A 144179-nucleotide genomic window follows, 5' to 3' on the forward strand; every position below is an offset into this window, starting at 1 on the left:
CAACTCTCAGTAACCCAATGGACTGCAGCCTACCAGGGGAGGATAGTCAATATGATTAGGCCAACTATGTTTGCTAATTAGAACTTTTAGAAGTTAGACCACTACCTTCCCACAGTCACTGGGAGATTTGGACACCATCTTTCCTGATGATTGTGTTTTAGTAGGATGGCTGCTAGGTCACTGACAAAGATGTTTCTGGGTTGTAAAACTGAGGAGAGGCTGTGAGAAGATTTACATCTCAAAGGAGGAGAGAATTTATAGCTTTAAAGTTTTGAAAGTAAATGCTCTAAGAAAAGGGAGATTACTGTCCAAGGACTTCCCTGGTGGCTCAGAGGGTAAAGCATCTGCCTACAATGTGGGAAGCCTGGGTTCAATCCCTGGGTCAGGAAGATCCCCTGGAAAAGGAAATGGCAACCCACTCCAGTACTCTTGTCTGGAAAATCCCATGGACAGAGGAGCCTGGTAGGCTACAGTCCATGGGGTCACAAAGAGTCAGACACAACTGAGCGACTTCACTTTCATTTCAGTCAGGAAGAACTCTACCTAAAATTAATAAAGCAGAGGCCAGCTATTGAAGTCAGGGAGGAACTTGCTAGGAGGCTCAGTGGTAAAGAATCCTCCTGTGATGCAGGAGATGTCGATTCGAACCAGGGTCAGCAAGATCCCCTGGAGGAGGGCATGGCATTCCAATATTCTTCTCTGGAGAATACCAAGGACAGAGTAGTCTGGTGGGCTAGAGTCCATGGGGGTCCCAAAGTGTCAGACACTACTGAAGAGACTGAGCATGCATGCACACATCACAGTCAGAGTATATAAGTGTGGGAGGGGATACTATATTTTGTAAATTTATTATTTTCTAAAATTAAACAGAGTTCCAAAGAATAGCACTGAGAGATAAGAAAGCCTTCCTCAGTGATCAATCCAAATAAATATCAGAAAACAAGAGAATGGGAAAGACTAGAGATCTCTTCAAGAAAGTTAGAGATACCAAGTGAATATTTCATGCTAAGATGGGCACAATAAAGGACAGAAATGGTATGGACCTAACAGAAGCAGAAGATATTAAGAAGAGATGGCAAGAATACCCAGGAGAACTGTACAAAAATGATCTTCATGACCCAGATAATCAAGATGGTGTGATCAGTCACCAAGAGCCAGACATCCTGGAATGTGAGATCAAGTGGGCCTTAGGAAGCATGAATATAAACAAAGCTAATGTAAGTGATGGAAATCCAATTGAGCTATTGCAAATCCTAAAAGATGATGCTGTGAAAGTGCCGAACCCATGCCAGCAAATTTGGAGAACTCAGCAATAGCCACAGGATTGGAAAAGGTCAGTTTTCATTCCAATTTCTAAGAAAGGCAATGCCAAAGAATGCTCAAACTACTGCACAATTGCATTCATCTCACACGCTAGTAAAGTAATGCTCAAAATTCTCCAAGCCAAGCTTCAGCAATACGTGAACTGTGAACTTCCAGATGTTCAAGCTGGCTTTAGGAAAGGTAGAGGAACCAGAGATCAAATTGCCAACATCTGCTGGATCATGAAAAAATCAAGAGAGATCCAGAAAAACATCGATTTCTGTTTTATCGACTATGCCAAAGCCTTTGACTATGTGGATCACAACAAACTGTGGAAAATTCTGCAAGAGATGCGAATACCAGACCATCTGACCTGACCTGCCTCTTGAGAACCCTGCAAGCAAGTCAGGAGGCAACAGTTAGAACCGGACATGGAACAACAGACTGGTTCCAAATAGGAAAAGAAGTACGTCAAGGCTGTATATTTTCACCATGCTTATTTAACTTTTATGCAGAGTACATCATGAGAAATGCTGGGCTGTATGAAGCACAAGCTGGATTCAAGATTGCCAGGAGAAATATCAATAACCTCAGGTATGCAAATGACACCACCCTTATGGCAGAAAGTGAAGAAGAGCTGAAGATCCGCTTAATGAAAGTGAAAGAGGAGAGTGCAAAAGTTGGCTTAATGCTCAACATTCAGAAAACTAAGATCCTGGCATCCAGTCCAATCACTTCATGGCAAATAGATGAAGAAAAGTGGAAACAGTGGCAGACTTTATTTTGGGGGGGAGGGGGCTCCAAAATCACTGCAGATGGTGACTGTAGTCATCAAATTAAAAGACACTTACTCCTTGGGAGAAAATTTATGACCAACCTAGATAGCATATTAAAAAGCTGAGGCATTACTTTGTCAAGAAAGGTCCATCTAGTCAAGGCCATGTTTTTTCCAGTAGTCATGTATGCATGTGAGAGTTGGAGTATAAAGAAAGCTGAGCACTGAAGAATTGATGCTTTTGATCCTTGGTATTGGAGAAAACTCTTGAGTGTCCCTTGCTCTGCAAGCAGATCCAACCAGTCTATCCTAAAGGAAATCAGTCCTGAATACTCATTGGAAGAACTGATGTTGAAGCTAAACCTACAATACTTTGGCCACCTGATGTGAAGAGCTGACTCATTTTAAAAGACTCGGATGGTGGGAAAGATTGAGAGCAGGAGAAGGCGGCGACAGAGGATGAGGTGCTTGGATGGCATTACCGACTCAATGGACATGGGTTTGGGTGGATCTGGCAGTTGGCGATGGACGGAGAAGCCTGGCATGCTGCCGTCCATGGGGTCGCAAAGTGTTGAACACAACTGGGTGACTGAACTGAACTGAAAATTAAACTAAGTGTAAATTCATTTGTGGCATTTCCAAAATATAGACCAGAATAACAGTCAAACAGAAACTGAAATAAGGTTAGATATCTCTCTGAATTAGGTTATATATGTATTCAGAGCAGCCTGTAGTTCAGTTTGGTCCCAAATACCACCTTAGAAGCTACAAAAATTTCAGAGAAGTGAAGGAGAAAATGACCTGATTTTACATATAAAATACCTTGTATTAGGATAATGTCATTACCAAAGAAGTCAATATCCTTGAAATAGTTTTACTATTGTCATTCAGAATAAGACTCTAGGGAATTTAGAAGGAAAAGATTCTAATTTGATCCTAATTATCTCTGCTTTAATTAGAGCTTTCAATGTTCACTTAGTGAAATTTACTGAGGTGTCACAAGAGAAGCACTGGATCCGTCAGTTTTATAACTGGGAAAGATCTTAGTACCATGTCCAACCAGTTCATTTTGAAGAAGTAACAAAGACAAGGCAACTTGCCCATTGGGCATATCTCTTACACCTCCTACATACACACACACACACACACACACACACACACACACAATAGTACTCAAAGTGACAGATTATTTTTCTTTCTAAACTCCTGTGTTCCTAAATTTCATTGCAATGCTATATTCCATCAAGTTGGCTTTACATAATGTTATAATTATTATGATTTATGATTACACACTACTAAAAATTAACATATTGTATTTTTCATGATACATAAATTGGGATCAATATTTGATAAAAATGGTCTCTAAGTTCTTTTCATTAAAGGATAATTAAATGTTTTAAATTATTTCTCAATTACTACAACTGACTTTATATGTGAACAATGAAATCCCTAGTTGATTTTGTTAGGCAGTTAGAATAGGAAAGAGGAGTCCAAAATGGCAGTGGCTAAAAGACAAAGAAGAGGGAAGCCCATAAAAATAGAACAAAGGAAGGTCTTAGGACCAGAGTGAGGACCCCAGGTAAAACAAAAAGCCCTCCTGGCTAGCCCAATTTACATAGGTCTGGCCCAGGAGGAGGAGAAAAAAACATACAAAAGAGAAGCCAAAATTGAGCTGAGGCCTTCTCTTACCGTCTTTTGGGTCAGTCCACCCTCACGCCTTGAGAACTATTTTCCTTTGCTTGCCAATAAAACTGAGCTCTAACACTGGTCCATCTGTTGCTTCAAATGTTTGCTGCGGTGAGACAGAACTGAGGAAATTACACACTCCCCCAACAATTTCATTCAGGTAAAATGAGCTTTGTGACTTGGCCAATGAGAAACAGAACTCTCAAACTGCTCATTATCAAACAGTCTTACAATGAATACATCTATTTCAGTACTGTTGCTGCTGCTGCTGCTGCTAAGTCGCTTCAGTCGTGTCTGACTCTGTGTGACCCCATAGACGGCAGCCCACCAGGCTGTCCCATCCCTGGGATTCTCCAGGCAAGAACACTGGAGTGGGTTGTCATTTCCTTCTCCAATGCATGAAAGTGAAAAGTGAAAGTGAAGTCGCTCAGTCGTGTCCGACTCTTCGCGACCCCATGGACTGCAGCCCACCAGGCTCCTCCTACCATGGGATTTTCCAGGCAAGAGTACAGGAGTAGGGTGCCATTGCCTTCTCTGATTTCAGTACTAGTGCTTTCTAAAATTTCCCAGACTTAAAATGTTAGTAAACAAATCTTTAAAAGCACCTACAAGAAAGAATATATTTTTTAAAGGACCATTAGACATTTAATAATTTTTTTTGGATTTTGCATATTCAATTGAGCCATATTTTCAAGACTAGAACAGTGTTATGCTTAAATGTTTGTGTACTTCAAAATCTGAATGTTGAAATCTTACCCATCCCCCATATGATGATATTAGAAGGTAAGGTCTTTGGGAGGTAATTCAGTCATGAGGATGCAGTCTTCATGAAAGCAATTATTGCTCTTATAAGGAAAGACAGATTGTTGGCTAGATGTTCTACCCATTATCAAAAACAGTGTATTGGATTCTCCTACTCTGTATAGTTGTTGATTTCTCTCTTCAGATCTGTCAATATTTGCTTTATATATTGAGAACAAAGGGACCTAACAGATATACATATACATACACACACACACACACACACACACACACAAACACACACACACACACACATATATATATATGACTTTCTACCCAAAAGCAGAAATGCATTCTTCTCAAGTACAAATGTGTCATAAGCATTCATATAAATATTTTTATGCAAACCTGTTTCCTGTTCACTTTACTAAGTATATAAGAGTAAAATTGCTATGATATATAATAAGCATATATTTAAATATATAAGAAATTACCACACTCTTTTTCAAATTGACTATCATTTGCCATTCCCACTGAGATTTTTTCTGTTGCTCATTTTGCCAAAATTTGGTATTTTCCATCTTTTAAAAATTTAGAACATTTTAGTGGTTGTACAATGATTAATTTTTGTTTAATGACTAATGATATTTAACATCTAATATATGCCATCCACCTGTCTACTTTGGTATAGTGTCTGTACAGGTACTTTGTCTATTTTTTATTGAATTATTTGTTTTCTTATAGTTGAATTTTGTTTGCAAATATTTTCTCTCATTGTTGTGGCCTACAGTGTCATTGAACAGTATCTTTTGCAGACAAAACATGGTTAATTTTGATGAAGTCTAATTTATCATTTCTTTCTTTATACTTCGGCTTTTGACATTTTCTCTAAAAAAAACCTTTGTCTAAGTCAGTATCACAGTCAGATCTCCCAATATGTATCCCCAAAGACATTTGATAATTTTATATTATTTAGGCCTGTGATTCATTTTATGCTAAAATTTATGTATGTGAAGTATGTGTCAAAGTTCTCATTCTGCAAAGGGTCATTCAATTGTTTCTGTACTACTTGTTGAAAAAACTATCCTTTTTCTAATCAGTTAAAAAGAAAATGGCCCCTATGTATCTTCATCATGAATTAGTTTGCATATTTTTGTGAATCTATTTCTTGGATGGTTATGCTTTCCATTGATATATGTAGGTTGCTCTTCCCTTTTACTTAGTGTGGTTCTTGGGTATGTGAAAGGTTTTCCTCTGTGTTTCTACTCTACTCTTAGGAATCTCTGGAATCTTGTGCTAATCACAGAAGGGTTTTTCCTCACACTCTTGGCACCTCTCAGAGCTGTAGGCTACTGCTTGGTATTTGATTCTACTACTTGGTACTTGATCAGGTGGGCTCTCAGTTTTCCTAGCAGAGCCTCAGTCTTACAGAGACTTTGTGAGCCTAGACCTTGGATTTAAGACAGTCTCTGAATTCCTGCTGTTCTTGTTCTTTATCAACCTAACACTATGATGGGTTTTGAGTTGGGAAGAGTTTCTTGTAATAATAATAATAACAGACCTCTAGTCTTTTTTGAAACAAATCCTGACTCCAAGAAGGAGTTGTTTCCTGTTTTTTTTTTTTTTTTTTTTTTGGGGGGGGTGGGGGTGGGGCAGGGTATGGTGGGAGACATAGAGCTTTAACTTATCCTCCTATCAAATCATTGGGGGATGGGATAGGAGGGGAAAAATCCTGTGGGCTGAAAGCAGAGGAGATTCCCAGGCTTCCCCTGAGCCAGATGAATTCTGTCTACCCCCTTTCCTGAAGGAACGTCCTCACATTCTTACTTAGCAATAGTCACTGTGAGGTACTTAGCAATAATCACTGTGAATGTTGTTGAAATCTAGCATTCCAGTGTCTCCCATATCTTTCAGATATGAGTTTTATTTCCAAGAGGAGAGAATATTTACCTTTCCTACTACTACAAAGAACACTTCACCTTTTGGAAGAATTTAATGTGTGGTTAATTAATTAAGTAGAATTGAAGCATGTTAAACAGTATCTTACTTATATCACAGTTTTTTTCTTTGATATATTAGATAATCATTTAGTGATAGGTTAACTGATACTTTTATTTTTCCTGACATTTGGATACTTGGTAGAAATGATCAGTTAAAATTCTATCATACAGAATGGAAGACGAGCTGAAGAAGATTGATTTATTTTGCAGACTATAAACTTTGAAATACATAGCATAAGTAACTATTTTAATTTTATTTTACATTTTTCAGTTGATCCTAATTGCAATTGAGGTCAACAAATGAGTTTTCCTATAGACATGGTGAATTTTGTTTTTCAATAAATCTGTTTGAAATCTTCAGTAATTTAAAAAACTGTTTACAATTAAACATAAACAACAGTTTTAAAAACACATTTTTTACTCCCATTTAAAATGAATTTTTAAATGCTTTTCAACCAGCACTGACAGTTTTAGAGCACTTACTATTTCATTAGCAGAATTCTGACCACAGGGAAGAAGAAAATAAGTTAGACTGGAATATTAGCCTATGTGATTGTTATACAAACCCTGAAAATTATTCAAATGTAGGTTTTGTGATATAGAAATTGAGATCCCAGGGTAGAAGTTTGAAGATTCAGATCTCCAGAATATCATTATAATTTTTTCCACTCTTAAACTCCACTACACAGTGTTACTTATCTTCTCTCTCATTTAAAATGACACTAGTTCAATTTAATAATCTTACCCTAAAAGTGCACTCCATCATTCTTCAAAATTTTATTATTTTCTAATTCAAACACCTACACACACATTCATACAATTTCAATTTTTTATATACCAGTGGAAGATAGTAGCAGTAAATGTTAGATTGTCCTAATATACATTGTCCTCAACCAATTTCCAATAGACCAAACAGAGAAGAGGGGACCTGAGTAGAAATATATGAGAAAAACTCCTTTCCCAAAGTGGCATGGAAGATCAGGTACTGAAGTAGGCAGTATCATAGTAGGAAATGAGTCTATTGTATTATATAAAGTGCATGTTGTGAATTCTGCTTTCATTTAAGATGCAGAAATTCACAGGTGAAAAGTTCACTTTACCAGTAAAACTTGGATCTCTGCAGATGGTGACTGCAGTCATGAAATTAAAAGACACTTACTCCTTGGAAGAAGTTATGACCAACCTAAATAGCATATTCAAAAGTAGAGACATTACTTTGCGGACTAAGGTCCGTCTAGTCAAGGCTATGGTTTTTCCTGTGGTCACGTATGGATGTGAGAGTTGGACTGTGAAGAAGGCTGAGCACCGAAGACTCTTGAGAGTCCCTTGGACTGCAAGGAGATACAATCAGTCCATTCTGGATTTCTTGGAAGGAATGATGTGAAAGCTGAAACTCCAGTACTTTGGCCACCTCATGCGAAGAGTTGACTCATTGGAAAAGACTCTGATGCTGGGAAGGATTGAGGGCAGGAGGAGAAGGGGACGACAGAGGATGAGATGGCTGGATGGTATCACTGACTCGATGGACGTGAGTCTGAGTGAACTCCAGGAGTTGGTGATGGACAGGGAAGCCTGGCGTGCTGCGATTCATGGGGTCGCAAAGAGTCGGACACGACTGAGCGACTGAACTGAACTGAAAACTTGGAAAATATACAAAAATTGTAAGTTTTCTTGAGTCCACTACAGAGCCAAAGTTTCAAGTCAACCGGGTTAACTGACTTGGGAACAATGACAAGCTTTTCTAACAGGAGATGAGGACCAGAAATCTTTTTCACATCTGGCAGTATGCAAGACGTGGCTGTCACATAAGCAGGTAAGAGAGAATTCAGATATATCAGTAAACCATTAAAGGCTGAGATTGGACTAACTGGACAGTTTAGAAAAGAAACTGTGACCTTAGGACATAAGGGGAGTTCACAGTCACTCACTAACTCTGTTTTTACAGGCATTTTACTGGATGCACATGAAGAGATTGGTGGGGAAACCAAAGAATAGAGTCTCTTTGGTGGCAGGAGCATCTGGGAGCTTATTGATTGTTCCTAGAGACCAGAAAAAAATGCTACCCATATCCGGGGACTGTTCTTTTTATCAAAGAAAACTTTCAACTACTAGGGGAAGAGAGAAAACATTATGGTCCTCAGGGTTCCAAAAAGTGCTACAGCTTCTGGGGTGGGGGGTTGGGGGAGGCAGAAGTGAACTCATTGGCCTCTAGGCAATGATAAGCCTCTTAGACTTAGAAAGTCTGCTACCATTTGGGGAAAAGTGGGAAAGTTTCTCCCGCTCAAGACCACCACAAACACAATGTAGAGTTTAGTTTATAAAAATGTCAGAGAAGTGTGCAATTTCCTTGGTTCGGTTTTGCCACTGCAAAAATTTGAAGCGACAGATGGAGCTGTGTTATAGCTCAGTTTTATTAGGGAAAACAAAAGATAGTACAGTCTGGAGGAGTGAGAGTGGACCGACCCAAGAGACAAGAGAAGAGAGGCCTCAATCTTTCTAGGCCTCTTCCTTTTATACTTTTGTCTCTTCCCCCCAAGCCTGCCCTGTGTAAATTGGGCTAGCCAGAAGGGCTGTTTCTTTTACTTGAGGTCCTCACTCTGGTCCTAGGACCTTCCTTTGTTCTACTGTCGCAGGCTTTTCCCTTCTTTGTCTTTTAGCCACTGCCATTTTGACTCCTTTTTCCTATTCTAACTACCTAACATTCCCCCCTCAAGAGATGGGAGGACCAGTTCTTTGGGAATACAGCCATTGAGGTCTCTCTGGTGAACTGGGATGGCAAGGGGCATTGGGCCTCCCTCTCTTGTTAGTCTCAAGTCTCAGAGTCCTTATAGCAGTGTCCATCTAAGGGTGAATTATATTTTCCACTGTAAGCTATAGTTTTATATATCCTCGTTGAACTGGTATTGCATGTTGTAGCTTGTTGACGGGTGTATCGAGTGTCTTCTTCTGTTTCTTTCACGGCTTGACTCACGATTAGTGAATCCAGGAGTTGTCTCCTGGTACTTTGATGGCTATGAGGGTAGAGAGTATTACGAGGTAGGGGTCCTCCCATGTGGGCTGGAGTTGAGCCTTTGGGGACTCTTCTTTCCAGATTTTAATTAGGACTTGAGTCCCTGGAGCATATAGTGATGACTCTTTAGAATCTTTTGGGTCCTGGTTGACACCCCACAAGTGTATATCCTGTTGGAATTGCCCAATGACCATGGTATAAGACTCTGGATCTAGGAAGAGGACATTGACATAACAAAAGGTCTCCCATATAGCATCTCATAAGTACTAAGACTGACCTGTTCCTTAGGAGCAATGCAGATACAGAGGAGAGCTATTGGTAAAACCTCCTTCCATCCCAGGAAGGTCTCGTGGCTTATCTTTTTTTAGATGATTTTAAGAATTGTTTGGCTCTTTCTATTTTTCCTGAAAATTGAGGCCTCCATGAACAATAGGAATAATAAATAATGCCCAGTGCTTTAGAAACCCTTTGGGTGACCTTAGAAGTAAATGATGTCCCATTGTCACTTTGTAATGATGTGGGCAGACCAAATCTTGGAATGATTTCATGGAGCAGTTTTGTTTTTTTTAACCACCTCCTCAGCTTTCTCAGTGGTGGGAAAGCCTTTAATCAATCCTGCAAACATATCTATCATGACTAGTAGGTATTTATACCCTTGAGAAACTGGAATCTGGGTGAAGTCCATCTCCAAGTCCTCTCCTGGGTAGGTCCCATGTCACTGGATGGGCTGGGCCAGCTGGGGTCTTTGAGCTCCTTGTGGGTTGTTTAATTGGCAAATGGGACAAGAGACCACTTGTCTTATAGCTGTTTGGAGCCTGTTGCTCTGAAGGACCTTTCTAGTAATCTTTGGAGGGCCTTCTCCCCTAAATACTCATTTAGGTGACATGTAAGGAATTAACCAACTTCTATTGGAGGTTCCCAGGCAGAAAAAGGAGTCCCTGTTTGAACTACCCCATATAATCATCTTAAAAGCCTTCACTCTTAAGTTTAAGAGTCTCCCCTTCAGATATGAAGGAGTTTCTAGAAAATTAGTCTGTGGAACTAAGGTGGCAATCCCTTGTTTTTTCTGTTAGGTCAGTTTTCTGTAATGCTGCTCTCTTAGCTTCCTGATTGTCTACTTGGTTCCCTCGTGCCACTTCCATGCTCCCTTTTTGGTGTCCTTTACAATAGGAGACTAAAACCTCGGTGGGCAGATGGACTACCTCCAAGAGCCTAAGGATTTGATCACCATATTTGATTGTGGACCCTTGGGTGGTCAAGTGGCCTCTTTCTTTCCAAATAGCAACATGTGCATGTAACACCAGAAAGGCATACTTGGAATCAGTGTAAATGGCTATTATTTTTCCTTTTCCCAGCTCTAAAGTTCAAGTCAAGGCTATGAGCTCAGCTAATTGGGCTGAAGTACCTGGTGGCAATGGCAACCCACTCCAGTACTCTTGCCTGGAAAATCCCATGGACAGAGGAGCCTGGTAGGCTGAAGTCATGGGGTCGCTAAGAGTCGGGCACAACTGAGCAACTTCACTTTCACTTTTCACTTTCATACATTGGAGAAGGAAATGACAACCCACTCCAGTGTTCTTGCCTGGAGAATCCCAGGGACGGGTGAGCCTAGTGGGCTGCCGTCTATGGAGTCGCACAGAGTCAGACACAACTGGAGCCACTTAGCAGCAGCAACCTGGTGGCAAAGGTTTAGCCTCTATGGTCTCAAAATTGGAGACTACTGCATATCCAGCTCTTCTTTTTCCATCCAAGACAAAGCTGCTTCCATCAGTGTACCAGATTTCCTCAGGATCAGTCAGAGGATCTTATGACAATCTCTCAGGATTTTGTCCAGTGGTCCGAAATTTCTAGGTAAGAGTGAAAGGGGAGAGAGCCCTTGGAGGTAGGCAGGAGGGTAGCTGGGTTAAGAACCTCACAAGGGGATATACTCAGGCCTGCATTTTCCAACAGCACTACTTTATATGTGAGGATCCTTTGATCAGACATCCATAAATGGCCTCTCACATTCTGGAGTTGTATCACTTGGTGGCTGGTAAAAATAGTTAATTCACTCTGAAGAGAGTTTTCAAGCATCTTCTATCAGGGCTGCAGTAGCTGTAGGTTTTTGAAGGCAGGGAAAAATCTCTTCCCAATAAGGGAGTAGGACACTTAGGGACCACTGGAAACTATTGGGAAAATATTTGTCCACCCAAGCAACAATGAAGTATTCAGATGAATATTTTTGTAATTGTTTTTTCTCCAGCACCCAAAATAGTACAGGTTTGAGAGGAGAAGGCTCTGGAGTAGGAAATCAGGACAGAGTAGGTAGCCTGTATGTCAATCAAGAAATTCTCAGACCTACCTGCCACACCCAGTTGCACCCTTGGCTACAGTCCTGAGATGGTCACCTGTGACAGGTGGGCTGGCTGGAGCAGGACGCTTCAGTCCTATTGTCTTTGGCCCAATGTCCCACCTCTCTACAGATTAGGCATTTGCCTCATGCTTTGTCCTTAAGGACTCGGGGTTTGCCATAGGGCTTCCCTGGAGGGTGGCCAGCAGCTGGGCATGCCTTGTCTCTTTCCTTTTCTCCCTTTCCTAGGCCTAAGCCTCCTTCTCCTGTTCTCTCTTATAAAAGGTATTGGTGGCTGTCTGGACCATCTCATCAGGGGCCTGCTGCTGGAGCTCTTCTTACTTTATCCTGATGTTTGATGTACATTGGAACAGGAATTTGTCCTTTAAAATCACCTGTCTCTCATAAGAGTCTAAGTCCAGATTGGTCAACTTTTGGAGGGCCTCTTTTAGACTTTCCCGAAAGGCAATTGTGTTCTCATTGGACTCTTGAGTTATTGCTGAGATCAAGCACAGCACCATAGCTAATAGGCTTCCTTCTATTTCCACGGGTGGACTTCCTTAGGGGTGAGTCTTTCTGAAGCTTATCCTACCCAGTACTATTGCAACCTGAGAGCCAGGCGTCCCCAGGTCAGGTGCAGATCCCCAGGCTGGTTGAGGCATGACAGCCTCCTGGAGATCTAATCCCCAGGCAGGTCGAGGCATGTAGACCTCCTGGGACCCCTGGACTGGTGGATCCCTGAGCAGGTTGAGGCATGACAGCCTTTTGAGGACCAGATCCTTAAGCAGGTCGAGGCAGGTCGACCTCCTGGGACCCCTAGACTGGAGTTGGGCATCCACAAGGTCTCCAGGGTGTCCAGTGCTGGGTAGGATTAAGGGGTTGTAATCTTAACTCATTGCTGGTTTGTCCACTGTAGATGGGAATATTTACCATGATGTAAAGTAATCCCAATCTGTGCCCTGAGACTGGGAACCTGGTGAAATAGCCATAGAATTATCCCCTTATTGCTCTGAGGGAATGTAAGTCACTGATTTCCTCCACTAGTCCTCCATAAGAGCAGTTTACAGTTTTTCCAATGGTAAACATTTCATTGTCATAGATCCACTTTAGGTAATAACAGAAGTAATGACAAAGGAGTGGGTTATCTGGACATGTTAGAGGCATTAATAGTATTTTAATAACAGGCTGGGTGGATCATGTTGCCAAAAGAGGCAGGGTCCTGGTTGTAGGAGTTAGTAAGTGGCTTAAGAACAAATTGATAAGAGGCAATAGACCAGATGTTCCATTAAAGTGGAGTGGAGATTTGATCAAGGGGTATGCTTGTAAATTTAGGAGAAGGGTGGTAAAGGTTTGGGCCCAAACAGCCTGCAGGGCTAACTCTCAAAGTGGCAAACATTGTCCCCGGAAGGCCAATTGCCCTTGAAGGGATTCCACCAACAGATGGACTTCTAGCAGGCATTGTGTGCCTGACACCCACCCTAGTGGGTTCACTGAGAGATGAACATGTTGTTGCACATGTTGTAAGGAACAGGGAAGATGAAGGCCTGAATATCAGGGATTGGATATTATACAGTATTTCCCTCCCAAAGGCCAGCTATTTTCTGTTTGTCACTCAAGAAGATTGTAAAGGCAACATTGTGGCCACAGATAAGGCTTAGGAAAAGAGCATGAAACAGGAGGGAAGGGGCAGGGCACAACTTTTGAAAGAATGACATAGCCCAAGGGCATAACATAAACCAATTAGTATCAAGTGGGTCCAAGATGACAAGTCAAATTCAAATGAACCTTGATCTTCAATCTGCAAGCTAAATGACACAATCAGAGGTGACAGGCAGTTCCAAGACACTGTCAATTGTTGATTCCCCAATTATTGGAATGATCCTCCCTCTCATTAGCATATTAAATGACCCAGCTCGGAAAAAACCAACCACACCACATTCCATGGCCACAGCACTTGCCTTCTCCATGGCCCACACCCTGTGGAGTGTGCTTCTCTCTGCTGCTGCTGCTGCTGCTGCTGCTGCTGCTAAGTCGCTTCAGTTGTGTCTGACTCTGAGCGACCCCATAGATGGCAGCCCACCAGGCTACCCCGTCCCTGGGATTCTCCAGGCAAGAACACTGGAGTGGGTTGCCATTTCCTTCTCCAGTGCATCAAAGTGAAAAGTGAAAGTGAAGTCGCTCAGTCATGCCCGACTCTTAGTGACTTCATGGACTGCAGCCTACCAGGCTCCTCTGACCATGGGATTTTCCAGGCAAGAGTACTGGAGTGGGTTGCCATTGTCTTCTCCAGTGCTTCTTTCTAAGTCTGAACAAATCCACCTCTTACCTATAGCTGTGTCTCTCACTGAATTTTTTTGCAATGAGACATCAAGAGTTTGAGCTTCATTAGGTCCTAAAATCAGGCACCATGGGTTTTGGCTGGGCTTAAGTCCCAGGAGAGAGGGAGAGGGTAGCTGAAGGATGGGAGGAAAAAGCAATGGGAAAAACATGCCAAGGAATCCCCTTCATAACCTGCCAGAAAATCTGCTAAATACCTGACCTGTACTCACAGTTTTCATTGACCTGATCCTTGGTACAAATAAGATTAATAACAGAAGAACCCCCACCCACTTTGGAAACATCTACTGGGGCCCAGCAGATAGGGGAGCCTTTGGAACACACTGAGGAGTATCCCCTGCCAGAGTTCCTCAATTGCAACCACAGTTGTTTGCCTGTTCATGGGGGGTTTGAGGAAATAAGAAACAAGAGATTGTAAAGGAATTAAGATTTTGTTAGCCATATGTCCTTCCAGCCATAGGAGTGAGGACCTCCTACCTTAACAGGAGTTCTTTTGGAAACTGAGACTGAGCTGCGTGAGCTTTCTGCTGAGTTTGCTTTTGCTGTCCTGGTTTCCAGCATGTTGGGCTTCTTGTCATTTCCACTCTGTTGGGTTCTCTTTGTGTTCAGCTTCCACCATGGGAGCTTTCACTAAGTTGGGCTTCTGCTCTGCTTCGCTTCTGTCTTGCGGGGGCCAAGCCAAGGTTGTTTCAGCCAGGTTAAATCTGAATCACGGCACCATAGATGAGTAATTTCCTCGGTTCTGTGTCACTACAGCAAACACTTGAAGTAATGGACAGAGTGGTGTTATAGCTCAGTTTTATTAGGAAAAACAAAGGAGAGTACACCTTGAGGAGTGAAGACAGGATGACCCAAAAGACAAGAGAAGAGAGGCCTCGATCCTTCTAGGTTTCCTCCTTTTATACATTTGTTTCCTTCCCCCTGAGCCTGCCCTTTGTAAATTGGGCTAGCCAGGAGGGCTGTTTGTTTTACCTGAGGTCCTCACTCTGGTCCTTGGACCTTCCTTTGTTCTATTTTCATTAGCTTTCCCCTTCTTTAGCCACTGCCATTTTGGACTCTTTTTCCTATTCTAACTACCTAACAAAAAGATTGAGAAAAATCCCAGGAACTGAATGAACATCTCAACATCAAGGCTAAGTGCATAGAATTTGCCTTATTTTATTTTTTATTATTATCTTTCCTACAGTCTTTTCATCTTGTATCTGTATTGATTGATTGTCTTCCTATAGCTATACAAATGTTATACTAGTTAATTTCATTCCCAACTTTTTGATGACCTGTTCTGTTTTACTGTCTTTTCCTTTTTACTATTTTCTTCTCTTTTGTATCTCAATGTAGACATTTTCTACTTACCTGTCTGCAAGTTAACTTTTCCTTTTCTCTGCTAAGTGTGCTAACGATTTATCATTATTCATTTCTTTTTTTTTTTTCATTTTTTAATCTTTTTTGATTTAGCATTATTCATTTCTGAATGTGGTTTTTTTTCCTAGAATTTTTATGGGGCCTCCATTACTAATTTCCTAATTAACAACCTTCATTATTAATTTCTGTTCAAATACTTCATCTGTTCATGTACATTATCTGTTTTTATTTTTTCTTTTAATAAACCCTTAATATATTGGCAATAGTTATTCTACAGTTCCTATCTGATAGTTCTACTATTTCTGTTATCTCTGATTCTGATTCTGTTTTATTCGTATTATTTTTTGTTTTGGGTTTTTTTTTTTTCAGAATTTTTTATTACATGTCTATTATCATGTATAAAACAAGTAGAGAATAAAGTAGGTAAAGTTTATGGCTAGAAAAGGACATATATCTTCTGCCAGGCCATTCAAGTGGATGAGTTGATTTAGTCTAGTCAATTTAGGTTTTGTTGCTGCTAGAGTCACTTCTAATGTATGTATTGATTGATGTCACATGATACCACATGAGACACAATTTACTTAAAACTAGAGCCTGAGATAGAGATTCTTGAACAGATGATTTCTTGAGGAGTGCTGTCAGGAGAAGGGAGTGAGCAAAATAGGCTATTGGAAAAAAGGTAAATAATATACAGTTTAAGACAAATTTAGCTCAAGTATAATCTTATGGGGGAATCTGGAGTATGAGTTGCAAGACAAAGTTTGTCTTCCCTAGAGACAAGGCAACCAGGGTCAATGATTGGCATAAGATCACCCACTGGGGACAAGGTACAGCTTCTCAGGCATCTCTAATGGGGATAGTTTCCATTTGGTATGTTCAAGTCTCTAGGAAGATAGAGTTGCAACAGCTGGGGAATGGGCATACCAACCAAATAATGCGAATCTATACAGGTCACGTGGAGCATTTGATACACTCTGTAACCAAATTCTATATTCTGTCATATCAGTCAAATTGCAGATGCCAGTTCACAGCTAAGGCATTAATTTAAGTCAAGTAATCAGAAATAAATGGTTAAGAAAACATTTTCACTAAGTGGCAAACAGGAACATGCATTAAGCATGATCACTACAGTACTAAGTGGTAATTTTTCCCACACTAGCTTGAGAGCAGATGTTCAGATTTCAGTGGCTTTATTTTTGCCATAAATTCCATGTATATGCATGCTTATCGTGTGAATACAGCTGGCAAACTAAAATTAAGTAGGTACACTGGATAATCACAAGTGCATCAAGTAATGAGTCAAGATACCTGAGTCCTGGTCTAGAAATGATTACTAACACACTTTGTTTGTTAGTTTGAGGAAGTCAGTTCTGCTAATTGTGATTCATCTCTAGAGGGCAGATAGGGAAAACGACACATAATTTTAAGACTCAATTTGGCTCAAGGAAATTTTCTTCAGGTTCAAAAAGTATAGTGTGTACCTTTCCTTTATTGCTAACAGCAAAGCAATAATCTGAAATGCAGACTATTCCCCACACAAATCAACAATGATTTGAAATACTGTAATGAAGAATTTTAAAAAGTGCTTAAGTAGTGGATTAACTCACGTCTGCATTTTCTAAACTCTTACTGCAGGAGGGAAAAACAACAACAACTATATATATATACATATGTACATACACATACATAAAATCACCCTGAGAGAGAGGAAGAAAACAAGCTACAGTTGCAAGTCAGTGAGGGAAAGGAGTGATTAAAGAGATCAGGTGTGGTCATTTTTAAATGTGTTCAATTTTGTTGAGTATGGTGTTTGATTGTTTTGTTTTTAACTGACAAGAGAAGCACAAATTTAGAGATTAATAAAAATATATATATTTCAAAGGAAATTAGTCTTAGTTTCTCATTTAATCCTCTGATATTACAAAAGAGAACACTAAAGTGGAAAAATATAATATTAGAGATGAAATGGGTAGGAGCTTAGGAAAAAAACTTCAAAAATCAAGATCAGTTATCAAAGCTCAGGGGCTTTGATCAGAATTAGAAATGTTCTTCTGGATTGCTAAAGGTAAATGTGTCTAGTATCTGTTTTTCCATAAAATTTGGTATGATTTTATGGTTATCACCCTGGATTTCCTTAACACATATTCACTCAGGATAACCTGTACTACCATTTTGTTGAATTTAAATGTTTGCCTTTCTCCAAATCCATGAATAGTATCCATATATAGTCAGCCCTCAGAATCCACAGGTACCCCATTTTATGTTAAGGACTGGACCCATCCACAGATTAGGGTATCTGCAGGGTTTCCTGGTAGCAATATACCAAGGGATGATTCTAAATGCTCTTTCTGGTTATCTAAACCTTATGGGGTCAGAAGCAAATGTTACGGGTTTTAAAAAGTCACAAAATCCAAGAAGATATTACTAATCTATGAGACAAGGTTGGGGACAAAGTTCCTATGATATACTTTTTCCATCTTTTCTTAAAAAGGCCTTGCCATATGGTATAAGATGCAAACTCTCAAGGTTATGGGATGAAATAGACAATGAGGAAGATATAATGAAAAGCACAGTGGATGAATAGCTTCTGACCCATTCTTCCTTTTTCCTCTATCCCTGCTGAGATGATGTAAGACAGCAATAAAATAATCAAAGATAACTCAATTAAGACATGGATGTAATATGTTTTATGCTATTTCAGGACTCACAGTGTTAGAAGAGGGAGGTAGATATCAGGAAACAAGGAGATCACAGGTTTATTCAAGTACAGATCTAGTTAGAATAATATAATAACTGTACATTGTGATTTAAGGGCAAGCTCACTAGAGTTTAACCATAATCCATAATTATGGCCATATTATACTATGTCAATAATTCTTTAGGCAAAAAATATATTTTATGTTTATACTGTAATAATAACTTCATTTCTCTAAAATGAGTTTCAATATTCAAAAGAACAATGGAATTATTAATTATGTACAATACCAATATGGCAAATATATGACCAGAAAATAACATATTTCCTATCATCTTTCATTTAGTACTTATTTTTAGCTATGAGGTCTATCTTTTAAATTGTTTCACTAAAATTGTTCTATTCTTTGTTAACTTGTGCCTTAAATATTTTAAAATAATACACAACATGGAAAACTCATTACAAATTTGTGATTTAAATCAGAGTTAAAAAAAAAACACTATGTGTAAACCTCATAAAATCATACTTCTTAGTCTTAAAGACTATTGTAGATTATCTGGTTAAGCTTCTTATTTCACTGGGAAATCTTCAGACTTTCCAGGTTTAAGATTTTTGCCTAGGGATAAAGAATTTTTAAAGTAATAGATAAGGCATGTAATTGATGACTTGTACACTTAGTCCTATTAAAGTTGCTATTCAAAATGTAATCCGCAGACCACAAGATTTTGCATCAACTGGACATTGGACAAAGATGCAGAATCAGTCACTACTCGAGATTTATTGAAGAAGAATGTATAATTTAGTAAAATCCCTGATGATTAATTAAATTTAGTAAATCCTTGATGATTAAAGTGTAAAAAACACTTCTCATTAAGAAAAGTTTTGGGTAGAAGGGGATTTCTCACAATAACCTCAGCTCACTTCCATTTTCAACTTTGTTTTGTGAGTTCTAAAACAGTGTTCACCAAAGTAGGATGTTCAGAGTAAGAAGTCTTTCTTGGTATGGGAAGAAAATAGTGGAATTTGCATATATATATAATCTTGGATCCTATTTAGTTGAACATTTCTGGCTTTTTTCCCCAAAATTGATTCTCCACCCTTTTAGGTCCTGCTGTGCGCTACAGGTAGACTGTGCAAGAGGGCATAGTCATCTAGGTTAATTGTCTTTTGAATTCTAGTTGGGTTTAGAGAGAGATAAGAAGATGGGGGGTGAAATTAAGGTGTTTTTCTTCCTGCTTCTATTTGCTTTCTGTTTGGATGCCAGGATCATGGAAGTAGCTGCTTTTCTCTAAAGGTGCAGATGTTACTGGAGAGCTTGTTTTGTAAGGTTTCTGGTCTCTCCTTGGCTCTAGGAACCCTAGTTCATTCCCTCATCTCTTTAGAGAATGGTGTGCTACCATTTTCTGATGCTACTAGTCCCTGATTTCATCAAGAATCTTTACTGATTTCCTTAACCTTACTCTTAGCTTTGTAAATAATGTGTTCATTGTTTTCAGAGTTCCCAAATTGTCTCTTTTCTGTAAAGATTCTAATACATCCATCATGTCCTGTTTATTTGTTTCATAATTAACCAATCTCATATATATGTATCTCATATCATATGTATATGATAATACACAGGCAGTAATGGAGAAGGGAGCCTGGTCTAATATATTTGAAGATCATTGCTAACATCATCCAAATTATAGTATAATTTATTTATTTAAAACTCTGCCCTTATACAGAAGCTATTTGTTCTGTAAAGCTTATTGAGGTCACTGAGATCTATAAGTAGACAGATCAGTCTACTTATATTTTACCTACATAAATTCCATACCATTTCTCTTATCCTTGTGATTGTCAACCATTGATTTGTTGGTGCTTTTAACAAAATATAAGGTAGAGAGAAAAAACGTGCATAAAAACACAAATTATTTATTTTAATTAACTGGAAAAAATGCAGCCTCCTTTTACCATTTGTTGTTAGGAAAGTTGGCAGCAATACTTACCTGTTCCTCTTGCTGCCAGACAGGAGATTGCTGTATCTTCTCTAGAAAAACAGAGTCATCAAAAAGAAAAACCTATTAAAACTGACAAGAGAACTCTCTCCAGTAATTATGAAGGCAGTACAAAAAATGTAAAAAACACATTAGGAATAGAAGAAACTTTAAAAACCAAACTCAAGGTCATCAAAAAGCTTCAGTGAGATACTGCAACAATAAAACAAAAATATTATTCTGTCTCAGAGAATAGATTTATGTCTTTAAAATGAAAATACAATTTCAGGCCAATAAAATGTTTTAAAAAGGCATTTTTAGGAATAAAAACTTTAATAAAAAGTAGAAATGGGACTAAATCTATTAAGAAGAGAAGGTAAGGTCAAACAGAGTGGGACAGAACAGGGAAAAAAATAGAGTGCTATTTAGAAACTCAACAACAAAATAATAAAATTACCAAAAATAGAGAACAGAGGTTTAATTCAGTTCAGTCACTCAGTTGTGTCCCACTCTTTGTGAACCAATGGACTGAAACATGCCAGGCCTCCCTCTGCATCACCAACTCCCAGAGTTTACTAAAACTCATGTCCATTGAGTTGGCGATGCCATCCAATCATCTCATCTGTTGTCCCCTTCTCCACCCACCTTCAATCTTTTCGAGCATCAGGGTGTTTTCAAATGAGTCAGTTCTTCACATCAGGTGGCCAAAGTTTCAAGTTTCATCTTCAGCGTCAGTCCTTCCAATGAATATTCAGGACTGATTTCCTTTAGGATGGATTGGTTAGATCTCCTTGCTGTCCAAGGGATTCTCAAGAGTCTTCTCCAACATCACAGTTCAAAAGCATCAATTCTTCGGTGCTCAGTTTTCTTTATAGTCCAAGTCTCACATCCATACATGACTACTGGAGAAACCATAGCTTTGACTAGATTTTGACTAGAAACCATAGCTTTGACTTTACTTTTGTTGGCAAAGTAATGTCTCTGATTTCTAATATTCTGTCTAGGTTGGTCATAAGTTTTCTTCTAAGGAGCAAGTGTCTTTTAATTTCATGGCTGTAGTCACCACTGCAGTGACTTTGGAGCCCCCCAAAATAAAGTCTGTCACTGCTTCCACTGTTTCCCCATCTATTTGCCATGAAGTGATGGGACTGGATACCATGATCTTAGTTTTCTGAATGTAGAGTTTTAAGCCAACATTTTCACTTTCCTCTTTCACTTTCATCAAGAGGCTCTTCAGTTCCTCTTCATTTTCTCTCATAAGGGTGGTGTCATCTGCATAACTGAGGTTATTGATATTTCTCCTTGGAATCTTGATTCTATCTTGTGCTTCATCCAGTCCAGCACTTCTCATGATGTACTCTGAATGTAAGTTAAATAAGCAAGGTATCAAGCAGCCTTGACGAACAGAGGAAATGAAGATAAAGAAGTTTTTGATGAAACTATTTGGGCATACACTACACAATTGAAGCATGTGAGTTCTCCCATACTAAATGGGTCCATCAAGTAAAATGTACAAAAAATAGCTATATCAAAGCTCATCACCATGAAACTACAGAAAGTGAAAGTGAAAGAAAGTCAATCCTGTCCGACTCTTTGCAACTCGATGGGCTGTAGCCTACCAGGCTTCTCCGTCCATGAGATTTACCAGGCAAGAGTACAGGAGTGGGTTGCCATTTCCTTCTCCAGAGGATCTTCCCAACTCAGGGATTGAACCTGGGTCTCCCACATTGTGGGTAGGTGATTTACCCTCTGAGCCACCAGGGAAGTGTAAGCAGAGATCCTAAATTCTTCCAAGATGGGAGATAAAAATAACATTGTAAAAAGAAGGTCAGGCTTTATAATATCAGTTTTCTCAGACAAGACGGAAGCTTGAGACCATAATGCGATAACTGAAAATTTATTGAAAATGACTTCCAATTCAGAATTCTGTACATGGCCAATTAAAACTGAGGGTTGTCCAAGATATTCTCATACATGATGGGTTTCAAAAATGTTATCCTTCCTACACTAACTCCTTCAGTGCATTTCAGTTCACTTCAGTTCAGTCACTCAGTCGTGTCTGAATCTTTGCGAGCCCATAAATTGCAGCACGTCAGGCCTCCCTGTCCATCATCAACTCCTGGAGTTCACTCAGACTCACGTCCATTGAGTCAGTGATGCCATCCAGCCATCTCATCCTCTGTCGTCCCCTTCTCCTCCTGCCCTCAAACCCCCCCAGCATCAGAGTCTTTTCCAATGAGTCAACTCTTCACATGAGGTGGCCAAAGTACTGGAGTTTCAGCTTTAGCATCATTCCTTCCAAAGAAATCTCAGGGTTGATCTCCTTCAGAATGGACTGGTTGGATCTCCTTGCAGTCCAAGGGACTCTTGAGAGTCTTCGCCAACACCACAGATCAAAAGCATCAATTTTTTGGTGCTCAGCCTTCTTTACACGCCAACTCTCACATCCATACATGACCACTGGAAAAACCATAGCCTTGACTAGACTGACCTTTGTTGGCAAAGTAATGTCTCTGCTTTACAATATGCTATCTAGGTTGATCATAACTTTTCTTCCAAGGAGTAAGCGTCTTTTAATTTCATGGCTGCAGTCAGCATCTGCAGTGATTTTGGAGCCCCCCAAAAATAATGTCTGATGCTGTTACCACTGATTCCCCATCTATTTCCCATGAAGTGATGGGACCGGATGCCATGATCCTCATTTTCTGAATGTTGAACCTTACGCCAACTTTTTCACTCTCCACTTTCAGTTTCATCAAGAGGCTTTTTAGTTCCTCTTCACTTTCTGCCATAAGGGTGGTGTCATCTGCATATCTGAGGTTATTGATACTTCTCCCAGCAATCTTGATTCCAGCTTGTGTTTCTTCCAGTCCAGCGTTTCTCATGATGTACTCTGCATAGAAGTTAAATAAGCAGGGTGACAAAATACAGCCTTGATGTACTCCTTTTCCTATTTGAAACCAGTATGTTGTTCCATGTCAAGTACTAACTGTTTCTTCCTGACCTGCATATAGGTTTCTCAAGAGGTAGGTCAGGTGGCCTGGTATTCCCATCTCTTTCAGAATTTTCCACAGTTTATTGCGATCCACACAGTCAAAGGCTTTGGCATAGTCAATAAACCAGAAATAGGTGTTTTTCTAGAACTCTCTTGCTTTTTCCATGATCCAGCAGATGTTGGCAGTTTGATCTCTGGTTCCTCTGCCTTTTCTAAAACCAGCTTGAACATCTGGAAGTTCACGGTTCAAGTATTGCTGAAACCAAGCTTGGAGAATTTTGAGCATTACTTTACTAGCGGGTGAGATGAGTGCAATTGTGTGGTAGTTTGAGCATTCTTTGGCATTGCCTTTCTTAGAGATTGGAATGAAAACTGACCTTTCCAGTCCTGTGGCCACTGCTGAGTTTTCCAAATTTGCTGGCAAATTGAGTGCAGCACTTTCACAGCATCATCTTTCAGGATTTGAAATAGCTCAACTGGAATTCCATTACCTGCACTGGCTTTGTTCATAATGATGCTTTCTAAGGCCCACTTGACTTTACATTCCAGGATGTCTGGCTCTAGGTGAGTGATCACACCATCGTGATTATCTTGGTCTTGAAGATCTTTTCTGTACAGTTCTTCTGTGTATTCTTGCCACCTGTTCTTAATATCTTCTGCTTCTGTTAGGTCCATGTCATTTCTGTCCTTTATCGAGCCCATGTTTGCATGAAATGTTTCCTTGGTATCTCTAATTTTCTCGAGGAGATCTCTAGTCTTTCCCATTGTGTTGTTTTCCTCTATTTTTTGCATTGATCTCTGAGGAAGGCTTTCTTATCTGTTCTTGCTATTCTTTGGAACTCTGTATTCAGATGCTAATATCTTTCCTTTTCTCCTTTGCTTTTCGCTTCTCTTCTTTTCTCATTCCTTAAACACTACTAAAAGGATGTATTCTACCAAAACAAGAGAATAAATCAAGAAAGAGAAAGTCAAGGGGATCAAGGAACCGTCAATACAACATAGAAAAAGATTTAATGGATTTTACTTGATAATGGTGAAGACAGATTACAGAACAGGAACTATGTAGCAAGCCTAGGGAAAAGTAATTTAAGAAATAAGTTCTAGGAGAAATGCTGCCAACAGGGGGTGGGAACAAAGTAGTTTATAGATTATTTCATGCATTTGAATGTATTGGGATGAAATTTATGTTTTGAAAGAGAAAAAAAATCAAACCAAAAAATGAGCAATTAACCCCCAAAAGTAGTGTGTGTGTGTGTGTGTGTGTCTACCACTAAAGAATAAGTGTATAATGTTTTAGTAATTTATAATAATTGAAAATAGATATAAAACATTGTAATAAAAATAAAGGTTATGAAAGGGCACAATATGACCTTCATGGTGAAACTGTTATTACCTAATATTTGTTATTAATAGACAAGTGATTTAAATATAAGCAAGTTACTGAAAAATATATGGATAAGTACCATAATTTAAAACAATTAACAACATTGAAAATTGTTGCTTTGGGAGGCAGTGATGGTTAATATCTCACAAATATTTCTTTCAATACCACCCAGACACATTTAGTTTTCTGTGACTGATACTGACTATAAAATAAAATACATATAAATTCAACTTGTACAGTACCAGTTTTCAAGAGCCATACACAATTATTCAGAAACTATATAATATTGGGGATATTTATTCAAAATTATACGTTATTGCAACAACTTTTAAATTAATACCTGACAGTGGGAAGGCAATTTTTCCTCAAGGAAACTTGAATATAAACATAGGAACAAACTCTTTTTATCTTCTCTGGACCTCACATCAGTTTCTACTTTTGCCATGACTCCTTTGCAATTCAGGAATCTTTCCAGGAACACTTCAGTTCCCTTAGTAATTATACTGCATTTTAAGAATATGATTTTTAAAAAGAACTGATTATAATGCTTTATGAGACAGTGTCATAATAATGAAATATCTGTGTTGCATTTCAGATGTTCTATAAATTATATTCTGAAAGTCCACAGTGTGCTTCAGATATCTGAAATATTGCTATTATCTTTCCCCATGGTTAAAATTTCCCTATGTATCAGTTGGGAAAACAACTAGACCGTTCAGGTTTGACCTAATCAAATCCCTTATGATTATACACAGAAGAACTATACAAAAAGGATCTTCACAACCCAGATAATCACGATGGTGTGATCACTCATCTAGAGCCAGACATCCTTGAATGTGAAGTCCAGTGGGCCTTAGAAAGCATCACTATGAGCAAAGATAGTGGAGCTGATGGAATTCCAGTTGAGCTTTTTCAAATCCTGAAAGATGATACTATAAAAGTGCTGCACGCAATATGCCAGCAAATTTGGAAAACTCAGCAGTGGCCACAGGACTGGAAAGGTCAGTTTTCATTCCAATCTCAAAGAAAGGCAATGCCAAAGAACGCTCAAACTACCACACAACTGCTCTCATCTCACACGCTAGTAAAGTAATGCTCAAAATTCTCCAAGCCAGGCTTCAGCAATACATGAACCATGAACTTCCAGATGTTCAAGCTGGTTTTAGAAAAGGCAGAGGAACCAGAGATCAAATTGCCAACATCTGCTGGATCATGGAAAAAGCAAGAGAGTTCCAGAAAAACATCTATTTCTGCTTTATTGACTATGCCAAATGCTTTGACTGTGTGGATCACAATAAACTGAAAAATTCTGAGAGAGATGGGAATACCAGACCACATGACCTGCCTCTTGAGAAATCTGCATGGTCAGGAAGCAGGTCAGGAAGCAACAGTTAGAACTGGACATGGAACAACAGACTGGTTTCAAATAGGAAAAGGAGTATGTCAAGGATGTATATTGTCACCCTGCTTATTTAACTTCTATGCAGTGTACATCATGAGAAACGCTGGACTGGAAGAAACACAAGCTGGAATCAAGATTGCCAGGAGAAATATCAATAACCTCAGATATGCAGATGACACCACCCTTATGGCAGAAAGTGAAGAGGAACTAAAAAGCCTCTTGATGAAACTGAAAGTGGAGAGTGAAAAAGTTGGCATAAGGCTCAACATTCAGAAAATGAGGATCATGGCATCCGGTCCCATCACTTCGTGGGAAATAGATGGGGAAACAGTGGAAACAGTCTCAGATTTTATTTTGGGGGCTCCAAAATCACCACAGATGCTGACTGCAGCCATGAAATTAAAAGATGCTTATTCTTTGGAAGAAAAGTTATGACCAACCTAGATAGCATATTGTAAAACAGAGACATTACTTTGCCAACAAAAGTCCATCTAGTCAAGGCTATGGTTTTTCCAGTGGTCATGTATGCTTGTGAGAGTTGGCCTGTGAAGAAGGCTGAGCGCCGAAGAATTGATGATTTTGAACTGTGGTGTTGGAGAAGACTCTTGAGAGTCCCTTGGACTGCAAGGAGATCCAACCAGTCCATTCTGAAGGAGATCAGCCCTGGGATTTCTTTGGAAGCAATGATGCTAAAGCTGAAACTCCAGTACTTTGGCCACCTCATGCAAAGAGTTTACTCATTGGAAAAGACTTTGATGCTGGGAGGGCTTGGCATAGGAGGAGAAGGGGATGACAGAGGGTGAGATGGCTGGATGGCATCACTGACTCGATGGACGTGAGTCTGAGTGAACTCTGGGAGTTGATGATGGACAGGAAGGCTTGGTGTGCTGCTATTCATGGGGTCTCAAAGAGTTGGACATGACTGAGCGACTGAACTGAACTGAACTGAACTGAACTATGATTATACAGTGGAACTGACAAATAGATCGAAAGGATTAGATCTGATAGACAGAGTACCTGAAGAACTACGGACAGAGGTTCATGACAGGAGATGTAATCAAGACCATCCCCACAAAAAAAGAAATGCAAAAAGGCAAAATGTTTGTCTGAGGAGGCCTTAAAAATTTCTGAGAAAAGAAGAAAAATGAAAGGAAGAGGAGTAAAGGAAATACAAGAGCTCCTTTCAAAAGCCTGTCTTTCTGGAAGCAGTGGATATGTCAGCCTAAACACTAATGCTGGCTCCTCCTTGCCCCTCCCCGTGAGGCTCAGAAGAGTCAGGGTTTTAACCACAGTTGGCTCAGTGGAGCGTGCAGGCCCTGCAGAAGGGACTGACTGCAGGACTAGGCTGTGTCCCGAGCCTTGCAGACCCCAGCCCACACACCAGGCCTCAGCGGTTCTGGGAGAAGGAACTTCTCGAGCCATTTTCTCTGCTTGGGCAGAGAGTCTGGGTAGGAGTCTGCTCTCTCGGGTGAGGAGCTGGGGGAATCTGGGGTGTGCCAGGCTGGGTCTACAAGCAGTGGGCTAGGATCCTCCCCAGCAGAGGGGGATACAGGGCTGGCGTGAGACATCCCTGCAGGGACAGGGTTTCATTGGGAGATGCTGGCCCCCACTCTCCAAAACTAATACTTGCTATTAATATATATATATGGAATATTGCTCTTTACAGGATCGGATCTTGCTTCTATCACCAGTCACATCCACAGCTGGGTATTGTTTTTGCTTTGGCTCCATCCCTTCATTCTTTCTGGAGTTATTTCTCCGCTGATCTCCAGTAGCATATTGGGCACCTGATGAGCTGGGGAGTTCCTCTTTTGGTATCCTATCATTTTGCCTTTTCATACTGTTCATGGGGTTCTCAAGGCAAGAATACTGAAGTGGCTTGCCATTCCCTTCTCCAGTGGACCACATTCTGTCAGATCTCTCCACCATGACCTGCCCGTCTTGGGTTGCCCCACAGGCATGGCTTGGTTTCATTGAGTTAGACAAGGCTGTGGTCCTAGTGTGACTAGTTTGACTAGTTTTCTGTGAGTATGGTTTCAGTGTGTCTGCCCTCTGATGCCCTCTTGCAACACCTACCATCTTACTCGGGTTTCTCATACCTTGGGGGTGGGGTATCTCTTCACGGCTGCTCCAGCAAAGCACAGCCGCTGCTCCTTACCTTGGACGAGGGGTATCTCCTTACTGCCGCCGTTCCTGACCTTCAATGTGGGATAGCTCCTCTAGGCCCTCCTGTGCCTTCTCAGCCACTGCTCCTCGGGTTGCTCCTCCAGGCCTCCGGCCCTGGCCTCGGGCATGAGTGGCTCCTCCCAGCTGCCGCCCCTGGCCTCAGGCTCAGGGTGGCTCCTCAGGGTCACAGCCCCGGCCTTGGGCGCGAGATGGCTTCTCCCAGCCGCCCCTGACCTCAGACGTGGGGTGTCTCCTCCCGGCCGCCACTGGCCTCGGACACTGGGTAGCTCCTCCTGGCCGCCACCCTGACCTCGGACACAGGGTGTCTCCTGCCGGCCGTCACTGACCTCGGACGGGGGTAGCTCCTCTCAGCCGCTGCCCCGACCTCGGATGCGGGGTGGCTCCTCCCAGCCGTTCCTGCGTCATCTCAGCCTGGCACTCTGGGCCGCTGTCCCTGATTTCGGACATGGGGTAGCTCTCGGCCGCACTTAGTGCGCCAGCCCGCTGCTGCCTGCACTTAGTGCACCGGCCCGCCGCCGCCGCCTGCCCTTACTGGAATGCAAAAGTAGGAAGTCAAGAAACACCTGGAGTAACAGGCAAATTTGGCCTTGGAATGTGGAATGAAGCAGGGCAACGAATGATAGAGTTTTGCCAAGAAAATGCACTGGTCATAGCAAACACCCTCTTCCAACAACACAAGAGAAGACTCTACACATGGACATCACCAGATGGTCAACACCAAAATCAGATTATTATATTCTTTGCAGCCAAAGATGGAGAAGCTCCATGCAGTCAACAAAAACAAGACCAGGAGCTGACTGTGGCTCAGATCATGAACTCCTTGTTACCAAATTCAGACTCGAATTGAAGAAAATAGGGAAAACTGCTAGACCATTCAGGTATGACGTAAATCAAATCTCTTATGATTATACAGCGCTGAAGAATTGATGCTTTTGAACTGTGGTGTTGGAGAAGACTCTTGAGAGTCCCTTGGACTGCAAGGAGATCCAACCAGTCCATTCTGAAGGAGATCAGCCTTGGGATTTCTTTGGAAGGAATGATGCTAAAGCTGAAACTCCAGTACTTTGGCCACCTCATGCAAAGAGTCGACTCATTGGAAAATACTCTGATGCTGGGAGGGATTGGGAACAGGAGGAGAAGAGGACGACAGAAGGTGAGATGGCTGGATGGCATCATGGACTCGATGGACATGAGTCTGAGTGAACTCCAGGAGGTGGTGATGGACAGGGAGGCCTGGCGTGCTGCGATTCATGGGATCTCAAAGAGTTGGACATGACTGAGCGACTGAACTGAACTGAACTGATTATATATATATATATATATATATACACACACATATATATACATATACACATATATATATGGCAAGGCTTCCCATGTGGTGCTAGTGCTACGGAACCCACCTGCCAATGCATGAGATGTAAGAGACATGAGTTCCATCCCCGGCTGGGGAAGATTCTCTGGAGGAGGGCATGGCAACCCACTCCAGTATTCTTGCCCAGAGAATCCCATGGACAGAGGAGCCTAGAGGGCTATAGTCCATAGGGTCACAAAGAGGCGGACACAATTGAAGGGATGGAGAAGGCAATGGCCCCCTACTCCAGTACTCTTGCCTGGAAAATCCCATGGATTGAGGAGCCTGGAAGGCTGCAGTCCATGCTTAAGGTCGGACACGACTGAGCGACTTCCCTTTCACTTTTCACTTTCATGCATTGGAGAAGGAAATGGCAACCCACTCCAGTGTTTTTGCCTGGAGAATCCCAGGGATGGGGGAGCCTGGTGGGCTGCCGTCTATATGGTCGCACAGAGTTGGACACGACTTAAGTGACTTAGCAGTATACCTATCTGAATGCAGCATTCCAAAGAATAGCAAGGAGAGATAAGAAACCCTTCCTCAGTGATCAATGCAGAGAAATAGAGGAAAACAATAGTGGAGAGACTAAAGATCTCTTCAAGAAAATTAGAGATACTAAGGGAACATTTCTGCATAGATGGTGACAATAAAAGGCAAAAATGATATGGACCTAACAGAAGCAGAAGATTTTAAGAAGAGGAGCAAAAATACACAGAAGAACTGTACAAAAAAGATCTTCATGTCCCAGATAACCATGTTGGTGTGATCACTCACCTAGAGCCAGACATCCTGGAGTCTGAACTCAGGTGGGCCTTAGGAAGCATCACAATGAACAAAGCTAGCAGAGTAGACGGAATTCCAACTAAGCTACTTCAAGTCTTAAAAGATGATGCTGTGAAAGTGTTGCACTCAATATGCCAGCAAATATGGAAAGCTCAGCAATGGCCACAGGACTAGAAAAGGTCAGTTTTCATTCCAATCCAAAGAAAGGTAATGCTAAGAAATGTTCAAACTACCACCCAATTGTACTCATCTCAACACACTAGCAATGTAATACTCAGAATTGTCCAAGTGAGGCTCCAACAGTACATGAACTTAGAGCTTCCAGATATTCAAGCTGAATTTAGAAAAGACAGAGGAACGAGAGATTAAATTGCCAACATCCACTAGATCATCATAAAAACAAGAGAGTTCCAGAAAAACATCTCCCTCTGCTTATTGACTACGCTATAGCCTTTGACTGTGTGGATCACAACAAACTGGAAAATTCTTAAAGAGATGGGAATACCAGATGACCTTACCTGCCTTCTGAGAAATTTGTATGCAGGTCAAGAAGCAAGAGTTAGAACCAGACGTGGAATAAAGCACTGGTTTCAAATTGAGAAAAGAGTACATCAAGGCTGTATATTAACACCTTGCTTATTTAACTTATATGCAGAGTACAACATGTGAAATGTTGGGCTGGATGAAGCACAACCTGGAATCAAGATTGCCAGGAGAAATATCAATAACCTCAGTTATGCAGATGACATCACCCTTATGGCAGAAAATGAAGAGGAACTAAAAAGCTTCTTGATGAAAGTGAAAGAGGAGCATGAAAAACGTGATTTAAAACTCAAAATTCAAAAAACTAAGATTATGGCATTTTATCCAATCACTTCATGCAAATAGATGTGGAAACAATGGAAACTGTGAGAGACTTTATTTTCTTGGGTTCTAAAATCACTTCAGATAGTAAGAGCAGTCATGAAATTAAAAGACACTTGCTCTTTGGAAGAAAAGCTATAACCAACCTAGACAGCATATTAAAAAACAGAGACATTACTTTGCTGACAAAGTTCCATCTAGTCAAAACTATGGTTTTTCCAGTAGTCATGTATGGATATGAGAGTTGGACCATAAAGAAAGCTGAGCACTGAAGAATTGATGCTTTTGAACTGTGCTGTTGGAGAGACTCTTGAGAGTCTCTTGGACTGCAAAGAGATCCAATCAGTCCATCCTAAAGGAAATCAGTCCTGAATATTCATTGGAAGGACTGATGCTGAAGCTGAAACTCCAATACTTTGGCCATCTGATGCAAAGAACTAACTTATTGGAAAAGACCCTGATTCTGGGAATGATTGAAGGCAGGAAGAGAAGGGGACACCAGAAGATGAGATGTTTGGATGGCATCACCAACTTGATGAACATGAGTTTGAGCAAGCTCTGGGAGTTAGTGATGGAGAGGGATGCCTGGCGTGCTGCAGACCAGGGAGTTGCAAAGAGTTGGACACGACTGAGTGACTGAATTCATGTATCATTTCTACCATGACTGCCTCCTAAAGTTGTATGGAAAGACTTGATATGTTATACTTATTGGATATCAGGATATCATTGTTATTTTCCTTTTACTCACCTCACTGACACAGCTCTCCTCATTCTTTAAAGACGTAGCATAGTTATTATATTTGATATTGATACAAGTCAGAATATATTTATTTTCTTTTCCTACTTGTCTAATGACTGTCATCTTGGACCATAACTTTGAACTTTGTGAATAGTGACCATATCTGTATTCAAAGCCTGATCTAGATGACCTACAAACGAATCCTTAAATCTGTTATTGACAGTTAAACCTCTCTCTCATTTATTCTTCTGCAAATTATATTTCTGTATCAGTGCTAACATATATTGTTTTCTATTTTTATTTGAGATAAATATGTACCTTGATTATTCCTTAAAGCAGGCAAACTAACAATGTTGGGTAACCAAGGGAAAAGCCAGGTAAAATACTATTATGTCTGTTAGATCTATTTTTATGTATTTTAGGCATAACTATTTAATAGATTTTATCAAGTATTAAAGGTTTTTTAAAATACTTTGTTTTTCTAAATAATTTCAACTGAGTGTGTGTATATGTCAGATGCTTCCCTGATGGCTCCGCAGGTAAGGAGTCTGCATGCAATACAGGAGATGCACGAGATGTGGTGTCTATCCATGGATCAGGAAGGTCTACTGGAGGAGGAAATGGCAACCCACTCCAGTATTCTAGATTGGAATATCCCATTGACAGAGGAGTCTGGCAGGCTACAGTCTATAGCGTCACAAAGTCAGATATCACTGAGCATGGCATGGCATGTGTATGACAATACTTATTGCAGTGATTACTAAAAAAATATTGTAACAGAAATATGAGTGACAAAATAACTATAATTTAAATCCAATACACTCTTTATATTTCTTTTGTTATTCTGTCATCTTCTCTATTCTATCATTAGATTCATGATTCACTTTTGTTGAAATGTGAGGGACACACAAAATGTAAAAAAGCAATCAAATGGAATCTAGATAATAAATAGAATGTGAGTCTTTATCAGACTAACTTGGTTGCATTATAAAACTTGGCAGATAGACAGTGGCATGACTTATGAAAAAAGATGATATCAGCTAGAAAAAAATATTAAAGATAATTCTGAATATTTTGACCTTTGCACAGCCATATAAAATAGAGGCAATCCTGAACATTTTCTTTGTTCTAAAATGGAATATATGTCATCCAAGGAGTCTGTCATCTCATGCCTTTATATTTCTATAAAAAACCTTCTGGATAGGATTAGATATAAAACCAAAGAAAGGTTATCTTTTTTCATTAAAAAAATCTACAATTCTCATGGAATGAAAAATATTATTGCAAAATATGGAAATTGAGAATATATTTTAAGCTTCATTTAATGATTTAAATGAACATTTTGGTTAAAAATGACAATTATCCACAGAAATACTCTCATTTTAAATGAAAAAAAAAAGAAATAATTTTTATTGCATTTAATATGTATCCATTATTTTTCAGAGGAGGGAACTAAGGTGAGAAATGATAAGTGATTTTTCTAAAAGTCACACAGTAAATTAATAGTACAGATACAACTAATCCAAATCCCTTGTTTCTCAACTCAATTTCTATTATGTTGTGCTTGAGTTTCAAACATTTAGAGCATTTAAGTGGATTCATTTTTAGAACTAAAATGTATAATGATCACTTTTTATAATAGTTGTGCTTTTAGTATTTGTTGGTTAAAACTGTCACAGTATCCAATACGGTTTATGGAATTAGTTTATTCTTATGGATTAAAAAAGATAAGATGTAGACTTAAATAATATATTTTATGAGATAAAAAGATGAACATAAAATATGTTATAATATTGTAATCTTATAACATCACAAAGTAAGGAGTTATAGAAGAAAGGATGGTTCAGAAACTTCAGGGACAGCTTCATCTAAGAGAATGGAGAGCATTTCAGCAAAAGCATGGAAGCACAAGAGAGCAAAGTGGAACTAGGAACTACATAGTGAAGAACAGGGGTCCCCAAACCCAGGACGGGACTGGTACCAGTCCATGGCCCATTAGGAGCTGGCCACACAGCAAGAGATATTTACAGCCACTCCCTACTGCTTGCATTACCACCAGAGCTCCTCCTTCCGTCCGCTGCATAATAAATGTAATTCACTTGAATCATCTGGAAACCAGCCCCACCCCCCGGTCCATGGAAAAATTGTCTTCCATGAAATTGGTTCCTGGTGCCAAAAAAGGTGGGGGACCGCTGATATAGAATGTGAAGTCAAAGGATATTGAGGTGGTAAGACAGCAGATCAGATTTTCAAGGACTTTCAAAGCCATACCTAATAATTTAGATTTCTACTGAAGCCAAAAGGAAGCAACTGAAGAACTGAGGAGAGAGCAAGATCATAGTTGGATTTAAGAAGCACTATATTCACAGCAGAGTAAGACTAGATTGAAGGAAATGAGACTAGAGAAATAAAAAGTATGATGAAATGACTGTTGAAAATTTCATTCAAGATATAGTGAATGTCTAGACTGCTGGGGTAGATGTTAGATAATTAGGACTTAATAGATTAAACAGATGTTTAAAGTTTTGCTCATGTATTGATTTTAAGGTAAATGAAATAAAGAAAAGATATCAATCAATTAGTGTTTGCAAGTGAGAGGAAATTAATCAGTTATCATGAAAATAGATTGCAGTTACTCCCTAGATATAGATCAATTCCCAGGAAGAATAAGGTATGATACAAAAAATTTAAAATATTGACTCCTTCACAATGTTTAACTCTTATGAGATACATAGCAAAATAATAATTCACAAATCAGATTGAGAGTAGGCGGTCAAAGGCATATAAATGTACATGGAAAGGGAAAATTATCTCAGAAACTAAGGGTGAAAAAATGTTTGAAAAAGCAGAAAATGATCATCAGTGACAAAAGCCCAGGAAATCAAGAAAACTGGAGTCTGAAGAAGGTTCACTGGATTTCCATACTAGAAATTTAGGAAAACTGTGTTGATGAGGTAAAAATCCAGATCAAAATTGGAGGTGCTAGTTTGGGGACTAATTGCAGCATGGCTTTTCATTCTCAAAAGTTTGGTGGAAATATGCAATAGAATATAGAAGAAGCTTAAAGGAAAATGACATATCTTGTGGGGAAAAAAAAAACATATGAAACATACTTATATGCACGGAGGGGCTTTCTTGGTGGCTCAGTTGTAAAGAATCTGCCTACAATGCAGGAGACCTGGGTTTGATTCCTGGGTTGGGAAGAAAATGTACTGGAGAGGGATATGGTAACCCACTCCAGTATTCTTGCCTGGGCAATCCCATGACAGAGGAACTTGGCAGGCTACAGTCTGTGCAGTCACAAGGGTCAAACACAGTTTAGTGATTAACCACCAATGTGCATAAAGGAAGAAACAAATGTAGAGAAAGACAGAGGCTATTTGATGAAATAAGGATGTTGAGTATTTGGGAAGAGAAGTTAAAAATCAAAGACAAAATTAAAATTCTTTGATATAAATCTGAACATTACTTTCCTGATTTGGATAGATGCTAGGGTGGTTGACCATACAAAGTTAAAGGCAAACATGTCTAACATAACAGTATTCATAACAAACAGGTTCTATTGTTTTTGTGAAATAAAGTCATGTGAAAGAGACAGAGACAAGGTGGGATATTCAAGAAGAATAAAAAGAGCAAGGAATAAATGTCACAGGTAATGCAATAAAGGGGTAAAGACATGTAATAGCACAGTGGAAAATAACAAAGCAAGATAATAAGAATGAGACTGTTTTTCTGTGGTTTCCACACAAGTCTGTGCTGATTCTGGAGATGGCCATATGTGGGTGGACAGATAAAAGTTTCCAATAGTATATTTAATGTTCTCAAGCTCAAATCAATTAATAGGCATTTATATTATTTTAGAAATGGAAGCATTAGTCACCCACAAAGGCCCTTCTCAAACTAATAAGTCATAAATCAGGTGTCAATCTCCTGATATCAAGCTTAATTCTTAGTATCTCATTGCTAGTCAGATAATTTTGACCAAATTCAATCAATCAATTACCAAGCATAGTCTAAAGTATCAAATACATGTATGACACTGATCTTTAGGAGGCTCCCTTTATAGCTCATTTGGTAAAGAATCTGCCTGCAAAGATGACTCAGGTTCAATTTCTGGGTTGGGAAGATCCCCTGGAGAAGGTAATGGCAAACTACTCGACTATTCTTGCCTGGAGAATCCCATGGATTCTTAGTGACTAGACCACCACCAAGCAGATTTTAAGATATTGTCTTTATCTTTGAAATTCTAAGAATCTAAGGCTGTCCTTAATGCAAGAACAAGTGCATGCATGTGTGTGCATTCAATTTTCTCCAACTCTTTGCAAGCCAGCCATACTTCTCTGTGCACGGAATTTTCCAGGCAAGAATACCAGAGTGGGTTGTCATTTGCTTCTCCGGGGGATCTTCCTGACTGGGGATTGAACCCGTGTTTCTTGTGTTTGCATGAGCCACCAGGGAAGCCTGAAGAACAAGTGACAAGGTGATATAGATTTGCCAAATTTCTTAACTGAATTACTAATTATAAATTAGGGTTGAAGTAAAATCAAGTCTGAATATTTAAGCAATTATTAAGCTATGGAGGATGAGCTGAAATTTTGACCTGAAGTATCTTACAGCAAAGTTTAGAAAAAAAAGTAAATACTTCCCAATTCTTTTTTAATGATAAAAGGCAGCACTTGAGAAATGATAAATGACAGAAGTGAAATATTTATAATATAATTGGGATAATGTTGGAATAGGTAACAGTAAACTAAAATATTTAAATAGGTTTAACATTTCATGAGAAGAAGATACATAAGTAATTAGATAAAAGAAGCAGAAATTGGAAAAAAATAAAATGAAAGCGAAGAGAAGTAACAGGCACATGAATACATTTTTCTTTTAGAAGAACTGAATAGACAAATGCCTACAAAGATTACAGACTACGCTGGATTAACTTGATTAATTCTCAGCTACAACTAAACCAACACTCTATTTGCAATGACCCTGACTTACAGTCAGACACTGCATTCTGTGTCATCACTCCTCCTACTGAAAATAAATAAATAAAAAGAAAGGCATAAGGGAGAAAGATTGGGGAATCAGTCTTAGGAGGCATTAAATAATAATGACACAACTGTCAGCAAGTGGATAGAGGACTTAGAGCACTATTTAAGTGGACCTCTTAGCTGAAGGAATTTGAGGGGAAGGCAATATGAATGAAGGAATCTACATCCAAAACTAAACCAAAAATGGTAAGTTATTTATGCAACAGTAATGACAGTGGCAATATCCAAACAAATGACACATTTTTGAGGGATTAAAAATAAAATTGTATTAGAGTGGAATACACATGTGTGGCTTTGAAAGTCAGTGAGAAGAGATTTGATTTAAAGCAGTTAAGATTTAAGAAGCCACTAAAATGTTTGGAAGCCTTTAAAATGTTTGGAGTAAGGGGCTGTTAAAAGCAATATTATCAAAGAATCTACCAAATTTTAGAATACAGGAAAATTATAAGGTAACTGATCAAACATACAAGAAGATTAAAATATTTTGGTAAATTGGACAAACATGAAACTGCAAAGAGAGAAAGTAGCTGTGAAGACAATATTGTAAAAGAGACAACCTCTCTCCACCCTGTTTTTATGTTGTATTAACAGAATTATGCTAAATCAATGCAAAATCTAGAATTTTAATGATTATTAACATATATTTCCATCTGGGTTTCAGGACTTCATAATAAAATCAGGAAAAAAACATAAAAGCTCTGGCACCTTTAGTCCTGCTATAATAAAATATCAAATATATCTTGAAGTGAAGTGAAGTGAATTTGCTCAGTCGTATCCAACTCTTTGTGACCCCATGGACGGTAGCCTGCACCAGGCTCCTCTGTCCATGAGATTTTCTAGGCAAGATTACTGGAGTGGGTTATAATTTCCTTCTTCAGGGAATCTTCCTGACCCAGGGATCAAACCCCAGGTCTCCTACACTGTAGACAGACGCTTTACCATCTGAGCCACCAGGGAAGTCCAGAGATAAATCTTAGAAAATCTATTCTAAGCATTTATTTTTAAATATTTTACTAGAATAATCTCTAAAATATAGGCTGTAATCTATGATGAGACAAAGTTATAACATAAGGAAATATTTAGAAATGTCTAGTCTAAATTCATTGCTCACCTTTTCTCAAGCATGTAAAAATACCTATAAACCCTGAATTAATCAATTATTTTTCCTATCAGACATGCAATTATAACTCAAAAGTGCAAAGACAAACCATCATCAGATTTTTTTTTTTAAGCTAAATGTATTTCAAACTGAGGGAGGCAAATAGTAGAGTTTCTGACACACACATGCAAATTTGAAGAGTTTCTACTAGATACAGTATCTCTGAGAACAATATTTAACCAAAGGTGTGTCAAAAGGCCAGGGTGGCTGCCTTGATAGAGGAAGAGCCTGGGCTGGTAGTCAGAAGATTTGGTTTTCAAACCTGCATTTACTACTTAATGACTTTCGGTTAATCTCACTGGATCCTGCTTTTGTTGTCAGTGAAATGGTGATGTAAATTAAATAATAATGTTAAACAATAATACTGGTAACAACTGGCAGAAATTTTGACCTTTCTAACATATTGAGAATTTATCATGGACTAAGTTATGTTTTTTGCATGCATTATTTTCATTAATCCTTATTAAGCTTGAAAAGGAAATATTATTTCCATTTTTATATGAGAGAGAAATTCCAGGGAAACACAACTCAGTAAATTATGAGAGTTTTCTAATATAACTTAGACTATAAGTACTGTGGAACTTTGTTGTTTTCATCTACCTCATAGTGATAACGTGAAAATGCACTGAAACTAAATAAAGAAATGTTTTAAGAGACCCTATCATTAATTTATTTTATTATACTGTATTGCAAATACCTTATGGGAAGCTTTTAACCTAACTCATTTCTATATTATCACAGTATTTTTTGGTATAGGTACTAACTAAATAGTTGTTATTCAATGGGATAGATGGAGGGAAATAAGAAAGAGAGGCATATAACATGAAGTTGATTGTTACAGAAAGCAAGAAATATCTTTGAGGCTGAATCATATGAAATTTCCATCTTTGTGTATAGCGTGATTGACTACATGAAGTTCATATGGTTCAAGCCATTGTGAATAACATATTTTACTCAAATTTTTAAAAATCTTAAGTTAAATGATTTTAGTTAAGAGCAGATGTATTTTTTTTTCTTTTGTTACAGTCATGATTAGATACTGTGGAAATTATTTTTTTTCTGTGTAACACCTCAAAACACACTGACCTAAAATAACAATTTCTCATTTCTCACTATTCTGCCTTAAAACTCAGAATTTCTGTATTTCTTAAAATATTCTAAAATTGAATAGTTCCTTCAGTAATCATTCTTTTCCCAGAGCTTGTAACATGCACATTTAAAAGTAAAAAAAAAAAAAAAAAAGGCCAAAAACACTTGACAGTAACAGTGTCTACCTAAAATTCTATTCAGGTAGAAATTCTATTCTATTTCTAAATATAAATTCTATTCTATTTCGGTCTACCTGAAATTCCCTTCAATCAAATACACAAGTTACAAACATCTATTTTATATTTTTAGTTAGCCCTGGTGACATTTTTTCTTTTCTCTTTTAACCATTTGTCTGCCTCTATATGGCATAGATCTCCTTTTCTTTGGTCTTTTTGATCTCTTTAGCAGCTTTCTCACTGCCCTTTCAGTTTCTACTAACAATCTCCCTGTCATGTTCCTGTCTTTGTTCCTGACAAGTCCCAAAGGCAATGCCAAACGTTTTGGGTTTTGTAAATGATAGTACTTTAATCTAGATCTGGAGTGTCCTTTTCATGACTAAATGCAATAGTTATTTTATATTGATGTAACAAGCTATTTACTTAGTTAAATGATAACTAATAATTAGTAACAAAAATCCACTTAGAACAACTATTTATGTTTCAAAATTCTGTGGATGCCCTGGTGGCTTTCCTTCATTTTCTCCTGGACTCCTTCATGTGGTTGCATTCAGTTGGAGGGCTGTCTAGGCTGGAAAGTTTGAGAAGACCTCACTCCCATTTCTGATTTTGTTCTTACAGTCTACTGGAGTGCCTTGATTTTTATCCACGTGGTCCTTCATTCTCCAAGAACTTAGACAGAGCTTCTTTACAGTATGAGGGACTCACGATTGCAAGAGGGATAAATGAAACTTGCAAAGTCTCTTTAATTCTAATCTCTAAGCCCCACAGTTCACCCTCCCCAGCATTTTCTACTTTCTACAACAAGTTGAGTGGCCACCACAGATTCAGGGTTAGGGAAGCAGACTCTACTCTCAAATACAAAAAGAAGTAGAGGCACAATGCACACCTTACCAAAGTGCTCGCAGGAGGGGAGGAATACTTGTAGCCATGTTTGTAATCAACCTGTGAGGCCAACTCAGATATGAATCCAGTAGATTCTTTAATTTGTTCATTGTACAACTACAGTGAATTCAGAGGTTAGATGTTTATTGAAATCAACGATGATTTTGTAATATAGTTTATATAAACACCATTTACTTCACTTTCATACAAAGTTCACAAGAGCAAAATAAAATAATTTAAAATGTAAATATCTCATTTTAAATCTTATTGTCATTTAAATTTCCCCTAGCATTTCATATTATGGTAAATGTACTCTACTAACATGAATTTGTAGAATATAATTTCCTTGAGATCAGAAACTTTTTACTGCTGCATATGTATGAGGATAATACATATGAAACTGACAATAGAGAAAAACTAACATTTTTCCATCTGAAAAATGTGACTTTTTAGTAAAAATATGTAATTACCTGCATTGGAGCACTCAAAACAGTCTTATTTTTCTCATATGCATTGTACTTCAAAGTACTAAATGATTTATAACAGTAGATCTCAGAGTGGGAGTTAGTGCCCCCCAAGGGCAATTTTGAATATTTTTAGAGAACTTCATGTTTTCTGATAGAAATATGCTTGAGAATTTACATGTAGCAATGCATATTATTTTAATATAAATTACTTTCCTTATGCTCATTTATGAGTTTCAGTTAGTTATACATTGTATTGACACTTTATTATCAGGTTTGTGGAGTGTAAATAAATACAATAAAATTCAGCAACATGAGTATACAATTTAATGCCTTTTACGAATGTACATTAATATAAACACTAACAAAAGGATGAATAAACAGCTGTCACTTCTAAAATTTCCTCATACACTTTTGTTACCAATCTTTTCTCCACCCTTGATTTCTGGCAACCACTGATCTGCTGTCTGCCACTTCAGTTTTACAGAAATTTTTGGCATTTTCTGAACCATGATTTGTTTTGAATGGCCAAAGTACAAACTGTATATAGGCAAGTGGTGAGAGGAAAGATCATATCAGGAAGAATATTCAGTAACTTACTTAAAATTTTTACTTATCTTAAAGTCAGTCAGGAGCTATCAGTTTCTTGCTACAATTTGCATTTCCAAATCTTCCAGAGTAGAGGGAGAATTAATTGGAGAAATGTGAGGCTGGAGGTAGAGAGAACAATCAGAAAGTTACCACCGTAGTTCATGGGAGGAATGCTGAGACCTGACCTAAGTCAGTAATAGGAGGATTGGGGTGGTGAGTACACAACTGAGAGTGATTCAATATCTACATTTTTCTACAAACTGGACAATGATTGGATATCAGGGATGGAAATGTGGATAAATGAAGGATTATATCCAAGATTCTGGGTTCAAAACCTGGATAGATATTAAAGTTACTAACTCCAAAATTAAAAAGAGAAGTAGAATTGAGGTATAGAGAGAGGGTGGTAGAATTAAGCTTTGATCATATTTAGTTTGAAGTAAGTGAAATATTCAAGTGAAAATGTCTAGTTCTTTCCAAAGTGAAAGTCACTCGGTCATGTCCAATCTTTGCAACCCCATGGATACTGGAATGGGTAGCTGTTCTCTTCTCCAGGAGATCTTCCTGACCCAGGAATCGAACCAAGGTCTCCTGCATTACAGGCAGATTCTTTAGCAGCTGAGCTACCAGAGAAGCCCAATTTTTTCCAAAGACCAAGACAAATGTCTAGATTGAAACTACAGATTTGGAAGTCATAAGTATATGGCTCCCAAAGTATATAAGTAAATCACATTGAAAGCAATGTGATTTGCAGTAGTATTCTGATAGCTCAGCTGGTAAAGAATCTGCCTGCAATGCAGGAGACCTGGTTTCAATCCCTGGGTTGGGAAGATTCCTTGGAGAAAGGAAAGGCTACCCACTCCAGTATTCTGGCCTGAAGAATTCCATGGATTGTATAGTCCGTGGGGTCACAAGTGTCAGACAAGACTGAGTGACTTTCCCTTTCACTTTTATCCTAACAAAATTTGAACAAAATATATTTCCTCTTCTGTATTTTTTTCTTGAAGTTACAACTATCCTCCTTTTGTAATATTTGTGCCATCTGTGTCTTCTTATCCTCTTCAAATTATGCTTATCTTGTCAAGGTTTTATATCCAACATACACAACTATAATAACTTCCTCACACCTACCTGAAGTGAAAGTGCTAGTTGCTCAATAGTGTCCAACTCTTTGCAACCCTTTGAGCTGTAGTCTGCCAGACTCCTTTGTCCATGGAATTTTCAGTCAAGAATACTTGAGTAGGTAGCCATTCCCTTCTCCAGGGGTCTTCCCTACTCAGAAATCTAACCCTAGTCTGCACTGCAGGCAGATTCTTAACTGTCTGAACCACCTGAAGTGCCCCATCTAAGAAAACGTATATGCTACAGTCTCAATTCTTCACCTTTTCTTTTCTGTTTGCCTAAAAGGCTCTCTGATCATTATTTGTAAAATTTGTATCAACTTTACAAAATTGAATTCTAAAGACTGCCTTGCCTTCATTTAATCTCTTTCTCTTTCTATTCCCACTCACAACCACATTCTTTCTTTGAGCCTCTACAACATTTTTCAAAAATATTGTTTATTTTGCTCCATTCCCTCACTTACAGTTATTCATATCTAATTAATACTTTTTATTATATGGTAAAGTCCTCAAGTATATGTTTGGACTTTAACCACTGTATTTGCCAGTGGAGCACACAAATGTTTTGTATTTAAGAGGCATTCAGAAATATCCACACATTAACACTGACCAAAGTGTTTTGTCCATTTTACGTAAAGACCAAATGTAACTGGTCCTAATAAGGCTCCCTAATTGAGGACATTACTTATCTGTCAGAATCATTATTTATATATAAAACACTTTGAAATGAGAACTGCTCAATTAGTTATCAAGGGGGAAGTAGAGATTCTACATTCTGAATATTGGTTTTAAAATATCAACAGGAAATTGAATACCTCTGGCCCATAAAAGTTTGAATACTCAGTTCTTTGTGGATTTTTATAAGATCAAATCACATAGTAGAAACCAAGGTACCTGGTTTTACATTTTGGTGATTATAAAACTAATTCCTATGTCTTAATTCAGTTAGTTATCCTAATAACTTGAACTATGGATACTTTTTGTATAATTATTTGAATAACTTGAACTATGCAAATAGTTTTTTCATGGCTAAAAACTCTAGTTAGAGTTTTTATTCAAAATTATAATTAATGACAATGGAAATAATGGAAAATAATTTGTCTCAAGTGCTATTGAGACAGTCTAGAATGATTCTTAAATTTTTAATTATGTTATGCTAGAATTTGTTTTGGTCATGAAAGATACTATTCTTGGCAGTTCATAATATGTGTTAAATAATTAAACATGTGAAAACGAAGATTATCTGAGAAATAAAACAGCCATCTGTCCTAAACCATTTCAGTACTCTTTTGCTTAGAGATTTGAAGATAGGCCAAAAGATCTCTTTTCATATTCTAGGATGCCCATTAATTGTTGAATATCTAAATTGGTTATGCAAACCATAATAACTTTTAAAATATTTATGATAAGACAGAGTTTGCGGAGTTAAGAGAGTTAGGAAAGAGGTAAAGCTGGACCAATTTAGTAGGATCACAAAGACAGAATGAAAGAATGAATAGGGGAAACTGATAGAAATGCCTAGATGACAGATGTCCTAGACAGATACTAACAACATTCTAACATTAAAACATATTTATATTTTCTTTTTTTCATTAAAAACATTCAATTTTTAAAATTTTTAGCAATATGCAAAGGCAAAATGGCAATCCACTCCAGTATTCTTGCCTAGAGAATCCTGTGGACAGAGGAGCCTGGGGGCTGCTGTCCATAGTGTCGCACAGAGTAGGACACGACTGAAGCGACTTAGCATGTATGCATGCATTGGAGAAGGAAATGGCAATACACTCCCGTATTGTTGCCTGGAGAATCCCAGGGACAGAGGAGCCTGATGGGCTGCCATCTATGGGGTGGCACAGAGTTGGACATGACTGAAGCAACTCAGCAGCAGCAGCAGCAGCAGCAGCAAAGGCAACTACTATACTTAGTTTTGTTTAATATGAAAAATTACATCATTTCTTTACATTTCTAGATCATTTATCTAGATATTATCTGTATCAAATGGCTTCTTTCTCCATTTGAGAAAAGGTCTCAGATTATTGCTGAATGCAGATTGAAAGAACACCTGTGAATTTTATAGTAAAAGACAATTATGTGTACCAAAAAAAGCATTATCCACTTCATAGGTTTATATAAGTTAATTTCTTGATACTCATCCTAAATTTAGAAAAAAAAATACTTTAACACATAAAGATCACAGGCTTTTCATGTACTTTCCTTTCATAAGAAAACGTTGGGTAAAAACACTGCTTAACTTCTGCAGGTATGATAATTAGCCCTAAAATTGCTGTATCTGAAATAGTTTCAGTTGTTTATGAATTTTTAAATAATTGAAAGCAGTAAAACCAAAAACTTCAAATTCCATGGTATCAAAGAATATTTATAGGGGTTTGAATTAATTAATACACAGTATTAATTATGACTTAGGACTTTTTATATTGACTGCCGCCTCCTTGTAATGTGTATTGTTCAATTTGTGTATCTTTCACTGTTTAATAAGACAGTATATAATTTTACTAAGTCTGTGCTTCAGAAACATGTTACTAGTGACTTAATCAGTATAGCCAGATCTTGTCTGTAGGCTACAACTGAAAACCAAATGTTCTACTCAGGCTCTCAATTATTACTCAATCGTATCCTCTGGATAAGCTAATTCCAGTATCTGCCAAATGAGAATCATAAGAACTCAACTTCATTTATGCATAAGGTTGCTTATACATAATACTTATGTATAAACATTATTATTTAGATAATATAAACAATGTGTTTCTTTATGACATATAAATAAATAAGCTATCATTAAAAATGTGTGATATAAAAGGGAAGTGGGGCATACAAGCAGAAGTTATCAAAGAAATTTTCTGCAGCTATCTTTTACTATGATTCAGCAGTATTTGTGAAAAGCTTTGAATTTAATTTGAAAATGGCAGGAGTTAGGTTGTAACCAAAGAGTGTGTTTTATTATACCCATGACCATTTCTGCCAATAATAACAGCACTTCTGACGTTGCTTTATAAACTTAGAGTCAAGCTGAAAATAGGCATGCATTTTTTAACACATTTATTCATGATTTATATTTTAATAAATTTAACTTAGTTTAAAACATAGGAATATAGGAGAAGAAGCCAATGGATATGCATTCAGCTTCTGGTTCTATTTTTTTTTTTTCTCTTAGGGAAAAATTTCAGATTGAGAGAAAAGTGGCAAAGATAATGAAGAAATTCTTATATATATTTTATTCAATATTCTCTTACATTTGCATTTTACATGCCTACAGCAGACTCATCAAAATTAAGAAATTGACATCATTAGCTACTGACTTTTTGTACTTCATTAGCTACTGGCTTTATGCAGATTTCTACAATTTTCCCACTAGTTTCTGCTCTAATGCCTTTTTTTCCTGTTCCAATGTCCATATAGCATGCCACATTGCACTTAGTATCCCAGTCTCTTTGTTTCTGCTACAGTTTCTCAGTCTTTTCCTGTTTTTTCACTACCTTGCAAGTTTAAAGCATACTGAACAGGTATTTTGTAGAATGTTTCTCAATATACATCTACTTTCTGATCACACTGGGGTTATGGATTTGGGAGAAAATTTACCACAGAGATGATGAGCCCTGCTCATCACAATGCATTGGAAGAACATTATATCTCTATAATTTATTACTGGTTATGTTAACCTTGATCACTTAGTTAAGATGGTGTTTGCCAAGTTTCTCTATTCTAAATTCACTATATTTCCCTTTGTACGCTCTGTTATTTCAAAATGAATAATTCAGTCTAGCATATATTCAAGGGGAAAAAATTATATTAAACCTCATGAGGATAGAGTTTCTCTCTATACTAGTCAGAGTTCTTCTTTAAGACAGATTTTTATTCCCCATTGATTGGTTGGTTGAATTATTTGTCAATGTAAATCCCACAAATATTTATTTCATACTTTAAACTATAAATCAACAACCTGTTTATTTTGTTGCTCATATTGTTCTAGTTTTGGCCATTGAGAGTTCTTTCAAATTAGTTTCTCTGACCCATCTTTTTTTTTTTTTTTTTAACCTTTGATATTACCTACCACTATTTACTCTCCAGTAATACGAAATACTATGGCTCATCTTTTATTTTTCCTACCACAATCCTGGTATCAACCATTGCTCCTAGGTCAGGGTTTTTTCTTTCTTTTTTTTTTTAATATTGTCACTTAGTCACATTATATCTACACTGTGACCTTTGCTAAATAAGCATATTCTCTTTAGGTGGCTCAGAGGTTAAAGCGTCTGCCTGCCATGCAGGAGACCTGGGTTCAATCCCTGGGTGGGAAGATCCCCTGGAGAAGGAAATGGCAACCCACTCCAGTATTCTTGCCTGGAGAATACCATGGACAGAGGAGCCTGGTGGGCTACAGTCCACGGGGTCGCAAAGAGTCGGATACGACTGAGCGACTTCACTTCACTTTAACTGAATTGAGAGACTTTGTATGATAATAAGCCTTAAGAATAAGTCTGCTAAAATATATGTAATCTCTCTTCAAAGAAGCATATATACACAAATGAAACAATATTGTTCCAAAAAACTGTCAGAGAGATTAATGAAACTTTAAAGGTTGTTGATAGATAATCTGTAAGGATCTGTACAAATTCATGTCCTTTAAAACTCACTGATTTTAATGTCCACTGATTATGAAGTAATTTTCTCCTAGAACTGATAAGAAATTTGGTCAAGTTTGTACAAGATAAATACTGACTCACCAAAAAGAAATTTTACCTAACTGAATTTGTAACTGGATAGTTAAAATAATTTCTATGAAAAAAAAAAAATTTCTATGAAACTAGGTTTACTGATCTTAAAATGGGCTAATATACTCTTCAAAGAAATGTAACAAACTTTAGCTGAATCAAAGTGTATAAAATGCTTCAGAGGGACAAAGCCCACAAGGACAGTCAGGAAATTGGGCATAGCCATTGTTGTGGTTGTAATAGCACACCAGATTTTAGTTTTGCAATCTTAAAAGTAATTTACTTAATATTTGATTTGCTCTCTCATCCACAGGCTAGGACTTGCTTTTACAAGTTTAAATCAGATACTAGAAATCTATCTATCTTTCAAAACTTTGATCTTTCAATTGTTACAGGACTAAAAACTCATCTTGTGCTCTAGAACAACATCACCTCTGGCCCTGGAATCTATTCCATAAATGGTCATTGCTATGTAGCTCCCCGTGTAGAGGTTCCTGCTAAGTCACTTCAGTCGCGTTTGACTCTGTGTGACCCTATGAACTGTAGCCTGCCAGGCTCCTCAGTCCATGGGATTCTGATACTGGAGTGGGTTCCCATGACCTCCTCCAGGGTATTTTTTCTAGCCAGGGTTCAAACCTGTGTCTCTTAAATCTCCTGCACTGGCAGGCATGTTCTTTACCACTAGTGCCACCTCATTCCCTAGTGTACATTTAAGCCTATTAACATTTAAATTAGTAGATTGAGTAAAGCAGATTGCCCTCCCTAATGCTGGTAAGGTTCACCCAAGCAGTTGAAACTCTGAGTAGAACAAAAAAAGATGACTCATTTATGAGTAAGGGGGTTAACTTTCAGCTTGACTGCTTGGATCTGGTACATCATGTATGTTTGTTTTCTTCTTTCTTTCTTTCTTTTGGAAGTATCACCTCTTTCTGAACCTGTCAACATCCAGACTAGATCTACACAATTGGGTTCCCTGGATCTCCAACTTGCCAGCTCCCTCTGTATATCTTGAGACTTACCAGCTTCCATAATCACATGAGTGGATTCTTTACAATAAACCCGTTTCTGTACATGTAACATTCTATTGGTTCTTGTTCTGGAGATTGTAATCAATACACTGTCTAAATCATTATTATCTAAATATCTCTTGGATGATTAAAGGTGATGTTGGTAGTCTTGCTTATTCTAAATCTACCTCAGTCCTAAATACATAGAACTATGCATTGTATTAGTGTAGGAAGCAACCAGTTTAAGCAGCTAGGTTATGAATGTTTTAAATATCCAGGCAACTTACAATAGATCCATTCTAAAAAAAAACCAAAACAACAACAACCAAAAAAACCCACAAAAATATTTGCATAATAATGATGGAGAAATGATGAATTGTTGTTGTTGCAGTTGCTAGATAGTGTCTTACCCTTTGCAACTCCATGGACTGTAACATGCCAGGCTCCTCTATCTTCTTGCTCAAATTCATGTCCATTGAGTCAGTGATGCTATCTAACCATCTTATATTCTTCTTCCCCTTCTCCTTCTGCCTTCAATCTTTCCCATCATTAGAATCTTTTCCAATGAGTCAACTCTTCACATCATATGGCCAAAATATTGGAGCTCCTGCTTTAGCATCAGTCCTTCCAATGAATATTCAACATTGATTTCCTTTGGGATTGGCTGGTTTGATCTTGCAGTCCAAGGGACTCTCAAGAGTCTTCTCCAGTACCACCTTTCAAAAGCATCAGTTCTTCAGTGCTCAATCTTCTTTATGGTCTAATGACTGTACATGAGTACTGGAAAAACCATAGCTTTGACTATACAGATCTTTGTTGTCAAATTGATGTCTCTGCTTTTTAATATGCTGTCTAGGTTTGTCATAACTTTCATTCCAAAGAGTAAGTGTTTTTTATTTCATGGCTGAAGTCACTGTCCACAGTAATTTTGGAGCCCAAGAAAATAAAGTCTGGCAATGTTTCCATTTTTCCCCATTTATTTGCCATGAAGTGATGAGGCCTGATGCAATGATCTTCATTTTTTTAATGCTGTTTCAAGTCAGCTTTTTCACTCTTTTATTTCACTCTCATCAAGAGACTCTAGTTCCTCTTCACTTTCTGCCATTAGAGTGGTATCATTTGCATATTTGAGGCTGTAATATTTCTTTCAGCATTCTTGACTCCAGCTTGTGATTCATTCAGCCTGGCATTTTGCATGATATAACCTGAATAGAAGTAAAATAAGCAGGGTGACAATGTACAGCCTTGTCATACTCCTTTCCCAATTTGGAATCACTTAGTTGTTCCATTTCTAGTTCTTTTGTTTCTTGACCCATATATAGGTTTCTCAGGAGATGGGTAAGGTGGTTGGAACTCCCATCTCTTTCAAAGATTTTTCTACAGTTGCAAGCCACACAGTCAAAGGTTGGAGAAGGCAATGGCAACCCACTCCAGCACTCTTACCTGGAAAATCCTATGGATGGAAGAGTCTGGTAGGCTGCAGGCCATGGGGTTGCGAAGAGTCGGACACAACTGAGCGACATCACTTTCATTTTTCACTTTCATGCATTAGAGAAGGAAACGGCAACCACTCCAGTGTTCTTGTCTGTAGAATCCCAGTGATAGGGGAGCCTGGTGGGCTGCCGTCTATGGGGTCACACAGAGTCTGACACGCCTAAATTTTCTTAGCAGCAGCAGCAGCACACAGTCAAAGACTTTAACATAGTCAATGAATCAGCAATAGTTGTTTTTCTGAAACTTCCTGGTATTATCCATGATCCAACAAATGTTGGAAATTTGATTTCTGATTCCTTTGCCTCTTTGAAATCCAGGTTATACATCTAGAAGTTCTTAATTCAGGTAGTGCTGAAGCCTAGCTCAAAGAATTTTGAGCATAATCTTGCCAGCGTGTGGAATGAGGGCAATTGTATTGTAGTTTGAACATTCTTTCTCATTGCCTTCTTTTGGATTAGAATGAAAACTGACATTTTCCAGTCCTGTGGCCATTGTTGAGTTTTCCATATTTGCTGACATTTTGAGTACAGCACTTTAATAGCATCATCTTTTAAGATATTAAATAGCTTTACTGGAATTCTGCCACCAGTAGTTTTGTTTGTAAAAGTACTTCCTAAGGCCCACTTCTCATTCCAGGATGTCCGGCTTTAGGTGAGTGACCACAACATTGTGATTATCTGGGCTATTAAGACCTTTCTTGTATAGTTATTCTATGTATTCTTGTCACCTCTTCTTAATCTCTTCTGCTTCTGTTAAATCCTTACCATTTCTGTTCTTTATCATGCCCATTCTTTCATGAAATGTTCCCTTGACATTTCTTCTTTTCTTGAAGAGATCTCTAGTCTCTCCCATTCTATTGTTTTCCTCTATTCTTTGCATTGTTAATTTAAGAAGGCCTTCTTGTCTCTTCTTACTATTCTCTGAAACTCTGCATTCAGTTGACTGTATGTTTCCCTTCTCCTTTGCCTTTTATTTCTCTTCTTTCCTCAGCTATTTGTAAAGCCTCCTTAGACAACCCTTTTGCCTTCTTACATTTCTTTTTCTTTGGGATGGTTCTGGCCACTCTCTTCTGTACAGTGTTACAACCGTGTCCATAATTTTTCAAGCACTCTCTCTATCAGATTTAATCAGTTGCATCTATTTGTCAGTCCACTGTATACTCATAAGGGATTTGATTTAGGTCATACCTGAATAATCTAGTGGCTTTCCTTAATTTCTTTAGTTTAAAGCCTGAATTTTGCAATAAGAAGCTGATGATCTGAGTCTCAGTCAGTTCTAAGTCTTATTTTCACTGACTGTATAGAGCTTCTTCATCTTTGGCTGAAAAGAACATAATCAATCTGATTTTGATAACTGACATCCCAGGGATGGAGGAGCCTAGTGGGCTGCCATCTGTGGGGTCACACAGAGTCAGACACAACTGAAGCAGCAGCAGCAGCAGCAGCAGCAGTATTGTCCATATGTAGATTTGTCCCTTGGGTTGTTGGAAAAGGGTGTTTCCTAGGACCTAAATGCTGTATATAGAAATGTCTAAGAAAATCCATATACATAGAATCACACAGAGATATAAAACTCTGACTCACTTCATTCATTATCATATCAAAATAATTAATATATTCACAACAAATAAACAAATAATAAAAATTATGTAAATGTAATAGGAGAGACAAAATGTAAAAGCTTAAAATAATTATTAAGTTTAGGGTATAAACACCATCAAATTGTATTTCCCATACATAAACATTTATTGTGGAAAGAGTTATGAACTGATTTAAGTTCAGTTTTTGCTTTAAAAATATTTTCATTCTTGATACAACTGCTAATTTTTTTTAAATCTTAGAACAATTTTCATCTGGCTCATATTATATTCATATAAGCAAAAAGCATTTTTTAATGAACACTAAAACATTTTGTTGGCTCTGAATCTATTGGGAGAATAGTGGACTTTTGCCAGTCCATACTTATTCCTAGCAAAAGATAAGAAACTTTGGCCAAATGTTTTATTTTAATCCTCCTTCACAGCAGTGAATGTAATTTTGTCTACATAAGGTAAGGGTTTCCAAATTATATTGTATTATTTTTCTTCAAACCATTTTGATCCAGTTTTTTTTTACAGTCTATAAATGAACTGGACATGTTTCTCCTCTTTCAAAAGACACTGATTATTTTATTAGATACGACTAACCAAATGTTAGCTTTGGTAATTGCTATAAAGAGAAGAGAATTTGTCCCAATGAATAGAATTCCTTGGGAGCAAGACCCATGCTTTCTCCCCGCCGCCCCCCGCCATTGTTTGTTAGTCATGCTCACTTTCTGAAATATATTTACAGCAACATCACCATAACTAACATCAACAGTGACATAAAGCTTCCTGGTTGCTGCACTTTTGTACTTAAATTCTCATTTTATTTGGCCTCTTTTGAAAACATCCTTGTTCTTAAAACTCTATTTACTTTTATTCCCTCCTAATTTCCCCTCTTTTATTAAATAGCACCATTTTCAAGCTCTGCTCCTTCTACAAGAGACTTAGAGTTCTCCCTACTTTAAGATCTTTTTGAGGTCCATCTGTTTCTGAGAGGAAACATTATTTGTGAATCTATTAAATTTACAAATTTATTCATTAAATGATCAATATATTTTGCCCCTCCATTTTTATTATTTAATTTCCAAATTTTATCCAAGGATATGAAAGTGTGCTGTGCTGTGCTTAGCCATTCAGTCATATCCAAGTCTTTATGACCCCATGGACTGCAGCCCGCCTGGCTCCTCTGTCCATGGGGATTCTCCAGGCAAGAATACTGGAGTGGATTGCCATGCCCTCCTCCAGGGGATCTTCCCAACCCAAGGATGAAACCCAGGTCTCCCACATTGAAGGCAAATTCTTTACCAGGGAAGCCCTATAAAAGTGTAAGCAATAATAAAACTATAATGAAAATACATAAATTAGTGGGATGACCATACTTATAATATGCTTAAATGGTATATGATATTTTCAGCATGTCATTCTGAATTTATGTCTACAATTGTTCATATACCACACATCTTTACTTAGGGATATTTGATCTACTGGTTTGTGTTTATTCCTGAGTTGTCAAATATTTGTCAATCATTCTGTAATATCAATAACAATAAATAATAGTTTTTTCCCAGTATGAACTAAACAGTGTTACTACTAATAGAATTACTGATGCAAACACCAGATGTTTGAGCTAACCTATACAGTAATATGCATAGGAAATTAATATCTTTCATCCATCAAGTTTTTAAAATCCTGAAAATCTTATAAGAAGCCTGTAAAAGATTAATTGTAAAAGATGTGGATCAAGTTTTGCTGATGCCTTGATAAGACTGCTGGCTAGCTCCTAAAGAAAACCCACAAGGTAGCAGTTCCTATGTGGATTTACTGTAGTTCAACCTCAGGGCATGCAATTTGAAGGCTAAAAAACTTGATTTCTTATCACTCCAGAGAGTCTTTCTTTGCTGAAGGGCAGATTTACTAACTTGTCTGCAGAGAGACTAAAATGCAAATATAAAACTATCAATATATTAATTTACATTGAAAATTATAACTTCCAAATAAGGGGTGGATTCTAAAGTTCTCTAGCTAGTGAATTCCCTCCACATATATAACAGAGAGAGCAGAAAAGTTAATTGGTAGGTTGCTTAGCAAGCCAACCTCAAAAATACAAGGATTAGTTTTCATCATAATATTTAATGCCACCAGCTAAGGATAAGCTCTTACATTTATTTCCAGGATAGAGACTGTCCTCCTGATAAAAGTAAACCAACCTTTACATTGGAACCAACATGTATCTTCCATGGTTAATAATTAAAAGCTTCTTAGTGTCCCAGTCTCCTTTCTCTGTAGTTTCATTTATTTGTTCACCAGTCTACTATCTCTTTTTCTTTTTAGGAAGGCCTGAGAGACATGAAAATTCTCAGGGTAATTTTTTTTTTTTTGCATTGTCCTGATTAAGATTATTTATATATAGATTTAATTATTTAGTTCAAAGGTAATGATTTGACTTGTTTTAAGATTCTTGGGATCTCATTGGTTTTCAAGCTATTTTTGAATAAATGTAAACTCATGATTCTATCTCACTCCCAAGCTTTTAAGAATCACAAATGACTATAACTTCAGAACAACTTTTCTTTCTGAGTTTCTTGTCGTATATTTTCAAATTCAACTATCATGTCTCTATGGCTTTTTGACAAATTATTCAAATTTAAAATAATGAAAATCAAACTGCTTTTTTCTAAAGAATAGTGTTTATTTTTTATTATTCCTTAAATATTAGCATACATCTCTTTCTCTTTCCTCATCTAATGGAAAGGTATATTGAAATTTTCATCAACTACCATGCTTGTGCCAATGTGTTGTTTCTACAATAGATTTTCTCTTTCATGTCATCCACTCTATGATATATCTACAGAAATACTAAGAAGTTAAGGGACTTGCCCAAGGAAACACACAATGTACACTGTACAGTAAAATTTTACATTCATTTTTTCTGACTGTAAAGATGTTAATTATACTTTTATGTTACAATTCTTCACAATATCATCATTACCTAACCAAATACCCAAACTGCCTTCATTTAAAAGGACTAATTGCCTTTTTCTCTCAGTCCTCTGATCTTTTAAGTCGCAAGTTCTTTTTCCATTTCCTCTTAACCATTGACTTGCCTATTCCCTTCACTATTGCCTTATTACACTTTTCATCATTTTCTACTTAGACCCTAATGACATTACTCTCTCTATGTCATTTTCTATAGTCTAAGGTTCAGATGGCTTCTGTTATGTCTGATATCATCATATTCTTTGTAAGTCCTTGTGTAAGTTGCCCTGTTGATTAGGTATTGAGGATGGCATATACATTTCCCTTCACCCTCTCTTATCTGTGTTAATGTTACAATTCTTTTACCTGAGTATTCCACTTCCTACTCCTCCTCCTCTTTAACAAATCCAAACTTCAAAAATTCACTTCTCTCTCATCATAACCTTCTTCTCTTTTGCAAAAAAACAATTATTAATAACCAAAAAGACATTGAATGAGTACCTACAATTTGCCATGCACTATGCAAAGATGAATTATTAAATTTTATTTGCAAATAAACCTATGAGTTTATATGATTACTGTTCTCAATTTACATATTAAGAAATTATGACTCAAAGTGAATAACTTGCCTGATGTCTCATAGCCAGTAATTTATACAATATACAGCTTAACCCAGGCTTGCCAGTTTGTGCTAATGGTAAAGAACCCATCTGCCAATGAAGATAGACATAAGAGATGCAGGTTCGAGCCTGGGTTGGGAAGATCCCCTGGAGGAGGGCACAGCAACCCACCTCAGTATTCTTGCCTCAAGAGTCCCAAGGACGGAGGAGCCTAATAGGTTATGGTCCATGGGGTAGCAAAGAGTTGGACATGACTCAGTGACTTAGCATGTACACACACACAGTTTCACCTAGACATAAGAATTCATACTTTCAATCACTGCAAAAAATGTACTCATCATTAAGATAGATTATAAGAATTAGGCATTAGACTTTTAAAATTGTAATTAAAAATTCAGACAAATTGAAGGATGTTCACAATAAAAAGAATAAATGTATAAATTATTTATAAAAAATAGTATGGATAATAAAAATATACAACTCAAATCAAGATACTTCTCACACCTGCTTAGTTGTGTTCATTTGCTGCTTCAGGAGGTATTTTCAGGTAACATGGAGATCAGCTCAGCACCTAGGAGGCATATGACCAATGCTGGTTTTGAAATTCCTCTACCCCTGCCTTGACAAAACAATATGAAATTTGAACATAAAAGGCAAATCAGAGTAACCTATATAATCAATTTACAGACAAAACCAGAGATAAAGAATTGACTAAAAGAGACAGAATAGCTCCCATTCATTTAGTTGGTAATAGGATACAAGGAAAAAAAAAAAAAAGGTTGATTAGAAACATTTTGTCAGTGCTTGTCCACCTCATTTTCAATGATTGTATCTTTCTGTCTACAAAAGTAGGTAGTTATAACGACTGTCTTAGCCTTCAATTTTGTCATGATGCCTTGAAAAATTCTAACATAAGAAACATTTAGTTATAGGTATATTCTGGGACTGAGGCTTCCTTGGTGGTTCAGCAGTAAAGAATCTGCTGCAACTGAGGAGCCTCAGGAGACGCTGGTTTAGTCCCTGGTTTGGAAAGATACCCTGGAGAAGGAAATGGCTACCCACTCCAATATTCTTGCCTAGAGAATCCTGTGGACTGAAAAGCCTGGCGAGCCACAGTCCAAGGGGTGGCAAAAAGTCAGACACATTTGAAGCGACTTAGCATGTGTGTGTGCGTGCACACACGCACACACACACACACACACACACACACCATATTCTCTGGAACTAGGGGAATCACACTGTATCCCACCTATCTGTTTCTGCAGATAGACTGTCATTGGTGATGAAATTTCTACACTAGTCAATTGGGGAGGTGTTTGAAATTACTTCAAATACTGGCTCACATAACATGAAAAAGGTAAATAATGCTGTTAAATTTATTGTTTGATTATTCCTGAAGCTTATATTCCCAATGGTGTAAAAATTTGGAAGTGAGGATTAGTGGAGAAACTGGTCCTTTGCCCTAATTTATCTACTTTCCTGGGAACAACACCTTGCTTCTTAGGCCTGAAAAGTGTTTCATCATGTGCAATATCTTCTTTCCCACCTCCCTTTTTCTATACTCATGTCCCATCACTTTTTCTACTATAGCTTTCCCTCTTTGTCCCATGCATTCCCTTTCCTAAGTTCTGCTAACTCCTCCCGTTTAAATAATCACATTTCAGTTTCCTTCAGGCCCTTCCTACCTCTTACAAACGTTTCAACCTCTTGAATCTGCTACTACCTTCAGTTTGATGCCATAAAGGTGGTGTCTCCATTCAGGTGGTATCTCCAGGGTTTTCTTGGATGCAGGAAGATGAGCTTTGTCCACCAGAGAAGTGAGGGATAAGGCCTGTCATGAGGGGAAGGCCAAGGTTTCTTCCTCAAGGGGTGTGATTAAATTTATTTCATAGTAACTACAATTTTAAAACAAACCTCATTCTCCAAGGATTGATTTCTCTCTTCCAGCTCCTTTCTTATTGATCTAAGTGATAAACTTCTCCTATTAACATAATGCTGATTCTGCTGATGACAAAAGAGTAACCCTGACTTCATTTTATAAAAAGAGCATATCTCCCTTTCTTTGTCTGAATTACACTACAAAACCTCCTCCATGGGAACAAATGGTGTTATGCCAGAAAAGGTTTCCTCCAATAACTAAATTCTCTTTAACCAGAGTATAAGACAGAAGAAAAAGTAGGAATTGAACTGTGACTATCAACCAGAGCTCTAGCATGAAGCTGCTTACATGTTTTGGGCTTCCTGCAGCACAACAAATGAGTCTTGAGATAAAATCTTCCAAGAAACACTGGTCACAAAACAAATGCTTCATGAAAAGCAGATGGGAGTGATATGGCCTTAGTTGACCTAGCTTGGAAAAGTATGCAACATCACTTCCACTTTAAGTTGATAAGACCAACGCAGATGCATGTGATGAGAATGAGGCTCCAAATCCTGATGGGGACATAGCAAAGTTACCTTGCAGAAGAGAAGGTGGAATGGGAGGTATAATCTAGTTATTTTTAGAAATGCAATCTGGGACACAAGTCATACCTGCTGGGATCTGCCCAAATTCCTGACCCACAGAATCCATGAACATAATAAAAGTTACTGTTTTTTAGCACTAAGTTTTGGATAGTTCGCCATTTAACAATAGATGGCCAAAACGGTAGCTTATGAGACAGTCACTGCTGTAGCATTTACTACTGGTTCAGGCAACATACAACAGCTGACCAGTATAGACCAACTGAAGTGTTCACAGCTTGGAGTCCATAAAATGAGGTCCATGATTGCTCTAATTTTGGAAAATGAAATGCAGACTTTATCTGAATGCCACAGAGGCCACTATCATGGGGACAAACAGATGCTTCCAAATGATGTAGAGCTTCCTTTATTCCAAGTTTTAATATATATGCATTGACCTTTTAGTTTTGCCATTCTCTATGACTGATACTTACCTCAGTACCTTCTGAAGAAAGAGATAACAAGGAAGACTTCTGGGCACTATGATTCTGACCTTTGCCCTTGATTCCATTTTTGTTTGATCTTGTGTTGTTGGAAAGGGCATTTGCTACGACCAGTGCATTCTCTTGGCAAAACTCTATTAAACGCCTTTACCCTGCTTCATTCTGTACTCCAAGGGCAAATTTGCCTGTTACTCCAGGTATTTCTTGATTCCCTGCTTCTGCATTCCAGTCCCCTGTAATGAAAAGGACATCTTTTTTGGGTGCTAGTTCTAGAAGATCTTATAGGTATTTATAGAACCGTTCAACTTCAGCTTCTTCAGTATTACTGCTCAGGGCATAGACTTGGATTCCTGTGATACTGAATGGTTTGCCTTGGAAGGAAATGAACAGAGATTCTGTCATTTTTGAGCTTGCATTCAAGTATAGCATTTTAGACTCTTTTGTTGACTATGAGGCTACTCCATTTCTTCTAAAGGATTCTTGCCCACAGCAGTAGATGTAATGGTCATCTGAGTTAAAGTCACCCATTCCAGTCCATTTCAGTTCAGTGATGCCTAAGATGTTGATGTTCACTCTTGTCATCTCCTGTTTGACCACCTCCAACTTGCCTTGATTCATGAACCTAACATTCCAGGTTCTTATGCTATATTGCTCTTTACAGCATCAGACTTTACTTCCATCACCAGTCACATCCACAGCTGGGTTTGGTTTTTCCTTTGGCTCGTCTCTTTTTTGTTTCTGGAGTTATTTCTCTGCTGATCTCCAGTAGCATACTGGGCACCTACCGACCTGGGGAGTTCATCTTTCAGTGTCCTATCTTTTTGCCTTTTCATACTGTTCACGGGGTTCTCAAGGTAAGAATACTGAAGAAGTTTGCCATTCCCTTATCCAGTGGACCACGTTTTGTCAGAACTCTCCACCGTGACTCGTCCATCTTGGGTGGCCCTATATGGCATGGCTCATAGCATCATTGAGTCAGACAAGGCTATGGTCCATGTGATCAGATTGGTTAGTTTCCTGTGATTGTGGTTTTCAGTGTCTTCCCTCTGATGGAGAAGGGTAAGAGACTTATGGAAGCTTCCTGATGGGAGAGACTGACAGAGGAGGAAATTGGGTCTTGTTCTGGTGGGTGGCACCATGTTCAGTAAATCTTTAATCCAATTTTCTGTTGATGGGTGGGGCTGTGTTTCCTCTCTGTTATTTACCTGTGGCCAAACTATGATGGAGGTAATGAAGATGATGGGGACCTCCTTCAAAAGGTCCCATGCATGCACTGCTACACTCAGTGCTCCCAGCCCTGCAGCAGGCCACTGCCACCCCATGCCTCCTCTGGAGCCTCTTAGGCACTTATGGGCAAGTCTGGGTCAGTCTCTTGTGGAGTCACTGCTCCTCTCTCCTGAGTCCTAGTGTGCACAAGTTTCTGTTTGTGCCCAAGAGTTTCTTTCCCAGTCCTGTTCTGGTGGCTCTATGGTGGGGTTAATGGCGACCTCCTCCAAGGGGGCTTATGCCATACAGAGGTCTGCTGCACCCAGAGCCCCTGCCCCTGAAGCAGTCCACTGCTGACCTGTACCTCCACAGGAGACACTCAAACACAGTTCTGTCTCAGTCTCTGTGGGGTCTCTGGGACCTGGTGCACATAAGGTTTGTTTGAGCCCTCTGAGCATTGCTGGTGGGTGTGGAGTTTGATTCTAAATGTGAATTTGCCCCTCCTACCTTGTTGCTGGGGCTTCTCCTATGTTTCTGGACGTGGGGTTTATCTCACCACAGTCACTCAAGCTCAGTGCAATTCCAACAATACAAGAGAAGACTCTACACATGTACATCACCAGATGGTCAATACCGAAATCAGATTTATTATATTCTCTGCAGCCAAAGATGGATACGTTCTATACAGTTAGCAAAAACCAAACCAAGAGCTGACTGTGGCATAGACCGTGAACTCCTTATTGCCAAATTCAGACCTAAATTGAAGAAAGTAAGGAAAACCACTAGGCCATTCGGGTATGATTTAAATCAAATCCCTTAAGATTATACAGTGGAAGTGGAAAATAGATTAAAGGGATTAGATCTGATAGAGTGCCTAAAGAACTATGGACAGAGGGTCGTGACATTGCACAGGAGGCAGTGATCAAAATCATCGCCAAGGAAAAGAAATGCAATAAGGCAAAATGGTTGTTTGATGAAGACTTACAATTAGCTGTGAATAGAATAAAAGAGAAAGGCAAAGGAGAAAATGAAAGATATACCCACTTGAAAGCAGAGTTCCGAAGAATAGCAAAGAAACATAAGAAAGCCTTCCTCAGTGATCAATACAAAGAAATAGAGGAACTCAATAGAATGGGAAAGCCTAGATATCCTTCAAGAAAATTAGAGATACTAAAAGAACATTTCACATATAGAGGGTGACAATAAATGACAGAAAGGGTATGGACTTAACAGAAGCAGAAGACATTAAGAAGAGGTGGCAAGAATACATGGAAGGACTATACAAAAAAGATCTTCACAACCCAGATAATCACGATGTTGTGATCACCGACCTAGAGCCAGACATTCTGGAATGCGAAGTGAAGTGGGCCTTAGGAAGCATCACTATGAACAAAGCTGGTGGAGGTGGTGGAATCCCAGTTTAGCTCTTTCAAATACTAAAAGATGATGTTGTGAAAGTGCTGCACTCAATATGCCAGCAAATTTGGAAATCTCAGCAGTGGCCACAGGACTGGAAAAGGTTAGTTCTCATTATAATCCCAAAGAAAGGCAATGTCAAAGAGTGCTCAAATTATTGCACAATCGCTGTCAGCCCAACATGCTAGTAAAGCAATGCTCAAAATTCTCCAAGCCAGGCTTCAACAGTACATGAACCATGAATTTCCAGTTGTTCAAGCTTGCTTTAGAAAAGGCAGAAGAATCACAGATAAAATTGCCAACATCCATTGGATCATCGAAAAAGCAAGAGAGTTCCAGAAAAACACCTACTTCTGCTTTATTGGGTGTTAGTTCTAAAAGGGCTTGTAGGTCTTCATAAAACCATTCAACTTCAGCTTCTTCAGTGTTACTGGTTGGGGCATAGACTTGGATAACTGTGATATTGAATGGTTTGCCTTAGAGATGAGCAGAGACCATTCTGTCATTTTTGAGATTACATCCAAGTACTGCATTTCGGACTCTTTTGTTGACCATGATGGCTACTCCATTTCTTCTGATGTATTCCTGCCTGCAGTAGTAGATATAATGGTCATCTGGGTTAAATTCACCCATTCCAGTCCATTTTAGTTTGCTGATTCCTAGAATGTTGATGTTCACTCTTGCCTTCTCTTGTTTGACCACTTCCAATTAGCCTTGATTCATGGACCTGACATTCCAGGTTCCTATGCAATATTGCTCTTGACAGCATCAGATCTTGCTTCTATCACCAGTCACATCCACAACTGGGTATTGTTTTTGCTTTGGCTCCATCCCTTCATTCTTTCTGGAGTTATTTCTCCGTTGATCTCCAGTAGCATATTGGGCACCTAATGACCTGGGGAGTTCCTCTTTTGGTAACCTATCATTTTGCCTTTTCATACTGTTTATGGGGTTCTCAAGGTAAGAATACTGAAGTGACTTGCCATTCCCTTCTCCATTGTGCCACGCTCTGTCAGAAGTTGAACGGTCTGTCTGAAGTTGAATGGTTTTATGACGACCTACAAGATCTTTTAGAACTAACACCCCAAAAAGATATCCTTTTCATTATAGGGGACTGGAATGCAAAAGTAGGAAGTCAAGAAACACCTGTAGTAACAGGCAAATTTGGTCTTGGAATGCGGAATGAAGCAGGGAAAAGACTAATACAGTTTTGCCAAGAAAATGCACTGGTCATAGCAAACACCCTCTTCCAACAACACAAGAGAAGACTCTACACATGGACATCACCAGATGGTCAACACCGAAATCAGATTGATTATATTCTATGCAGCCAAAGATGGAGAAGCTGTATACAGTCAACAAAAACAAGACCAGGAGCTGACTGTGGCTCAGATCATGAACTCCTAATTACCAAATTCAGACTTAAATTGAAGAAAGTAGGGAAAACCACTAGACCATTCAGGAATGACCTAAATAAAATCCCTTATGATTATACAGTGGAAGTGAGAAATAGATGTAAGGGCCTAGATCTGATCGATAGAGTGCCTGATGAACTATGGAATGAGGTTCGTGACATTGTACAGGAGACAGGGATAAAGACCATCCCCATGGAAAGAAATGCAAAAAAGCAAAATGGCTGTCTGGGGAGGCCTTACAAATAGCTGTGAAAAGAAGAGAGGCAAAAAGCAAAGGAGAAAAGGAAAGATATAAGCGTCTGAATGCAGAGTTCCAAAGAACAGCAAGAAGAGATAAGAAAGCCTTCTTTAGCGATCAATGCAAAGAAATACAGGAAAAGAACAGAATGGGAAAGACTAGAGATTTCTTCAAGAAAATTAGAGATACCAAGGGAACATTTCATGCAAAGATGGGCTCGATAAAGGACAGAAATGGTATGGACCTAACAGAAGCAGAAGATATTAAGAAGAGGTGGCAAGAATACAAGGAAGAACTGTACAAAAAAGATCTTCATGACCCAGATAATCATGATGATGTGATCACTAATCTAGAGCAGGACATTTTGGAAAGTGAAGTCAAGTGGGCCTTAGAAAGCATCACTACAAACAAAGCTAGTGGAGGTGATGGAATTCCAGTTGAGCTGTTTCAAATTCTGAAAGATGATGTTGTGAAAGTGCTGCACTCAATATGCCAGCAAATCTGGAAAACTCAGCAGTGGCAACAGGACTGGAAAAGGTCAGTTTTCACTCCAATCCCAAAGAAAGGCAATGCCAAAGAATGCTCACACTACCACACAATTGCTCTCATCTCACACGCTAGTAAAGTAATGCTCAAAATTCTCCAAGCCAGGTTTCAGCAATACGTGAACCATGAAGTTCCTGATGTTCAAACTGGTTTTAGAAAAGGCAGAGGAACCAGAGATCAAATTGCCAACATCCGCTGAATCATGGAAAAAGCAAGAGAGTTCCAGAAAAACATCTATTTCTGCTTTATTGACTATGCCAAAGCCTTTGACTATGTGGATCACAATAAACTGTGGAAAATTCTGAAAGAGATGGGAATACCAGACCACCACATCTGCCTCTTGAGAAATCTGTATGCAGGTCAGAAAGCAACAGTTAGAACTGACCATGGAACAACAGACTGGTTCCAAATAGGAAAAGGAGTACATCAAGGCTGTATATTGTCACCCAGCTTGTTTAACTTATATGCAGAGTACATCTTGAGAAACGCTGGACTGGAAGAAACACAAGCTGGAATCAAGATTGCTGGGAGAAATATCAATAACCTCAGATATGCAGATGACACCACCCTCATGGCAGAAAGTGAAGAGGAGCTAAAAAGCCTCTTGATGAAAGTGAAAGAGGGGAGCGAGAAAGTTGGCTTAAAGCTCAACATTCAGAAAACGAAGATCATGGCGTCCGGTCCCATCAGTTCATGGGAAATAGATGGGGAAACAGTGGAAACATTGTCAGACTTTATTTTGGGGGGCTCCAAAATCACTGCAGATGGTGACTGCAGCCATGAAATTAAAAGACGCTTACTCCTTGGAAGAAAAGTATGACCAACCTAGATAGCATATTCAAAAGCAGAGACATTACTTTGCCGACTAAGGTCCGTCTAGTCAAGGCTATGGTTTTTCCTGTGGTCATGTATGGATGTGAGAGTTGGACTGTGAAGAAGGCTGAGCGCCGAAGAATTGCTGCTTTTGAACTGTAGTGTTGGAGAAGACTCTTGAGAGTCCCTTGGACTGCAAGGCGATCCAATCAGTCCATTCTCAAGGATATCAGCCCTGGGATTTCTTTGGAAGAAATGATGCTAAAACTGAAACTCCAGTACTTTGGCCACCTCATGTGAAGAGTTGACTCATTGGAAAAGACTCTGATGCTGGGAAAGATTGAGGGCAGGAGGAGAAGGGGACAACAGAGGATGAGATGGCTGGATGGCGTCACAGACTCGATGGACGCGAGTCTGAGTGAACTCTGGAGATGGTGATGAACAGGGAGGCCTGGCGTGCTGCGATTCATGGGGTCGCAAAGAGTCGGACATGACTGAGCGACTGAACTGAACTGAACTGAACTGAACTGCTTTATTGACTATGCAAAGCCTTTGATTGTGTGGATTACAACAAACTGTGGAAAATTCTTCAAGAGATGGGAATACCAGACCAGCTGACATGCCTCCTGAGAAATATGTATGCAGTTCAAGAAGCAACAGTTCGAACTGGACATAGAACAACAGACTGGTTCCAAATCAGGAAAGAAGTATGTCAAGGCTGTATATTGTCACCCTGCTTATTTAAGTTATATGCAGAATATATCTTTAGAAACGCTGGGCTGGATGAAGCACCAGCTGGAATCAAGATTGCCAGGAGAAAGAAGAATAACCTCAGATTTGCAGATGACACCACCCTTTTGGCAGAAAGCAAAGAGGAACTAAGGAGCCTCTTTATGAAAGTGAAAGAAGAGAACGAAAAATTTGGCTTAAAACTCCACATTCAGAAAACTAAGATCATGGCATCTGGTCCCATTACTTCATGGCAAAGAGATGGGGAATTAGTGGAAATAGTGACAGACTTTATTTGTTTGAGCTCCAAAATCACTGCACATGGTGACTGCAGCCATGAAATTAAAAGACACTTACTCCTTGGAAGAAAAGTTTATGACCAACCTAGATAGCATATGAAAAAGCAGAGACATTATTTTACAAACAATAGTCCATCTAGTCAAGGCTATGTTTTTTCCAGTAGTCATGTATGGATGTGAGAGTTGGAGTATAAGAAAGCTAAACACTGAAGAACTGAAGCTTTTGAACTGTGGTGTTGGAGAAGACCCTTGGGTGTCCCTTGCACTGCAAGATCAAACCCATCAATCCTCAAGGAAATCAGTCCTGATTATTATTTGGAAGGACTGATGCTGAAGCTGAAGCTCCAATACTTTGGCCACCTGATGTGAAGAACTGAGTCATTTGAAAAGACCCTGATGCTTGGAAAGATTGAAGGCAGGAGGAGAAGGGGATGACAGAGGCTGAGATGGTTGGATGGAATCAACTCAATGGACATGAGCTTGAGTAAACTCCGGGAGTTGGTGTTGTACAGAGGTGCCTGGTGTGCTTCAGTCCATGGGGTCACTAAGAGTCTGACACGTCTGAGCAACTGAACTCAACTCAACACTTTTGTTTAATTTTTTCATGGATACATTTATTTTTTTAATATAAATTTATTTATTTTAACTGGAGGTTGATTACTTTACAATATCGTATTGGTTTTGCCATACATCAACATGTATCCACCACAGGTATACACGTGTTCCCCATCCTGAACCCCTCTCCCTCCTCCTTCCCCATACAAAATAATTTTAGAAAACATTATAGCATTACTTCCTACTTGCTTTTTTCTCTTGTTTTATCAGTATGAGAAGAACACATTTTTTAAAAGCATTTATTCAAAAGTATATTCCAACTGTAATTTCTTTACAGTCTAGCTGAGCACTCCCTGCTACACAAATAACTGAACTTCTTCCCCTAAAACTCACTGAGAAGGCAGCTAGTTATAACTTGATGTCACATGTAGCCATACTATAACAAAGGAAAATAAATATGCCTGTTCATGTTCGTATACACTCACACAGTCACCCACATATACTCATATATGGGAAAGTGATTGTGTTATATACATAAATACATATATGTGTCAATAGATTAATATAATGTACATACATATACTATCAAACACACACACATATATATATATGACTTATCCTTGAACTTATTTTCCTTTTTCTAAATTTAGGTCTCTGATTCATTCCTATCAACTTGTAAGCTTTTCTACTTAGGGTCTATCTTTGAAAAACTGATCCATTCTCTGTGCACTTATTAAATCAAGATTCTGGTCATAAAATATTTTGGACTGTGAGGAGAAGTTTCAACTCAAGAGGATTCTATGTAGTCACCTTTAAATTCTTATTATGACTTCCCTGTATCTCAGTGCACCTCTTTCTACTGTGAAGGTTTATTATCTAAATAGTTGCAAGGAATATAAAAGAAAGATGGGAAGGGTTACTTTCCAGCTTGGCAATGTGCATTGTTTTACCTTCTACAAATCAAGACTACAGATACATGCAGTCTAAATTTTTACCATCACTCAAAATATCTATCATATTATATCATATACTTCTGTCTATAAATATATGTAGATGGTGTGTGTATATAGAAATTTATATATAATAGATTATAATACAGCAATTATTGGTTTTAGAACAAATATATGCTATTTGAAATAAATTTTTATGATAAATTTAAAAGTAAATATATAATTATATATAATCTATATAAAATTGCCTACATAATTTTTTTCTGAAAACTGCTTTATGTTTCAGAATGGAAAATATTGTGACTATTGTCTGATGCTAATATAGAAATGCCCCAGTATTTTTAATGTCTATCAATGTAGACCGAATTTATTATCTATTTTCACTTTCCTTTATGAATGTGACATTAGGAAAATTATTTATCATCTGTAATTTTGTTTCCTCATTTATAAAATAAAGGTAATAATAATTCTGAAGATGAAATTAAGGAATTAATGTAAAGCTACTAGAATTTAGAAAATCAGTTTGTATATTTCTTAGAATACTTTCTGGTACATAGTGAACATTCGGTACTATTAAGTGTGGTTATTAGTAGTATCATCCATATAGAATTTTTGAGTGAAGTTTGTACAAAATTTAAAGTACCTTGATATATACAGTCAAATTTCCATCCAACTCTTACTCTCATCATCATGTGCAAACAGGAAATATAAATACAATATACCTTAAGATATTTTAAAGTCATTTCCAAATAATTTTAGCTTTATTGTTTTAACATCTTATATGCACAAAAGGGGATTTTTGAATGATTTAAGTAAACTGCCATACATTTTTGTTTGATATTTAAATAATTTAATGTTGCCATCTCATGTATTTGCAAGGAAATTATTCCTTTTGTTGAATGACAGAAAATTGCTTCATTACAATTTATTGTGCTATATGCTTCTCAGCATATACTTGGACAAATCCCTCTTTGGCTGTTAGTGATTACAGGCTCAGAACAAGACTCTATTTTAAACTTCAACTCACTCCCGTATTCTTGCTGGGAGAATCCCAGGGACGGCAGAGCCTGGTGGGCTGCCGTCTATGGGGTTGCACAGAGTTGGACACGGCTAAAGTGACTTAGCAGCAGCAAATCAATAATAACTGTTATGTAAATCTACTGCCAGAAATGTCATGGAATCTGGCATTTCACAGGTAAAAAATGCACTAAAGACTTGGAGTTATGCACTGTCAGAATTTGTTTATGCTCCAATCCTTTTGTTCTCATGGATATCTGATAATTAATAGATACTGATTTCATTAAATATTTAAACTCCAGGAAGTATTTGCTACAATTACAGTAGCTATTTCCCCTACCTGCCCAGACAGTGTTTGAAAGCAGTATCCCCACCCCCCCAACCAAAAGGCACATTATTTGAAAAAGCTTTCAGTTTCAGGTTGGAACAGCAAAGTAATTCAAAATGAGCTGATGTAAAAATAAAATAGTTTCAATTTTGTTCTTATTGCTGGACTTTTCCTGTGCTTCTTGATTTAGTGGTCATCATAAATGTTTAAAGTGAGTTAACTGTTTTATGTCATACAGGGTAGGCTATATCTTCACTTTAAAGAGATCTCTGTAAATAAAAAGAACTCTAAGATAGCCATTAAAATGAGTCAAGTAGGAAAATTTATACTCTTTCTGGTGTCTTTGTGTTCTGGTGGTTGCCAGGTGCCAGAGCATCTGCTCTGGAAGTTTTTGATGTCACACAGCAGCAGGGGAAGAACACTTGATTTTCAATAATTGATTTTATTCTTTAGAATGTGGATGTCTGCCTCTGTTTTTACAGGAAGACTTAATGGAGTTTTATAGATATTTTTAAAATGTCGACAATCATGCTGACAGTTTTAGGCACTCTGCTTGCTAGAGGTGGAATTGTCAGGGTAAATAGGAGGCTAATAGGGGGAAACCTTGTATCATCAATGCCTGAAGGGAACTAGTCAGAAACCAAACAATTAGTGGTTACGTGTGCATGTCAGAAGCTCTAGCAAACAGACAGTCAATTATTAAATGGGTTTTGCCGCCAGGTGAATGTACTTCAGTGTAGGCAGTATGAAATTGCAATCAAACTGATCAAATGACATTTTTTTGCTGAGGGTTAAAATAGGGACTTGGTAGAGAACAGTATCTGCAAATTAAACTAAAATGATCATCAGCTTGACATGAATAAATTACTTTTTTCCTTAAGAAAAAAAAATCATCAACTCAGTATGGATTAACTCCTTAAGTTTTGTTTCAAAATAAATCCAATAAATATCCTATTTTCATCTTTAAATTGTTTTTTAACATTAAAAATATAAACAACTGAACTGAGTTCTGACACTTGGCAGCAAGCCACTCACATTTATTCTCTTCTTCTTTGTCTCCTACACACTCCCTTGTCCTAATAATAAGTATCGTTTTAATGAATTACTTACTCATTTATTGACTGGCCTCAGAACTTGGTCAATTCTTACTGGATTAGAAATATTAATTTAGGAAGGATACATTGCAATTGAGTCCAAATCCATTATGAAACATTAATAAAGACAGTGATAACACCCCAGTCTCATTACAATCCATGAAGTCTCAATTGTGTAATAAGGTTCTATTAGTAAAAACTAGAAGAATATAGCACTTAAATACTGAGGAAATTAAGAACTATGCAAAGATATTTCAGTAATGACCAAAGTTTCACCTAATGAAGCACAAAGAGAAAAACATCTCATCTCCTAACCTTATATAATGTCATGCTATGGGGCCATAGAACTTTTCTGATTCCAAGATAAGGATGGGGATTTGTATCTGACTTACTTAAGTTGATTATATGTTAATAAAATTAGAAAAGTTTAATGGGAGATACAATAATCCCACTCTTTCAGATACTTCTTAAGGGAAATTTTGCTATTTGAGTTATAGGAAATTTTTATAAGGAAGAATCTCTTAGTTGACGACAAAATAAACTGAAATTAGGCAAAATTAATTTGGAGAAAATGAACAGATGGCCAAATAGTGGATTTTTAACTTAACCTTTTTAATTGATGGCAAATGTCACAGAAAGCTATTCACTATTTTCTATCAGAACTGCAAAGTGGAAAAACAAGATTTTATGGCTAAATATTTCAACCTCCACCTCTAAAATCTATATCATGTCAGAGGTGCTAAAACAAGTAAAAAGACTAGCAAATCAAAGAAGAATATATCACATAAAGAATAAAATATAACAAACTTTAGAAATATCATCTAATAGTTTAACAAAAGAATATTCCAGAATTCTGAAACATGCAAACAGAAGATGCCTTTTCTTCACCTTGAAAACAATTTTTAATCAATAATGAAAACAAAGCAAAACAAAAAAAAGCAACTAAAAGCTGTCATCATGTTATAATCAATTAATAATAAAATCAATTACTTATAATAAAATAAAACTCAGTTTTGAGATACCATAGGCTTAATAATAAAGACCTTTTTATTAAAATGCAACTATATTTTTATATAATTGCCAACATCTGTTGGATCATCAAAAAAGCAAGAGAATACTAGAAAAACATCTATTTCTGCTTTATTGATTACACCAGAGACTTTTTGTAGATCACAACAAACTGTGGGAAGTTCTTCAAGATATAAGAATAAAAGACCACCTTACCTGCCTCCTGAGAAATCTGTATGCAGGTCAAGAAGCAATAATTAGAACTGGATATTGAACAATGGACTGGTTCCAAATTGGGAAAGTAGTATGTCAAGGCTGTATATTGTCACACTGCTTACTTAACTTCTATACAGAGTACATCATGTAAAATACCAGGCTGGATGAATCACAAGCTAGAAACAAGATTGCTGGGAGAAATATCAAAAACCTCAGATATGCAGATGACACCACACTTATGGCAGAAATTAAAGAAGAAATTAAGAGCCTCTTGATGAAAGTGAAAGAGGAGGGTGAAAAAGTTGGCTTAAAAGTTAACAATCAGAAAACTAAGATCATGGCATCTGTTCCCATCACTTCATGGCAAATGGATGGGGAAACAACAGAAACAGTGAGAAACTTTATTTTGGGGGGCTCCAAAATCGCTGCATATGGTGACTGCAGCAGTGAAATTAAAAGATGCTTGCTCCTTGGAAGAAAAGCTATGACCAACCTAGACAGCATGTTAAAAAGCAGAGACATTACTGTGCCAGCAAAGTTCCATCTAGTCAAAGCTATGGTTTTCTCCAGTAGTCATGTATGGATGTGAGAGTTGGACTATAAAGAAAGCTGAGTGCAGAAGAATTGATGCTTTTGAACTTTGGTGTTGGAGAAAACTCTTGAGAGATCCTTGGACTGCAAGAGGACCAAACCAGTCAATTTTCAAGGAAATCAGTCCTTAATATTCATTGGAAGGACTGAGGTTGAAGCTTAAACTCTAATACTTTGGCCACCTGATGCAAAGAACTGACTCTTTGGAAAAGACCCTGATGCTGGGAAAGATTGAAGGCAGGAGAAGGGGATGACAGAGGATGAGATGGTTGGATGGTATCACCAACTCAATGGACATGAGTTTGAGCGAGCTCTGGGAGTTGATGGTGGACATGGAAGCCTGGTGTGTTGCGGTCCATGGTGTTGCAAAGAGTTGGACATGACTGAGTGACTGAATGGAACTGATACTTTTATCAATATATATCATGCCTGTGATGATGAATATGAAAATATTTATCAAATGTGTAATTATAGTAATTAGGTAAAAGATTCAAATCATTCCTGGTGTATTTTATTTTAGTGGAGAGAGTAAAACATTTTTATAAAATTATTTTATATATTCATTTTATTTTTAATTATAAATGATACACATCATATGAAATATTAAAATATACTGACAAGGGTAAGGTTGACAACCACAGTCTTTTCTTTTACATGGATATAATCATAAGTAGTGTCAAGATGGGCTTCCTATGTGGCTCAGTGATAAAGAATCTGTCTGCCAATGTAGGAGCCCAGATTTGATCCTTGGGTCTGAAAGATCCCCTGGAGAAGGAAACTGCAACCCACTCCAGTATTTTTGCCTGGAGAATTCCATGCACAGAGAAGCCTGGTGCATGGTGCAATACAGTCCATGGGGTGGCAAAAAGTCTGAAGTGACAGTGCCTGAGCACACACACACCTTCTCTAGTGTTCAAGATATTAGTATCTAGTGAGTTAATATACTTCAAGTATTTAAAATTATACATAATTTGTATAATGAAGAGTTTGAATGGTCCGGGGGGATTTCTAGCCCTTGTCCTCACCTTCTCCAAATTACTCTCTTGTCCCTGAATGTTGTGTGTGATATGCATGTTTTGGCTTACTCAAGAACTTTTGAGTCATACTGAATGGTCTTAAAAATGTGACTTCAGATGGAGCTTTGGTTCATGTGATATGAATCAGCCTGGAATCCAAAATCAGCCATGTGCACAATCAACCTATCAATCATGTCTACACAATGGAACATTAATAAAACTTTGGGCACTGAAGCTTGGGTGAACTATTCTGGTTGTCAGTATTCTGAGCATATTGTCACACATCAGTGTAGGAACAGCAATATGTTCTCATTCCAGGGAGAGAGGTCTATGTTAGAACCCTCCGAGATTTGATCTGTGAATCTTACTCTGGCTTATCTTAATCTGTATCCTTTCCTTGCAATAAACTTTGGCAGTAGATGTAACAGCTTTCATTGACTTCTGTGAGTTTATCTAACGAGTTAACAAAACTGAGGAAGCTTTTGGAAACCACTTGAATAAACCTGTGGTATCAGAATTGAGCACAATACTGGGGACTCTGCCCTCTAACTCTGTTATTGGCCTAAACTCTTTATAATCGCTATTCATATACTACATGCTTCACTAGTGTTTAGTACTTTTATGTACAATTAGTGCTTACACAAAATTAATGTAAGCCATCTATAAAATAAATCTGATAATTTTAAAAGTACTGTTAATTTTCATCAATTGTTATGTGATATCACTACTCCAATAATATACTGTTTGAGCCCACACTTTAATATATGTCTAACTGACTATATTCTTTGCAGCCAGAGATGGAGAAGCTCTATAGAGTCAGCAAAAACAAGACCAGGAGCTGACTGTGGCTCAGATCATGAACTCTTTATTACCAAATTCAGACAAAAATGGAAGACAGTAGGGAAAACCACTAGACCATTCAGGTATGACCAAAATCAAATCCCTTATGATTATACAGTGGAAGGGACAAATAGACTTAAGGGATTAGATCTGATAGAGAGAGTGCCTGATGAACTATGGAATGAGGTTCGTGACATTGTACACAAGACAGGGATCAAGAACATGCCCATCAAAAAGAAATGCAAAAAAGCAAAATGACTGTCTGGGGAGGCATTACAAATAGCTATGAAAAGAAGAGAAGTGAAAAGCAAAGGAGAAAAGGAAAGATATCAGCATCTGAATGCAGAGTTCCAAAGAATAGCAAAGAGAGAGAAGAAAGATTTCCTCAGTGATCAATGCAAAGAAATAGAGGAAAACAACAGAATGGAAAAGACTAGAGATCTCTTCAAGAAAATTAGAGATACCAAGGGAACATTTCATGCAAAGATGGGCTCAATAAAGGATAGAAATGGTATTGACCTAACAGAAGCAGAAGATATTAAGAAGACATAACAAGAATACACAGAAGAACTGTACAAAAAAGATGTTCACGACCCAAATAATCATGATGGTGTGATCACTCATCTAGAGCCAGACATCCTGGAATGTGAAGTCAAGAGGGCCTTAGAAAGCATCACTATGAACAAAGCTAGTGGAGGTGATGGAATTCCAGTTGAGTCCTAAAAGGTGATGCTGTGAAAGTGCTGCACTCAATATGCCAACAACAATAACAAAAAAGTAATGCTCAAAATTCTCCAAGCCAGGCTTAAGCAATACATAAACCATGAACTTCCAGATGTTCCAGCTGGTTTTAGAAAAGGCAGAAGAACCAGAGATCAAATTGCCAACATCCACTGGATCATGGAAAAAGCAAGAGAATTCTAGAAAAACATCTATTTCTGCTTTATTGACTATGCCAAAGCCTTTGACTGTGTGGATCACAATAAACTGTGGAAAATTCTGAAAGAGATGGGAATACCAGACCACCTGACCTGCCTCTTGAGAAACCTGTATGCAGGTCAGGAAGCAACAGTTAGAACTGGACATGGAACAACAGACTGGTTCCAAATAGGAAAAGGAGTATGTCAAGGCTGTATCTTGTCACCCTGCTTATTTAACTTAGATGCAGAGTACATCATGAGAAACGCTGGACTGGAAGAAACACAAGCTGGAATCAAGATTGCCGGGAAAAATATCAATAACCTCAGATATGCAGATGGCACCACCCTTATGGCAGAAAAGGAAGAGGAACTAAAGAGCCTCTTGATGAAAGCGAAAGTGGAGAGTGAAAAAGTTGGCTTAAAGCTCAACATTCAGAAAACGAAGATTATGGCATCTGGTCCCATCACTTCATGAGAAATAGATGGGGAAACAGTGGAAACAGAGTCTGACATTATTTTTAGGGGCTCCAAAATCACTGCAGATGGTGACTGCAGCCATGAAGTTAAAAGACACTTACTCCTTGGAAGGAAAGTTATGACCAACCTAGATAGCCTATTCAAAAGCAGAGACATTACTTTGCCAACAAATGTCTGTTTAGTCATGGCTATGGTTTTTCCAGTACTCATGTATGGATATGAGAGTTGGACTGTGAAGAAAGCTGAGCGCCAAAGAATTGATGCTTTTGAACTGTGGTGTTGGAGAAGACTCTTGAGAGTACCTTGGACTGCAATGAGATCCAACCAGTCCATTCTAAAGGAGATCAGCCCTGGGATTTCTTTGGAAGGAATGATGCTAAAGCTGAAACCAGTACTTTGGCCATCTCATGCGAAGAGTTGACTCATTGGAAAAGACCCTGATGCTGGGAGTGACTGGGGGCAGGAGGAGCGGGGACGACAGAGGATGAGATGGCTGGGTGGCATCACTGACTCGATGGATATGAGTTTGGGTAAACTCTGGGAATTGGTGATGGACAGGGAGGCCTGGCATGCTGTGATTCATGGGGTCGCAAAGAGTCGGACACACAGAGTGATTGAACTGAACTGAATGTGTGTGGGAATTCAGTTGGTTTTAATAAACTATCCTATTAAATGGCAAATGAATTTAACTGTTCTGATCAAAAGTTATATCCACACATGGGTGTTACCCAGCCCCCCCAAACCCCAAGTCTTTGTCCTCTATTCATACTTCTTTTCTGTTGCTTACAATTGCTCTATGGAAAAGCTCCTGTCCCCAGTCAATGTTTGGTTTTCTTCCCATCACTGCTTATGGCTTAATTCCCAGTCTCCATCAATCTTTTGAGGCAAGTCCCACATAGGCTACAGTTTGTATTAATGCTAATAAGAGGATAGTTGTGAAGGAAAGCTGTCTAATAGCACAGAGCCCTAGTCTGTGGGGAATGCTAAAGTGGCTAAAAATTTGTTCTTTGCACTATAGAAGGTAATTCCTCTATTTGTATATTGATTTACTCTCGGCCATGAAGATAACAAAAAAGAGGTGTTCAATAACCATTGTAACCTGACTAATTCACCTGCATGGGACAGGGTAAAGAAGACTGATAGCTCTCTTTGAAAGACAGAACTCTTAGGCCTGCCTAGCAGAAACAGCACCAATTAAAACCAACAATAGATATAGTTGGAGTAGATCTGTGGGTCCTCAATTCCTAGGTTCAAAGATTCTAAAGAAATTTCCCAGGTAGCTGGGACAGTAGGTAGAGTGAAGGGCACTCAGAAAATTTAATAATTTGATGAAAAATGTGAAAAACTTTTATCTCTTCACAGTCAATACAAACCACCAAGGTATATAGGAACCAAATATTAATCTTGGCTAGAATCACTGTTTTATTGACTATTTACCTATTATTAATTATTTTACCCTTATAATTTAATGAATAAAAGTTAAAAAGTGGAGTGGTGCAAAACAATAAGACTTTTACTATTGTCGTATAGGACCTCAACACATTTCCTTTGCTAATAAGAAAGCTATCTCCCAAACTGTGTTTCAGAAAGGACCTCCAAAGTCAAACTAGGTCATCATTTGAGTAGAACTGATGCCAGAAAACACAGCTGCTTCTGGAATATTTTTCAGCAAAAGGAAGAATACCCTCTGAGTCTTCTCAAATTAAATCTTTGTCACAGGCCTTTGTGTGTTTTAAAGGGAAACCTATAATCAAAGGTCCAATCATTAGAAACTTTGGACATAATATCAGGATAGCAATGCAACCATTCAAGCTCTCAAGGCCAGAGTAAATACTGCCTATCTGTGGCTAAGAAAATAATAAATTCCAGATGATGCACCGAAGATAGTTCAGTTACCCCACTGAGGGTTGCTGTCTCCAGTCAATTCTCCCTGCTATCTAGTGATAACACACAGCATCTGTTTGTTTGTTTGTTTCCTCACTACCATAGCATTTCTGGGTACGATATTATTAAATTATCACCAACAGGTTAAATGAGGATAGGTATTTCAGAAGGAATGGATGCACAGTTTTAATACTTCAAATGAGACTAGTAAACATAAGAATGGAGACCTATACCGTAAAAAGATAATACTGAATAAAGTAGGACTGTTTTCATTTTAGAAATGGTTGCTAAGAAATAAAATTATTGAGGAATCTGGAAAGATCTCAATTAAGAAAATAATGGGAAGACTTTCCCCTACCTCTTGGGGTAGTAAAATAGATCTAGGATCACCCAACTTGAACAGGCAACCCCATCTTGTAGTCTTAAAATAATTGTGTAGAAAATTGTAAGAAACACATAAATTTTAGAAGATAGCCAAAACCTAACTCTAACATTTTACTGAGAAAAGTAGAAAAGTACAGATAGGGTGCCATTTTATTTCAAAGAAATTCTGACCTAAGCCTGAAGAAACTTGCTTGCTATCAAAATGAAATACTTTACTATAACTTGAGAGATAGGATTCACATTTTTTGAACTTTGCTTAAGCCACATCTGGGGCATTAGCACCTTTAGTTTTAACTTTTGGTTAACTAATAAAATTTCCAGAATTTCATGATATTTTTGTTTGTCAGCTTTAATTTCAAAGTTTAACACTGCAAATATGTGAAGCAAAATAATGACAAATAATAATAACACTAAAATAATAATAATAATAAAGTACAGTGAATTTTATGCTAATCTATCATACTGTATGCATCCATACCAACTACCTCATCTTTGAGATAGATGGGGGAAAATAAAGGGTACTGAAAATGCTGGATTTTCATGAGATCCCCATATTTCTGGACTTGTTATCACTATTCTACAAATGAGGGATCAAGATTCATTTAAGTGTTTTTTCAAAGCTCATACAACGAATAGATTCAGAAGCTGGAAATTCAAGCATATACATGATCTTATACCTTGTATGCTTTCCTCTAAACTTTGTTTTCTACCAAACAATTCTTTTATGTGATCCTAATAAAAAGGAAACAGCATATTTTCTGTGATGAGCAACAAATAAAGAGAACCAAGTCAGACCTGAGTAAAATGGTAAAGGAAATCAGATATAATTGTGGTGGGATAATTTATTGACATCCCTGTTTCTCCTCTACTTGTACTGATAAAGTTAACAAGGTTACCACACCATATGTCCTTTAGACTCTAGGTAAATTATAAATGGTTCCAAATAGGAAAAGGAGTACGTCAAGGCTGTATTTTGTCACCCTGCTTATTTAACCTATATGCAGAGTACATCATGAGAACGCTGGGCTGGAAGAAGCACAAGCTGGAATCAAGATTGCCGGGAGAAGTATCAATAACCTCAGATATGCAGATGACACCACCCTTATGGCAAAAAGTGAAGAGGAACTTAAAAGCCTCTTGAAAGTGAAAGAGGAGAGTGAAAAAGTTGGCTTAAAGCTCAACATTCAGAAAACGAAGATCATGGCATCTGGTCCCATCACTTCATGGGAAATAGATGGGGAAACAGTGGAAACAACATCAGACTTTATCTTTTTGGGCTCCAAAATCACTGCAGATGGTGATTGCAGCCATGAAATTAAAAGTCGCTTACTCCTTGGAAGAAAAGTTATCACCAACCTAGATAGCATATTCAAAAGCAGAGACAAAGGACCAACAAAGGTCCATTTAGTCAAGGCTATGGTTTTTCCAGTGGTCATGTATGGATGTGAGAGTTGGACTATGAAGAAAGCTGAGCGCCAAAGAATTGATGCTTTTGAACTGTAGTGTTGGAGAAGACTCTTGAGCGTCCCTTGGACTGCAAGGAGATCCAACCAGTCCATTCTGAAGGAGATCAAGCCAGGGATTTCTTTGGAAGGAATGATGCTAAAGCTGAAATTCCAGTACTTTGGCCACCTCATGTGAAACGTTGACTCATTGGAAAAGACTCTGATGCTGGGAGGGATTGGGGGCAGGAGGAGAAGGGGAAGACCGAGGATGAGATGGCTGGATGGCATCACCAAGTCATTGGAGACTGGTCCCAGTGAACTCCGGGAGTTGGTGATGGACAAGGAGGCCTGGCGTGCTGCAATTCACGGGGTCACAAAGAGTCAGACACAACTGAGCAACTGAAATGAACTGAACTGAACTGAACTGAAATTATAAAGTTACCAAGAAGAAACTGGAGGTAACAAATATCCAAGTTGAAGACATAATGCTTGGTGTTCCAGAAGGGAAAGACTGTAATGTGAAGACCTTTGAAAAAATATGGACAGGAACAGAGGAAGGGAAAGAGTTTTCTCTAAGTGTCATGAGGGATTTGAAGTACAGAAATTCTTCAAGATGTGGGACATATATGTTATTCTTTTTTAAATATTCAATAATATAGCTAGATGTATAAAAAGGCCTGAAAACGTTCTCATTCTCTGGGGATCTTAAAAACCACAGAACCATTTTAACTTTAAAACTATCATATGAACTTGGTTCACGAGCATCTCAGTAGTAGCCCATTTGGAGCAATATGCAACAGTGGGATGTTTTCATAAATGAAATGAAATGCTTTGATGAAGAGCTCAAAAACGAACACAGAGGGGAGTCCAGTGATAACAGATTTACTTTTCTGCTAGCCCAATCAGCTGAAGACTCAATATTCAATTCTATTTTACTGAAAATACTTTTACCTATGATATGTTTTTCATATCCCCTTTAGGGGAATGAGGATCATATTGGTTTACCTATGTTGAGAACAATCTATATCTGAGATTTTATAATTAAGAACACACTTTTATTCTAGGGTTAATAAGCCTAAAGTGTTGCATATTCAGTTGATTTTTTTTCCCTCTGGGAACCATAATATTTTCAATTAAAATATCAGTGTTATTAAAATCTAGACATTTTAGGTCATAGGCTTCCCTCATGGCTCCGATGGTAAAGGATCTGCCTGCAATGGAGGAGATCTGGGTTTGATCCTTGGGTGAGGGGGATCCCTTGGAAAAGGGAATGGCAACTTACTCCAGTAAAGAATCCTGTGGGCAGAGGAGCCTGACAGGCTTCAGTCTATGTGGTTGCAAAGAGTTGGACACCACTGAGGGACTAATACTTTCACTTTTTAGGTCATAGTAAAGATGTTTTAATAGATATTTTCTCCCCTTCTATTTCCAGTACTTTGGAATATACTTTTACAAGAATTAAAACGTCAAAAATGTTTCTATGGTTGTGATCTTTGAATATTTAGCTAAATTTAGATGTTGCAAAATTTCATACCTTTGAACTTTATTTATTTGTATTCTGGAATAGAATTTAATTTTAATAAATTTTAATAGAATTTAATTTTAATAAAATTAAAAATTGAAATGCAATAATTTTTCCATAGGTTGACATATTCCAAAAATAAGCATAGAATTTTAAAGTTTTGACATAAGTATCTTTTGCATCCTAATTGTTTAGTTTGTAACATTTCTCTCACTTTTATAGAGATAAATGTCAATGTCTTCTTGGTTGCAATCATTATTTTAAATTATAATTTGATAAAAGTTTCAAAAGCTGAGTTTTCTGGTCCTCCATTTATTGAAAATTTTGATTAAATATTTCCAAAGGTTAAGAACAAACTGCAAACAAAAAGTTAAAAACTCATTTGCAAAATATTCAATGGGATTGTGAATTATTTAGCTTCATTTACAAGAGTATTTCAAAGGCTCACACATTTCTAAAATACAGTTAATAACAGACAGCAGTGAAAGTGCTATCATCTTTTTAAAAGTGCTGAAGCATCTTTCTTATATTCAATATCAACTTTGTCACAAATACTTTGTAGGCCAGTTACTCTATGTACTTATAAGAACATTTATACTTTTTGACAACTTAAATTTCCACTTGAATTGGTAGAATATTGTGACTTGATTGTCAATTAGAAATTATGTGTGCTTCAACAAAAGCACATTTCTGTGATTTAAACATCTTGATTTCTTAAGAACATATTTTTAACTTGATACAATTCTCCAACAAGTTTTATACTTACATTACCACCAGACAAGTGAATAATTTTATTTCAATATTTAACTCATAATCCTAATTTACAATAGTATTGGTAATGTTGTAAGATGTTTCAACTTTGATGAAACATTATTTTTAAATATTTTAAGTTAAATTTTTAAAAGGCCAAACTTTCTTAAAAGTAATTTTTTCAACTTTTTAATGACATTGATATACATATGTTAATGAGTTTAACCATTTAAGAGCTACCATATCTTTCTTTGTATGTATATAGAAAAACCCATTGAATCAAAAATGAAAGAAAATCACTTAAATGATTTTAAGGGAAATGAAAAAAGGTCATGCTTCTTGGAAGGAAACATACATTTATCTTCTGCAGCTACAAGTGTTAAAATGTAATCTTCAGATTCAGTTTTCCTAGAAACCTACTTATGTGTGAAGTAGAGACAGAGGTCTTTTCTATAATATGCATCTTCTGATTTTTCATGTGCTAGTGAAATCAGTATTGTTCCCATGGTGGATAGTAACTATCAACAAACATTTTGTTCAAGTTGTGTGTTTCTCATCAACTTTCTGAGAAACAGGAATTAAGTCTCTAATTTTTCATTAATAATATTCTTTACATATTTAGCTCATTGGTACATTCAGTTTTATTGACAAAGGAAAGATGCATTTCAATAAAATAATCTTCTGTGAATCCTCTCTCTAGTTCAAAGCTAGACAGCTTAGAATCTATTCCCATGCCTATTTCTCTGACCTAACATAAATGTCCCACTTTCCCGCTGATCTCCTCAATTAGCAGCCTGAAGGGTTAGAGCCTTCTAAGTCACTAAGCATGGATTGTGCAAGCTCACTGGCTGGTATACTAAGTAGTCAGCAGAAGCAGCATCATTATAAATTCGTCATCACTGAGAGGAGAAGAAATAAGCTATTCCTAGATATAGCTGTCTCACAGTCCCAGCACATATTTTATTAGCAAAGCCCTTCTTGCTGCCCTTGAAAGGAATTGCTAATAGGGCGGCCTCTCTAAAGCATCATGTCATCTTTTAGATTTCACTACATTTAATATCAGAAAGGCTGTTTACATGCATTTCAGAAGTTGTTAAACAAGATCATAGCAGAAACTAAAAGCATAAATGGATGTCACATTCATCTTGGCTTACTTTATGGAACTATTATTAATAATGTTTTATTGAAAAACTAAATCCAAGACAAAACTTGAACCAGATTGAATATCTAGACAACAGGTGTAAATAGCGACTGTTCTGGCAACGTGGCCATATGATCATCTTAATCGTGGATGCTTGATTTATAGAAGAAACTCACTTTCTTTTTGGAAATCGCCATGGCTTATAAAGTGGTTGATTTTAACTATTTGTTGAAGTCCCTAAATTAATGAAAGAGTGCTGAGAAAATTTCCCCCTGGAAAAGAGAGATAAAAGCTAAAAATTCCTAGGGCTTTTGATCAAAGACTATGGCTGCCTCAACAGAGTAATAGCTCCTTATTCATGATGAGAATATGAGATGTCATTTAGTTATTTTAATGATAGTATGGTGTTTTATTACTTAGATAATCACAATGATATAAAGATGGTTAAATTAGCTGTGAGTTGATTTCAAGGTCTATAATAAAAATAAGTTGGAGAATGATTTTTTGCCAATAAATCAAACTTAAAATCAGAAATAAAAGAATAAAAATGGCCAACTCATGAGAATATATAATAAATGTATGAACATAAAAGTTACCACTTTTTAGCATTAACCATAAAATAAAAAAGAAAGATATTAATATTTTGGCCAAGATTGTTCCAGATCACTTGACAATATCCCATCTATATTTAATGTATGTAATTATATAACCTACATATCACATTCCAGTGAGAATAAACAAGCTTTCTGAAAGAAAATAAATTGGGGCAGGATGAAAATAAAAATAGAAAAAATAAGATAAAGCCAAAAGTGGCATCAAAATTCATGAATTTTTTTAGACATTTCCAAGTAGCTTTCATAAATTAACTTCTTGAGTATCCTCACAGTTGACACAAGAGAAAAATCAAGAATATTGTGTCTTTATTCACAAGCTAATGATAAGCTAGATTCTCAGGGGAAAATGGGCCTCTTTTTGATAAAGTTACCAATGAAAAAGAATCTTGGAAAGCTACAGACCACCCACAAAGATTAAATATCTCCTCTTCTCTGTCTTCCACTAAGTACCCCATGCCTACTGTGAGTGTAAAGATGATGCCAGGAGTAAAAGTACAGTAGAATCAGTGCAGTTTAGCCTGTCCAGAATTTATCTGGAGTTGTTATAAGATAATGAGTTAACTAAAGTGTATTTACTCAGAATACATGTTGCTGTTCAATTGCTCAGTCGTACCCTACACTTTACGACCTCATGGACTGCAGCATGCCAGACTTCCCCGTCCTTCACTGTCTCCTGGAGTTTGTTCAAACTCTGTCCACTGAGTCAGTGATGCCATCCACCCACCTCATCATCTGTCACCCTCTTCTCCTGCCCTCAATCTTTCCTAGGTTCTGGATCTTTTCCAATATGTTGGCTCTTCACATCAGGTGGCCAAATTATTGGAATGTTAGCTTCAGCATCAGTCCTTCCAATGAATATTCAGGGTTGATTTCCCTTAGGATTCAGCTAGCTTGATCTCCTTGGTGCCCAAGTGACTCTCAAGAATTTTCTCCAGCACAATTCAAAAGCATAATTCCCTCAGTGCTCAGCCTTCTTTATGGTCCAACTCTCAGATCCATACATGACTGCCGGAAAAAATGATATCTTTACTAGACGAAATTTGTCAGCAGAGTGATGTCTCTGCTTTTTAATATGATATATAGGTTTGTTATAGCTTTTCTTCTAGGGAGCAAGTGTCTTTTAATTTCATGGCTGCAGTCACAGTCCACAGTGATTTTGGATCCTAAGAAAATAAAGTCTGTCATTGTTTCCATTTTTTCCTATCTGTTTGCTATAAAGTGATGGGACTGGATGCTGAGATCTTAGCTTTTTGAATGTTGAATTTTAAGCCAAAATAAATGTGGACATGATTTATTCAGGTTTATCCTCCATGATAAAATCCAGAACTACCAGGTCTGTTCCCTAAGTAAATATATCCGAATTTTGGGATACAGATAACTAACATAACTATGTAGAAATTGATGCCCTTGGGGCATTTGTCTCACATTCAAGTAGGACCAGGTAGAACTCATAGACAGATCATTTTCTAGGAAAAGATTAGTTATACTGTAAATTATGTAGAATATTTTAAAAATTCATTGAAATTTTATGTCTATAAATTTAGACCAAGCACATGCATACATACATATACATTTATTTAAATTCATACAGTTGTACATTTAAGTATAAATGTGGATTTTATAATTGTTTATGGTCCATGCATATCTTATTGCTGATTTGCATGGACTAGAACATGTCAACATGGAGAGCTTTTTTTCAATTTGCCAAAGAAAGAGACAACTAATCTAACAGCTCTTCCAGTCTTCTATTAAAATGAAACAAGAGTGTTGTTGTTTGCTGATGAACTCTTCATTGAAACTCCAAGGTTTCCAAATGTAAAGTTGATCTTTTAAGTACTACCTTTACCTTCTTTGAACAACGTACTTGCAGATATATGGGCTGGATTATTTGAAGGCTATTAATATACCTACATTCTTAGATTTGGTTAGTCCATTTATTAGTTCTCCTGAAAAAGGGAAAAAAAACCTTTTAGTTAGTATTTCTTATCTTGTTAGTTGAATCAACCAGAATGCATTAGTTCTTCCATGAAAGGAGCTCCAAATATGCTTTAAACTTCTGAAAATTCACATTGGAGATTCACATGACTTTTGTTACCACTTAAGCACCCACTAATGCGACATGACATTTCTAGAGGAAATATTTGTATTTCATCAGTGGATTTAATTATATATTACCCTTTGAATGAATTTCTATATCTTTTATATTTTTATTTTGCTTCTATTTAAAATCTAGTTTGTAATTTTAGCTTTAATTTGTAACCAAGGGGCAGAGTAAAACCCAAGTTCCAAAACTGTTCCAAAATGGATTTTACTTTTGTGTATATTTAAAATTCATCCTAAATTTTAATGTATGGTTTGCACAATTATTACAATGAAAAATATGTATGCATATTTTAAATTTTTAATTGTGTCATATGACATGAATAATACATTTCCACATTAACATAATTATAAAGGAAAATTAAAAGAAGTTTAGCATCAGAACAGTACGATTTTAGCAAAATTTTTCCAAAAGTGGGGAACTGTTTCCATGAACTCTACAGAGCTAGATAGGAAGAAAGGACCACATAGGTGGAGATAAACAAGGAGAAGGTAAAAGGAGATTTCACCTCATCTTCTTTATCTATCCCCAGTATGGTGACACAAGCTAATTCAATGAAAACATTTAATAAATAATATCTCTCCGTTGTGTCACACTGTCTTATGCAGGAATCAAGAACTCTCAAATACTGTATCCTCTCATCACTGACAACTACATAAAAGTGTTAACTTGAATTTTCAGAGGATAAAGATCATAATGGCACACAGGTTTGTCCTCTTCTCAATCATGAAGACTAAATCAGTGTCAAGTATTAAATCATGTGTCTGTTTATCCAGGTTTTTATTCCTAGTATACTCATTTGAGAGATATATGAGAAAATGTGTGCCCCACATTAGGCACTTAGACCTAGAGGAAGAGGAATACAAACACTTTGAGAATACTGTAAAGATCATATTTATCTAGAGAAAGGGTAAGGAAGTCAAGGTCTCTCAACTAAATATGGCCCTCCACTGTCAGTTCAGATTATCAAGGAAATCCTAAGAGTGTCTTGTCATATTCCATAAATTCAGTTGGTAAAGACATAGCAAGCCCGGATAGATTTAGACAAGTTATCGTTCACAGCATACACTACAATAACTCTCCTTGTCTACTGTCACTCCAGTCGAATGGTGGACAATGCGGTGCCTGTCCAAGTTGATGATACACACATAAGTTAGTGTCATAGCCAAGGAACATAGAACCTAGGATTATCCTAATCTTATAAAAACATTGTTAGAAAATCTGCCCAATCTTTGACTCAGAGATAGACATTGTAATTTTACTCTGGAATGTAATTAAATGTCTTAGGAGGAAGGGGGAAGGATTCACTGTGTGTTACTCAGATATGTAGGCAAATCTCCCTATTCTGGAATATCTTTGATCTCTGTATCTTAGAGAGATGACCTGTAAACACCCTTCCAGTGCTTTTTACTTGAAGATGTGCAGAAAACAGAATTATAGAAAATTTCTCCTAATGTCATCTTTTTTGGTAAATATTTTTGCTTGTTTTTAGAAGATAACAATGCCCATTTGTTTGGATAGTGTCTATGACTGCTTTTGCACTGCAATAGTAGAGTTGAGTATTTGTAAGAGATACCATAAGTCCTGCAAAGTATAAAATATCTCATATCTGGCCCTTTGGAGGCTTCCCAGGTGGTTCAGCAGTAAAGAATCCACCTAACAGTGCAGGAGATGGAGGAATCTTGGGTTTGATCCCTGAGTCGGAAAGATCCTCTGCAGGAGGAAATTGCAAACCACTTCAGTGTTCTTGCTGGAACACCCCATGGACAGAGGACCCTGGCAGGCTACAGTCCATGGGGTCAGAAAGAGTCAGACACAAGTGAGCAACTAAGCATGTACACATGGCCCCTAACAGAATATATTTGTAGACCTCTTATCTAAACAATCTGCTGCTGTCCTAGATATAGATGTTCTCCCTGAATCGTCGAAAGTGGACAGGGAGTCAACAGGAACAACAATCACAAAAGCAAAATAATTAAAAGAGATTTGTCTAAGATGCAGGAAACATTAAATTAAAGTAAAAAGCCAGTTATCTTGTTAAATTCATTTTGGAAATAGTAAAGCCCTGATTCAGAACTTCAAAAATTAGATACATAATATGGAGGACAAAAGTGAGACATCTCTTCCAGAATTAAGAGAAATAGTACAGGATGTGTAAATGTTTCAAAAGATGAAATAATAGACTTGAGAACAGAAAAGAGTGTCAATTTATGGGGAATAATCAGTCATCAAGCACCAAAAACAAACAAGAATCTCTGTAAAAATAACTGAAACAAAGGAATAAGAAGTAAACACCTAAGCATACCTGAACTAAAATATAAATATCGTAGGTGGCATGTGAGAAAAACTGACAAAGTGATTATGGTAAGCCAACATCAGGATGTAACTTGATGACTTAAAAGGAGAATTAAGCATAAAAATCTTAGAGCAATCCACTGTATGGGAACAGGGTTTAATGGTAGACTTTCCATTATATCTTAACTAAGTAGAGAATTTTGAAGAAAATATGTATCAAGAATGCATCAACTCCAATACTTTGGCCACCTGATGCAAATAATTGACTCATTTGAAAAGACCCTGATGCTGGGAAACATTGAAGATGGGAGAAGGTGACGACAGAGGATAAGATGGTTGGATGGCATCACTGACTCAAATGGACATAGGTTTGAGTAAACTCCAGGAGTTGGTGATGGACAGGGAGGCCTAGCGTGCTGCAGTCCATGGGGTCACAAAGAGTCAGACACGACTGAGCAACTGAACTGACTGACTGACTGATGTATCAAGAATGATGAAACCAAGTGTTTTAAGTGAATGAAAGAACAAAAAACATTTTAAATATTTTTAGCTCAGAAAAAAATGCCACCCATTATTTATTCTTTATAAACTTGCTCTGGAATATACTTCAATTAACTGGAAGATAAACTGAAGTTTTGAAATGAAGAATAAGTACTCAATATGTAAATTACATATGGTCTGTGTACTCAGTCATGTCTGACTCTTTGTGACCCCATGGACTGTAGCCTGCCAGGCTCCTCTGTCCATCAAATTTTCCAGGCAAGAATACTGGAGTGAATTGTTATTTCCTACTCCAGGAGATCTTCCCAACCTAGGAAGCAAACCCACATCTCCATATCTCTGGCATTAGAAGGCAGATTCTTTACCACTAAGCCACATGTAAATTATGTCTCATGCAGTGTTATTTTTAAATATAGTACACAGTATAATACTATTTAAGCCAGTGCTAAATCTCTATGGTTGCTTACCATTTGACTAGGTAAGGCTATAGTAGATACTATCACAGAGCTAGATTCCTTGAATTCAGTGATGATGGGATCTAGAATAATGGACAACAAGTGAAGCACTTACTGCCAAAAGCTGGGTGAGCACATCTACTGTAAAAGAGCAGCAGGGACACACACTGATAATCATAGTACATTGGTTCAGAGATCTTTGGTGCTGAGTAATAGCATGGTCTCCCTAGGGAGAAAATACATGGGCAGCTTACTAGAGTATTGCCTTTTCTGGAAAACCCTAGCTCTGGAAGCCAGACTAGAGGTGTGAAAGTGGATATCTTAGTATCCAGAACTAAGTTAATTCACAATCCCAGAACTCCGTGACTGAAGACAAGATTGAGTCATCTGGAGGAAAAACTCCTCACCATTGCTACAAATATATACCATAAATCTTTGGCCAAAACTTTTTCAAAGGGAAATGTAACCATTTTTAGCATATCTGAGCACTGAGGAAAGGGAAAGCCCAGAACTTTCAGTGATTAATGGACAGTAGATCTGAAACTAGGCTTTTACAGGGAGACCCCCTAAAATGCCACTTGGTAGGTACATCAGTCAAAGTGGAGGCTTATAATGGCAATTAATAGACAGTCAATTCCAGCTTACTTGAGCCACAAACCAAGTGGGTCCAGTTGGTTTACAAACTATTGATACCATATAGTTATATCCTCAGTTTGGAAAAGTATAATTGGAAAGACATACTTAGCAATATAATGGCTCTCAAACACGAGGACTACTATGGAAGGAAGGGCTAATTAAAAGCCCCTGAAATTCTCTGCAAACTTGGTAAAGCAGAAGCATTACTTTACTCTAGAGGAACTGCACAGATAAATCAATTTTGGAAACTAGAAATTGGGGCAATACTTAGTAAATTCCCATTTAACTCACTAGTTCAATATGGGCAGAATTCAGAAGAATTTTGCAGAATGATATGAACTATGCAAAATTTAATCAGATGATCAATCAGATGATCCAACTGCAATTTATGACTGATATAGCATTTTTGCTAGAACCACATAGCTCCTAGAACTTGGTGTGCAGATACAGACCTGCTATTGCCCTTTTCAAGGGCCACCAGAGATTATTTATTTTATTTTCCTGGGATGAATTTGATGTACATTCTGATATAGTAAGAATACTCCTTTGACTTTAGAGGATTTTCCTGTTGGTCAATTGTTTCAACTATTTTATATCTAATGCCTAAATATCTGACACATGCATACAAAAAAATAATATGTATACAGATATAATGACTATACATTCATATATTACATATAAATATTACAAACAAAAGTGTCAGGATTCTTATGTTAACAGTGATTTGTTTTAATTCTTACACATTAAGAAATTCAAAATTGTTGTTATTCATGATTTTGGTTATTTAGAATACAGTTTCAATGACTTTCTTAAAATAGAATTTAAATGAATTAATAATGTTTTATAAGGCAAAATATATAAACAAATATAGGTAAAATATCAGTAGACAGACAAAATGCAAATAGCAAAGGCTATTTAATTTGAGAAGAATCACACTTTTCTGAATGTCAGGGAGAAGGCAAAGAGGGAAAGGATAATCACCTGAACTACATTAATTTCTTCATATCTAATATAAAGTCATCTTGCTTCTGATATATTGATTTACTTTGAAATATACATAGAAACAGCATTTCTTAAATTAAATCTTTCTCCTTTGTTCTGTGACATTTTTGACTTGTGACAGTTTTAGGTGACAGTCACAATGTAGGGGGGGGTATTGTGGAAGACAATTTACATTACTCTAAAACTCTGCAGGACATAATTGCCTTTTGGGGCATCATGTCACCATGGGGCATCCCACAGAAGCTATGGTTTTGACAGATATGTTTCTGTAATTGATGATGCACCAAGTCAATTTTTCCTTGTATTAAGAAAAAAAAACAAACCCTGTTATAGTTTAATTACCTCCTGATCATTTATACTTATTGGATAAAGAACATTACACTTTTTTTTTTAACTTATCTATCTACTGAATGAATATATTTCAAATTAAATTTTATTCTCAGGTTGAATCTGGAAAAAAGATACAATAATAAATCCTTGTATTATTAAAATGGAAAACAACTTCTGAGGTATTTTTTAAAATTAGTTTAGGTGAGACAACTCAAACTGTCAAAAATTTCAAATAAAATGAGGTGAAAACAATTTTAATTTTAGATGATTTAAAGATAGACTCCATATTTTAAATATTGAAATATTAAACCTCTATTTTTTCTTTTACTTTTCTCATGCTTATTATTGTTTACAGCTATAATTATATAACTAATTCATTTTAAAACATCTAAAATAAAGATTAAGCTTTAAAACCTAAAACATTAAAAACATGAATTGGACTTCTTTTCTTAAAATACAGTCTTTCCAAATATGAGAACCAGATCAGAAAATGTAACACAACTAATGTAAAATCTATATTACCAAAATGTTAGTAAATCAAATGAATGATCAACTATAAATGTTTGATTTTTCTTTTACTTATGAAATATTTCACAGAATTCAATAGTGGCACATAAGTAGATTACTAATTATTATATGTTTTCAATATTGTTATTACTATTAAGGCATGTATACATACAAATGCTCGTTTTTATTTCTGAAGTGAGCGTTGGTTGCTCAGTTGTGTCCATCTCTGTGTGATTCTATGGACTGTAGTCTCCCAGATTCCACTGTTCATGAGATTCTCCAGGCAAGAATATGGGAGTGGGTTGCTACGACTGGCCCACTAAGCGTGAGCGGCTGCAACCGGTGCACTAAGCGCGTCCGAGAGGAGCTACCCCACGTCCGAGGTCAGGGGCAGAAGCTAGAAGGACCCCATGCCCAAAGGGTGGGGGCCAAGAGGAGTTACCCCACATCTGAGGTCAGGGGCAGTGGCTGAGAGTGCCAGGCTGTGAAGGCACAGGAACGGCTGAGAGGAACTACCCCACATCCGAGGTCAGGGGCAGCAGCCAGAAGGAGCTACCCCATGTCCATGGAGCTGTGTGGGCGCAGGAGCGCCTAGAGGAGTTATCCCACGTTGAAGGTCAGGAAGGGCGGCAGTGAGGAGATACCTTTCGTCCAAGGTAAAGAGCAGTGCCTGTGCTTTACTGGAGCAACCATGAAGAGATACCCCACGCCCAAGGTAAGAGAAACCCAAGTAAGATGGTAGGTGTTGCAAGAGGGCATAAGAGGGCAGACACACTGAAAACCATACTCACAGAAAACTAGTCAATCTAATCACACTAGGACCACAGCCTTATCTAACTCAATGAAACTAAGCCATGCCTGTGGAGCAACCCAAGAGGGGCGGGTCATGGTGGAGAGGTCTGACAGAATGTGGTCCACTGGAGAAGGGAATGGCAAACCACTTCAGTATTCTTGCCATGAGAACCCCATGAACAGTATAAAAAAGGCAAAATGATAGGATACTGAAAGGGGAACTCCCCAGGTCAGTAGGTGCCCAATATTCTACTGGAGATCAGTGGAGAAATAACTCCAGAAAGAATGAAGGGATGGAGCCAAAGCAAAAACAATACCCAGCTGTGGATGGGACTGGTGATAGAAGCAAGATCCGATGCTGTAAAGAGCAATATTGCATAGGAACCTGGAATGTCAGGTCAATGAATTAAGGCAAATTGGAAGTGGTCAAAAAAGAGATGGCAAGAGTGAACGTTGACATTCTAGGAATCAGCAAACTAAAATGGACTGGATTGGGTGAATTTAACTCAGATGACCATTATACCTACTACTGAGGGCAGGAATTCCTCAGAAGAAATGGAGTAGCCATCATGGTCAACAAAAGAGTCTGAAATGCAGTACTTGGATGCAATCTCAAAAACGACAGAATGATCTCTGTTCGTTTCCAAGGCAAACCATTCAGTATCACAGTAATCCAAGTCTATGCCCCAACCAATAACACTGAAGAAGCTGAAGTGGAACGGTTCTATGAAGACCTACAAAACCTTTGAGAACTAATACCCAAAAAAGATGTCCTTTTCATTATAGGGGAATGGAATGCAAAAGTAGGAAGTCAAGAAACACCTGGAGTAACAGGCAAATTTGGCCTTGGAATGTGGAATGATGCAGGGCAAAGACTAATAGAGTTTTGCCAAGAAAATGCACTGGTCATAGCAAACACCCTCTTGCAACAACACAAGAGAAGACTCTACACAGGGACATCACCAGATGGTTAACATCAAAATCAGATTGATTATATTCTTTGCAGCCAAAGATGGAGAAGCTCGATACAGACAACAAAAACAAGACCAGGAGCTGACTGTCGCTCAGATCATGAACTCCTTATTACCAAATTCAGACTTAAATTGAAGAAAGTAGGGAAAACCACTAGACCATTCAGGTATGACCTAAATCAAATCTCTTATGATTATACAGTGGAAGTGAGAAATAGATTTAAGGGCCTAGATCTGATAGATAGAGTGCCTGATGCACTATGGAACAAGGTTCATGACATTGTACAGGAGACAGGGAATAAGACCATCCCCTTGGAAAAGAAATGCAAAAAAGCAAAATGGCTGTCTGGGGACGTCTTAGAAATACCTGTGAAAAGAAGACAGATGAAAAACAAAGGAGAAAAGGGAAGATATAAACATGTGAATGCAGAGTTCCAAAGAAGAGCAAGAAGAGATAAGAAAGCCTTCTTCAGTGATCAATGCAAAGAAATAGAGGAAAAGAACAGAATGGGAAAGACTAGAGATCTCTTCAAGAAAATTAGAGATACCAAGGGAACATTTCATGCAAAGATGGGCTCGATAAAGGACACAAATGGTATGGGCCTAACAGAAGCAGAAGATATTAAGAAGAGGTGGCAAGATAACAGAAGAACTGTACAAAAAAGATCTTCATGACCCAGATAATCACAATGGTGTGATCACTCATCTACAGTCAGACATCCTGGAATGGGAAGTCAAGTGGGACTTAGAAAGCATCACTACAAACAAAGATAGTGGAGGTGATGGAATTCCAGTTGAGCTATTTCAAATCCTGAAAGATGATGCTGTGAAAGTGCTGCACTCAATAGGCCAGCAAATTTGGAAAACTCAGCAGTGGCCACAGGACTGGAAAATGTCAGTTTTCATTCCAATCCCAAAGAAAGGCAATGCCAAAGAATGCTCAAACTACCACACAATTGCCCTCATCTCACACGCTAGTAAAGTAATTCTCAAAATTCTCCAAGCCAGGATTCAGCAATACGTGAACCGTGAACTTCCTGATGTTCAAGCTGGTTTTAGAAAAGGCAGAGGAACCAGAGATCAAATTGCCAACATCCACTGGATCATGGAAAAAGCAAGAGAGTTCCAGAAAAATATCTATTTCTGTTTTATTGACTATGCCAAACCCTTTGACTGTGTGGATCAGAACAAACTGTGGGAAATTCTGAAAGAGATGGGAATACCAAACTACCTAACCTGCCTCTTGAGAAATCTGTATGCAGGTCAGGAAGCAACAGTTAGAACTGGACATGGAACAACAGACTGGTTCCAAATAGGAAAAGGAGTATGTCAAGGCTGTATATTGTCACCCTGCTTGTTTAACTTCTATGCAGAGTACATCATGAGAAACACTGGACTGGAAGAAACACAAACTGGAATCAAGATTGCCGGGAGAAATATCAATAACCTCAGATATGCAGATGACACCACCCTTATGGCAAAAAGTGAAGAGGAACTAAGAAGCCTCTTGATGAAAGTGAAAGTTGAAAGTGAAAAAGTTGACTTAAAGCTCAACATTCAGAAAACAAAGATCATGGCATCTGGTCTCATCACTTCATGGGAAATAGATGGGGAAACAGTGGAAACAGTGTCAGACTTTGATTTTTGGGCTCCAAAATCACTGCAGATTGTGACTGCAGCCATGAAATTAAAAGACACTTACTCCTTGGAAGAAAAGTTATGACCATCCTAGATAGCATATTCAAAAGCAGAGACATTATTTTGCTGACTAAGGTCCATCTAGTCAAGGCTATGGTTTTTCCTGTGGTCATGTATGGATGTTAGAGTTGGACTGTGAAGAAGGCTGAGTGCCTAAGAATTGATGCTTTTGAACTGTGGTGTTGGAGAAGACTTGAGAGTCCCTTGGACTGCAACGAGATCCAACTAATCCATTCTGAAGGAGATCAGCCCTGGGATTTCTTTGGAAGGAATGATGCTAAAGCTGAAACTCCAGTACTTTGGCCACCTCATGAGAAGAGTTGATTCGCTGAAAAATACTCTGATGCTGTGAGGGATTGGGGGCAGGAGGAGAAGGGGATGACCGAGGATGAGATGGCTGGATGGCATCACTGACTTGATGGACGTGAGTCTGAGTGAACTCCGGGAGGTGGTGATGGACAGGGAGGCCTGGCGTGCTGCGATTCATGGGGTCGCAAAGAGTCAGACACGACTGATCGACTGAACTGAACTGAACAGCCATTTTCTACTCCACAGGTTCTTCCTGACCAGGAATCGAACCGAGGTCTCTTTTATTACAAGTGGTTTCTTTACCATCTGAGCCACCAAGGCTTACGTTTTTATTTCTAATTTAATATAATTGAATCACAGCGTTATTTAAAATGTTTCATCTTTACCTAGGTAAAATTTGTTTTAATGAATAATAAACCACATTTTCCATTTTAATTGGTGTCATGGAGAGATCCATGATCCCAAGAAGAGTGAACTAGCTTGTCAGTGTTTTATAAAGGTAGAAATTTGTAAGCTGCATATTGGCTTCTTTTAATCACCTTAATTATTTTGTTTTTATCAATAGTTGTATACATATCAACAATTATTCAGCCTGGGCTTATACAATTTTTTCACTCAATAATTTTAAATGCATCAAGTGCTGCTAAATTGCTTCAGTCTTGTCCAACTCTGTGCGACCCCATAGACAGAAGCCCACCAGGTTCCCCCATCCCTGGGATTCTCCAGGCAAGATCACTGGAGTGGGTTGCCATTTCCTTCTCCAATGCATGAAAGTGAAAAGTGAAAGAGAAGTTGCAGTCGTGTCCGATTCTTAGTGACCCCATGGACTGCAGCCTACCCGGCTCCTCCATCCATGGGATTTTCCAGGCAAGAGTACTGGAGTGGGGTGCCATTGCCTTCTCTGCCCACTTATTGCCAAGTTTGGTTTTAAAGTCTAAAAAAGGCCGTGTGTCTAATCAGTGGCTTTGACTTTAATCAAAGATGATTTGTGTAGCAACTTTTGATGCTTTCTTCCTTCCACCACATAGTGATAAGAAATATTGATAAAATATTTTTTCCTGCTACTGACTAGATTTCCCATCATTTGCTCCTCAGTTGCCAGTGTAATCTTTTCTGTGGGATGCTCTTTTCCTAACTTAGAACGAGGGTAAATATTACCTATCTTAATAGACTAAATTTTTAAGGGTATTATACCTGAGGCAATGTAACATAGTGGTAGTGCTAGGATGTATCAATAACATATTCTTGGACATGCATTCCCTGTGTGCAAAATCCTTCTCCACTTTAAGAAATGGGCCATATATTGTACTTTTATTTCTTCATCTGTATAGGGCTAATAATTTTATCTAATTAACACATTTTTATGAAGACAAAATGATCTAATGTATGTCAAGCTGTTGGAACAGTGCCTGATGTAAAGTACTATGCATGTGTTACTGTTGTGGCAGTGGTAGTTTTGAAGCAGTTGATAGCATTTTTTTCCACAGGTGATACATACCCCTGGTCCACATCAATGTTGATTGCTATGGAAGGATACTGAATGTTTTTGTCCTCCCCGCCCACTTCAATTCATATGTTGAAATAGTAATCCTTCATGTGATGGTATTTGGAGGTGGAGGAATTTGGGTGGTGACTAGATCATGAGGTTAGAGCCCCGATTGGATGGGATTAATGTCCTTATAAAAGCTATCCCAGAGAGCTCTCTAGGCCCTTTGGCCATGTGAAGAAACAGAGAAGGCAATAGTCTATGAACCAGGAACAATTTGGTGTCTTCTGTCCTCACAGATCAGGTCTTGAAATAAGATCAATGCACCAGTGCTGGAATTCTGAGAATTCAGACTGTTGAACTAAATGTTTGTTAATCAACCCATGCAGTCCGTGGTGTTTTTATTATAGCAGCCCACATGGACTAAGACAGAATGTTAAAGAAGTTTGAGGTTAGAGAAGAGAAAATATTTTGTGTACTGGAGTAAGAGAAGGTATGCAATAAAGCTACACTAAAATTTGTGAATGGTTCTAAATACAGCAGATGATAAACTTTTCTTATTCATGCATTCACTCAATATTTCTTTTGTGTGTGTGTGCCCCCTATATGATAGGTACTATTCTGGATAGTGAAGTGTCAGCTAGTCTTGATAGAGCAGTCAAGAAAATAAAATCCTCCTCCTTATGGAGCTTACATTCCAGAGAAGAGACCAACAACAATAAACAAATGAAAAAAATACAGAGTGTATCGGAAGATGATAAATATTAACTCTTATGGAGAAAAATAAAACAAGGTATCCTGGATAAGGTGAGCTAGTGATAGAGTGGGCTGCTACTTCATAAAGTGACCAGGCAACCCTTAATCCAGTTTATTTTTAATTTTTTAATTTTTAAAACTATTGGATTTTCCACAATGTTACTTCTCTTGTTTATATTCTGATTTTTTTGGCCATGAGGCCTATGGGATCATAGCTCCCTGACCAGGGATTGAACCTACACCCTCCTTCACTGGAAGGCAAAATATTAACCACTGGACAACTAAGGAAATCCCTAATTCAGTTTACTGTTGAACCCTAAATACAACTGAGGGTAAAACCATATCCTTTTTCTGAGAAAGAGTATTTCAGGCCGAGGTAACTGCAAGTTAAAGATCTTGTTGCATCAAGTTCCATGAATAGTCAGAGTACTGGGCTAGAACAGGATGAAGAGATATGAAGTGGCAGAGGAGACTGAAAAAAGATGGGAAATAAGAACATGAAAGGTTAATGTAGGACATAGTAAGTCTCTGGCTTTTACTCTGCATGGGAAGCTGTTAGAGTCTTTTAAGAAGAGGAATGGCACGATCAGACATACATAGATTAAAGGTGGTAGGAAATCAAAGGTAGACAAAGAAAAGGCATTTAGAAGATCCTTGCAGTAATCCAACTAAATTTAGCTGGAGGTTTCTAATGAGCAAAAATTGCAAATAACTTTGGTACTGTGAAATCCTGCAGAAAGAACAAGAAAGATGAAGTGCAATAGCCAACTGAGGGCTTGCAAAAGTAGACAAATTATATCAGAAATTTGAAGAGAATTGCCTTTTTGCACAAATATGATTTATTCTATTCATTCCCTGTAATTAATCTCTTCTATCTATCTGTCTTCCTGCCATTCACACATCTCTCAGAGTGCTTATCAATAGGAAAGTACAGGTGAACTAGGTCAAGACTTAGATTCTGCCTTTGAGGAGTTCACAGTACAGTGGAGAGACTGATACTGACAGGTTATTACGATACAGAACAGTGGGCGCAATTATGTGTGTTATGGGTATAATGCTTCCCTAAGCTTTTTATAGATTTCTTAGTACAATATTGGGACAATCTTGGTAGAATTTTTGTAATTCCTTTAAATTGACTCACTCCGTGTTCTATGCATATCATCTCTATGGGTTCCTAAATATACAAATATGTATACAAAAGATCACAAGCAAAATCCTACTTAACATTTATTATTATACATATTTATTAAAAATTTTGCTAAAACTCTTGGGTAGATTCATTTATTTAAATAGTTCAGTATGTATTAGTTTTACAATCCATTTGTTCTAAGGTAGGTTATCTTCTCCAGATACTTGTCTAAGAAAATCTCATTTTCCACAATTTTTCCTGAAGCTCTAAGAAATAAGAAATAAATACTTAATTTATTTTGAATTAATTAAAATTATCTTTCATTAATAACAAATAACTTTTGTAGTGATTTTGTTTCAGTACTTCACCTAGAAAAGGTCATTTAAAATTGTTTCTTATATTTACTTATACCTACAATTTTCTCTCCAAAATTACATTTTCTTCCTTGCTTCTGCTATCATTTGTGTATATAAACTAACAGCTGCACAGAATAATTTGTGGCTGTGTTTTTCCCCAGAACTTACTCTGAGCTTCCTGGTAGAAGAAAAACAACTCATGCTTATCTAGATGCCTGACTCAATCATGAATTTACAATTTTGTTAAATTAAATGATCAAATTGTCAAATATTACAAAAATTTAAGAACTTAATATTACTGGCTATCTCACTCTTGCCAATTTTTCAATGTATTTGAGACTTTTCATTTTATATGCAGTGAATATACTTCAGTTTACAGAATGGTACCACACGCATATAGCAAAAAAGGTAAAAAGTGAAATTTGCACTACTGTGTCTGACTCTTTGCAACCCCATGAACTGTAGCCATCAAGTTCCTCTGACCATGGGATTTTTCAGCCAAGAATACTGGAAAGGGTAAGCTAGGGGGATCTTCCTGACCCAGGAATCAAACCTGTGTCTCCTGCTTTGCAGCCAAGATTCTTTACTGTCTGATCAATCCAGGGAAGCTCAGATTTAGTACTTCCACCTAAATTCAGAGCAGAATTACAATTTCCTTTTTAAAGAACTATTTTAATTAATATTTTATATTTGACTCACTACCTATGTTGTATTCATTTATTTTAGTCTCTGGAGTGATCATGTTAATATTCACAGCGTGAGTGACTGATGGAAGAGCAGGTGAAGTGCTGCTTCTGGTACATGAACCTTTGTAATGATTTGAAGGAAACCGCAGGCTATGATGCTTATATTGAAGCTCAACTCCTCTCTGGCTGGCCTCCAGACTCCTCACAGGCATTTTCTGCCCAAAGTTATTCAATGCACAGACAATATCAACAGAATTTTACATGAAAAGCTTGGCATACCAATATCTGTAAGGGATGTATAAAATTAAGCGTTAGTCATTCAGTAGTGTCTGAATCTTTGCAACCCCAAGGACTGCAGCCCACCAGGCTCCTCTGTCCATGGAATTCTCCAGGCAAGTTTACTGAATGGGTAGCCATTCCCTTCTCCAGGGGATCTTCCTGGGCAAGGGATTGAATCTGAGTCTCCCACATACAGGCAGATTCTTTACCGTCTGAGCCAGAAGTATAATATTTGCTATGTACAATTGCCAAGGCTGTGAAATTTTTGCTCTTGCTTGGTTCTACCTTCCTTAGAAAAAAATTGCTTTATTTCTTTTTTATTGGAATAGAGTTGCATTACAATCTTGTGTTAGTTTCTACTGTACAGCAAAGTGAATCACCATATATATACATATATAAAACACCTTCTTTTTGAACTTCCTTCCTATTCAGATCACCACAGTGCATTAAACAGAGTTTCCTATGCTGTAGAGAATGTTCTCATTAGTTATCTTATATAAAAAAGGAACGTAGTTATATATAGACATATATATATATATGAATCACTTTGCTTGTACAATGACATTAATACAATGCTGCAAATCAACTATAGTTCAATTAAAAAATCTAAAATATTAAAAATTAAAAAGAAAAAAAAATCATTGGTTATAAAAGCCGTTTCCCAGAACCACAGTGCAAAAGTGAAATAAATGAGATTTTAATAGTAAGAAGTAAAAATAAAAATCAAATGGTTTGTGCCTTTATTTTAAATTTATACCCATTTTTTCAATTCTTTCTGTCTACCTTAAAATCGAAAGCAAGCCTAGTTAAGAGCTTTCTCATAGAAACACAGTGGTTCTCACTCATTTATCTCACCCCTTCATCTCCACATTGTCTAGTGTTAATTTCTAACATGGCCATAGGAACACAGGATTTAACTGTTCTCATCTAACTTTCTAACTTGGTTACAAAAATAGGCTTGTGTCAGAGTGGCAATTCCAATTCTTCATTGCAGCCTGGTAAATATGATGACCTGACTTTGGTGGAAGTTATTGTTACATCCTTAGTCTCAAATGTCTTTCATTTTGTGCTGACTTCATACAGGCCTTTTCATTATAGGGGACTAGAATGCAAAAGTAGGAAGTCAAGAAACACCTGTAGTAGCAGGCAAATTTGGCCTTGGAGTATGGAATGAAGCCAGGCAAAGACTAATAGAGTTTGCCAAGAAAATGCACTGGTCATAGCAAACATCCTCTTCCAACAACACAAGAGAAGACTCTACACATGGACATCACCAGATGGTCAACAACAAAATCAGATTGATTATATTCTTTGCAGCCAAAGATGGAGAAGCTCTATACAGTCAACAAAAACAAGACCAGGAGCTGACTGTCGCTCAGATCATGAACTCCTTATTACCAAATTCAGACTTAAATTGAGGAAAGTAGGGAAAACCACTAGAACATTCAGTTATGACCTAAATCAAGTCCTTTATGATTATAGAGTGGAAGTGAGAAATAGATGTAAGGGCCTAGATCTGATAGATGGAGTGCCTGATGCACTATGGAACAAAGTTCGTGACATTGTACAGGAGACAGGGATCAAGACCATCCTCATGGAAAAGAAATGCAAAAAGGCAAAATGGCTGTCTGGGAAGGCCTTACAAATAACTGTGAAAAGAAGAGAGGTGAAAAGCAAAGGAGAAAAGGAAAGATATAAGCATCTGAAAGCAGAGTTCCAGAGAATAGCAAGGAGAGATAAGAAAGCCTTCCTCAGCGATCAATGCAAAGAAATAGAGGAAAAGAACAGAATGGGAAAGACTAGAGATCTCTTCAAGAAAATTAGAGATAACATGGGAACATTTCGTGCAAAGATGGGCTCGATAAAGGACAGAAATGGAATGGGCCTAACAGAAGCAGAAGATATTAACAAGAGGTGGCAAGAATACACAGAAGAACTGTACAAAAAAGATCTTCAAGACCAAGATAATCACAATGGTGTGATCACTCACCTAGAGCCAGATATCCTGGAATGTGAAGTCAAGTGGGCCTTAGAAAGCATCACTATGAACAAAGCCAGTGGAGGTGATGGAATTCCAGTTGAGCTATTTCAAATCCTGAAAGATGATGGTGTGGAAGTGCTGCACTCAATATGCCAGCAAATTTGGAAAACTCAGCAGTGGCCACAGGACTGGAAAATGTCAGTTTTCATTCCAATCTCAAAGAAAGGCAATGTGAAATAATGTTCAAACTACCACACAATTACCTTCATCTCACATGCTAGTAAAGTAATGCTCAAAATTCTCCAATCCAGGCTTTAGCAATACTTGAACCGTGAAGTTCCTGATGTTCAAGGTGGTTTTAGAAAAGGCAGAGGAACACGAGAACAAATTGCCAACATCCACTGGATCATGGAAAAAGCAAGAGAGTTCCAGAAAAACATCTACTTCTGCTTTATTGACTATGTCAAAGCCTTTGACTGTGTGGATCAAAATAAACTGTGGAAAATTCTGAAAGAGATGGGAATACCAGATCACCTGACAGCCTCTTGAGAAACCTATATGCAGGTCAGGAAGCAACAGTTAGAACTGGACATAGAACAACAGACTGGTTCCAAATAGGAAAAGGAGTACATCAAGGATGTATATTGTCACCCTGCTTCTTTAACTTATATGCAGAGTACATCATGAGAAACGCTGGACTGGAAGAAGCACAAGCTGGGATCAAGATTGCAGGGAGAAATATCAATAACCTCAGATACGCAGATGACACCACCCTTATGGCACAAAGTGAAGAGGAACTAAAAAGCCTCTTGATGAAAGTGAAAAAGGAGAGTGAAAAATTTGACTTAAAGCTCAACATTCAGAAAATGAAGATCATGGCCTCTGTTCCCATCACTTCATGGGAAATAGATGGGGAAACAGTAGAAATAGTGTCAGACTTCGTTTTTTGGGGGGCCTCCAAAATCACCGCAGATGGTGACTGCAGCCATGAAATTAAAAGACACTCCTTGGAAGAAAAGTTACGACCAACCTAGATAGCATATTGGAAAGGAGAGACTTTACTTTGTCAACCAAGGTCCATCTAGTCAAGGCTATGGTTTTTGCAGTGGTCATGTATGGATGTGAGAGTTGGACTGTGAAGAAAGCTGAGCGCCGATGCTTTTGAACTGTGGTGTTGGAGAAGACTCTTGAGAGTCCCTTGGACTGCAAGGAGATCCAACCAGTCCATTCTGAAGGAGATCAGCCCTGGGGTTTCTTTGGAAGAAATGATTCTAAAGCTGAAACTCCAGTACTTAACCACCTCATGCGAAGAGTTGACTCATTGGAAAAGACTCTGACGCTGGGAGGGATTGGGGGTAGGAGGAGAAGCTGATGACAGAGGATGATATGGCTGGATGGCATCACTGACTCGATGGACGTGAGTCTGAGTGAACTCCGGGAGTTGGTGATGGACAGGGAGGCCTGGCGTGCTGCGATTCATGGGGTCACAAAGAGTCGGACACGACTGAGCGACTGAACTGAACTGAACTTATACAGGCCAAGAATATGGGAACAACCTGAAACAAATGTGCAAACAAAATAAATAAAACAAAAGAAAAACAATGAAAACCAGGTTATGAGTATTATAATATCCCAAACAGATACATTTTTTTGCATAAAGTGAAGACTAGAAGAGCTTTCAGAGGAAATTAGTGCCACTATTTCTACAGGGTTAGTCTGTTAGGTCATCAAAATACGCAGTAAAACATGGAACAGTTTCCTTCTCTTGCAAGAATCTGATGAAAGATCAAAATGGAACTTAACTAAAAAGGTAAGATTTTGTAAATGTGTGTAACTTTCAAGGGGTATTCACTAAAGATTAAAGTAATTGAAATGGTAGTGGAAGTAACTGAAGAATATAATAGTGTTAATAGTTAACATTTGTAAAATGCAGTAGAGAATCACCTGGATATAAATATAGAAGAAAGAAAAAAAAAGATCCCATGTTGAAACACAATTATTTTATCTGGCTGGCATAAGTTATTACTTTATTCATATTCCCAGGCAAGTCACTTATTAACTTGAATTAAAATGAGTTAGAATTACTTGCAAGAATTTCTTTGATATTATTTGGAATGCTAATGTTTGTGATGATCAGAAAATAATTTGATTTCTCTGTTTCATCAGCACTTTTTAAAGTATTCCTTAAACTTCAGATTCATGAACTATCTTAGGGGAGATTTTTTACTGCTTTTTCTTTTAAAGCTGAAGACTCCGGAGTACTGGGAATTTAACATACCTTTGGGTAATAAGTGGAAGGAAAGGAATAGCATCCAGTTTTCTTCCAAGGTCAGGGTTCTTTCACTGCATCATGACTCTTGCAATTATACCACAGCCATTTTTTACCTCATAAGGAAGTTGTTTCTCAGGCTTTGGGAAAAGTAAATTTAGAAGATATAAAAGCTGTAAATCTGTTTTAGGAGGTAAAATTTCTAAACTTCTCTGTATTATACAATATTCAGATCAATAGTATATGTCTAGCCATGCCTTTCCATTGACTTTCAAATACAGCCTGGAATCATTAGCACAGCATGACCTGGCCCATGGCCTTCACAATCTGGCTTCACTATTGTATCTTACTCTCCTTACCCATCAGAGACTTTACTCAAACTGAACTCTGGAAACCTTTTAAACTTCACACTCCTCCATTTCTTCATTCAACTCCACACCTGCTTTGCTCCCCCACCTCTAAATTCTGCTCATTTGTGAAACTTTGTCAGATGGACCCATTCTATCCTTTGAATGATCCAACCAGTCCATTCCGAAGGAGATCAGCCCTGGGGTTTCTTTGGAAGGAATGATGATGCTAAAGCTGAAACTCCAGAACTGGCCACCTCATGCGAAGAGTTGACTCATTGGAAAAGACTCTGATGCTGGGAGGGATTGGGGGCAGGAGGAGAAGGGGATGACAGAGGATGAGATGGCTGGATGGCATCACTGACTGGATGGACGTGAGTCTGAGTGAACTCTAGGAGTTGGTGATGGACAGGGAGGCCTGGCATGCTGCGATTCATGGGGTCACAAAGAGTCGGACACGACTGAGCGACTGAAGTGAACTGAACTGAAGGACTTAGTCTATGGAAACCTCTCTTATATCTCTTTTATTTTGCTTGATGTGAGTATCTGTGTAAAAATTATTTTCTCTGCTAGTGCATATTGATATGTAAAGATAGGACCTGTGTCTTCAGTATGTTCAATATTTGGTAACTGTTTATTAACAAACTGTAGAGTGAATAAAAGATATTCTGGAAGTAAAATATTCTATGCATGCATGTGCTTAGTCATGTTCCATTCTTGGGACCCCATGGACTGTAAACCCACCAGGCTCTTCTGTTCATGGAATTCTCCAGGCAAGAATACTGGAGTGAGTTGCCATTCCTACTCCATGAGATCATCCAACCCAGGGATCAAACTCACTTCTCTTGCATCTCCTGCATTGGCAGGCAGAGTCTTTACCAACTCTGCCACCTGGTAATATTATATAATTGGACCTAAATTTTAACCTATTTTGTGACAGCAACACATGAAACAAGTTAAAGATATAAGAACTAGTTCTTACAGCTGATATAAATAAAACCTAGTATTAATTAAACCTAATGCCCTACCCCTGAGAATGGTAGAAAATTCATGGGAAAAGTGGCCCCATAAATCTGGGATATCTAAAATTCATCTATTTATTTCTTTAAATGTTTTTTATTTCTCACTATTGAACAATAACTTGGCTGAGTAAATCATACTATATTAACACTTACTTTCACTTATATTTTGAATATATTTAGAATATCTAATATTTTAGATATAATTTAGTCTCTTATTTTATTTTCAAGGTGTTAGTTTTAGTATCAAAATTGTAGTTTTATACTTTTGATATTGACATTTCTTTTGGTGTTCTAAAAATTAACTGACATTTCTAGATGTGGATTTATTTTTATTTTGTTCTGCAGATTTTGTCACCTTTATTGGATACAAGGATTTTCTTTTCTCAACTGCTTTTATCTTTTCCATCTTCTTATTTCCCTAGACTCTTTAGAGAATAGTTTACAAGATCTATTTTGTGGTGTATATAGTCTTCATCTGAGTGTAACTAATCTTTTAATATTTTTATTGTTAAATGTTTTCAATAATATTCCTAAAATTTCTTCACTGTGTTAATTTCCCAATATGCTTGTTCTTTTTAAGAATGCATTTTCTTTTATTATAAATGATTTAATTCCTTCTATCATTTATGTAAATATTATAGACACAATCATTTTGTATTCTACTCACATCTGTGTTATTTTAATGGATTTCTAATTCTACGTTTATTTTATATTCTAAATCCCACTGATGTTATATTGATTCTACATTTTGAAATGTTTGGTTATGGACTCATTTTAATTAAGATTATTTTTAGTTATTTTTTCCAATGAGAATCCCTTGTGTTTGGGGTTTTAAGAATATTTCTTCAGAAAGCTTTTATGTGTGTTTTATTCATGCAGAAGCCCAATATAAATTAAATATGATAATTTTGTGGCTCAAGGTTCAGGGATAATGCAGAGAATCTAAACTTAGAATAGAAAACCTGTACTTTGAAAAAGTTGCCTAGAAGTTACCAATAGTGCAGATATGTTACCATGGGATATGGGCTACAGCATCAACAATAGCAAAATGAAATAAGGATGGCACTGAATACTCAAAATAATTCATATTTTTTCAGGCAAGGTTTTATTGGGGTCCCCACTGCAGCAGGTGAGAGTGAGAACAAATAAACAAGACTCCCTTATTTGCTTACTCCCCAAGACCAGTAAGCTTGTTCCTTATATAAGTGAAGGTAGAGATATGTCCAAGGGTCAGGGTGGAGGGGTGACTTAGGTCTTTTGCCCATCCCTTAGATGGTGTTCTATACGGGGAGTATGTGCAGTACCCTGACTTTGTTCTGGGCTCTTCAGAAGTAGCTGTTGGTTTTTTTGGTCTCTTTGTATATTTTGTCCAGAATTTGTCTTAACTTCACATGCATACAGTTATTTTTAGTCACATACAGTTTCTTTGTATTTTATTGTTCGAAGAGGTGTGTATCCAAGTTCAGGCATTGCAACACTGCAGCAAATAGTCCCAAGTTCCTCTGAGAGACTGTACATTCTTATTCTAAATGGGTAGGGACCAAAGGTCTCTTATGAAAATTCTTCCTGCTTAGGCTCAAAGTCTTGTTAACAAAATATATTTATGACATGTGTAGGGTTTCATTTTGTGTGTAAATACACATGTATAATGGAATTTGTAAATTTAAGAGGTGAGAGGGAATTGGTTTTTCTCTAATAGTGGGTGCATGACAAGGAAGGACCTTGAAATCCATACTCTTTAAAAAAAAATTAAAAGGAAATACAGAGGCATCTTTAGTGTATTAGAAGCATGTGGAAGAATTATAAGAAAATATTAGCTATTTAATACATGATCTTATTATTTTGTATAGAAAAAGCATGAATGCCACTATTTTTAAAGTGATAATAATTAGAGCAAAAAATATTTATGTGAGAAAAAATTAATCTATGACTATAATATCCCAGACAGAAGATTCACTAAACTAGTGGAGGTAGTGGAAGTGGAGATGAATATTCAGTTTTATAATCAGGAGATTTTCCAGACGCAAAAGTAAAAGACTGACATGAAACTCATTTGTAAGATTAAAGAAACGAAAGAGCTTAAAATACTGATTTTTTTGTTTGTTTGTCAACTTGTAACAAAATCAGTTATTAAAGACATTTTTGGGGAAAAATCATGGCTCAATTGGGACTTTATAAGGTTAAAGTTTCTCCAAAAACTTTAGATGAGGGACTATAATTTTCTAGAAATGTATATCATACAGTCAGATTTAAATTTTTATGAATGGGTCATATTTCCAGGATAGCATGTGATCGGGAAAGTAAGAAATAAATAGTTGGAAGCTTAGCAACTGTATGCATATTTGCACCAGTTGAAGAATCAGTTCAGTTCAGTCGATCAGTCGTGTCCGACTCTTTGCGACCCCATGAATCACAGCACGCCAGGCCTGCCTGTCCATCACCATCTCTCAGAGTTCACTCAAACTCACGTCCATCGAGTCGGTGATGCCATCCAGCCATCTCATCCTCTGTCATCCCCTTCTCCTCCTGCCCCCGATCCCTCCCAGCATCAGAGTCTTTTCCAATGAGTCAACTCTTCGCATGAGGTGGCCAAAACACTGGACTTTCAGCTTTAGCATCATTCCTTCCAAAGAAACCCCAGGGCTGATCTCCTTCAGTTCAAGGGATCTCTTGATCTGTTTGGATCTCCTTGCAGTTCAAGGGACTCTCAAGAGTCTTCTCCAACACCATAGTTCAAAAGCATCAATTCTTTGGCACTCAGCTTTCTTCACAGTCCAACTCTCACATCCATACATGACCACTGGAAAAACCATAGCCTTGACTAGACAGACCTTTGTTGGCAGAGTAATGTCTCTGCTTTTCAATATACTATCTAGGTTGGTCATAACTTTTCTTCCAAGGAGTAAGCGTCTTTTAATTTCATGGCTGCAGTCACCATCTGCAGTTAGTTTGGAGCCCCCAAAAATAAAGTCTGACACTGTTTCCACTGTCTCTCTATCTATTTCCCATGAAGTGATGGGACCAGATGCCATGATCTTTGTTTTCTGAATGTTGAGCTTTAAGCCAACTTTTTCACTCTCCTCTTTCACTTTCATCAAGAGGCTTTTTAGTTGCTCTTCACTTTCTGCCATAAGAGTGGTGTCATCTGCATACCTGAGGTTATTGATATTTCTCCTGCCAATCTTGATTCCAGCTTCTGCTTCTTTCAGCCCAGCGTTTCTCATGATGTACTCTGCATATAAATTAAATAGGCAGGGTGACAATATACAGCCTTGACGTACTCCTTTTCCTATTTGGAATCAGTCTGTTCCATGTCCAGTTCTAACTGTTGCTTCCTGACCTGCATATAGGTTTCTCAAGAGGCAGGTCGGGTGGTCTGATATTCCCATATCTTTCAGAATTTTCCACAGTTTATTTTGATCCACACAGTCAAAGGCTTTGGCATAGTCAATAAAGCAGAAATAGATGTTTTTCTGGATCTCTCTTGCTTTTTCCATGATCCAGCAGATGTTGGCAATTTGATCTCTGGTTCCTCTGCCTTTTCTAAAACCAGCTTGAACATCTGGAAGTTCATGGTTCACGTATTGCTGAAGCCTGGTTTGGAGAATTTTGAAGTATAGTCAACTAAATGAAAGAGCTAGGAAAGAGTTATATACGAAAAACAAGAGTAGGGAGTTTTAAAATATATGGATCTAGTTGGAAGTGATGAACCTTTTATATATAACAAGTAAGGAAATAGTTAATATAAGCCATTTGATTTGACAGACAAAAGATGTTGCTGATATTTAGAAGAGGAATTTCTTCTTGGGTAGAGGGATTTGTGCTTACTGAAGTGTGCTGAAGCATTGGAAGTTCCAGGCCTTCTCTATATAAGAAGTTTTACATAGAGTTGTAACCCATTTGAAACAGTTGGCAGACCTATCATACTGCACTTTGCGTAAGATTAGAAAGTCATCAATGTTCTTATTAACTAATAGTGCTGGATGTGTGTACTGAAAGATAATGATAGAAAAAGGTGGGAAAGAAACCCTTCTCAATTGTAGGTTGTGCAAAGAGAGGTATTACATATGATTTAAAAGTTATGATCAAGGTAAAAGGGAAGGTTAATGATGACATATATTAGTGAGTAACAAAGTAAAGCTATCAATATTTTCAGGCTACAAGGAATATCAAGCCATAAGAGTCTAAGATCCACAATTAACAAACTTATATTAACTCCACAAAATGTGCAAATGAACTACAGAGAGCCATTTTAGAGAATTATTCAGCATAATAAAAGATCAAAGATAAGACAGCCACAATACAATCTAAAACAAATTCTCCCCTTAATTCACACTATACACATGTGCAGAAACACACACAGCTTTGGGGTAGAGGTAAAAGCCATCGTACTGAAACTTTCAACTGAATATCAGCAATGGTCCATTGATCCCCTTAATGGTCACCACAATCTCTTTGGAGCCTGACTCAGCTGTCATTGTATATTGCATCTGAATTAAGATCTGTTCAGAGTGAGATGCAGATCCTTTGGACAGAGACCCAAACTTGCATTCTTTAGAGAGTGAAGATAAAGTGTGCACTTCATAGTAACAACTGTTACATTTATCTGTAAAAACTCCCGGATTTTTATAGTTAATGAACACTAATGTTTTGGTGCTTATGTAATTAATGTACATGCTGCCTATTTGGTTTTACTAAGTTTTACATATATGTAAATTAGGTCAAGAAGCAGAGTTAGAACTGGACATGGAGCAACAGACTGATTCCAAATAAGAAAAGGAGTACGTCAAGGCTGTATATTGTACCCTACATATTTAACTTACATGAAGAGTATATCATGCGAAATGCCAGGCTGGATGAAGCACAAGCTGAAATCAAGATTGCTGGGAGAAATATCAATAACCTCAGATATGCAGATGATACCATCCTTATAGCAGAAAGTAAAGAAGAGCTAAAGAGCCTCTTGATGAAAGTAAAGAGGAGAGTGAAATGTTGGCTTGGAACTCAACATTCGGAAAACTAAGATCATGGCATCTGTTCCCATCACTTCATGGCAAATAGATGGGGAACAATGGAAACAGTGACAGACTTTATTTCGTGGGCTCTGAAATCACTGCAGATGATTACTGTAGCCATGAAACTAAAAGATGCTAGCTCCTTGGAAGAAAAGCTATGACCAAACTAGACAGTATATTAAAAAGCAGACATTACTTTGCCAACAAAGTCCATCTAGGCAAAGCTATGGTTTTTCCAGTGGTCATGTATGAATGTGAGAATTGGACTATAAAGAAAATTGAGCACCAAAGAATGGATGCCTTTGAACTGTGGTGTTGGAGAAGACTCTTGAGAGTCCCTTGGGCTGCAATGAGATCCAACCAGTCCATCCTAATGAAAATCAGTCCTGAATATTCATTGGAAAGACTGATGCTGAAGCTGAAACTCCAGTACTTTGGCCACCTGATGTGAAGAACTGATTCATTTGAAAAGATAGGAGATAATTAGGGAAACACATTTCCAGAAGAGTTGGGTAGGAAATAAGGTCAAAATGTAGATGGATGACTAAATGTTAGGGGAAAAAGGTAGCCCTTTTTCTGGAGTTGAAAAATGGAGTAAGTGTTATAAGAGTTAAAGTCCAAGTGAGATTGTGTGAACCTAAGAGATGCTATGTATAATCCTTTGCACTGTTCCAAAGAGGCAGACATATTTTCATCAAACTAAGAGGGAGGGGGAGAAAAGTGAATAGTAAGAAGAGTTGAAAAGATTTGCTGGTACAAAGAATGCCAAAAGAGTCTGAAAATCAGCAAGTAAAGTGATGTTCTTAGAAACCAAGAAACTATTACTTTGTTCTAGTGCCAATAGGCATGGTAATGAAATTTTCTCTAATAAATTAATGCTATAAGGTTAAGAATTAAGCAAGCGATCACAAGAGGCTAAAGTTCAAGATCTTTATGTGCAGGCAGAATTATTTTAAGTGAATCAAACACCAAGTTCACCTGATAAAGTGTGTCCAAGGTTAATGCAGTTTTCAGCTGTTTCATGAAACATCATCCATTCTTTTAAGGTGCAATAATGTTTTTGTGGAGAGCTCAAATGTTTTTGTGTTATCTTCTGAACACATAGCAGAAAGAATAGCCAGAAATTGGCTTTGTGTCTAATTACATTAATTTTGAAAAGTTTAAACTTATCAGTTCATCTAGACAATAAATATTTTTTTCTAAAAGATTCATTTAGTTCTACATCCACATAATTTGTACTAGTCAAAGATACGGTTTTTCCAGTAGTCATGTGTGGATGTGAGATTTGGACTATAAAGAAAGCTGAGCGCAGAAGAATTGATGCTTTTGAAGTGTGTTGCTGGCGAAGACTCCAGAGAGTCACTTGGACTGCAACGAGATCAAACCAGTCACTCCCAAAGAGAAATCAATCCTGAATATTCATTGGAAGGACTGATGCTGAAGCTGAAGCTCCAGTACTTTGGCCACTTGATGAGAAGAGCCAGCTCATTAGAAAAGACCCTGATGCTGGGAAAGAGGTGAAGGGGACATCAGAGGGCAAGATAGTTGGATAGCATCACTGATTCAATGGACATGAGCAAGCTCCTGGAGATGGTGAAGGACAGGAAAGCCTGGAGTGCTACAGTCCATGGGGTTGCAAAGAATTGGACACAATTGAGTGATTGAAGAACAACAGAGTACAAGGATTATTCCAGTTATTCTTGGGGAAGGGGCAGGATTTCCCAGGAATTGGACTACCACTCAAGTTTAGACCTTTTATGATTAGCCTCAGAATTGTCATGGCACTGGTGAGTGTGTCCATTTGTTTGTGCTTATTTGCTCAGTCATGTCCAAATTTTTGTTACCCCAGGTACTATAACCTGCCAGGCTCCTCTATCCATGGGATTCTTCAGGCCAGAATACTGGAGTGGGTAGACATTGCCTTCTGCAAGGGATCTTCCCAACCCAGGGATTAAACCTGGGTCTCCTGCATTTCAGGGAGATTCTTTACCATTTGAGCCACCAGGGAAATCCATGCTAATACATTGCAATGAGTGTATACTGAGGCTCAAAGTCTACTGGCTGTCAAATCTTCTGCCATCTTGGACCTATTTGGTTCCAATCATTTATGTCATGTCCTCAGGCTATACCATTCCTTTAAAGGTTATGCCAGCCTCCTTCCCTCCTGTCTTGGTTTCACAAATCCATGCCCCATATGAAAAATAGAATCCCTTGAGGATGGCAACTGAGTCATTTTCTGTCTAGATTCCCATGATTTAGCATATGAAATGTCACATTTTAAATGATCAATAAATAATTTATTACTCGAACAATGTATAAAAGGACTTCATTAAATTTTGGAGAAGATATTCAGCATATCTCCAAGAGACATTTCTAGAGATAAATATTTAAATACATAGATTATCTTATGTCTTTACCTCTAGGTACATTGACATCTTTGTTTTCTGTGAACACACAAGGGTATGCCACCAATTAAGATTTCTATCTGAACTGTATTCCTTAGTAGCCTCTTAGCTGCTTCCTCCACTCCCCTCAAGTGTTGCTTAAATTTACCTTTTCAATGAGGCCTTCTCTGACTCCTGTATTCAAAGTTTCAGCCACTACCTTCCTCCGTTCCAGCACCACTGTTCTCCCTAAATTTATTCACCATTTTTTTTTCTGTTTTTCTTTTTCCACAACATATATCACCATCTAATATACTATAATTTATTTTTGTTATATTTTGCCTTTGAATTCTGCTTCCTCACTAGAAAGTAAGCTCCATGAGGGCTGGTAATTTTTTCACTTAACATATTGATCCTGTGAACAAAGAACAGAAGAGCGTTGCTCACAACCCAGTTTTACAAGGACTAAGTTATAATCCATTGCAGTGTTCAACTACAGTGCACTCTGAGAGGAATTCAGGATGGAAAATGGGGAGGCACTGTGTGATTTGGAAAAACAAAACCTTAGGTCCTCAGATGCATATCTCAGGGAAAGATTTCAATGATGCCAAATTTTTCATCTTCCTGTACATAGAAAAACCTTAAATAATTACCTTGAGATAGCTGTTCTTTGTGATTAGCAGTGATATTTTACCAAACTGTATCGTTGACTGTGGTGTTCCCTGGTGGTTCAGTGGTAAATAACCCATCTGTCAATGCAGGAGACCCAGTTTTGATCCCAGAGGCCAGGAGGATCCCCTGGAGGAGGAGAATATCAGCTTATACTTGCCTGGGAAATCCCATGTACACAGGAGACTGGTGGACTACAATCCATGGGATAACAAAAAGCCAGACACAACTTAGTGACTAAACAATAGCAACAACATCCTTGACTGCATGTATTTCCTGGTCAAAAAATATCATTTATTAACTGGCCTCTTCCCTAAACTATCTCTTTGGAGCAGCTCCTCAGACCTTAGTAGCTATGTCCCAGGTTATAGTCTACAGTAAAACCTTGAATAAAACTTAACTCACAAGTCTTACATTGTGCATTTTTCTTTTTGTCAACAATCTAAATTCTTACAATAGTGTTTGATATAAAATATACACTCATTAAATATTTCTAATTGAATAATAGAAGAATCACCACTACTTTAACCTCATTAAATTTTATTTTGCTTAAATAATATTCCATTTTATGCTTTAACCTTTATATAGTCTACACAGAGGGAAAGGTAAGGTGACACTGAAGATAGAACCTCACTGACACAAAGAGACCAACTTTGATCTAGGTGTTTCTTTAAGCTCTTAATTCATGTTTTATTTTTTTTTTCAGACACAGCTATACAGAAAATATTTGCTTGAACATATTCAATTATTTCCCTTCTATACTCCATTCTACTTAAGAATCTGCAAACACAGTTTTGAAAGTAAAGATAGAATAAGTGAGGTAGAAGATAGAATGGTAGAAATAAATGAAGCAGAGAAGAAAAAAGAAAAATGAATTAAAATAAATGAGGACAACTTCAGGGGCCTCTGGGACAATGAGAAATGCCCAAACATTCAAACCATAGGAGTCCCAGAAGAAGAAGACAAAAAGAAAGGCCATGAGAAAATACTTGAGGAAATAAAAGTTGAAAACTTTCTGAAAAGGGGAAGGAAATAGTCATACAAGTCCAAGAAACCCAGAGAGTCCCAAACAGGATGAACCCAAGGTGAAACACCCCAGGACACATATTAATCAAAGTATCAAAGATCAAACACAAAGAACAAATACTAAAAGCAGCAAGGGAAAAACAACAAATAACACACAAGGAGATTCCCATAAGGATAACAGCTGATCTTTCAATAGATACTCTTCAGGCCAGAAGGGAATGGCAGGACATACTGAAAGTGATGAAAGAGAAAAACCTACAACCCAGATTACTGTACCCAGCAAGGAGCTCATTCAAACATGAAGCAGAAATCAGAAGCTTTACAGACAAGCAAACCTGAGAAAATTCAGCACCTCAAAAGCAGCTCTTCAACAAATGCTAAAGGATCTTCTCTAGACAGGAAACACAGAAAGGGTGTATAAACTCGAATCCAAAACAACAAAGTAAATGGCAAAGGGACCATACTTATCAATATGTAAATGGGTTGAAAGCCCCAACCAAAAAGACAAAGACTGGCTCAATGGATACAAAAACAAGACCCCTATATATGCTGTCTATGAGAAACCTACCTCAAAACAAGGGACACATACAGACTGAAAGTGAAGGGCTGGAAAAAGATATTTCATGCAAATGGAGACCAAAAAAAAAAAAAAAAGGAGTAGCAAGACTCATAGCAGATAAAATAGACTATAAAGGCTGTGAAAACAGACAGAGAAGGACACTACATAATGATCAAAGGATTAATCCCAGAAGATATAATAATTATAAATATATATGCACCCAACATAGAAGCACTGCAATATAAAGGGAAATGCTAACAAGTATGAAAGAGGAAATTAACAATAACACAATAAAGATGGGACACTTTAATACCCCACTCACACCTATGAATAGATCAACTAAACAGAAAATTAACAAGGAAACAAAAACTTTAAATGACACAATGGACCAGCTATACATAATTGATATCTATAGGACACTTCACCCCAAAACAATGAATTTCATCTTTTTCTCAACTGCACACGGAACCTTCTTCAAGATATATCACATCCTGGGCCATAAGTCTAGCCTTGTTAAATTAAAAAAAAAAAAAATTGAAATCACTCCAATCATTTTTTCTGACCACATTGCAGTAAGATTAGATGTCAATTACAGAGAAAAAAAATTATAAAAAATTCCAACATATGGAGATTAAACAACACGATTCTGAAAAAACAAAAAATCATAGAAGAAATAAAAAAACAAATCAAAATATGCATAGAAATGAGTGAAAATGAAAACACAACAACCCAAAACCTACGGGACACTGTAAAAGCAGTGCTAATGGGAAGGTTGATAGCAATACATGCTTACCTCAAGAAACAATAAAAAAAAGTCAAATAAATAACCTAACTCTACACTTAAAGCAACTAGAAAAAGAAGAAATGAAGAACCCCAGGATTAGGAGAAGGAAAAAAATCTTAAAAATTAGGGCAGTAAAAATGCAAAATAAACAAGAGACCATAGCAAAAATCAACAAAGTTAAAAGCTGGTTCTTTGACAAGATAAATAAAATTGACAAACCGTTAGCCAGACTCATCAAGAAACAAAGGGAGAAGAATCAAATCAACAAAATTAGAAATGAAAATGGAGAAATCACAACAGACAACACAGAAATATAAAGGGTCATAAGAGACTACTATCAGCAACTATATGCCAATAAAATGGACAGATTGGAAGAAATGGACAAATTCTTAGAAAAGTACAATTTTCCAAAACTGAACTAGGAAGAAATAGAAGATCTTAACAGATCCATCACAAGTGTGGAAATTGAAACTGTAATCAGAAATCTTCCAGCAAACAAAAACCAGGGCCAAATGGCTTTGCAGCTGAATTCTACCAAAAATTCAGAAAAGAACTAACACCTATCCTACTAAAACTCTTCCAGAAAATTGGAGAAGAACGTAAACTTCCAAACTCATTCTATGAAGCCGCTGTCACCCTAATACAAAAACCAGACAAAGATTGCCAGGAGAAATACCAATAACCTCAGATATGCAGATGACACCACCCTTATGGCAGAAAGTGAAAGGGAACTAAAAAGACTCTTAATGAAAGTGAAAGAGGAGAGCGAAAAAGTTGGCTTAAAGCTCAACATTCAGAAAACGAAGATCATGGCATCTGGTCCCATTACCTCATGGGAAATAGATGGGGAAACAGTAGAAAGAGTGTCAGATTTTATTTTTGGGGGCTCCAAAATCACTGCAGATGGTGACTACAGCCATGAAATTAAAAGACGCTTACTCCTTGGAAGAAAAGTTATGACCAACCTAGATAGTATATTCAAAAGCATAGACATTGCTTTGCCGACTAAGGTCCATCTAGTCAAGGCTATGGTTTTCCCAGTGGTCATGTATGGATGTGAGAGTTGGACTGTGAAGAAGGCTGAGCGCCAAAGAACTGATGCTTTTGAACTGTGGTGTTGGAGAAGACTCTTGAGAGTCCCTTGGATTGCAAGGAGATCCAACCAGTCCATTCTGAAGGAGATCAGCCCTGCGATTTCTTTGGAAGGAATGATGCTAAAGCTGAAGCTCCAGTACTTTGGCCACCTCATGCGAAGAGTTGACTCATTGGAAAAGACTCGGATGCTGGGAGGGATTGGGGGCAGGAGGAGAAGGGGATGACTGAGAATGAGATGGCTGGATGGCATCATGGACTCGATGGACGTGAGTCTAAGTGAACTCTGGGAGATGGTGATGGACAGGCAGGCCTGGCATGCTGCGATTCATGGGGTTGCAAAGAGTCGGACACGACTGAGCGACTGAACTGAACTGAACAAGGCAATATCACTGATGAACATAGATGCAAAAATCCTTAACAAAATTCTAGCAAACAGAATCCAACAACATATTAAGAAGATCATACATCATGACCAAGTGGGCTTTATCCCAGGAATGCAAGGAGTCTTTAATATCTGCAAATAAATCAATGTACGATGGTGTGATCACTCATCTAGAGCCAGACATCCTGAAATGTGAAGCCAAGTGGGCCTTAGAAAGAATCACTATGAACAAAGCTAGTGGAGGGGATGGAATTCCAGTTGAGCTGTTTCAAATCCTGAAAGATGATGCTGTGAAAGTGCTGCACCCAATATGCCAGAAAATTTGGAAAACTCAGCAGTGGCCACAGGACTGGAAAAGGTCAGCTTTCACTCTAATCTCAAAGAAAGGCAATGCAAAAGAATGCTCAAACTACCACACAATTGCACTCATCTCACATGCTAGTAAAGTAATGCTCAAAATTCTCCAAACCAGGCTTCAGCAATACGTGAATCATGAACTTCCTGATGTTCAAGCTGGTTTTAGAAAAGGCAGAGGAACCAGAGATCAAATTGCCAACGTCCGCTGGATCATGGAAAAAGCAAGAGAGTTCCAGAAAAACATCTATTTCTGCTTTATTGACTATGCCAAAGCCTTTCACTGTGAGGATCACAATAAACTGTGGAAAATTCTGAAAGAGATGGGAATACCAAACCACCTGACCTGCCTCTTGAGAAATCTGTATGCAGGTTAGGAAGCAACAGTTAGAACTTGACATGGAACAACAGACTGGTTCCAAATAGGAAAAGGAGTACGTCAAGGCTGTATACTGTCACCCTGCTTATTTAACTTGTATGCAGAGTACATCATGAGAAACGTTGGACTGAAATAAACACAAGCTGGAATCAAGATTGCCGGGAGAAATATCAATAATCTCAGATATGCAGATGACATCACCCTTATGGCAGAAAGTGAAAAGGAACTAAAAAGCCTCTTGATGAAAGTGAAAGAGGAGAGTGAAAAAGTTGGCTTAAAGCTCAACATTCAGAAAACGAAGATCATGGCATCCGGTCCCATCACTTCATGGGAATTAGATGGGGAAACAGTGAAAACAATGTCAGACTTTATTTTGGGGGGCTCCAAACTCACTGCAGATGGTGACTGCAGTCATGAAATTAAAAGATGCTTACTCCTTGGAAGAAAAGTTATGACCAACCTAGAAGCATATTCAAAAGCAAAGACTTTACTTTGCCAACTATGTTCCATCTAGTCAAGGCTATGGTTTTTCCAGTGGTCATGTATGGATGTGAGAGTTGGACTGTGAAGAAGGCTGAGTGCCAAAGAATTCATGCTTTTGAACTGTGGTGTTGGAGAAGACTCTTGAGAGTCCGATCCAACCAATCCATTCTGAAGGAGATAAGCTCTGGGAATTCTTTGGAAGGAATGATGCTAAAGGTGAAACTCCAGTACTTTGGCCACCTCATGTGAATATTTGACTCATTGCAAAAGACTCTTATGCTGGGAGGGATTGGGGGCAAGAGGAGAAGGGGACGACAGAGGATGAGATGGCTGGATGGCATCACTGACTCAATGGACGTGAGTCTGAGTGAACTCCGGGAGTTGGTGATGGACAGGGAGGCCTGGCATGCTGCGATTCATGGGGTCGCAAAGAGTCAGACACGACTGAGGGACTGAACTGTACTGAATACACCACATTAACAAATTGAAAGATAAAAACCGTATGATTATATCAATAGATGCAGAAAAAGCCTTTTACAAAATTCAGCATCCATTTATGATAAAAACTCTCCAGAAAGCAGGAATAGAAGGAACATACCTCAACGTAATAAAAGATATATATGACAAACCCACAGCAAACATTATCCTCATGGTGAAAAATTAAAAGCATTTTCCCTAAAGTCAGGAACAACGCATGGGTGCCCACTCTCACCATTACTATTCAACATAGTTTTGGAAGTTTTGGGCAGAGCAATCAGAGCAGAAAAAGAAATAAAAAGAATCCAGATTGGAAAAGAAGTAAAACTCTCACTGTTTCCAGATGAATTGATCCTCTACATAGAAAACCTTGAAGATTCTACCAGAAAATTACTAGAGCTAATCAATGAATTAAGTAAAGTTGCAGGATATAAAATTAACATACAGAAATCCCTTGCATTCTTATACACTAACAATGAGAAAACAAAAAGAGAAATTAAGGAAACAATTCCATTCACCATTGCAGTGAAAAGAATAAAATACTTTGGAATATATGTACCTATAGAAACTAAAGACCTATATATAGAAAAGTATAAAACACTGATGAAAGAAATCAAAGAGGACACAAATAGATGGAGAAATATACCATGTTCATGGAATGGAAGAATCAATACAGTGAAAATGAGTATACTACCTGAAGCAATCTATAGATTCAGTGCAATCCCTATCAAGCTACCAACAGTATTTTTCACAGAACTAGAACAAATAATTTCACAATTTGTATGGAAATACAAAAAGCCTCTAATAGCCAAAGAAATCTTGAGAAAGAAGAATGGAAGTGGAGGAATCAGCCTGCCTGACTTCAGGCTCTACTACAAAGCTATAGTCATCAAGACAGCATGGTACTGGCACAAAAATAGAAATATAAATCAATGGAACAAAATAGAAAGTGCAGAGATAAATCCACACACCTACGGACACCTTATCTTTGACAAAGGAGGCAAGAATACACAATGGAGAAAAGAAAATCTCTTTAACAAGTGGTGCTGGGAAAACTGGTCAACTGCTTGTAAAAGAATGAAACTAGAACACTTTCTAACACCATTCACAAAAATAAACTCAAAATGGATTAAAGACCTACATATAAGATCAGAAACTATAAAACTCCTAGAGGAAAACATAGGCACAATGCTCTCCGACATAAATCACAGCAAGATCCCCTATGACCCACCTCACAGAGTAATGGAAACAAAAGCAAAAATAAACAAATGGGACCTAATTAAACTTAAAAGCTTTTGCACAATGAAGGAAACTATAAGCAATGTGAAAAGACAGCCTTCAGAATGGGAGAAAGTAATAGCAAACAAAGCAACTGACGAAGAATTAATCTCAAATATATATAACTAACTCCTGCAGCTCAATTCCAGAAAAATAAATGACCCAATCAAAAAATGGGCCAAAGAAATAAACTGACAGTTCTCCAAAGAAGACATACAGATGGTTAACTAATACATGAAAAGATGCTCAACATCACTCATTATCAGAAAATGCAAATCAAAACCACAAGGAGGTACCATCTCACACCAGTCAGAATGGCTGCTATCCAAAAATCTACAAACAATAAATGTTGGAGAGGGTGTGGAGAAAAGGGAACCTTCTACTGTTAGTGGGAATGCAAACTAATACAGCCACTATGGAAAACAGTGTGGAAATTCCTTTAAAAACTGGAAATAGAACTGCCATATGATCCAGCAATCCCACTGTTGGGCATGCACACTGAAGAATTCAGAATTGAAAGAGACACGTGTACCCCAATGTTCATCGCAGTACTATTTATAATAGCCAGGACATGGAAGTGACCTAGATGCCCATCAGCAGACAAATGGATAAGAAAGCTGTGGTACATATGCACAATGGAGTATTACTCAGCCATTAAAAAGAATGCATTTGAATCAGCTCTAATGACGTGGATGAAACTGGAGCCTATTATGCAGAATGAAGTAAGCCAGAAAGAAAAACACCAATACAGTATACTAACACATACAAATGGAATTTAGAAAGATGGTAATGATAACCCTGTATACGAGACAGTAAAAGAGACACAGATATATTGAACAGTCTTTTGGACTCTGTGGGAGAAGGCGAGGGTGGGATGATCTGAGAGAATAACATTGAAACATGTATATTATCATATGTGAAACAGGTCGCCAGTCCAGGTTTGAAGCATGAGACAGGGTGCTCAGGGCTGGTGCACTGTGATGACCCAGAGAGATGGGATGGGGAGGGAGGTGGGAGGGGTGTTCAGGATGGGGAACACATGTATACACATGGCTGATTCATGTCAAAATATGGCAAAAAAAAACACTACAATATTGAAAAGTAATTAGCCTCCAACTAAAATAAATAAATTAAAAAGAAAAAAAAAGTGAATGTTCATTAAACCATACCCCCAAAAGGTTAGTCAAGTGTAATTAAGAGAAGTTTTTGATAGCCTAATTCAAAATATATATTTAAGAATTTGGGCTTTATTATCATAAATATTAGGAATTTTGTGAAATACTAAGTAATATTATGAACTGTGCTGAAAATAACTGTTAGATTTTGTAAGTGAAGCTGAAGTGTGTAAAAGCCCATGGATATTTTAGGAAATGTTAACCACCTTGTTTACCATTCAAATCTTTCAAATGAGCTAGTTTGAAGTCATTTCAAAGACTAGGCATTAACTCAAAGAAAATATTCCAATGATGGTTAGGATAGGAGTCATTTTTACTTCAAGCTTGTGGAACTTAACATTCTCATTTTTGTGATGTGGAAACAACATGTAATGACTCTCATTCAAACTTAGCATGAAGCACTGGTTTTAAACTCTTACTTTCTATTCATCTCTGTCATTTTACTTTTCATTTTGAAAGCCAGGTAGACATAAATTGAATTTGGCCACCTGTGAGGAAATGTTTGTAAATCATAAGAAGCCTAATATAAATTTAAATCAATATGCCTATATCTCGAGTAATAAACCCAGTACATGATATAAATTTCATATCACAAAGGAGCCAAATTAAAGCAACTGTAGTTAAAATGTGAGGCTTTTTGTATATTCCTAATTTTTCCAGTGATTGGAAAAGGAAATACTTTTTTCCTTTGGAAAGTAACTTTTTGAAATGTTTTATAATTGTTTTGTGATATATTTCAGTTCAGTTCACCTCAGTCACTTAGTCGTGTCTGATTCTTTGTGACTCCATGAACTGCAGCACGCCAGGCCTCCCTGTCCATCACCAACTCCCAGAGTCCACCCAAACCCATGTCCATCGAGTCAATGATGCCATCCAACCATCTCATTATCTGTCTTCCCCTTTTCCTCCTGCCCTCAATCTTTCCCAGCATCAGGATCTTTTCCAATGAGTCAAGTCTTCACATCAGGTGGCCAAAGTGTTGGAGTTTTAGCCTCAACATCAGTCCTTCCAATGAACACCCAAGACTGATCTCCTTTAGGATGGACTGGTTGTATTTCCTTGCAGTCCAAGGGACTCTCAAGAGTCTTCTCCAACACCACAGTTCAAGAGCATCAGTTCTTTGGTGCTCAGCTTTCTTTATAGTCCATTCTCACATCTATACATGACCACTGGAAAAACCAGAGCCTTGACTAGATGGACCTTTTTTGGCAAAGTAATGTCTCTGCTTCTTAATATGCTGTCTAGAGGAAGGAAATGGCAACCCACTCCAGTGTTCTAGCCTGGAGAATCCCAAGGACGGGAGAGCCTGGTGGGCTGCCATCTATGGGGTTGCACAGAGTCGGACATAACTGAAGCGACTTAGCAGCAGCAGTAGCAGGCTGGTCATAATTTTCCTTCCAAGCAGTAAGCGTCTTAATTTCATTGCTGCAATTGCCATCTGCAGTGGTTTTGGAGCCCAGAAAAATAAAGTCTGACACTGTTTCCACTGTTTCCCCATCTATCTGCCATGAAGTGATGGGATTGGATGCCATGATCTTCGTTTTCTGAATGTTGAGCTTTAAGCCAACTTTTTCACTCTCCTCTTTCACTTTCATCAAGAAGCTCTTTAGTTCTTCTTCACTTTCTGCCAGAAGGGTGGTGTCATCTGCATATCTGAGGTTATTGATATTTCTCCTGGAATGCTAATGTGCATTAAAGCTTTAACAGACTCTTTCTTTTTCAAACTTAAAATAAAATCAGTGTTATAAAAGTGATAGTTCTGTTCATTCAACTTTGAGAAAGAGTGCCATAAAAAGGAAAAGTGCCAAACAAAGGCCTTGATGGTGAGAGTTAGGATATAGGGGCATTATCTTGATAAAAACAAATGTTCTATTTGTCCTAGATCATATATACAATGAACTGAGCTAATGCTGCTGCTGCTAAGTTGCTTCAGTTGTGTCCAACTCTGTGTGACCCAATAGATGGTAGCCCACCAGATTCCCCCATCCCTAGGATTCTCCAGGCAAGAACACTGGAGTGGGTTGCCATTTCCTTCTCCAATGCATGAAAGTGAAAAGTGAAAGTGAATTCGGGCAGTCGTGTCCGACTCTTCGCCACCCCGTGGACTGCAGCCTACCAGGCCCCTCTGTCCATGGAATTTCCCAGGCAAGAGTACTAGAGTGGGGTGCCATTGCCTTCTCCAGAACTGAGCTAATAGTATTGCTTATTCTGACACAATGAAAACCAGAGTTTGATAAGGTAAACTTTACCACAGATTTGTAGCCTCAAAGACAGTTTACAAATAAGAATGATCATGTGTAAGACCCTGGCCACTAAACCAATCTCTCAAAGATCTGGTTTGAATCATACTCCAGAAAACACGATGAAGCCATTTATGAAAAAAAAAAAAAAAAGTCAACTGTTTTTAATTCTCTTCTCCCTCAATTTGTCTACCAGTTGGAAACCAAAAGTGATGTTTCTGAAAATGGTTATCTCTTGAAGTCAGACTATTATGGATTCATATTCCTGTTTTTGCAATTTATTAGTTCTTTATTCCTGAACAACTTACTTTGGTTTTGTTTATACATATGGGACTCGATGGACGTGAGTCTGAGTGAACTCCAGAAGATGGTGATGGACAGGGAGGCCTGGCATGCTGCGATTCATGGGGTCACAAAGAGTCGTACATGACTAAGGGACTGAACTGAACTCAACTGAAATGATGGGGTATGGGAAATGCAATGATACCTTACTTTCAAGAGCTCTCTGAGTATTAATGAGATAATGTCTACAAAGAACTTGATACAATCCATTTTCAGTAAGTAAATTAATGTATGTTGGCCATTACTTTGATTATGATGATGACTACAACAGAGCTTGCCTGCTCCTCCCTCACCCACTATCAAAAAGAGAGCTCCAGGACGCAGAATGTCAATTTTTAAAAAGGACTATGTCAAACTCAAAACTTTTGAAAAGGTTTGTTAAAGATAAAATTAGCCAGTGTGAAGTTGCTCAACTTACACGTAGGGAAAGTCACTAGGATAGCCTGCTTAAACTCTCTTGGTTTTGTTCCTCATGATATTTTGCCAAACTACTGTCAGAGTCCCTTTATAATAATATCTTGATTTAAATACATGTTACTTTTTTGAGGATGGTTCTGTCACACCACGTGTCCCTGAGGAGTTTGTCTTAGTACATATTGTTTAGAATTCACATGACTGTTGAGATTTTTTTTTTTTTTCCACTTCAGATACCTATTATAGACTTTGTGTTTTTCTGGGGGAAATTATTTACTGGGCAGTGTGTGATTTAATTTGCTTTCAAGTATCATATACTTTACTAACACTGTACCATATTTCATCTTTTTGACACCCTAAAATAGCACATAAACATCTGTCTTTGACACCCGTTTTTTTCCAAAACGTATTTCTTACTCTGTCATCTGTAATGGGTATAAATGATTCTCCCTCAACCTTTTCAAGTCCTATGTCCAGGGACCAAATTCACCACCTTTGGTTCCCTTGCAAACAACTGAATGTTGTCCAGTAAGTATTGAAATCTGGGAAAAATTATATTTGCATACTCATAATGATAGGTTTTATGGCATGACTGGATTTGGGAAACAATAAGACAAATGTTAAGACTCATTTTTTGTGCAGATAATCTAATTTAAAACCCAGTGCTATGTCAATGACCATTAAATGCATCCCTATTAAGGCACTTTGCCAGACAATGCCCTTGGTCACAAGGGTATTGAATGGGTAAGTGTAAATCTTTCACACTTGGTATAATTAATTATATAATATAATTATATCATTGGTATAATTGGATAAATGACTTCATCACTGTGTGATATTCTTGAAGTTTGGAGCATTAAAATAGGCATTGGAAATAGTTTTTGTTTTCTTAATTAAAACCCATTTGTGGTCCTCTACAATTTGTAGCATTGGATAAAACAGCAAATTATCTCCCAAACTGCAAAAACAGTGTACACTGTTGGTTGGACCACCCCAGGTGGCATCTGAAATAAATGGAGAAATGAAACAGTTGTAATAAATGGTATAGGAACACCTGGATAGTTACATGGAAAAGCATAAAAATAGGTTCTTTTTTATACTGAAAAACATAATAAATTCAAAACAGATTAAGAAATGTAAAGGGAAAAACTGAAACCATGTAAGTAGTGGAATAAAATATGATTCTGGTGATAATGATTGTTAGTCACTCAGTTGTGTACAACTCTGCAACCCCATGGACTATAGACAACCAGGCTTCTCTGTCCATGGGGTTTCTCCAGGCAAGAATACTGGAGTTGGTTTTCATGCACTCCTCCAGGGGATCTTCCAAACCCAGGGATCAAACCTAGATCTCCCACATTGCAGGCAGATTCTTTACCGTTTGAGCCATCAGGAAATAAAGTATGGTAGATTCTGTATAGTCAAAGAGAGGAAAAAATGACTTACCAAGACTTTAATCCAGGAAAAAGAAAAAATTGACTACATTAAATGTTTTCAAATGATGAAAAATAAGAAAAGCAAAAAGATAAGTAACAAACTGGTATCTATGCCAAAGATATATTAGCAAAATCAACCTCTGAAAGATAGCCTTGTCTTAATTCCTGGAATGACAAGAGAGACCTAATTGATGTAGTTAAAGGTAAGGACTTTGAGATTAGGAGATTATTTTGGATTGTCTAGGTGAGCCAAATCTATTCACAAATCCTTAAAAGACAGATGGATAGAAGAGAAAGTTTCAGTGTAAGAGATATTTGACCCACCATTGCTAGCAGTGAGTTGGCCCCCAAAATTGACTTTGTCCTTGACCCCCAGAACCTGTGAATCTGTTACATAAATGGTAATGAGGATTGTGCAGTTGTAATTAAATCAAGCATCACAAGATGGGGAGATTATCCTGGATAACCAGCTAGACCCAGAGTAATTCTGTGGTTTCTTAGAAGAAGGAGGTAGGAGCATCAGTGTTATAAGTAGGAGATGTGACAATGGAACCAAATGTTGGAGCAATGTATTTTGAAGGTGGAAAAAGGTGCTATAAGTTAAGGAAATGACAAAGTGGAAAAAATAGATTCTTCCATGAAATCTCTAGAAGGAATGTGACTCTGCCAAAACTTTGGTTTTAGAGAACAAATGTTTTAAGCCATCAGGATTACGGTAATATAGCATCAATAGGAAACTAAAAAAATGGCTATGAAAATAGAAGAACATGGCCATAAAACAAGGGATATGCCAGATTCTGCTGCTGCTGCTGCTGCTACTCCTGCTAAGTCGCTTCAGTTGTGTCTAACTCTGTATGACCCCATAGACAGCAGCCTACCAGGCTCCTCTGTCCCTGGGATTCTCCAGGCAAGAATACTAGAGTGGGTATGCCAGATTCTAGAAGCTGGGGAAAAAATGGGGGGTTTGGCCCTTCATCTGCAAGGAAAAAGTTTGTTCTTCCTCAGAGCCTTACCCTGCAGGCTTCTTAACTTAACCCAATGAGACCTGCTCTGTACTTCTGACCTTTAAAACTGTAAGTTAATTTTGTGTTATTCCAAACCAAAAATTCACCACTAATCTATCCCCAAACCCTAACAAACAGAGCGACAGAGAAACAGAAACACACACACAAACACTCTTTCCTAGGTAAATTTCTACTTACTCATTAGGACTCAAACCATATCCTAAACTTCAAGGCTTTTCCTGACATCATCCTATGAATAGCCTTATGAAGGGATCCATGTGACAAAGAACTGAGACTTCCAGCAAATTACCACATGTATGTACTTGAAACCAGATCTTTCAACGCCACTCAAGTTTTTAGAAGACCATCAGTTCAGTTCAGTTCATTTGCTCAGTCATGTCCGACTCTTTGTGACCCCATGAATCGTAGCACGCCAGGCCTCCCTGTCCATCACTACCTCCCGGAGTTCACTCAGACTCACGTCCATCGAGTCAGTGATGCCATCCAGCCATCTCATCCTTAGTCGTCCCCTTCTCCTCCTGCCCCCAGTCCCTCCCAGCATCAGAGTCTTTTCCAGTGAGTCAACTCTTCACATGAGGTGGCCAAAGTACTGGAGTTTCAGCTTCAGCATCATTCCCTCCAAAGAAATCCCAGGGCTGATCTCCTTCAGAATGGACTGGTTGGATCTCCAAGGGACTCGTAAGAGTCTTCTCCAACACCACAGTTCAAAAGCATCAATTCTTTGGTGCTCAGCTTTCTTTACAGTCCAACTCTCACATCCATACATGACCACTGGAAAAACCATAGCCTTGACTAGATGGACCTTTGTTGGCAAAGTAAAGTCTCTGCTTTTGAATATGCTATCTAGGTTGGTCATAACTTTCCTTCCAAGGAGTAAGTGTATTTTTGTTTCATGGCTGCAGTCACCATCTGCAGTGATTTTGGAGCCCCCAAAAATAAAGTCTGACACTGTTTCCACTGTCTCCCCATCTATTTCCCATGAAGTGATGGGACCAGAGGCCATGATCTTCATTTTCTGAATGTTGAGCTTTAAGCCAACTTTTTCACTCTCCTTTTTCACTTTCATCAAGAGGGTTTTTAGTTCCTTTTCACTTTCTGCCATAAGGGTGGTGTCATCAGCATATCTGAGGTTATTGATATTTCTCCCAGCAATCTTGATTCCAGCTTATGTTTCTTCCAGCCCAGCGTTTCTCATGATGTATTCTGCACAGAAGTTAAATAAGCAGGGTGACAGTATACAGCCTTGACGTACTCCTTTTCCTATTTGGAATCAGTCTGTTGTTCCATGTCCAGTTCTAACTGTTGCTTCCTAACCTGCCTACTGGTTTCTCAAGAGGCAGGTCAGGTGGTTTGGTATTCCCATCTCTTTCAGAATTTTCCACAGTTTATTGTGATCCACACAGTCAAAGGCTTTGGCATAGTCAATAAAGTAGAAATAGATGTTTTTCTGGAACTCTCTTGCTTTTTCGATGATCCAGTGGACGTTGGCAATTTGATCTCTGGTTCCTCTGCCTTTCTAAAACCAGCTTGAGCATCTGGAAGTTCATGGTTCATGTATTGCTTAAACCTGGCTTGGAGAATTTTGAGCATTACTTTACTAGTGTGTGAGATGAGTGCAGTTGTGCAGTGGTGTAAGCATTCTTTGCCATAGTATCTACCTAAAGTTTCAATGATTCTCATGAGACACCGAGAATGAGAAAAAAACAGCTAAGATATTTCTGGATTCCTAACCTTCAGAATCTGTTAGATAATAAATATTGATATTTTAAATCTATTAATTTTCATGGTAATTTGCTCTAGCAATAGGTAACTAACAGGGCTTCTCCATTGGTCCAGTGGTAAGGCTTCTGGGCTTCCAATCCAAGGGGTACAGGTTCAATTCCTGCTCAGAGAACTAAAGATCCCACATGCCCTGTGATACAAGGAAAAAAAAAAAAAAGGCTATCAAAGCACCCTAATGTTAAGAGGGACAGGTAGTAGCTTGTTAAACCCATCAGCTTCTGAGATTCCCTTGAGTAAAAAATGTGCTAGGTGAATTTTCAATGTGATGTCATTTCATTTACTATTTTATTCATTTACCAGTTTCTGAGCATTTTTCATAATCAAATTAAGGTACAAATTATGGAATTCATTTACCATTTTGTTTTAATTTAACCCAACTAAAGCAAAGCTAAGTAAAATTGAAATAATCAAAATTATAAAGTAAAAACATTTCATTGATTTAAATTCTATCCACAGGTAATTTTACCTTATGCCAAATTAAGTTTATTATTCTGATGATAAAAATATAATTTTTTGTTAAATCTTAAAACATATATCAATGTTTAAAGAGCAACATTAAAGAAGTACAGCATAACCTAATAACCATGAAATAATCTTGTCATGTATGGATGTGAGAGTTGGACTGTGAAGAAAGCTGAGCACCAAAGAATTGATGCTTTTGAACTGTGATATTGGAGAAGACTCTTGAGAGTCCCTTGGACTGCAAGGAGATCCAACCAGTCCATTCCAAAGGAGATCAGTCCTGGGTGTTCTTTGGAGGGAATGATGCTGAAGCTGAAACTCCAGTACTTTGGCCACCTCATGAAAAGAGTTGACTCATTGGAAAAGACTCTGATGCTGGAAGGGATTGGGGGTAGGAGGAGAAGCTGACGACAGAGGAAGAGATGGCTGGATGGCATCACCGACTCGATGGATGTAAGTTTGAGTGAACTCTGGGAGTTGGTGATGGACAGGGAGGCCTGGCGTGCTGCAATTCATGAGGTCACAAAGAGTCGGACATGACTGAGTGACTGAACTGAACTGAATCTTCAAAAGGACACTGCTTTGACGTCATTCAATCCTTTGAAGTCCTGAGTAGAATAAGTTCAGTTCAGTGGCTCAGTAGTGTCTGACTCTTTTCGACCCCATGGACTGCAGCACACCAGGCTTCCCTGTCCATCACCAACTCTCAGAGCTTGCTCAAGCTCATGTCCATTGAGTCCATGATGCCATCCATGCATCTCATCCTCTGTCCTCCCCTTCTCCTCCTGTCTTTAATCTTTCCCAGCATCAGGGTCTTTTCCAGTTATTCAGTTCTTCCCATCAGGTAACCAAAGTATTGGAGCTTCAACTTCAGCATCAGTCCTCAGTCCTTCTAATGAATATTCAGGACTGATTTCCTTTAGGATTGACTTCTTTGATCTCCTTGCAGTCCAAGAGACTGTCAAGAGTAGGATAAAGGGCTTAATGAAAAAGAATTATTTCTCTGTCTGATGTTCTCCAACCTGGGACTTTAGTCTTCTCCTGCCTCAAACTCAGACTAGAATTTATGATATTGAATCTCATTACTCTAGCTTAGTGACTGCACAAGTTGGACTTCTCAGCCTCCATAATCACACTGATATGAAATGAAACTGGTCTTTAAATATCTACAAAATTTTAACAGCAGTGGGCAATTGTCCACCAATAGTTTGTATCAAGAATTTCACCTGATTTCATGTCAAATAATAATAGAAAGCAAGAACTATCTTTCCTAAATGTGTTCCTCTACCAGGTGTGGTAAAGTTATGAATAATGATTACTGGTCCCTGCTGTGTCTTGCTCAGTTTGGTAATTAGTACTCTCAGCTGTTATCTTTGTAAATGAACGATCCTAGTGAATCATTTAAAGACACAATAAATGGATGAAATAGCTTGTATGTAGTTTTGTTGAAAAGCTCATTTATAGGGGAAGGCATATTAGGTGGGAAGTAAAGTTGATCAGGACAACTTACCTAAACATGATCTAGTTTTGTTTGCATCCAGCATTTTTAGTCAAATCTTGGAGCCTGCTATTTGGACTGTTTGTATTCTTTCTTGCATGCTTAGTCAGTCAGTCATGTATTGCTCAAAATTCTCCAAGCCAAGCTTTGACAGTACATGAACTATGAATTTCCAGATGTTCAAGCTGGTTTTAGAAAAAGCAGAGGAATCAGAGATCAAACTGCCAACATCCGCTGGATCTTCAGAAAAGCAAGAGAGTTCCAGAAAAACATCTATTTCCGCTTTATTGACTATGTTAAAGCCTTTGACTGTGTGGATCAAAACAATCTGTGGATAATTCTTAAAGAGATGGGAATACCAGACCAGCAGACCTGCCTCCTGAGAAATCTGTATGCAGGTCAGGAAGCAACAGTTAGAACTGGACATGGAACAACAGACTGGTTCCAAATCGGGAAAGGAGTACATCAAGGCTTTATATTGTCACTAAGATCATGGCATCTGGTCCCATCAGTTAGTTAGTCATTTCCGTGCTCAGCTTTCTTTATAGTCCAATTCTCACATCCATATGTCAGGCGAGTGTATGCCCCTTGGTTCTGTCTCGTCACAACAAAGATTTGGAGTGACATTAAAGCCCTTGGCATGTCACAGCTCTCAGGTCTTGGACAAACCATGTTATAGCTCTTAGACAAATCAGTGTTACAGCTCTATTTTATTTAGAAGATAGCAGGAGAATCCATCCTGGAAGCGTGAGGGCATGCCAGCCCAAAGACGCAAAGAGAAGACAGGGAGGAGTGTGCCAGCATGCAGGAGAGAGAGAGAGGGAGCCCTTTGGCTCCTTTTTTATATGTTTTTCCCTCCCCCTGGGCCTGCACTATGCAAATTGGGCTAGCCAGGAGTGCTGTTTCTTCTACCTGAGGTCCTCACTCAGGTCCTCGGACTTTCCTTTGACATTCCTTTGTTCTATTTCCATGGGCTTTTCCCTTCCTTGTCTTTTCAGTTCAGTTCAGTAGCTCAGTCGTGTCTGACTCTTTGCGACCCCATGAATCACAGCACGCCAGGCCTCCCTGTCCATCACCACCTCCTGGAGTTCACTCAGACTCACGTCCATCGAGTCAGTGATGCCATCCAGCTATCTCATCCTCTGTCGTCCCCTTCTCCTCCTGCTCCCAATCCCTCCCAGCATCAGAGTCTTTTCCAATGAGGCAACTCTTCGCATGAGGTGGCAAAAGTACTGGAGCTTCAGCTTTAGCATCATTCCTTCCAAAGAAATCCCAGGGCTGATCACCTTCAGAACGGACTGGTTGGATCTCCTTGCAGTCCAAGGGACTCTCAAGAGTCTTCTCCAACACCACAGTTCAAAAGCATCAGTTCTTTGGCCCTCAGCCTTCTTCACAGTCCAACTCTCACATCCATACATGACTACTGGAAAAACCATCGCCTTGACTAGACAGACCTTAGTCGGCAAAGTAATGTCTCTGCTTTTGAATATACTATCTAGGCTGGTCATAACTTTTCTTCCAAGGAGTAAGCATCTTTTAATTTCATGGCTGCAGTCACCATCTGCAGTGATTTTGGAGCCCCCAAAAATAAAGTCTCACACTGTTTCCACTGTTTCCCCATCTATTTCCCATGAAGTGTTGGGACCAGATGCCATGATCTTCATTTTCTGAATGTTGAGCTTTAAGCCAACATTTTCACTCTCCTCTTTCACTTTCATCAAGAGGCTTTTGAGTTCCTCTTCACTGTTGCTTCCTGACCTGCATACAGGTTTCTCAAGAGGCAGGTCAGGTAATCTGGTATTCCCATCTCTTTCAGAATTTTCCACAGTTTATTGTGATCCACACAGTCAAACGCTTTGGCATAGTCAATAAAGCAGAAATGTTTTTCTGGAACTCTCTTGCTTTTTCCATGATCCAGCGGATGTTGGCAATTTGATCTCTGGTTCCTCTGCCTTTTCTAAAACCAGCTTGAACATCTAGTTCATGGTTCACATATTGCTGAAGCCTGGCTTGGAGAATTTTAAGATCGCTTTACTAGCGCGTGAGATGAGTGCAATTGTGTGGCAGTTTGAGCATTCTTTGGCATTGCCTTTCTCTGGTTACATCACTTCATGGCAAATATGGGAAACAATGGAAATAGTGACAGACTTTATTTTGGGGGGACTCCAAAATAACTGCAGATGGTGACTGCAGCCATGAAATTAAAAGACACTTACTCCTTGGAAGAAAAGTTATGACCAACCTAGACAGTATATTAAAAAGCAGAGAGATTGGTTTGCCAAAAAAGGTCTGTGTAGTCAAAGTTATTTTTTTTTCCAGTAGTCATATATGGATGTGATTGGACTATAAAGAAAGCTAAGCACTGAAGAATTGATGCTTTTGAATTGTGATGTTGGAGAAGACTCTTGAGAGTCCTTTGGACAAGGGAGACAAGGAGATCCAACCAGTCCATCCTAAAGGAAATCAGTCCTAAATATTCACTGGAAGGACTGATGCTGAAGCTGAAACTCCAATACTTTGCACCTGATACGCAGAACTTACTCATTGGAGCAGACCCTGATGCTGAGAAAGATTGAGGGCAGAAGGGTACAACAGAGGATGAGATGTTTAGATGGCATCACCAACATCACCAACTCAGTGGACATGAGTTTGAGGAAACTCTGGGAGTTGGTGATGGACAGGGATGCCTAGTACGGTGCAGTCCATGGGGTCATAAAGAGTCAGACACAACTGAGTGACTGAACTGAACTAATAGTATTTTTAAAATTTATTTATTTTATAATTAAAAGATAAATGCTTTACAGAATTTTGTTTTTATTCTGTCAAACCTCAACATGAATTAGCCATAGGTGTACAAATATCTTCTCTCTCTTGAGCCTCCCTCCCATCTCCCTTCCACTCCAACCCTCTAGTTTGATAGAGAGCCCCTGTTTGAGTTTCCTAAGACATATAGCAAATTCCTATTGGCTATCTCTTTTACATATAGTAATATAAGTTTCCAGGTTTCTCTCTCCATACATCTCACCCTGTCCTCGCCTCTGCCCATGTCCATAAGTCTGTTCTCTATGTCTTTTTCTTCACTGCTGCCCTGCATATAAATTCTTTGGTACCATCTTACTAGATTCTGTATATATGAGTTAGTATACAATTCTTATCTTTCTCTTTCTGTCTTTCTTCACTCTGAATAAGAGGCTCTAAAGAGATTCATCCACCTCATTAGCACTAACTCAAATTAATTCTTTTTCATGGTTGAGTAATATTCTATTGTGAATATGTACCACAACTTCTTTATCTACTCATCTGTTGATAGACATCTAGGCTGCTTCGATGTTCTAGCTATTGTAAATAGTGCTGCAATGAACAATGGGATACATGTGTCTTTTTCAATTTTAGTTTCTTCAGGGTATATGCCTGGGAGTGGGATTACTCCATCATTCATGGTCTTTTTTCTTAGTTTTTTAAGGAATCTTCATACCGTCTTCCATAATTTCTGTATCAACTTACAGTCCCATTTTGACAAAATTCAGCACCCATTTATGATTAAAACTCTTCAAAAAATGGGCATAGAAGGAACCTACCTCAACATAGTAAAGGCCATATATGATAAGCGCACAGTAAACATTATTCTCAGTGGTGAAAAGCTGAAAGCATTCACCCTAAGATCAGGAACAAGCTAAGGGTGTCCACTTTTACCACTATTATTCAACATAGTTTTGGAAGTCCTAGCTACAGCAATCAGAGAAGAAAAAAATAAATAAAAAATAATCCAGATTAGAAAAGAAGAAGTAAAGCTCTCACTGTTTGCAGATTACATGATACTGTACATAGAAAACCCTAAAGGTACTATCAGAAAATTGCTAGAGCTAATCAGTGAATTTAGCAAAGTCGCAGGATACAAAATCAATGTACAAAAATCATTTGCATTCCTGTATACTAACAATAAAATATCAGAAAGAGAAATTAAGGAATCAACCCCATTCACCATTGCAACAAAAAGAATGAAGTATCTAGGAATAAAATTATTGAAGGAGACAAAAAAACTGTATACAGAAAATTATGACACTGATGAAAGAAATTAAAGATGATATAAACAGATGGAGAGATAGTCTATGTTCCTGGGTAGGAAGAATAAATATTGTGAACATGACTATACTAACAAGTGCAATCTACAGATTTAATGTGATCCCTATCAAATTACCAATGGCATTTTTCACAGAATTGGAACAAAAAATATTTATAATATTTTTTTATATTTCTGGATTTTGTGCAAATACTGCAAGATTTTCACAATAGAATTAAGGATGGAAGATAATACACTTCAAAGCTAAAATTGCACCAACAATGTCAGACATTAAGACTTTATTCAAGACTATTTCAATAGGGGAGAAAGTCCAGATTTAAGTCTGAGCTTAACTCCAGTGAAACAGGTAGTGCTGGGGTTTTATGCACTGGTGTAAGCAAGTGGAATAGTACTGGAGAGTATTAGGCCATACGGATATGATAATCAGCTTTGTCTTTATGACAGAAAGTAGTTTTTCAACTTTGATAAAGGTACCCATCAAAGCATGGCTCCTAGACTTTCACAGAACTAGGATATTGGGATGATGTCACCTTTGATAGTTACATTTCAAAGGCATGACTTCTAGATTTTTGAAAAAAAGTTTGCAAAACTGGTAAAAGACTATAAAAAGAAATGTACGTATATCTTAAAGAAGCAAGGAAAAAACTTACCATTACAAATTTTCTAAGATAAATGCTTTAAGTAAAGAGGGATTAGGAACCTAGAGTCAGGAAGAAGCCTGTTTAAAATGTAGTCAAGTTAAGGAAAACATTAAGGTCTTCTGAGTCATGGTACTGAGGTACACTAGGAACTTCATCTTTATTTTCAACATTTAATTTAAAATGTAGCTTAACAAATAGGAAAATGTTTTAATTTGTTAAAGTTTGAGATGTTGATTGTATTATTCATTTCAGATGAGTTCAGTTCAGTCACACAGTCCTGTCCAATTCTTTGTGACCCTGTGGACTGCAGCATTCCAGGCTTCCCTGTCCATCATCAACTCCCAGAGCTTGCTCAAATTCATGCCCATCAAGTCAGTGATGCCATCCAACCATCTCATCTTCTGTTGTCCCCTTCTCCTCCTGCCTCCAATCTTTCCCAGTATCATGGTCTTTTCAAATGAGTCAGTTCTTCGCATCAAGTGGCCAATGTATTCGAGTTTCAGCTTCAGCTTAAGCATCAGTCCTTCCAATGAATATTCAGGACTGATTTCCTTTAGGATGGACTGGTTGGATCTCTTTGCTGTCCAAGGGACTTTCAAGAGTCTTCTCCAACACCACAGTTTAAAAGCATCAATTCTTCAGTGCTTAGCTTTCTTTATAGTCCAATTCTCACATCCATACATGACTATTGGAAAAACCATAGCTTTGACTAGATGGACTTTGTTGCCAAAGTAATGCCTCTGCTTTTTAATATGCTGTCTAGGTTGGTCATAGCTTTTCTTCCAAGGAGCAAGCACCTTTTAATTTCATGGCTGCAGTCAATATCTGCAGTGATTTTGGAGTCCAAAAACTTAATCTCTTACTGTTTCCATTGTTTCCCCATCTATTTGCCATTAAGTGATGGGACCAGATGCCATGATCTCAGTTTTCTGAACGCTGAGTTTTAAGCCAATGATTTCACTCTCCTCTTTCACTTTCATAAGAGGCTCTTTAATTCTTCTTCACTTTCTGCCATGAGGGTGGTGTCATCCACATTTCTGAGGTTATTGCCATTGTCCCAGCAATCTTGATTCTAGCTTGTGCTTCATCCAGCCCGATATTTCTCATGATGTACTCTGCACATAAGTGAAATAAGCAAGGTGACAATATACAACCTTGATGTACTCCTTTCTCTATTTGGATTCAGTCTGTTTTCTATGTCCAGTCCTAACTGTTGCTTCTTGACCTGCATACAGATTTTTCAGGAGGCAGGTAGGGTGGTCTGGTATTCTTGTCTGTTAAAGAATTTTCCACAATTTGTTGTGATCCACACAGTGAAAGGTTTTTTCATAGTCAATTAAGCATAAGTAGATGTTTTCCTGGAACTCTCTTGCTTTTTCAATAATCCAGCAGATGTTGGCAATTTGATCTCTGGTTCCCTTGCCTTTTCTAAATTTAGCTTGGAGATCTGGAATTTCATGGCTCACATAGTGTTGAAGCTTGACTTGAAAATTTTTGAGCATTGCTTTACTAGCATGTTGGACTTTCCTTGTGGCTCAGCTAGTAAAAAGAATCTGCCTGCAATGCAGGAGACCTTGGTTTGATCCCTGGATTGGGAAGATCCCTTGGAGACGGGAATGACTACCCACTCCAGTATTCTGGCCTGGAGAATTCCATGGACTGTACAGTCCATGAGGTCCCAGAGAGTCTGACATAACTGAGTGAATTTCAGTTTCACTTACTAGCATGTGAGATGAGGGCAATTGTTCAGTAGTTTGGACATTGGCATTGCCTTTCTTTGGGATTGGAATGAAAACTGACCTTTTCCAGTCCTGAGGGCACTGCTGTGCTTTCCAAATTTGCTGGTATATTGAGTGCAACACTTTCACAGCATCATCTTTGAGGATTTGAGATAGCTCAACTGAAATTCCTCACCTCCACTAGCTTTGTTCATAGTGATGCTTCCTAAGGCCCATTATTCATTTATGATCATTTTATTTTATTTTTATTTATTTATTTTTTTTTACTTTATTTTATTGGTTTTGCCATACATTGACATGAATCCACCACAGGTGTATACAAGCTCCCAATCCTGAATCCTCCTCCCACCTCCCACCCCACATCATCTCTCTGGATCATCCCCATGCACCAGCCCCAAGCATCCTGTATCCTGTATCAAACATAGACTGGCACTTCGTTTCTTACATGATAGTATACATTTTTCAAAGCCATTCTCCCAAATCATCCCACCCTCTCCCTCTCCCTCAGAGTCCAAAAGTCCATTCTATACATTTGTGTCTCTTTTGCTGTCTTGCATAAAGGGGGTCATCATTACCCTCTTTCTAAATTCCGTATATATGTGTCAGTATACTGTATTGGTGTTTTTCTTACTGGCTTACTTCACTCTGTATAATCGGCTCCAGTTTCATCCATCTCATTAGAACTGATTCAAATGTATTCTTTTTAATGGCTGAATAATACTCCATTGTGTATATGTACCACAGCTTTCTTATCCATTCATCTGCTGATGGACATCTAGGTTGTTTCCATGTCCTGGCTATTATAAACAGTGCTGCGATGAACATTGGGGTGCATGTGTCTCTTTCAATTTTGGTTTCCTTGGTGTGTATGCCCAGCAGTGGGATTGCTGGGTCATAAGGCAGCTCTATTTGCAATTTTTTAAGGAATCTCCACACTGTTCTCCATAGTGGCTGTACTAGTTTCCATTCCCACAAACAGTGTAAGAGGGTTCCCTTTTTTCCACATCCTCTCCAGCATTTATTGCTTGCAGACTTTTGGATCACTGCCATTCTGACTGGTGTGAAATGGTACCTCATTGTGGTCTTGATTTGCATTTCCATTCACCATTGCAACAAAAAGAATAAAATACTTGGGAATATACCTACCTAAAGAAACTAAAGACCTATATATTGAAAACTATAAAACACTGATGAAAGAAATCAAAGAAGACACTAATAGATGGAAAAATATACCATGTTCATGGATTGGAAGAATCAATATAGTCAAAATGAGTATACTACCCAAAGCAATCTACAGATTCAATTCAATCCCTATCAAGCTACCAGTGGTAATTTTCACAGAACTAGAACAAATAATTTCAAGATTTGTATGATCATTTTAATATTGATTATTATATATGTTTGTGATAGTACAAAATAGTTAATGTTATAATTTCCAGTCAGCTATAAAAAAGAATGAAATTCTTCATTCGCAGCAATGTGGACCAACTTGAAAAATATTATGCTTACTGAAATGTCAGAAAAGGCAAATACCATATACTATCACTTACATGTGGAATCTAAAAAATAATATAAAGAAATATATAGGCAGAATAGAAACAAGGTCACAGATTTAGAAAACAAACTAGTGGTTACCTAAGGGAAGAGAAAGGGAAAAGCGTAAACTCATTGTATGTGAGTAAGAGATATAGACTACTATGCACAAAATAGATAAGTAACAGTGATATATTATATATCATGGGAAATTAACCACTATCTTGTAATATTTTAATGGAATATAATTTGCAAAAGTGCTAAATCACAATGTTATATACCTGAAACTAGTATAATAGTATAGATCAATTATGCATCAATGAAAAAAATCATGTTCCAACTGTAAAATAAAACTGCAATTTCCATTGTAATTGTAAGCTTTAATAAAGTTGGTTCACCCTGTTCTGATAAAATTTTATAGTTATAAACAAATCTATATATAAATTCATAGTGCGTTTAAATTGGTCACATAATATCTGGGGAAATTTATTTGGCTATTTGACATTCAGAAATAATAATGTTAAAGGCAGCTATCATGTTTTAAGTACTTTTGATGAAAGCTTCTACAGTACCTTACCATCATTTTCTCATTTAATCATTATGATAAATATCTCAGATTTACATATAAGAGACAATTTAAAGTCTTCTCCAATAATAAAAGATAATACAAAGAATTATCTAACTCATCTTTAGTGCTTTTGATGACAGAGTTCTCTGTCTACATAATCCACCTTCTCCTCTTTGTAACAATTGACTTCTCCATTAAGCATCTTAAACATCTATTTCATTCCAGTTGATGACAAACACATCTAAATTCTACTCAATAAAATTATTGTCATGCTTTTTAATCTTGAGTGAGTTATCTGTCTCAAAGAATAGGCTGATGTTTATAACTTTAGAAATAATTAAATTCTATTTTTTGCTTAACCCTCTAAAAATAGCTCATTGCATACTCTAGGAAAAATTGAGTATAAATTGAAAATGACACTTGAATCTCACTGCTTTATTAGAGGAGTAGCCCTTATGTTATTTGATATACATGAAAACCAGAAATCTTAAATTCAAAACACCCTAACATTTAGGTCATTTCAGGAAGGCATGCAGGATGGAGGGACAATTAGCATATGATCCAGACAATCTAACCTTTTTATGATAATGCTGTGCACATAAGCCAGGTAAGACACACAGCTGCTGTCAATATTCCTTTCTTTTAGTGACAGAGCATCAACAATTACATTTAAAACTCTTTCAGAGACAAGCATTCTTTCCATGAACTAAAACAAAAGGCTTGGCTCTGAAATTTGCCAAATGGTAATTATTTGTTTTCTTGTTTGCTGATATAAGTAATTGAAAAGGTATGTACATAAAAACTTTGAGTGTCTTCTTAGAGATTATTAGGTATGGCAAAATGCTTGAGAGTTTGTTTGATGAAACAATATTCTGCAATGTAACTATTTTAGAGTCACTAATGACTGACTGAAGATGATAAGCAGTTTATGCTGGCACGCAACAATCAGCAATGTGGTATTTATGTCTGAACAAATATATTATATACCCTCAGAAATGAAAAGACAGATGGGAGCAGACTACATGAGTGCTGGAGAATTTATTTCATGAAAACAAGAAAAATATGGTTTGTGAAATGGGGGTAAGAATACATTTGATTAGCAGTTAGAAATCACAATTCTACACTAGGTTCAGCTACCACTACTAACTCTTGAATGTACAGTGTCCTGATTCAGAAGTTAGACGTGTGTAATGATAAACATTTTATTGGTCCTGAGTCTTAGTACCTGTTCTGCCATTTACTTTTAAGTTTCATAACTATATCTTTTAAATAGTAAAACAGTAGTCATTTTCTTGTAACATGGCTTTGAGAATTAAATGATATGACGTCTTGAAAGTATCAAGCACAGGGCCTTGCATACTGCTATCCATAACTTTTAGCTGTTAAAAGAGATTATAATCTTTGTCCCAGTATCTAATACTATTTTGTATGGTGTCAAAGATAAAAATGGATTTTAATTTGGTTTATAATGTTAAACTTCTATTTAGTTAAAGCCCCAGTACAACAGAGTTTATTCAACTTTCTGTGGGATGGATCATATAGTCTCTTCAGGCAGTCTATCATGATTTAGGTCAGAATGGAATAAAATGTATAACAAGTTGGAACTTAAAAATATACTGAATATAATAATTTCACATAGCCCAGTTTCAGACATTAAAGTCTCTGGCTCTGTTGGCACACTTTAGTCAATTTAGCTTTTCTAATTAAATTGTATTTCCTCCCTCACTGTTTACGAGGAGTTACTTCTGTAGTTTTCAGCAGTGGCAACTTTAACTAGAACAGTTAACTGGAATATTCAACCATATATATCTCATAAGTTTAGACAACTAATATATCCCATGCTGCTGCTGCTGCTGCTAAGTCACTTCAGTCGTGTCCGACTCTGTGCAACCCCATACAGAGACCCAAATTCTTTACAATGAGAACTAATTAGTTGCTTTCTTATGAAATATTGGTAAGAACCTATCAATTTTCTTATAAATATTTATAGTAAATTCTCTTGATGACAAATGGAGTAATTATGAAAGGGGAGTTTAGACTTGATTCTTAACCATTGAAAAATTTTCTCAGAAGAATGACATAATCTGAGAAATTTACTTGTCATAATCAAGGCCTCTCTGCATGTTTCCATGGTTGAGAAAAGGCACAAAAATTATGCCTCATATTTTAAACATTTCTGTAAGAACCCCCATGTAAAAAAAAAGAAAAAAGAAGAAGAAGAAGAAAAAGAAGAAAATAACAAACATTATCCAGCACTTGCTGTCACTGAAAGTGAGTGATTAACTTAATTTCCAGTTTTTCTCACCTCCTGACTATCTTAATAAAGATTTGAGATTAAGTAATTTAATTAATTTTAGGATTAAAAATAAAGCTATTTGCATAGAATTAGTAGAGTTATTTTAAGATCCATGCCATGAAAAAGATATTTCATTTCATTCTATTAATGAATAGATTTGTTAAGAATGTCTAATGCATATTATTTTTAAAAACTAATGAAATTTTTTAAAAAGTTAAAGCATTATGATTGTCAGCATTATAAATATTTCTTTATTTTGTATTGTTTTAAATTTTTATTTTATATTGGAGTATAGCCGATTAAAAATGTTCCGATTGTGTCAGGTGAACAGCAAAGTGACTCAGTCATATACACATACATGTATCTATTCTTCCCCAACTTCCCTTCCATCCAGGCTGCCACATAACATTTAGCAGGGTTCCCTGTGCTTATTTTACACACAGTAGTTCAGTTGTTTTTTCATTTCATTAGCTCTGCTCATTCTCCTTCCCTCTTGAACAATTAAATGCTGCTTGTGAAAATGATTCTACAGCTCAGTTCAGTTGCTCAGATGTGTCTGACCCTTTGCAACTCCATGGACTGCAGCACACAAGGCCTTCCTATCCATCACCGACTCTCAGAGTCTACTCAAACTTGTGTCCATTGAATCGGTAATGCCATCCAACCATTTCATCCTCTGTCATCCCCTTCTCCTCCAGCCTTCAATCTTTCCCAGCATCATGGTCTTTTCCAGTGAGTCAGTTCTTCACATCAGATGGCCAAAGTATTGGAGTTGCAGCTTTAGCATCAGTCTTTCCAATGAATATTCAGGACTGATTTCCTTTAGGATGGACTGGTTGGATCTTCCTGACTCTTAAGAGTCTTCTCCAGCAACACAGTTCAAAAGCATCAATTCTTCAGTGCTCAGCTTTCTTTATAGTCCAGCTCTCACATCCATATATGACTACTGGAGAAACCATAGCTTTGACTAGACAGACCTTTGTGGCAAAGTAATGTATCTGCTTTTTAATATGCTGTCTAGATTGGTCATAACTTTTCTTCCAAGAAGCAAGTGTCTTTTAATTTCATGGCTTCAGTCACCATCTGCAGTGATTTTGGAGCCCCCCCCAAGATAAAGTATCTTACTGTTTCCACTGTTTCCCCATCTATTTGCCTGAAGTGATGGGACCAAATGCCATGATCTTAGTTTTCTGAATCCTGAGTTTTAAGCCAACGTTTTCATTCTCCTCTTTCACTTTCATCAAGAGGCTCTTTAATTCTTCTTCACTTTCTGCAATAACAATGGTGTCTTCTGCATATCTGAGGTACACAAGCATTTGTCCCTGGGCTCAGAATCTTACAGAGAGAATGACCAAAAAGGAGTAAAAGTATTTGTAATATACTTATGTCAATTTTTAGGGATTGTTACAATTTGTAACACACTGATTTCCATTTTACAAATTAATAACATTTTGGATTCCCTCTATATTCTAAGTTAATACATTTTTGAATTTACACTTTGTTGAAATTTGAACTAAGTTGTACAAAATTCTATGGGGGTTAATGATGAATCAATCTTATATCCACCACAAAAGTCTTATACAGAGCAGTTCAGTCCCTCAAAATATTTCTCCATACTGCCCCTGTATAGCTGAAACAGTCTTCTGCCCGGTGTCCCAGAAAACTTTATTTTCCATCTCTAAATTTTTGCATTGATCCAAGTTTTACATATAAAACTTCTATAAATATTCACATATAGACTTTTTTGGTGTGAACATCTTCACTTATTTATTTGTTTATTTGATAACTATGTAGGCTTGGGAGTGCTGGGGCATAGAGCAAGTATATATTTAACTCTCTAAGAAAAGATCCAAATAGTTTCCAAATGGATTAGCATTTTTCTTTCCAACTAGAAATATATGAAAATCTAGGTATTTACAACTGCATAGGAATTTGATATTGTCTGGATAGGTATTGGTAGTATCTCATTGTTGTTTTAATGTATGACTACTGATATTGAACATAGTTTTACATGCTTCTTTGCTATTATTCACTGAGGTGTCTGTTAAGAGACTGCTGGCTTTTGATTGTGATTTTTAAATTTTTATTTAAATTTCAGATTTGTTATCATAAGTAAGATTTGCAAATAATTACTCTCAATTTATGTTGTTTTTTCATATTCCTTTTTATCAACAAGCACAAGTTTTATTTCCAAAATCCCAGCTAACTAGCTTCTTTTTTTTTATAGGCTTTTCTTTTTGTTTTTATCTGTCACATACCAAAAACTTTTAATTTCTATAAAATTCAATTTAATTTTAATAGATATCTAAAAACTTTAGTGAACATATTAGCATATATATTTCTCCTGTTTACTTTTAGAGTTTGTATAGCTACATTTTACACTTAAGTCTATGATCCATTCTGAGTTAATTTTTATTAATATTATGAGTGAGTGTCATTGTATTTGTGTGTTTACATTCAGCTGTTTCAGCTATTCCAGACTAATTTGTTGAAATAGTTATCTTTGATCTTAATCAAAATTCAGTTGACTTTGTGACATTTTCTAAGCTCTGTGTTCCATTGTGCTGTATCTATACTTTCACCAATACCATACTATCTTTGTTACAGTAGCTTTAGGGTTTTTCTGTTTTCTTCTGTTATATTGATTTCTGCTCTTCATAATTTCAATCACTATTTGCTTTTAATTTAATTAGCCCTTTTTTTTTTAACTATCTCAAGGTACAATAACCAACTAGAATATATAGTAGAAAATACATTTACAGTAAAAATAAATGCTATAAATTTTGTATAAAATAATACGGATTCCAAACCTTCATGGAGAAATTTAAATAGTTCTATTATATATATACAAAATAAAATTTCATAGATGGCCAAAACTTACTAAATTATGGCTGCATATATCAACAGAAAACTGTTTTTAAAAATACCACATTGAATAAAAAAATTAAAATACTGGAGTACTTGGAAAAGCTGACAATCAGGAAACTGATGGCTAGGGGTTTGGAAGGTTACCAAGTCTCATAGAGAGCTGTTGGTAAAAATGCAGAAGCTGCAACAGTATGTTTGAGTTAAAGATGTATGAATTTGCAGCCCCTTTCTCCCTTTGGTTGCTAGCCATGAAATCAACAGATGAGACATAGAAGAACAGCAGGAGAGAAATATAATAATAGGTGGGTAGTGGAAAGTTGTAAGGGGCTTTTATTTTTTAATGAATGAAAACAAGAGAGAGAAATAGAATTCATTTATATAATAATATAACATTCACTGTTACAAGATTATTTCTTTTTTTCAAAATGTTAGCATGTTATGCTTTTTCATTTTAGTTTCACAGATTCCCTGTGACACATTTCAAGCTGGTACTGTTATATAATTTTTTATATGTCATTTGATCTGTTCCTTAGTTTAGGTAGTTACAGAGCTGCGACTAAAATCCAGGTCCAATTAACTTTTGGCATTGTGAGTTTTGCTTTTTTTCTTCACTTTAGCATGAAATTCAAAATTTCTCAACCTAAATCTGTCAAAATCTGACAAAATTGCATATCAACATTTCTCTTTTAAATACACATCATAGTGTATTTGGACTTTTAATTAGAGATGTGTTGTTTGAAAAACAAACAAAAGTTTTATCCAAGAAATTTTGAAAAGCCTCTTTCTCAATCTACCATTTGGCATTACTCCTAAAAGATTAAAACTTAACTGTTAGCAATCACATTTTCTCAAACTGTGATAATTTATTCCTCTAATTCCCACCATACGTTGGTTGTTTCTACTACTTATTTCTTCTCCTGCTTTCTGCAGAAACTGAATGGCAAACTCTAAACGCAGATGTCCAGATATGCATTGGCACTCAGCATTCTCCTTTTATGGGATAGTACTTAAGTATTAGTTTTGTTACAGAAAGCCTTTGGATGAAATAACCTCATTACTACAGGACACAAAGTTCATCAGTTTTTAATTACTCATTATGTTCTTTGTGTCTCATACTCTTTTCTTCAATAACTGAGGTCAACATTTTGTAAAAAATGAAACATGAATCTTTTTCAAGTAAGACAGAAAAGGTACAAAAGCAAAACAAAAATAGTTATTAAAAACCTAAGCACACAGCAGAATATTTTTCCCAAGGCATCTCTATATATAAACAGATGGACACATGGATGGATGGATGGGTGAGACTGAGAGCTCTGCCTGCTCTAGTTTCCCTGAAGATCCCATTTGGTCTTGTGAATTCAATAGTATTCATTTTCTATGGGCCCCAAAATGTATATATTTTAGTTAAAAAAAAAAAAAAAAACTGTGTATTTTACCAATTCTACCACCAATGTCTCTAGTAATTCTCCACAGTGGTGAAAATTTCTTATTAAACATCCAAAATTAAACCCTTGTATCCCCTCATTCAAAACCCTAGAATGGCTTTCCTGTCATATCTACAATAAAATGAGGCTTCTCAGCAAGGCTTATCAAGTCCTACCTGAACTGTGCCTGAATTGTCTTTCGGAGAGCATCTTCAAGGACTTTCCCTCCAGCCCACTTGTTCCAGTTACATGGACCTGGAATAATCTTAGATCATTTCTCCTTGGGGCCTGGGCACTTGCTCTTTCCTCCAAAAGAGTATTCTTCCACAGGTCTTAGCATGTATTATTATACTTCTGTACTTTAGATTTCTGCTAAAATATGACTGCAGGGAAGAATTTTAACTAAAATGTAAATAAATTAAAATTAAAAGTGGAGTTAAAATAGAGTTCTAATCCTTTATCAAAGGAGATGCTAGTTTCAAGATCCTTCTGTGATTTAAAAATTGCAAAGTTTTTAATTATTAACTATTTAAATATTATTTTAGCAAGCAATATTATTGATTTCAAGGTAAAATATAATGGAATTACTACACATTCCTTTCCTTCCAATTCTCCTTCTTCCTATCTACTTTAGGTTGTA

Source organism: Oryx dammah, unplaced genomic scaffold (assembly GCF_014754425.2).
Source record: "Oryx dammah isolate SB20612 unplaced genomic scaffold, SCBI_Odam_1.1 HiC_scaffold_6, whole genome shotgun sequence".
In the NCBI taxonomy this organism is placed as follows: Eukaryota; Metazoa; Chordata; class Mammalia; order Artiodactyla; family Bovidae; genus Oryx; species Oryx dammah.